The 144179-nt window shown below is 40.0% G+C and overlaps 1 protein-coding gene across 1 annotated transcript; it reads right to left on the bottom strand.

Annotated features, from left to right (window-relative positions):
• Window positions 1–39885: 39885 nt before the first annotated feature.
• LOC128948955 (type II inositol 3,4-bisphosphate 4-phosphatase-like) lies at window positions 39886–128039 on the bottom strand. Its single transcript, XM_054293712.1, has 15 exons — window positions 127975–128039; window positions 112643–112773; window positions 109499–109603; window positions 106158–106266; window positions 93019–93196; window positions 88110–88322; window positions 83333–83477; window positions 75085–75256; window positions 74090–74214; window positions 73057–73174; window positions 71229–71369; window positions 68582–68679; window positions 64816–64928; window positions 62836–62990; window positions 39886–40093 (listed from the first exon to the last, which is right to left on the bottom strand). Exons 1-15 carry the CDS (start codon window positions 127980–127982, stop codon window positions 39919–39921), a joined length of 1986 nt encoding a protein of 661 aa, XP_054149687.1. The 5' UTR covers window positions 127983–128039; the 3' UTR covers window positions 39886–39918.
• Window positions 128040–144179: the final 16140 nt, after the last annotated feature.

Raw genomic sequence — 144179 nt, 5'->3', positions numbered from 1 at the left:
AGGAAGTAAATTTATTTTTCAAAATTAAAATGATATTCATATGGATATTTTAATTTATTTTATTCATAGATATTATATATATTAGAGAGAATACCTTCTAATATAATAAGAGATCTGTATTTTCTGTATTATAGATTTCTTTTCCTTATATTTATTTAAATTAAATATTTATAGAGATTTGTATTTGTATATATATTTGTATATCTGAATTGATATTTTATTTCTATCATTTATTTAAAAACCCCAGCCTATAACCTAATAAAACCCCCCCATTTATTTTAACTCCATTTAAATATTTTCATATTAACTATCTATATTTATATATCTTTGTGTATATATATATATATATAATAGACTATCATTTATCTATATGATGTTACAATTATATACCATGTATTACAGTTTTATGTATGTATCTGTTATCTATATTTATGTCTACCACTCTAATGTTATATTTATTTTTAAATGTATATTTATTTCTATTTTCATCTCTATATTAAACCATACATGTTCATTAACCCCACGCACCAGAACCACAACAATACCGTACCTTTGTCAGCACCGGCACGCAGCACATGCTCGTCCCATCGCAGCGCATCAAAACAAAACCCATTGCTATTACTAACGGAACAAACGTCCCACAACGTCATTGAACCCTAATAAAAACTCAAATAAACCTAACTGTCAATAAATTTTAAATCCCACTATAAAGTAGCCCAAAACCTCCGCACATTCTCATCATAAACTTCCTCCTAAACCAATATCTCAAAAACCCCAAAAAACTCAAATACACCTTGAAAATGACACAACTGCCAATAAAAACAAACACCCAGTAAAAACTAAATCAAACCAACTCATGAGACTCAAAACTGTACAACTGACCCTAAACATTACTAAAAAAAGTCCCCAAAGCTCTACCTTTATGCTAATGCACAAATAATAACCTATCATCTAGAAAAGTTATTTGAAAAAATTAAAAAAAATAATTAAAACCATGAAAATCAAAAACCTAAACTATTAAAATACTAAAAAATATCACTACCTAAATTAAAAAACGTATTGCCTATAAAAACCCACCATATAAATGCCCTTGTCCTAAAAAATAAAAAAAACTATCGAACCAGAAAGAAATCAGAACTTAGGAACACTAAAACCATAGTGTTTAAGAAGTCACACCACATCCCTTATCATACACCAACTACAAACAACAGGAAACAATACAATGAATTCTTAAAAACCACCTTAAAACCACTACATTGGAAAACATTTCAAAAATTAAAATCTGCATTTAACAAAAGCCATCTCATAAATTCACACCCAAAACTCCAGCAGCCCAGCTGGCCCTACCAAAGCTCTATGTTTACACATACAGCAAACAAAACCAAAATCCCAGTAATACGGATCAGAAATCTATGAAAGAATCCCATTGAAATTAATCCTGCCTCAAATACAAACCAACCCATCCAGAAAGTCAGCTTCACTCAAAAAACAATTTACACAGAGTTAATAATACCAAGAAATAAAACAACACACCATATACCACCAATGAATATAACAGTGAAGTAAAAAAAAACCCTACACCTTTTTCTTTTTATTTCTTAAACTAACTTCTTTTATTAGCTAGAACAAAAGATTTTGCCAGGACTGTAACAACAGCAACAACCTCTTTTTCTTCTTCTCCTTCTGAAATGTCCCTTCTCACTCCCAAATTCCTTTCAACTCCTGAGTTTACATCCAAGCAAAAAGCAAAATTCGTGCACTCGTGCGTTCGCTGCTCCCGTCAGATTCTCTGTTCCCCTCCACATCTTCTCACACTTTCAGTCTCCATGCTGTCCCGCCGTGATGAGTCTGACAGAAGAATTGGCACAAGTTAAGAGAGCATTTCCCTCCCTCCCTCCCTCTGCTTTCCTCAGCGCATTTCAATCCATCCCAGGCCTGCAACGATGCACCCTCACCCCAAAGCTCACAGCAAGCATGCAGCAGCTCAGGCTCACTTGGCTCCAGGGCTCTGTGCCTTAGATAGCCGAGGAAACTTCTGATGAGCCTCCGTTCCAATCAACTGGAATGCAAACTCACCTCCATCTCAGAGCCTCAGTGACCTCGGCCAGCCCCTTCCTCGCTTCCCTGGGTCACAATGACTTCCAGGCACAAGGATGCCAAGCAGGTTTCTGTCTTTTCTCTTGAGTGCCAACAGGTCAAATATGTAGGCTTTGACATAACTAATTACCCTCTCTTTGAACTCTCCCAAGGACACTTTTAAAGAAAAGACACAAGATTGCTGCTACAGCCATGTGGGATCGGGAGGAAAGCAGCAAGGATCCCAGGCCAGCGGCGCGGCCGGGCAGCGTCACGTCCCTGCCGCCCTGTGACAGGGCACACGGCTGCAGGGCCCCAGAGCCTGCAGGCCCTGGAGCTGCCACACGGATGGACCTGGTTCCCTCCCCGGGTGCCCAGAGGGAAACCTGAGGGCAGGTATCCACCCCGAGGGTGCACCCAGAGCCCCGGGCACGGATGGAGTCACTGGCCACTCTCTGGGGACGAGACCCTCCCTGCAGGTGACACTGCCTTGTCCTCTCCCTCCCTGTGGCACAGGCACCTCCAGGCTCTATGACCAGCCTCCTTCCGTCAGCATCCAGGTGCTGTGTCGGAGCCAGAGGGGTCGAGGCTTTCCAGAACCATAGCATCCTTTAGGCTGCAAAAGCCTGCTAAGGCCATTGAGCCCAGCTGCTGCCCCAGCACTGCCAAGCCCCCACCCAAATCAGGTCCCTAAACACCACATCTTGCCATGCTTCAAATGTCTCCAGCAACGAGGACTGCCCTGGGCAGCCCGCTCCTACGCCTGACCACCCTTTCAGTGAACAAATTGGTCCTCAAAGCCAATCTGAGCCTTCCCTGCTGCAACTTGAGGCCATTTCCTTTTGTCACGGCACTTCTTACCGGGGAGATCTCGGCACTTCAACCTTACCTGCTCCTTCCCTAGGAGCTCTCTGGCTTGCCTGCATGAGAGGAGAAACACTCCCAGCACAGGAACGGCAGCTCAGCAGGTCCCACACCGAGGCAGGGGAGCAGCTGTCCTCACCACAGCTCCCGTGTCAGCTCTCACAGATCGGCTCTGCTCTGCCTCCCGGGGGCAGATCTCTGCTCAGCGCTTCAGAATTGCCTGTTTGGAGGAGGGGGAAAAAACAGCTTAGCCAAGATTTTTATCCAGACTTATCTGATGTCTTTGCCTGCTTTGCCTCTTCCTGACTTCCTCCTGCTAAGAAAACAGCTGCCTTTGGACTTCTAGGGGCAACTGCCACGTAATGCTTGAAAAGGAACTACAGAAAAGTGCCTCATTTTTCAAGACTCAGCCAAGAAGACAGACAACTGCACCTTCTCCATCCCCACTGCCTGCAGAGCTGCCAGGCACCAGGCCAGCTCTGCTCCTGCTTCCGGTTGTTCCCAACTCTGCTGCAAGAACTGAAGGCTGCTTTGGCGTTCCATTGCTCCGCTCCTCCCAAAAAAGATCTTCCAGTGCCGTTCTCCCTCCACGGGAAGGGCCCTTCTGTCTCACACGCTCGGTGACACGAGGCTGCGCCAAGCTGCAGCAGCCTCTGCTCCAGCTGGGAAGGGCTTTCTTCCTCCTCTGGCACCTGGCTGGCACAGGTTGCTCACACATGCTGGGGCTGCCCCATCCCTGGAAGTGTTCCAAGGCCCATTGGTGCTCTGGGATCAGGCTCAGAGCAACCTGGTCCATGGAACCGTGTCCCTGCCCACGGCAGCAGGCTTGGAACGAGGTGATCTTTAGAGCCCCTTCCAACCTGAATTATTCCATGATTCTATGAACTCAAAAAACTCGGGGAAGAAATCTGTAAAGTCACTAAATACATAAAAGCATATCCCCATCAGCATAATTTTGAATGAAAAGTATATCTACAAACAGGGAGAAATATTCTATGTATTTGCTCTTGCTACCTTTTTGGCGTAATTTCAGCTATCACTTCCAGTTTTAAAATATTCTCTTTTGAAATAATAAGCAGTGTTCAAATTTTAGCATTTATACACTATTGCAGCAGCAAAAATTGCTGACAATCAGGCCGTGTCATTCTTTATGGAGCAGAGCCATTGTGACAGCATTTCTGGGACAGAAATTTTACAGGACGTCACTCCACAGAGAGCACCAAAATCCATATCAGTTGGCAGTTCAGCTCCTCCACATCAGAAAGCTAAACTAGGACAAGACAGCCTCGGGATTCACGAATGGCAAGGCAATAAGAGACACGCCTTAATAATATCATTACAATTTCCACAGATCTGCCACCTGATCTGTGACAGCACAGCACCCTGGCCCAGAGGAAGGTGAGCCTGCCCAGGACAGGGGTGGAACTAGGTTGTTTTCAAGATCTCTTCCACCCCAAACCATTCTGCGGTGTGATGACACAGGAGAGTTGTAAGGGAGAAGAAGGATGAATTCCTTTGGAAGGATCATTGTTTGCCTCTCTAGTAGCAGGCTTTGCTGGCAGGATTGTTTTGCTCTTGCACTGACCTTGGCTGAAGGTGCTTCACCCTGCAGAGAGCGGTGACAGCCTGCTGCACACGCTGTTCTTGGGCAGAGCGCACGGAGCCAGAGGGCAAAGAGCCCCCAGCAGGTCCGTGACAGGAGCGGATGCTCCTCCCCACCTTTGGAAATATCCATTAGGGATTTTTCCAGCAGATGGCAACAGCAGACCGGTGTGGACTGCAAGGGCAGACTCTGCGGGCTGCCTGAAACCTGGCTGGGCTCCACCCAAAGCACCTCTCGGGTCTGCTCCTCCCGCTCCTGGCATTGAGCCTGGCTGGCAGCCCAGGGCATGGTTACTGGAATACAGAATAAATCAGTGCTGCAGGAAACTGCACAACAAGCTCTGCGGCTCTTGCTGTGTGTGCAGGCCTTAAAACACACCTGGTGCATTTGGAACAGATGAAAATTATGGCTCCCCCTGAATAAACATGATTTCTCTCCTAGATATCATTTTGAAAAATAATACTTCAAGGGGTGATCAGAATGGGAGCGCAGACAAACACCAAGAATAAAAACTACAGCGTTTGATGCTTTATCAAAAGGTGTGCCTGCCCTACCGTGTCGGGAAGCTGGACTGCTGGACCCAACTTTGCAGCACATTCTTGTCATTGCTTCTGAACCACCTTCACCAGCTGCTCTCGTGGCATTCGGCGTGCCATTTGCAAATTACAACACGAGCGAACCTGGAAGACAAAACACAAGATAAATTTACAGCTGGACAGTGAAATAAACAGAAAGGGCCAGGAGACTTCTTCTCCTTTTTAATGCCTTTATTAAAAGTGAACAGCTCAGGATTGGGTGGCTCAACGGGTCTGCAGTCTCCGTCGTCTTCCCGGGCGACTCAGAGGAGGAAGATATGCACAGCTCTGTCCACTAGGGGCAGAGCTGGGGATCACGTCCTCGTGGGAGCCTTTAGGGCCTGCTGATCCCGTCAGATGGTGCCCCACCCACTCAGTCGGCCTGGTCTCACCGCCGGGGTCGTCTCTCTTGGTCAGGGCGAGAGGGTCCGAAGGTGTTCTGCATCTCTGCAAGCTCAGCATTCGGCTCCTCACGTCTAGACATCACTCTGGTCTCTCAATTCTTAGGTGGCTCGTTTTTTTTGGGGTTTTCTCCGTACAGCGGGGGACCCATGCTGCATTGTGGTCTTGGAGTCACTTTGCATAGCCCCCCCCGCACCTTCTCAGGTCTCTTCTACTGTTCGGGAAGGTTCCCACCCTTCTGGGAAAGGTACAACTTAGCCTCGGGCGAGGCTCTGCTGATACAAAAGGAGCGATTAGCCACAACGACTCGTGATTACAATAACAAAACACGAAGAACTTCAGCAGCTACCCGTGGTCTGGCTGCTTTTTGTAACTTTTTCTCACAAAAAAATTGCTGTTACCTTACATAATTATTCTGTGTTTAGGAAAAGCCATCTAATAAGTTCACACTCAAAACTCCAGCAGCCCAGCTGGCCCTACCAAATCTGTATGTTTATACATACAGTAAACAAAACCAAAATCCCAGTAATAGCTATCACAAGTCTATGAAAGAAACCTATTGAAATCAATCCTACCTCAAATACAAACCAACCCATCCAGAAAGTCAGCTTCACTCAAAAAACAATTTACACAGAGTTAATAACACCAAGAAATAAAACAACACACCATATACTACCAATGAATATAATAGTGAAGAAAAAAAAAAAACACTTTTTTTTTTTAATTTAAACTAACTTCTTTTATTAGCTAGAACAAAAAATTTTGCCAGGACTGTAACAACAACTTCTTCTTCTGAAATGTCCCTTCTCATTCCCAAATTCCTTACAACTTCTGAGTTTACATCCAAGCAACAAGCAAAATTCGTGCACTCGTGCGTTGGCTGCTCCTGTCAGATTCTCTGTTTCCCTCCACATCTTCTTACACTTTCGGTCTTCACGCTGTCCTGCCGTGATGGCTTTGACGGAAGAATTGGTAAATGTTAAGAGAGGATTTCCCTGCCTCCCTCCCCAGAGCTGGTTTCCTTAGTGCATTTCACTCAATCCCAAACCGGCAATGATGCACGCTCACCTCAAGCGTGCAAGGCTCACAGCTGCTCGGCTAAATTCGGCTGTAAACGGCTAAACTCGGCTATTGTCGGCTGCGTTCGGCTGGACTCGCCTCTTCGGCGCGGCTCGGCTCGCTTCGGCCAAACTCGGAGCCGCTCAGTGCGCTCGGTGCGGCTTGGCTCGTTTCGGCCGAACTCGGAGCCGCTCCGTGCGCTCGGTGCGGCTCGGCTCATTTCGGCCGAACTCGGAGCCGCTCAGCGCGCTCGGTGCGGCTCGGCTCGTTTCGGCCGAACTCGGAGCCGCTCTGTACGTTCGGCGCCACTCGGCTCGCTTCGGCCGAACTCTGAGCCTCTCCGTGCGCTCGGCTCGCTTCGGCCGAACTCGGAGCCGCTCTCTGTGCCTTCGGCGCGGCTCGGCTTCATTCGGCCGAACTCGGAGCCTCTCCGTGCGTTCGGCTCGCTTCGGCCGAACTCGGAGCCGCTCAATGCGCTCGACGCGGCTCGGGGCTCCCTGAGGGCGGGCAAGCGGCGGCGCCTCACGTTAAACTCGCCCGGCTCGGGGCTCTCCTGCTGCCGCGTCCCGCGGGTGGCCCGGCCATCGCACCGACACGACCGAGAGCGCGGGGTGGCACAGGAGCTCATTGGGCTGTGACCGCACTCGCGCTAATTAGCGCGCACGAGAGCAGTGGGCTCGGTTCGGCTGAGCTCGGCTCCGTTCAGGCAGCCTCGCAAGCCTGGCCTCGGTTCGCTCGAGCCCGTCAGGTTCGGCCGGTCTCGCCTTGGTTCGGCTGAGCTCGTTCCATTCGGCCGAAGGCGGCGTCGTTCAGTCGTGTTTTTACAAATATCTTTCTATATTGACTGTATATTTCTATATTTAGATTTATATTTCTATATAAATCTTCCCTTTCCTTTCCTTTCCTCACTTCAACAAGGGCAAAGAAATGCGTTCTTCCCTTCAGTTTCGTCCCCTACGAGAGCAGAAAAGAAGGGGCGCTCCTTAAATGAAAGTCTTCGACTGATGGGAAAGGGCGATTTCGACCTCCATTCAAACCCTTGAAAAGGAGGGACACCAGGGCTGCCCCCTCCATTTAAACCCGAGGGTGATGAAAATGGGGTGGGCTGCCTTCAAATCAAACCCATAACACCACAAGAATACTTTTCCCATTCCCCTTAAAATAGAACGCAGGGATTCCCTGTCACCCCCGGAATACCCCTAACAGCCTGGAAAAGGCAGCTTTTCCTGCAATCATCACCCTTAAAACCCCAAGTGAAGAGGGATCCCCTCAGTTCAAACGCAGACAATAAAAGAAGAGTAGCTGCTTCCTTCTCCTTAATCCCTTTTGTCCTCATAAGCTCCATTTTTGTTCCTAGGGAACCGGGGAGGGACTGGCGAGATGAAATTGCAAAGGGGAAGGAGAAAATTCCCCGCTCCAAACCCACACGGGCTCACCTGTTCGGCTGCTGCTCCCCGGCACCAAGATTCGTCCCTCGGCGCCTCCTTCAAGCGATGCTCCACGTATCCAAGCGCGGATCCAGGCGTTCCCCCCGACCCTGTGAGAAGCTCCTGCAGTCCTTCCATGAGACAGCGCCGGGAGCGCCCCATAAACCCCTCCACTCAGCGGCTCAGTTGCATAAATCTGTTTTCTTTATGAACAACAACGTGAGCAGCTGGGCCTGAGCATGCGACTTTATGGTCAGCAGGAACTTTGCCAATGACCTTTGTGATCCCAGGAGGAATAAAACCAATGCATACATGAATTCCCCTGCTTTTCACTCTTCACCTCTTGTATCACCTTAAATGCTGTACAAATCAGAAACGTTGATTCCCCTCAATGCCTAGGTCAGCATCTGTTATGATTTAATTAAAAGCTTGCTCTCTGAGGGGGTTTCTCTCTGTGATGATACCCTTCCACTCTGTTATTTCTCTTCTCATTTCTTAAACTGAATGAAGCAGTAAGCTTCAGGCTTTTAAAAATAAAATAATACAATTTTCTATTAATTTCATCATTATTAAATCAGATTTAATTTTCTACATATGTTGATTTATCTCAGATGGTCCAAATCCTTGCTGAGGAGTGAGGTTTCCTCCTCTGACTCACCTGCTTCTGAAACCTACACACAGCTTAGTCACATTTAAGGGTAATTAAAAATATTCCAGTCTCATTCTGCAGCGCTGAGCAGTTTGTGAAACGTGAAAACTTTCCAATTTGCACTATTTTATCTCTCAACTCAATTGCTCTCTTTAGTTTAAAATATGTTTGACCCTTTTACTGATATCAAATCATCATATCAAAGCATCAAATTCAAAAGCCGGATGAGGCTGTGAATAAGCTGCTCTGCTTTGCTTTTCATGTGCCCACAGCCAAATTCCTTCGAAGGTCCCACTTCCATAGTCAGGCTTAGCCTCTGCCCTCATTTATGCCATCAAACTCAGCTGAGCCAAATTCAACACAAAATCTTTATTTTATCCCTTTTGAAAAAGCAAGTGTGAGAGAATTAGAGGACTGCTTAAGTTATAAGATTTCTCATCAAGACAAGCTGCATCATAAAGTTTTATAGTCAAAGCACAAATCAAACTACCAAAATATCTCATACTCCTTCTAGTTGTCACCTGAAGCAAACGGCTACCATGATTTTCACATTTTAAAAGATAATAAAAAGATATTTTAAACTGAAATATAATGGAAAACCCACAACATCTCTCTACCCCATAGTCAAATGTTTTAATTAAGGTTGTAGAACAAATTCTAAAAGGACAGCTTTGTAAAAAAAAGAATTGTTTTCTTTCTCAAAGAACTTCTATGAAATGGTGTTGAACCAGATAGCAATTTATAGGGTTTGTTGGTTCTTTTACTACAAGTGTTACTTTTTCTCTGTCACTAAATAAAATAAATTGATGGAAGTGTACTATCTTGTATGTTTGAAAGACTATGCTTTCTTAATAAATACTTTCCTGCAATCCAGAAAAAACCCCAAAAGGTTCTAAAAGAAATTAATTCTTTTGTCATGTCATGGTCTGGGGTTTTGTTAGTAGTTTGTACAGAATATAGCTTTGGTATAAAGCATATTAATTGTGTGTGTCTGTGTGTAACTACATACATGTTATAATGTGCATAAACCTACCCACTTTATAATATACAGCAGTGTGTCTGTATGTGTAATGCACATGGAGTAGTGTGGATAGAAAAACATGTAAACCACTGCTGGGTTTTGAAGTATTGGGAATTGACTCTGTTCCTTACAGGAAAAAAGTCACAGATAAAATTCTATAATATGCCGAGACATGTGGAGCTACATAAAAACTGAAATACTTTTTGCATTATGACTCCTATTCCTTTGAATGTTCCCAAACGTGAAGTCCTTGGGACACAGAAAGCCCTCATGACACACCTAGAATATGTCAAAAAGGGAATTATAAAAATGAAATAACTGCTCAGAGTATAGTGAGCAGTCCACTACTATTTTGAGGATGCTTAAGTCACTGGACAGTGTGAAAGAGCTACTCTGAATAACCTTAACCCACTTAATCTAACAAAAAATTTTCTAATTACCATCAATGTAGCTCTCTGACTCTTGCAGAGGATAAGTTTAAACATGAAGCTTCACAGACTGGTAGTCTCTGTTAGAGAATTTTTCAAGCTGACATTTGAAACTTTAGATCTAGTCCAAATTTCCAAACAAAATTTGTTTTGTCAAACATACATTTAATGCTGCTATTTTTTTGTCAAAAATATTTTTGGGGGAAAAATGGTCTTCTGGGTTGTTTTTTAAAACTTATTTACAATATTTCAATGTATGAAACCACACTATACAACTGAACTTTAAATGCCTTGCAGGGAAACTGAAAGCACACATATATGACAACCATCCATCTCTGGAATTTATTAAAATGAAATCAAGATTAGTATTTTGTCATTGTATTTAATTCAAAGCATGTTTTGGTTGCTCAAATCGTTAATGTGATGTAGAGAATCTGTTCTGATCTATTTCAATGAGTCTTCCACTGGATCTCATATACTGTGGAATTATGAGGTGTTTTAATTGCTCAAACATAAAAAACCCTGAAAGGGTTTCATTTTCTTCACTTGAAGGTTTCATTTTCTGCCATAGAGAATTCAAAGTATAGCCTAATTTTAGTTGTTCTGTGACTGAATAGAAATTGTTGTTTTGTACTTCATACATTCTACGCTTCATAAGTACAACCCTTGGCAGTATTACAAATTAATGGGCTTGTTCTCACTGGTATTTATAAGATAAGAACAGAACTTCTTTGCACTGCATTTATATTCTATGGAGACTGCTTAAAAGTTTTTAAATAACAAAAATAAGAACATTTCTTTTCCTAGTATTCATCAAATTCCTCTGTGTCTCTAACAAATTATTTTCACTCATGATGTTTAAAAAAAACCCTCCCAACACAAAAATCCCCATATCAACATGCAAGCAGGAGGGCCCTGAATTGGCTCTCAGTATCCCAGAATTGGTAGTCTCTCTTGTGATAATGGTATTCATTTACCTGCCTGCAGCTGCATATCTAGGCATCAGTAGTCCAAAAGAGTGAGTTGTAAACGACATTGATCGTGCATTTCCTCTAAATTGAAGCACGCAGTGAGTCACAGCCTCCCATCCCTAGGAAAATGTAGAGAAACATGCATTAGTGGAAAAGGTTCTTTTGTGAGTCAGTAATTGCTGCTCTGAGTCATTGCCAAATGCTGCTGCAGACATCGGCAAGCCCATCTCTTTGGGTCAGCTATCAGCTCAGAGGAGAAGCAGTGACTCCACCTGAGGGGCAGCTAAATTCTAAATCTAAAGTTTGCATGGACTACATGAGATCACTCCAAGGAAAAGCATTTCTGACTCTGCAGATCCCACTTCTAACAAAGGCTGTGCTGATTCTGTCCCGCCTTTCAGCATTCCAGAAATAATTTCACTGTTCTCAATGAATGACAAAAACCCTCATGGAAACCAGATGCCTCGGATCAGGATCATCTGAAATGTCTGTAGGCCATTTTTAGCCTCTGCAACTTTCCAAGATAAAGAAAGTAGGATTGTGGCTCACACAGCCTCAGACACTCTATCCTGCTTACACTGGTATTTTGTGCCTCTGAGAATCTGGAGCTCCATCTCTTTTGATGGCCTTTAAAAATAAAATATTGATTTTATCTCATGAGGAAGATAATGGATATCATTATTTATGTCCTCTAGGGATCTAGCACAACATTTTTGCCTAAAAAGTTCACTTAGTTCTGACATGTTTGAAAACACTGTCAATCTAAATTAGCTCTAATTTTCCTGGTTCTTTCACTGTTTAATACATTTTCCCATGAAGCTATTCTTTTGGGGCATGGATTTTTTTTCCCTTCTTTGTTCTATTGAGTCCCTGCCAATAGAAAAATATCTCTTCCATTTGGTGAGAACCTCAGGAGCCTATAGGCAGTACAAGGGTCACAAGCTTATGCAAAAATTTTATTTTTAAGAAAATATTTCCCCTGGAGTTGTCTTCTAAAAATTAGTACATATCAAATATTGCAGAGGAAAATAGGGAACATGTCTTGAATAACACCAGTTTCTTCTCATTTGTGTTTTACCCTTAAATGTAATGCCCTCTGACACTATTGGCTTTGAACTGTATTTCTGTAGTATACAGAAATGGTAGAAAAGTTATTTTGTGATGAAAGTTTAAGCTGCCTTGTGAAAAAAGACTATTTTCATGAAATTGAGGGGGGTCTTTAAAGGTGAAGGTTAGAAGGATACTGTGTTATGTTCCAGAATAATCAATAACCTTAATTCTTACCATTTTAGCGCAGATCTTGAGAATCTTACACTGTCCTCCCCATTCCCTCTTCTCAAAATTTCTCCTTCATGTGAGCTTCAGAGTCCTGCTGTGCTTTATCTTCTACATTATGCATTTTCCCCACAAAATTCTGTCCCAGCATTTACTTCAAATGTATAAGCTTATTTTCAGAACATAATTAATAAAGTATAAAAAATAACATCCTGACAGTCACGTGCTGTCAGCCAATTCGAGGAAAAACTTTACCTCCAATATACGGCTAAAAGCCCACTACCATTTTCCTACAATTTGTGGCAAGTCTCCTCTCTTTTGGATGGTCTCAACTCCTGACCTTCTGTCTCCCCCATGAAAATTCAAACTGAAACAGTCGTTGTCATTAGTCATTGTCACTTTCTGATGTGAAAGGGCCCATGGAGGAGTGAAGCATTCCATGGTGACCTAATTAGAAAGCCAAGATGTCAGTTCTTGTAAAAGAAATTCCTGTAGTTCCCACTTCACATGGAGTTAATGTTTTGCAGGGGAAAAGGTGCACACACCGTCCAGAACGGGGACCAGTTCCTGAGGTGAATTATTATTATTATTCACCTTTGCTTGCCTTCGCTGAAAATCCTTGCTTGATGGCCGCTGGCACCTACACAGAGGAAGAATGTAGGGCAAGACCTAATTCAGCCACCCCTTTTCAGATCAGGAGTGCTTGAGGCCGTTGGGAAGAGCAGACCTCTGTCGACAGCTACAGAAAATGGAACAGAATCTTTAGTGCCCCTCTTTCTGGGCAGGCTATTCTCTTCCAATGAGGTGATCTGTGTGACAAGTCTCTTCCAGTTGTCAGCTCCTCATGTGTCAGAGGCACTACCACACTTGCATTGGTGTAGGATTTGGGCTGCTCTCTTTGAGCTGATGCTTTTCAGGAACAGGTATTTATTTTTGGAATATTCACTAGACTCGGTGAAAATCCAAAACTGTCACTGCCTTCAACATCTGCACTGAAATGCTGCTTTCCTCTGTAGCCTAGTTTCTACATGAAAATGTCTGATGAGACTGAAAACACTCAAATCCTCAAAACACATACTAAAACCTGAAACGCATATCACAAATTGAAAGGAGAATGGGTTTTTGTTGTTATCCTTTTACTGATTGCCAAACTCCATAGTTAACCTAATTTAGACAATTCTTGTCTTACTCTGAAAGCCACCAGAAGAAATTTTTGAGCACTAGTCAGTCGTGACTTCTCCTGAAAATCTGTGGTGAAGTAATGCTGGGAAAAGAGGCTACCCATAAAATAAAAATACTTTATCGACTCTTTTAGGTAAAGAAAGATGGATTTTTATGCCATGGAATTCTTTCTAAAATCAGTGGCTGTTTGAGAAACACAAAGATTTTATTGTGTTTCAATATGAAGAGTCCCAAGGCTCCACTTGAGAAAGGAGGACACTTCTTTTCTGAATGTTGCTCCGCTTTGGGTCCCTATTAATCAGTAAGGAGAAATGCAGCACTTTTCACATATGTTTCATTAAAAATTGTTACCAAGATTTCTGGAGGGATGCTTTTTATCTCTGTCACATCAGTAGCTTTTGCTGCCCATGTGCTGTATTGATCTTCTCCTGAGAATTGTTATGGTATGTTTGGTATGACATTTCACTGCACAGATTTTGAGGATAATAAATATTTGTTTTGTTGGGTAACCAAGGTTGAACAGCTTGATGGTCATACTAGGATTGAGAGATAATCTGATTTAATGTGCTGAGTGATATTTTTCTACATATTACCTAACATTTTGTCACTCATGTTCTTTGATAAAAAGAAAATATAGTATTTTTGAGACAGTGAAAATTACATTTTCTGTATCAGTTTAGTGTGTTTTGTGAAACTAGAAGGATTCAAAAGTTATCAGTCTACTAAGCAATAGTAATCAATTAATTTAATCCAGAAAGATAACTGGTTGCATTCAAAGAGCAGTTAACAAAATGAAAACATCTTAAATAAGGATTTGAATAGCCAAAATTGCCATTATAGAGTTGGCTGCGGAAAAAGGGGTGAATGAGTAAAATAAGTATGTATAAAATATAATAGAGCCACAAGGTAAATTTGAAAAGTGGATTGAAAAGACTAGTGAAACACAGTCGGTGAATAAGACAAAGATTTTATATGAACCTGTTTCTTTTTACTTTGGTTTTGCACATAAACCCCACAGCTGATTGGTTTTCATTTGGTGATCAAAAGCAGACCTTGTATGACTTTCACAGTGATTTTGTCCTCTCAGTTGCAGACATGGTACTAAGTGATGTTTTTAGCTTTCATAAGGGAATTTGCCTTGATAGATCCAAGCCTTTTTAGTGTAACCCATTTTCTTTTCAAGCCTGACAACCTTTGAGACATGACAGAACATTTTCCATTAAAAAACCCAAAACAATACAAAAAGAAACAAACAAACAAAAAAACCAAACAAAACCCAGAACTCATTCCTTTTTTGGAAGATGGATTTTTATGTTTACTGTACTTCAGGAGCACAAGGTGGATATCACACCAAGAACTGGCTTTGTTAACTTCACGAGAAAGTTCCAGTGGTGCACTGCCAGGGCAAACTGCACAGGAGAGCTTTTTCTCCAAATTAAATAAAACTGGAGGACAATGTCAGGCCACCAGGGCTGACCCCTTCACCTGCCAGAGAGTTACGCAGCGCAGAAATGATCAGTGATCTCCAGCCAAAGCAAGCATGTCAGCTCTTTAAAAGAAGGCCTGCCAGTGCTGTTGATAGACCAGGAAAGATGAAACCTGAAAGCCATGGAATACCAGGAGTTCATTTGAGACATGCCAGGATAATCTCGGAAAGGCTACTGCATAAAAACCAAGAGGAAATCAGTAGCTCCCTGGATATTCCAAAGATATTTAGATATTTCTCTGTCGTATTTATTCCTCAGTGTCTGCTCCAGTGTCTTTCACAGAGCAAATTCTCACTGCTGAACACAGCTTGTGCCATGGCATTAACCCTGCTGCCCCAAACCCGTGGAAGATTAATGCCTTTAACGCTACAGTTTTTCCTGCCATTTCAGTAAAATTAGCCAACAGTTTCTGAGATTATTGGAGGGAAAAAACCAGACATGATTATATGAACCTTGCTCTCCTAGGAAAGCGGATTAAAACATTTTTAAAGGTGCCTGACACTCTGACCTGCAGAAAAAAATTATAGCCCAGGCATCCAATATCACCGTGAACATATTAGTAAGGCATGAAAAGCAGTGGAGAGGAGCCTCTGTCCCACCTCCCACCTTGCTTGGGATTCACTGTGTGATCCACAACTCTAAGAAATCTTGAGTGTTTCAGAGAAGGAAAATTATAAATAAAAATGCCAGAAACCAAGTTAGTATGAGAGGAAGGATTGTCTCAGGCATCTGACTGAAGTCCTGATACATGACAATTAATTGTAGCCATTATTTCAATGTGGAGACATCACTCTGCAGCCCCAAGATACTGATAGGCTCTTCTGAGATCAAACCCCCACCATTCTCCCTTGTCCTATTGTAAAATATCTCATATCTTCATAATTAAAGACATCTACCTATATTAAAACTCTCTACAGCCTTATTGACTTATCTATTGAAAAATAATACAAACGGAATTCTATAAATCCACATGGTTTGTTTTCTGCCTAATCTGTGTAGCCCTTTGTTTAAATTCCCTACTTTCTATTAAGTTCCATTTCACACAGAAACCAGAACTCAGCAGTGTTTGTCTTTAAAAATTCCATATGTGTTCATTCCAGGATGGCAACCAATGTTTTTCCCAGAGCATTGATGTGATTACCTACAATTTATTAAAAAAAAAAAAATCACCAAAATGCACAGCCTAAACCAGACCAAATATTTCCACACACCCTTTTGCATAGTTTAGCACTGCAGTTTTATAATCTGGTTTAAGTAATTCACGTGAGACATTCTTGTTCAGACAAGCCCTTCTCAGGACCGTGATTTCAGAACAATATAAGTGAAACAAATAACAAACTGAAGCAAGATTTAAACCTGCACAAAGGATGTCTGCTAGCACCAATCCATTTCTCACCACCAGCAGGTTCCCCTCCAAGGCAGCACACCTGATTTTCAGTTATGGAATTCTATAATCTTTACAGCACCCACCAGATTCAAATCCCACTGGAGAGCCTGAACTTTATTCTGCCATGTGTTGTACTGAAATCAATCTGTTTCCAGGACACACACTTTCAAGAAGAAAATGTATGGAAATGAACTTGAACGAATTAAATACATGTTGAATACTTTTGCATTCAACAAAGTATTTCTATATGAGAAAATTTTGTAATATTTTTAAACGTTCATTCCTCTGTTTGGAATCTATCCCAGCTACTTGCACACATTCACTGTGTCAGAATTTCTTGGCTGAGTCATTTCAAATTTCTATATATTTTCCTAGTTGCAGTCACTTGATCTTCTTGACACTTACAGTAAGTACAGCAATCCAGCTACGTGGATTTACTGTCCTAGTTGAATCTAGTTTTCTAAGAATTATCACAACCAATTAAATGTGTCTTCCCCTTAGTCTCAGGGGTTGTCCAGCTTTGGTAGCTGGAATGGAAGGCTAGAAAGAGAGGAGACTGCAAGCTGAGCTCCTTGCTGGTGGAGGGATTTCATGCAGTGAGGCCCAAGAATGTGGTAAAATACAGAGTTATGTATTTTGCTTTAGAAAATGAGGATGTACACATGCCAAATAAATAGAACAGCTCTGCTGTTACCAGTGAAAAGAATGTCTATGCAATCTGAGTTGAATATGTTGTAATAACGTAATAGAGATTTGTTAGTTCATCCAGTGCTGCATTCTCTAACTCACCCACATTCCTCTTTACCCACTTGGAAAATGCAAGTTCTAATGTCAGTGAAAATCCAATATCCTGTCTCATAAGATCATATCCCATCAAACTTTTCAGGTCTTAGTTGATTTTCCCCTTTGTGCAGTTATTTCCTATATCTTCTGTATAGTAGTAGTGATCTTATCCACAACACACAGCACTGCATTGTTAGTTCCATAACATTTCCCTCTTGATTTGGAGAGCATCTAGGGAAACCCTGAACACAGAAAATACCTTTATCTTCATTCTCACTTTTAATCCTACTCAGATCATGGTTCTGCACTGTCTCTGCACCTTCCCCCTCAGTAAAAAGAATAACTACTTAATAATAACATTTCTATATTTTTGCAATGTTAATACAAACTATAAAGACAGAAACTCGTGTAATTTGCATCACAAGAACAATTTTTGGAGTTAGTACATAACTTGCCTTTATTTTATGCTATCCACTACTACTTCCTAATTTTTACCTTTTTTATTTCCTGAATCCTTAATACCTTTTTTCAAAGATGTTATGTTTCCTATAGTCTAATAGCAAGGCTCCATTCCTGCAATTCATCAGCCTCCATCAGACACTCACGATTTGGGCTTCTGGTTTCCTCGCAGGAAGCAGTGATGAAGGAGTAAAACCTCTGAGGAGAAGGAGTAAAACCAAACCCTCGAGCAGGTGCATATAAGGCAGTGCTTCACCCATGTTTATCTAAGCAGCTTTTAAAAATTCACCTGTTGGGCTCTTGCTGTGTATCAGCTTTGACAGAGCAGGCTCTTTGGTTTCTCTGCAGTCTTGTACAATGTCTGAGGAACTTTCCCTGCCTCAGGAATGCCGTTCATCCATTATTTGTCATTTTTAAAATTGAGAAATATGTACTAGGCAATTGCTTCATTTAATTTAAAACCACAATGTTGACAAAGAAAATAAAAGAAAGAAAATAATTAGTCTTAAAAGTGTGAGGTTTTTCATTGAACACCTGTAACCACCACCCCTCCAAAAAAATAAACCTGAACATGAGATCAATCAGAACTTTATTTTATATTTAAGCCAGAGCAGTTGTAGTAGATTGAGAAATTAGTATAAGTGTTGGTTCAAGTCATGTGCAGAAAGTCGACAACAAGCCTAAACACGATTTTCTCCAGCAACATCCCCAGAGATACTCTCAAAAAAATGCATTGATTAATCCTTTGTGAATTCTATATGAAAATTAACAGTGGCAGAAGCCTGAAAGAGTCCTATGTGCCACTGATTTTTCATCAAAACAAATGAAGGAATGTAGAAATAATTTCACCTGCTGCTGTGTTGTTGTTTCTCATCATAAAGGTCCAACAAGTAAAAAGAGGTTTCCTGTGAAACAATACAATGTGCAAAAAGGATAATCCACTGAGTGGACACTGCCAACAAAAGCAGTTTGCTGGAAGTAACCACAGCCTCAGGAAACCATAATTAACATAAACTGTCTAGACTTAAATACAGCCTGATCAACTCTGCATCTCCCCACAAATTTAATTTAGAGAAAATACTTGCTCGTTATATTTACTTCAGGTTATTAATTTATGCAGAGCAGCCAGCCAGGAAGTCTAAAGAGCTGCATTTCTCACAAGGAAAAATCCACCTTTTTTATTCTTTCCCCTTGAAGCTCTGTTTCCTTTTTGGTTTAGACAGGCTGGGTAGAGATGGAGGAAACTCCATGAGGAGTGTTATTTCAACCACAGAAATATCCAGAGCTGGAATTTAAACGGGATATTTTAATATCCACCATGTCTTTTCTGCTGGCATTGTCTGTGGGGTGGAAAAGCAATTATTGTTTTATAACTGGCATGGAAAGGCAGTGTTACTGGAGTGAAGGCCAGCTCTGACAGCACTTACTGTCAGCTCGACATGAGGCCACAGCCAGCCCTAGGACATCTGCACTCTGACACTCTCAGAGTCTCTAATTCCTGCCTGTACTCCTTAGAGCTCATGGAAGGTCTCAAGCTGCACTCAGGCACTGCATTTTCAGCTCAGACTGAAAAGCTTATTATTTCAAGAGGATTAATTTGGTATTAGGACCACGATTACTCCTTGGATAGTTTTCCTTTTTAGTATGCTGAGTATATTTGTGGATTAACCTGATTCTTTATTATTATTGTTTGCTATGGGCAGCACTATTTAATTATTTTTATTAAGTCTCCACCTGAAAACCTCAGAGAATACTGCAATAAAGAAATGACACAATAATAGTAAATCCATATACAGTTGGGAGTACATGATACAAGTTTGGTTTATGTCAGAACAATTAGTAAGAACAATTCAATTCTGAGCTTCTTTCATAGTAGTTTCAGGAAAACTATTAAAAATGGAGTTAAATTATAAAGACAATTACCACACTTTGTGTATTTCACTTCGTACAAGTTACAGTTGGCATCTCACAGCCCAATCCTGGTTTACACAGTTTGGTGCTCTTTGATGGAGACACTCTCAAATTTATCCTGAAATCATCCTTTCCTGCACGGAAAAGTCATCACCTCACTCTGATGAAAGGACTCCTGAATTTGGTGTACTTATGTCACACCAATTCTCTGTAGTTTTTTAATCTTTTTTTACCTTTCAAAAAATTTTAAGGGAATGGGCAGGGAAAATTCAGCAGTATTAGTTATTTGGGTTATTTATGCTCTTTCTGGGAATTTTTACATCTAGTCAGTCTCTTCACTGTGGAAATCCACCCTGTAAGTGCTTTAAAAAGAAGTGGAAAGCTCTGTGATACCAAAGAAAGTGCCTGTCAAACAATTACCAATTAGTTTGGCTTGTGGCTAGACAGAAAGTCATACACAGGCAGGGTGGTGGTCTTTGCCATGGACTCATTACCATGGTTATATAAAAAAACCCCAAATTCCTTCAATTCCCAACTCACAGATTAGGGAAGCGGTTTTGAGAGGTTAAATCTAATATGTGTCACTTTCAAAACAAATGTTTTGAAAACAAAAACTTACAGAAGAATTGCAATATTTCCTTTTATCACAAAACGTCAAGGCAGACTGGAAAAGAAGATCATCCCAGTTTTGGATATTTTGACCAAACTTCAAACCTGGCCTGAAAATCCATTTTGTTTTAGTATCATTTCTGCAGGCATTTTGGTACAAGGGGTCTCTCTTCAGTGAGCTTAATTTTCATTTGGAATGCAAAGAAAGATCTTAATTTCTGAGCAGTGTCAGCAGGAGTTATCACAATACAAATTAAAGTGTCTGACTTATCTTAGGGGAAGAATGGCGGAATATTCCTCTGGAGTTCACACAATGGTTTATTGAATGCTGGCACATCTGAAACTCAGAACCAAAGAGTTTCCAGCTGGGCACTGCTCAGACCTAGCTACAGAGAGAGGGATTTTTTACAATAGTTCCCTTATGTGGATTCCACAGACACTTGTATCAAACTTGATTGACCATCGTGTAGCCAGTTATCCCATATATCTCCAGAGGTTTGGCTATGGCTTACATTAGCAGAATCTCTATGTCCACAGATTCTGTGATTTCTGAATTTGCTTATTTGACTCCTGAGAAATTACACCATACTCTCAATAAAAATCCTAGTTCCAGAAAAATAAATTAAAGGGAAAATTCTATATGGCAAATGAAAAGCCAGGATTTGCAGCTGATAAAAGACAGAAAATGCTGCCCTGAGGATTGGATGGGACTGCAAGCAGCCTGGTCTAGTAAAATAGATGTCCTTGCCCGTGGCACAGGGATTGGGAGAAGATGGTCTTTAAGGTCCCCTTCCAACCCAGAGCACTCTATGACTCAATGAAGCTGCAGCTGACACAGAACACAAAACACTGTGGGAAATCAAGTGGAGTAAAAGGTCCCAAAGACAGCACTGACATTACAAATTGTCAAAACGTGGCACCCTCACTGCACAAAAGCATTAGTTGCCCAAGTGAAAAACTTTCCCTGCTGGCAGGTGATTTCCTAAAGCACACATTAGCGTCTCATAAAGACAGAGTCCTTTTCCAATCACCTTTCTTATCTTCTTCCCTCTTACTAGAATTCTGCTAAATCACTAAGGGTGTGGGGAGGCAGGAAGAAAACAGTCAAGAGAATGCACTTGTCATATATACCCTTACCTTTCCTTTTTACCTTTGGACAGCACTAATAAAAGAAAGTTTGTCATTGCTGCAATAACAGCAGCACTGCAGAGCAGTATCCAATGGTTCTGCTTAGTCAGGTGGAATGTACTGACATTCTAAAGACTGTCTGGACACAGGTCCCCACATAATCTTTGATAATGCTCTCCATTCCATACAGGCCACTAAGACTTGATTGTTAATGCATAGAATCTTCAAAGACAGTGTTTCTTAACTAAAAATATTTAACCATTTATCTTATTGTGTGGTTTGATCTCTGCTGGTCACTCTTCCCATCCTTACTCCCAAGGAAAGTCATTGAAAGGCATGATAAGTTCACTTTTCAGCTATTAAAGTAAAAGTTTAGATCTTGTTGCCTTTACCAAATTTGTATGCAGATTTTATTCAATAAGGTCACTTATACATTTGTCCACCAGAAGAAAATCTGAAACAAGAATTAAATAGAGCAGAGGATTCCCTGTATAGAAACTCCTACTTCATTGAAAACTGTTCTGCTTTTGCCTGTTTTTTTTTTTTGTTTGTTTTACTGATTTGAAACAAAAGTGGCTTATAACGAGGATCTGTCACAGCCTTTAAAAAGGCTGTCTGTGTTAGTTAAAGCACTTTTTGAATCATGTCCAGCAATACAACCTGTGCAGGAATAAATGCTTGGGAGGGCTTGTTTGACAGTGAATGTGGCACCTGAGGCCAAGAGCGTATCAGCTATCACACTTTCAGCAGCATCAGGAAGCTGGTTCTGTCTGTGAGCATGCTGAGGCTTGCACTCACATTAACAACATAACTGGTGAGGGAAGTTTTGTTCCACCAACAACTCGCTGCTCTGACAAGCTGGTAGGCTCCTATTTCGTCCTGTCCTGGGATCTGATTTCTTTTCTCCGGCATGCACGGGTGCTAAAAATGCCTTGATTGCTTTGTGCCGTGCTAGGTTTACGCACTGACCTCCCTCAGTGCAGACCAACAGGGAGGGGGAATCAGGGGCATCCACAGAAGAAGTTGCACTTGCATTCTACAAGGAAACATTGCCATTTGCTGATTATAGGGCTTATGCACTGAGGAGTAATAAAAAAACCACATAAAGAATGCAGCAGGATCACATTTAAAACAAAATCCAACTTAAATTGTTTATTCAGAAAAGCTGTCAGGAAATAAAACATTTAGCAGTGTGCACCATTAGCAGATACCTTTTCACCAGCTCCAGCTGACAGCAGCTATAGAACACCAGGGGTATTTTTGTTGCCATTGTTTACTCCCTTTAGGGAGCCAGTAAGCTCAGAATACACCCTGGCCCAGTCTTTCTCCACTTATCCCCCAGAAAACCAGAGTTTGCAATATATTTTTTTAGCTTTGGGCATCTGTGTAGCAACATGGAATATGACCTCCAGTGATACATTTTCCCCTCCAACATCTTGCCCAGGCCATTCTGCTGTAGCTCATTTGTTTCCTGAGAGATTCGCTGTCCACAGCATTCCAGGAAAATTCAGGCAGATGATATCAGGAAAATCTTTCCAAGATTAAACACTGGAAGTCACAGGGAAAATCTGACTGGATTTTTGGGGGGCAGAGGAAGGATGCATTGTTTTCCCTTCTGTCTGACATCTCAATGGTGTGCCAGCAGGTTAAATATCACTCAGGAGTGAAAGGAGGGAGATGGGCTCTGTAAGCCCCCAGTTTTCTATGGTTCAGTATGCTCCCTCACCAAAATGAGAAGTTATTTAAGGATAATTCACAGCTGCTTAAGGAGAATAAAAATTGGTTCTATCTGCAAAACTCAGATCCACGATTCACATACTAGCAAGAGCTAGAGGTAACATGGACAAAGATTCAGAAATCTTTTCCAGGATCCTGCCCTAAGAAAACTTTGTTGGTATATAATATGAACTCCTACAAATACTGGTGTCAGTTCAGTGAAAAACCTGAAAGTTGCAGGTAGTGGATGTGTATTTATGGCTCAGAACCAAGTAGGCAGAGAAATCAAACTATTCCCAGTGCTCCTAGATATAAACAATGAATGAGCTGTACTAATTAGCTTTCACTTACAAGTGCAAAGCAGGTTAATTAAAAATAAACTTTACTACATTACAGCACTGAAGACATCCCTTACCCTAATTCAAGTACAGATGAATGGATACAGCAAATTGGATCTATATGTGTTCACTGGGTTAATTAAAAGTCACGCACGCATCTGCAGAACCAGACAGAATTTTTTATTTCTACAACGGCTGCTGGCAACTTGGGATTAAGAAAAAGATGAAGAAAAAAAGCATCTGGTATCTGTTGAAGTTGAAAGATCCTTTACAACAGGAAATCTAAAACACTGCTGACATGAGAAATGTTGACTCAAGCAAAGCCTTCCACACCCTATCCTCTGCACTGCCTTTTTTTTCCTATGGAAACTGCTGTGTCTATAGCATGATAAAAGCCTGAAGGCATGAACTCATTCTGAATTAGTTTACTGTCAGCCTCTTATTTAGAAATGTCAGCAGCACTGAAAGCAAAATGACTAAGAAAATCTCTAATCCTTAGGATGATCTTGTTGGCAGAGGCTTTAAATACACCTTCAGCAGTATCGGATTCTCCCTCACCTTTCCTGGAATATTCTTTGAAGAGATCACAAATTACGCATTCCTTAATGTGGTATATAATCTCTTCATATGGGAACCATGTGTCAGAAGAAAGTGTTGAGCAGATCCCTTCTGTGTGGGGAAGCCCATAAATGACCTCATTCATCAAGAATTCAAGCACAGCCGTGTCCCGCCCTGCCTCACAGAGGCAGCAATTTTATTGTACTTAATATTCCTCCTCCATCCCCCTTCAGTGGCACGAAATAATGATTTAGATGCAAGAAAACACAGTGTGTATGAGGAAATTATTGTCAAGAATGCTTCCTTCAAAACACTTTTGGCATACAAATGGTTGTGCTTCCACACCGGTGGCCCCCAAGGCAGCACCAAGCAGGATATTGGAATACCTGCCTTGCAGGACAAGGAGGCTGAAGGTGGGAGGACAAACATTTTTACTGCTCAGGGACCCCTCAGTCACCTTCAGTCCAAGGAACCCAATGCAGCACCAAAATGGCATTCACACACTCACACATAGTCAGTTCTTGCTGGATTTCTGCCATCATAATGTGAAAGGACCATCAATGTCCACGAGAACTGCAGGAGCTGAATCCAGCCCGAGAGTAAGAAGCGGGCACTTGTAAACTCCGTGCCAATCTTGGTTTTTCCAGTGACCTATGAAATACAGATGATGAGGCTTCTCTTCCAACAAAGCTAAAAAGTCTGTGCTGGCTTATTCATAAAGCTGAAGTAATTAAGCAGTAATTCCACTGATATTTCAGCTGCTACTTTTCCTGTAAAACCTGCTGAGAAATATAACATACCCCAGAATGAAAAAAACCCAAACCCGACAGTGAAAATGTGCTTCTTTAAAGTTGCACTCTTCACTTAAAAGAAAACTGTTGGAGAGTATAAAACTAATTCTAAGTACTATCACAAGTATAAGAGAAGAGTAAACTTTATTTATCTCACTGTTATAGTTTTCAATAAAGATTTATTAGCAATCAGTTCCAAATGACAGCAGTTTGAAATCTTCCAATGCTGAACTTAGGAAGAGGAAATATAAAATCTGTTTGATTCCAAGGGAAAGAAGATATTTTTAAACAAAACCACAGGTGCAAAATACCCAGCATAGTCACAAATTGAATCTTTCTGAAATGAAATAATAATAAAAAGGCATGTATAAAACAAAATAATCTAAATAGAGGTGTTACCTCTCAAAGTATCACCAAGGATTTTGCTATTATTAAGGCACTAGAAAAGGGTTCAATATGATTTCAGATAGCTGGTTCGGAAAAGCAAAAGGAAATTTATTTTTAACTCCTCCCATTACTGTCTCTTTCCCAAATGGTTTGATCTTAGTGAAATGGTTGGAGTTGTCCTCCTAAATCATATGCTGGGGGCAATGTCATAAGGTCAAATGAGAATCCTCATGGGAAAAAATCTTTCTTCCCCTCAAGTTCCTCTGTGTAGCACACAGACCCACCTGGTACCTCAGCTCTGCTGCAGCACTTGGGGGAAAGAGTGGGGTGTACTTTCAGATGGCAGAACAGCAAAGATTCAGCACAGGCCATCAGAGTGGGGTGTGCTTTCAGATGGCAGAACAGCAAAGATTCAGCACAGGCCATCAGAGTGGGCTGTGCTTTCAGATGCAGAATAGCAAAGATTCAGCACAAGCCATCAGAGTGGGCTGTGCTTTCAGATGGCAGAACAGCAAAGATTCAGCACAGGCCATCAGAGTGGGGTGTGCTTTCAGATGGCAGAACAGCAAAGATTCAGAACAGGCCATCAGAGTGGGCTGTGCTTTCAGATGCAGAATAGCAAAGATTCAGCACAGGCCATCAGAGTGGGCTGTGCTTTCAGATGGCAGAACAGCAAAGATTCAGCACAGGCCATCAGAGTGGGCTGTGCTTTCAGATGGCAGAACAGCAAAGATTCAGCACAAGCCATCCGAATTCCCCTTACAGAGCCACTGCTGGAGCAGAGAGGACAGACAGACGAGCAGCACTGCCCTCCTCTGAAAAGGAAGCAGTCAAGGAAAAGGCAGAGAACAAACAGGCAGCTTGCTTTCGAATGCTCTTTTACATTCTGCAAGTGGATTTTTAAAACAGAAAGAGAATTAAAGGTACTCCCTTTCACATGCTACTAGGTTACAAAATAAAGGATTCTGAAGTTGTGAAGGTCCTGATTTTTCCTCGCAGAGTTGCCATCCCTGGCTGTGCTGCACAAGCAGGTCTGATGCAATCCCTCTTGGAAATAGCAATTCCCTGCTGAAATGATCTATGCTCTGAGGCCATGGGCACAGCACAATCCCCTCAGGGACCCCATCCTGACCTTGCCATGGCTCTGAGGGGAGCCTGTTGTCTTCTCTCCAAATACTCACCACAGCAGTAGTGGGAAGACCCTGTGCAACAAGTTTCACTTGAGAGAGCTGATTTCTTTCCTTTTTATTTTCTTCCTTTTTTAAATGGATCTCCTGTTCAGCTCAGCCTGTCAAGATGGAGCCTTTGCTTAGTGGAGGATTTGCCTCAACTGGCTGATCAATGGCAGCTTCCTCAGGAGGAAAACCACCATCACAACACCAGCTCCTCGAGGAGAAGGCCTCACGCCTGTCTTGGCCTCACTGGGTGTCCCTAGGGCTCCTGCAGCCCCTCCACAGGCCTCTGACACAATTTGGAAGAGCGGCCTTCCTCAAAGATACTCTTCAGAGTTTCCCAAAGGACCCCCTCACACCTTCCAGAGGGTTCTGCTGTCCCTGCAGTGAGACAGCCCCGAGGAGCTGTGGCAGGAGGCTCACAGACATCTGTGCTGGCCTGCAGGGTGCCCCCACCGTGGACAGTAACACAGAACTCTGGAAAACCCTCCCTGGAAATTAACTTACCAAGATTCACCAAACACGCTGGTTTTCTGGATGTTAACAACACTCCTGCCTGCCCATGTGTGATGCTGATGATGAAGAATGTCTCTGTGAGGAATTGAGGGAAGTGTCTCTGTGAGGAATTGAGGGAAGTGCTTCAACTGACGATTTTTCTCCATGGTGGTGCTTCCTCTGGCCCCAGACCCAAGGAGATCTGTTGTTCCCCCTGTCAGAGGGTTTACACTCAGGGCTGCTTTCGTTAGTGGTTACACCTGAAATGTGTCTTGAAGGGCTGCCAGAGAAACAAAAACCCCAACCCTACCTCTACGAAACCCAACCCTTCTACAGTCCCAAGATGTTTAATATTCCCAAGGAGAATTGATTTTGTTTGGAATGATTGCTAGACCCGTCTGTTTGAGTAGCTAATTCTGTTGCAATGACTGAGAAGTAGGTGCCATTAAAAGAGCTTTTTTGGAAGTGCTGACTATTCACTATTCCACTGACAGGCAGCAACTTCTGAAGAGAGAATCGCCCCATTTATCTTTCTTCCTTCAAGACAAAGGGAAGCCATTTTGGCAAGGAGGAGACCAAGGGGTATTTGGGGCAGCCAATGTATTGCTGTATATTTGAATGCCATTGCTTTTTATAGCCATGCAGATGTGAAAACTGCCAGCAAATTTTTTGTCAGCACTGCTGTGATTATTCTGTGATTTCAGTGCAAGTCGCAACAACTCCTTACATTTCCTCCAAGCTCAGAGAAGCACGTCTCTGCAGAGAGGAATTCAGGATATGGTATTCAAGCTGCTGCTTTATTTGTCAGCCTAATCTCACAATCCAGATGCTTAAAGCAATGTGGCTGTTGGTTCTTTCCCTTGAAATAGCAGTCTTGCATCCCCCTTCCACTGCTGCTCCAGCCACAGGGCTGCCAGGTATTCCACTGATGGCCATACCTGCTGTGCTGTCAGCCTTGCTTTCAATAACAATGATTTCTAACCTTTCCAAGTTAAAAAGCTTGACCTTATGGCTCAGCACAGGCTTTGCTATTGAATTAGCCCAGAGAGAGAGAGAGAGCACACTAAGCCCCTACATGTAGCCGAAAAGTATTTTATTTACCTTTCATTTCAAAACTTCCTTTCACCAAGTAAAAAACTAGATAAGCAATTTGACCAATAGCCAGCTTTCAATATTACAGTCTTGTCTGCAAATAGATTGAGGGCTACAGTCATAAATTACTTACTTTTAATGTCACTGCAGAGTAAATGTTGCTGCTGGCTAAATTCAAGATGCGCTGCTTGATTATTAAAAAGGATTTTTGGTACTGAATTTTGGCAGACTGGCAACATAGTACAGACATATCGAGACAACCCCATGTTCACTTCCTTAAAACAGCATTTATCTTGCTTTTCCACACCTTGAGCATTCTTGAAAAAGCTTTTCTAACACATCTTAGGCTTCTCTGTATTTTTTTAACAACAGCTTTATTTTCCTTTCCTCAGCTGAACAACACTGACAGCTGGCAGCTGCTGTGACTAGGATTCAGAAATCCTAACTTAGGCTATAGGTGTCTAATTTAAACTGCTTTTCAGAGCTCCCTATTTAGTCCCTTCCTAACTTAGATAAAGACTAATATCTTTAGAGGACAGGTCACACATTCCTTAAAGAATTGGATTGATGATGTTTCTGGCTGTGGCCATTTTTCTCCTGGGAATGTAAATGACAATTAGACTAAATATAGACAACAGAAGTGACATATAAACCAAGTCTCCACTTTAACATAAAATCCTTGATTATATATTTCAACCTGCTGTTTTTGAATTGCCTGTCCTAAAACTAAGGACTACCTGACATGAACCTAGCATGAACTTGTGGGATTCACATTCTCTGAACAGAGAGAGACAATTATCTCTCTCAGGCTTTTTCCTGGAGAAGGACAGAGGGAAAACAGTTCTTATCTCATGTGCTGCTCCTGTTGTTTTGTGAACGTGTGGAATGTGTTGGAAGATTATTTACCTGAAGGAATGTGGTAATAGGATTCTTGTGTGAGTGTTTTGTTTTCTTTACCAATCTTTGCAAGCTGAGTCTGGATGGTTGGTCAGGAGACAGTCACAAGATTTTGCTCCGTGGAGTTCTTGTTCAGTTTCAGTTTAGATGTAGTGTAATATAGTATAGAATAATAGTATAATAAAGTAATTAATTAGCCTGCTGATATCATGGAGTCCCCCTCATCATCCCTCCTGCCAATGGGGAGAAATTTCCCTGATATGAGCTAAGCTGCACAAGTGCTCCTTCCTTTACCTAAAGGCTTCACCCATTTCCCATGCTGTATAGCTTTGGGTTCACTAGGCAGTACTGGATAAAATACCCACTTCTGGTGAAGAAGAGCCCATGAGAAGGCTTGCAGTGATTCCTCCGCATCCCCCTGAGGAGTCTGTATGCACATGTGGGTATCAGTCACAGTCACAGTCTCTGAGAAGGACTGAACATCCAATGGCCTTTGGATTTGTATTGCTCTCAGGTATATGGGGTTATTTGGCCATACTTTATGAAGCATGGAGGAGTTCATTATTTCTTCTGGTCTCAAGTCCTAGGAAACTCTATTGAATAAAGAAATAGGATCTGACATGCCATAGACCGGCACAACTAATTTTTCCCATATCCATCTATTTGGACCATTGTTTCTCTGGTTCTCTTTGTTATAGTAAGTTCAGATATAAATAACTTGTTATAAAAGTCTTTACAGGGAAAAGGAAGTGAATAAGTTATCAACTACCTATAAACATACTAAAAAATGTGAAATTATAATAAAGACCCATCTTAGTAAGAACATGTCATTTTAAAATGTGGTAGTCTTAATGATAGCTAATTTATCAATGAGAGAAATGCAAAGGTTTAATTTTCTTTTGGAAAACATTTTGATGTGGAATTTATCACAATTCCTCCAGCAGGTTAAATGAAATAAGGCAGCATTAAATTCAGATTGCAGTCTCAGAACTGTGATGGCAATGTGTTACATCTTGCATCATTTGCAAAATCTCAATGCAGTTAGCAACTCAGAAAACTGCGATCCGTTCCATTTTCACTGCTGAAGAATGTATCACTACAGTGATGGTAATTTGCTGTAGAATAAAGTAGAGAGACAAAAAGTGTTATGTCTGTATTCCCGCTGGTGCACAATATATATATATATATATATATATATATATATATATATTTATATATATATATACACTCATTGTTATGAAGAGAAATACATATTACTGTGCACTACACCTTTTTCCCTTTTGTTTTATGTCCTTTTCTAGACAGTGGAAGAGGATGAAGATTATCAGCCAATAAAAACTGTAGCAAACACCAGGCAAAGAGATAGAGGAGTTTGACATACAGCCAGCATCCCAAGGTCAAGCTCCTGGGACATGGATTGCTGCAGGGAAGCACAGAGTAAGAAAATAAGTATGAACATCCAGCTGCCTCAAATAAGAATAGATATAAAACTCTCCTATCTGCTTTGTGTGCTGATCTGGAATTTAAGTTGCCTTAATTGCTATTAGTCTTCATTTTGCTGTTTCAATAACACACTAGAGAAATGGGAGATATTATGACACATTTTCTGTCAAACCTAGTCATGAACTGAGCAGTACACTGGGAGAAAATGATTGAGGAAACTGTTGAAGTGGAATAAAGCTTTTAGTACCATGCAAGAGGGCTGCAACTTCTCAAGTTACCAGATGAGCAATGAAAGCAGGAAGCTAGATTGTAAAACAAAATTCTGGCAGAGGAAAACTAAGTACTAGAAGCTTCCTGTGGTGTCATAGATCTATATTGCTGGTAGTGGCAGGGATTTATTGACACAGAGATGATTCAGATCGAGACTCACCAGAGTATTTAAGCCATAGAAGGAACTTCTCATGTGTCTGGTTATCTTTTGTAGTATCTTCTTTGAGGACATGAACTCATATCTACTTATGTAGGTTATTCATTAAATCATGAATTGCTAATTAGATCATAACTTAAAAAGGAGATAGGAGGTGCTAGAGCAAAACAAAAGGCCAGCATATTTAGTAGGTCACAGGATTATGACAGTATTTATGATCCATGAGAGTGCAATCACAAACCATGAAAATATCTGAAGGCCATTTGATCCACACAGTTCCCTTCTTAGCTAAGGTGCATCCACCCTTCTCCCTAACACTAAGCAGTGCTCAGCTGAAAAAAGAATCCGTAATTCGGAAATGTGCCTTTCAGAACACTAATCATAGAAAAGAGTTTTGAATTAATGTCATATTGTAATGAAAAGAAAAATCAATTGACTCAGCCCCAAAATGTTCCATTTAAAACCTGTCACATCATAGCAGTCTTCTTCTCCAGACACCTAACAGGTATGGGGGCTGCACCTCAAGCACAGAAATTAGTGGGAGTATTCTGTAATGCTGGCTTTGCAAAAGTCAGGATCCTGTGTTTTGTGTGCTTCATGGTCTTGAACATAGCAGCGATATTTTCTTAACTCTACAATTTTCCCTTGTGCAAATGGCTGTTTGCGTGTCTGTTTGTGTGTGTGAGTGCAGACAATTAATAACTTGACAGGAATTTCAGTGCCTTAGTAGCACTAGAAGTTGTCATATTTTCATTTTAATGGTGTCCAAACAAATTATCTGTTAAAAATAAACTGCATGGTAGCACAATGGGAAGCAGAATTTAGCAGGCGGAAGATCAAAAGGAATTAAGTTCCAGAACTCTAGCCTATGTGCTTGTAAAAATTGATTTGACTTAATAAGTTTAATGCAAAAGGGAATTGCATAGTGTGCACTGCTTTCCTGTTGATTTTTAAAAAGTGTGGGATCACATCTCCCCTGCTGATGTCCATTAACCGGGCCATTGAATATGTGAATATAAACTGGGTGCTCCACTTTTTTGTTTTTTGAACTCTTACTCAGTATTTTATACCTAAGTACACTAACTGGATTCACACACAAAAAACCTGCTAACACCTACTACTTCCCACCCATGAAATGATCACTTCTATTTCCCATACTGATATTAAAAAAGCAAAAACCCTGATTTAATTTTTTTTAATTAATTCTTTCTTTCAACAAAGCATGGAGGTGGTGTATCATGAGGAGGTAAAGGTAGTCATTAAAAGTATTCATTTATACTAGATGATGTTATTTTGTGAGTTTGGGAGTTGTTTTTAATTCCTGCTGAAAATTACCTTGATGTGTATCAAATATTCCCGTTGAACAGTGTAAATAATTAACCTATTTAAACTTAATTAAAAGTACTTAGAAGCAAGTAATTTATATTCACATTAGGACTTGCAATCAACCTCTAAAATTCTCTTTATCTTTTCTTTATCTAAAATGCTTTGTAACCTTTGGATGTGACTACAATTTTTATCTATCATAAAAAAAGCATTAAACCTTGATGCATTGTTACACTCCTTACCTCCTCAGCTGAGCACTGTCCTCTTCCCTTGCTGTTGGCAGAATGTGCAAAGTGGAACAACCATTTTTCCCTCAAAATCAAGCTCTTGCCTAGCAGAAGCAGCATTTGTGAACACATTCTGTTACAGGCAGCAATGGTCAGCCCAGTGTGGAACCCTGCAGACTGTGGTTCAGAAATATTATGTCACATACTCAAGCATGCTCTGAAGTAACACTGGAAAGGGAATCAGTGAAAACATATTTTTGCTATCATCTTATTCTATCATCTCACTTCAGCTGTAGGTTCTTTCTCCTTTTCTGTCTTACATCGTTGTGAGAAGAAAGCGGCTCCCAGTTTACGAGGAAAATAAAATCCATAAACATGCAAAGTGAGACAAAGTAATTTAAAAATACTTTCACTTTTATTACTAAGAGACAAAACTCCTAGGCTCCTGTTAGCTGAATGCTAACAGCTTTTTAATTTATTTCCAAAGAAGCACCAATTCCCAGTGTTTTCTAAAGGTTATCAAGAACTCTGCAAGTAGTTAAAATCTCACTAAATATATTTTAGTAAAACTAAAAATGCTAACATATAAACAGAGATACTAAATTATGCAACCACCTTCTACTCGTAGTACTGACAGTACAGATGAGCCACATTTTATCATATACCCGAACAGAAGATCTGTTTGCTACATTTCAGCCAGCCATGGGGAACTTACCTTTCATTGTGGTGAGAGATCATATAATAAATCCGGATTCCAACAGAAACTCAAGAAAACAGCACAGAAGCAATCCATAATTATTTCCCAAGGAAATAATTTGCTGAGATGGTGAAGATGTGATACCAGACAAAGCATGACACATCACCTTTTTAAAAGTCTTCATTACGAAAAGCCTTGATCCCACCTGAATTAAAGATCAACAGTTATGTGAAAGGGATCTCCTTATGGGCATTGGAATGTTTTGTTTGCTTTGAACTAGAAAATGCATGACCCACCTGGTTCTGAGATGAAAGTTATGGTAAGACTAAGAAGAATATGAACTATAAATTTTTGCCCATTGCCGGCTTTTAAATGTTATTTCAGAACTTTTCTTAAATCCTTGCTCCTAGAGGTGATGAGACCTGTGAGTGGGCTTCCCCCAACTGCTTCAGGAGGGAACACACTCTCATCAGCATGGACAATCCTCCCTCTGGGCAACGCCACCGCAATGACAATGAAAAATGAATAACGAACAGAAAAGTCAGAAACATAAAAAATAAACATTAAATTTATTTAAATAAAAATATATACATAGTGTACAATGGACATGGCTTACAGACAGCAATGAAACAAAACTGATAAACCCTGAAATATAAAAAGCATTGAATTCCTATAGTTGTGCTTTGTTTCTCTGGACACACACATGCTGCGGACTGAGGTCCTGTTAATGTTACTGATACACAGCCCTGTGTGCTCCAGAATGTAAGACAGGAACATCACAAGGAACAGCTACACAAAAGGAAAACAAGTACCAAAGTAATTTGGGATTTTAGAAGTTTTAAAGTCAGGCCATTCATAAACAGAAGTGCTGAAAACTTTCAAGGCATTTTGCATGCAAGGAAGGAGTAACCAAACACCACTGCAGCGTGGTTGAATTCTCACTGCTCTGAACCTGGCATGGCCAGGGCACTCTGTTAGCACAGACTCCAACTGTAACCTTTTTTCCCAGCCAGCACACAAATCCTGTGCCTTATGTTTCAGCTCTTTGGAATAGGGAGACGCTGGTTCACAAGTGTCTTACAGTTCATTTATCCTGAAGTATTTGCTCATATCTGAGCAAATGTAAGTTTTTAACTTGGATCGTGAGTATCATGCTGATAGTCACGGCTGTTATATTACTTATTCAGCAGATGCTATGAAAGAAAGAGAAAATAAATGTTTGAGTCCTGCAGAGTGCAAGCCAAATGCTTGGCAGCACAACAGTTGAGGTGTTGTACGGCTAAGGGAAAACCCCAGTGTTTTAAGGACTGAAATCTGTGATTTTTTTCTCTCTAAAAAAGCATTTGTATGATTTTTTTTTTGTAAACACACAATATACAAGGTAAGTTTGTGTTTTCGAGAACAGCAAATTACTTTAAAGCATTTCCACTGTAAACATCTGCTTTTAAGCTGCAAGGAAGTGAAAAGCAAGATGCAAACATGCCTCATGGCACTACCTATACAGCGCAGTTCTTTATAATAAAAAAGAGCATAAATATAAATATCAATAGTTTCAAGTTTACAACATAACCAACTGGCACAATGTACGTATAAGATTGTTAAGTGATTACATACATTAACTCACACAAGTAATTTTGCTGCATAGTTTTCAATGCAATTCCTTTCTTTATTACACTGGTGGATGTTCAGTGCATTTCATGCTTTTTTTTAAATGGACCAAAGGATTTCTTGGAACTTGTGTTTAATCTAGAAATAAAAATAATTTTTTCCTGAAACTTTTAATAGGCATATTATAGAGTAGGCTTCAGAACGGAGTGTTGCACTTCTTTATACCAAAATTACTAATGAAGATTTAGAATATCATTACAAGTTATTCCACTGCAACTAAGTGAATTTTCATCAGAAGAGATTGATTTAGACACAAAATTGTTTGTTAATTTCCTCATTTCACTTACGTAATGGCAAAATTCAGACAGAAAAAAATTAAAATTGCATTGCAAAGGGCTTCCTTAAGGCTACTTCCCAGTTAATATTTTGTTTCAGCTGTCCTCCTAAATTATTTTTTTTTATAACACAGACATTGCTAGGATTCCATCAAAATACATAGCTTCACATAGACAAAAATCACACAACATGATTAAAAATTTTTGCTTTCTAATTGCTCCATAAAAGCCAAAGTATGAACATTAATCAGAATGCATTTTAAATTCCTCAGAAGACTTCAAAAAAAATACCCTGCCTGCTTAATGTCAGTCATAAACATGTATTATAAACAATAGATAATATAATGTCACTCATAGACATGTATTATAACAATATTACAATCATTTCTGGGGAAAAATACTTTAACATTCCTTTCCTTATGTTTTTAGTTATTTTAGGCTAGCTCTCTATTTAGTCACTACTCTGTGGCACAAAACCCCCATGGAAGTGTGTGATGCATTGTACAAATATTGAAAGCTAGAAGCCCTTATTTCAGGATTCCTCGAGACAGATCCTGATTAGATTTCTACAAATAATATCATCTCTAAGACAAGATTTGGCTTTAGATGCCAGATGTATTTTTGAATTTTCATCTTCTAGCCCTTAAGAACTGCCCTCCTCTAAAAGCAGATTATTTTATACCTTACAAAAGTTTTAAGACAGCAGTTATGGAACAGTTTTTGTGGAGCCACCATCAAAATCACTCTGCTTATGTTATCCCTCTGCAAGACAAAAAATGTAGTTTGCTCATAAAAATTAAGTAGTGCACTGAAATGCACAGTGAGCTAGAAGATAATGTGCAAGACCCCAGGGATGATTTAACTCCTCTGTCAGACACTCAAACAACCCACAGGGCTGGGAGCAGCTGCTACAAAGAGTAAATGTACTCCATGTAACACAACCATCAACCTGCAGCAAGCCCCTCTTTGTTTCTCCATAAAAGGCAAACCAGAAAACCCCAAAATTTTGAATCCATGGCCAGCTGACGGCACAGCCTTTGCCCACAGGGACCACAGTAGCCCCAGCAGGCACTGACCAAACAACAAAATCTTTGGGCCTGTTTTGCTACTGAAGCAACGAGGTTTTTCCAGGACACTTGGAGCGCTTGTGCAGGTTTTACAAAGCTCTCCAGACCTACAACAAGATGTTCCAATCCAAATATCAGTGAGAAAAATTTCAGCACTATTTAGCACAGAGCTCAGGCAACTCTTCTGTAATGGCCCAAGCACGAGGCTTCACAGCAGCTGACTGATGTATTTGTGGTTTTGTCTAATTATCTTTAGCAAATAAGGGATTTATTTAATTTCACAAGAACATACTGTGAATGGTTGCTAAAACAAAAAGGATAGCAATCCAGTGCCATTTTTTCTTTCTCCTCATCAAATCCATGGCTTCAGCGTGAAAAACAATTTCAACGCAAAAATAACATGGTAGTGATAACAGCAATTTAGAGCCTGGGCAGGGCTAAAATGCTGAGGCACAATCTTGAAATACTATTTTCCTGGCAAGAAAATCTAGAATAATTTCATATTTTAATGTGACAGAATGCCAATGGGACTCAGATAAAGAAGTCTAGGTACCTATAGCACCCAGCAAAGAGCACCATCTCCACTGAGATTTTTACAGACAGTTTCAGAATTACTGTGCAATGGTTGGCATTCTCTACTGCATGCCTGGAGGTTATTTCAGAGACCCATAAGGAATTTATCACTATCTCTAAACTGCATATGTAGGGGTTCTTTAAGCTAATAATAAACATGTATATAGTGAGGGTTAGTGCAGCAGCCTGACACAAGAAAAATTACTTTTCTAGGAAAGATTATGTTCCATAAATTCAGAAGAAAGTTTCACACAGATCAGCTACATTATATTAATAGACAAACACTAATTTATGCACATATCCAGCCACCCAATGAGTATTGTCCCCTTCTACTGGTACATGACAAGAAGAAATCAAGGCATTATGTTCTCATGAGTCTGAGCTTATCTGTGATGCATTGTCAACTCTTCTAACATATACTGAATACATTCCAAGAAAAAGGAAGCAATTAATGACAGCATATTATATAATAGAAATAAAAAACTAATGCACCAAAACACTACTTACATTATCTACTTTTCTTGGAAAAAATAGTTCCAATTAGCTAATGTATTGTATAGGTGAATTTCTGGCTCCACTGAAGTCAATGAGTATTAGAACAAGAATCTCTTTCTGATGTTTTCCTACAAACTCCAAAGCCTGATCTTGCAAATACACAAGATGGATTTAATTTTAGGCAAATGATAGATCAGTTCCATGGATCACCCAAATAGAATTTGCAGAATCAGGCTCTTAAATTCTATTATAGTTACAGATTTATACCCAGTAATGAATATTAATGGATTAAAAAGAACTAATTAAAAGTCACGGTGTATAGAGATTTCTTTGACTTCCATAGGAGTAAGCAAACGTCTACTTCTTTATCCATGGCAATTACAATTTCCTACAGATGCTCAAATTCCCAGGGTAGTTTCATTAGGCTACATTTCTCATACTTCTGCTCTAGATATAAAAAGAAGGCATTGCATAAAGGTCAGTAACCAGTGAATACTTGGGAATTTTAAATTGTATTCCTCTCTGGGAGGCAGAAGAAGGTAAATAGAAGTAAATAGACACAATTAGAAAACACAAATGTTCTTTGCAAGACAAATTTCAGGATTAACACCAGCTGGCAGAACATTAACATTCATTTTTAAAGCTGATAGCTCTTCATCCTAGAGTGTCTACCTGCAGCATTACAAATTTGATATAAATCAGCTGCTGTGGCTAACTAGTCCTAGTACAGCAGTTTACTCATAACATTTATTTTAGGCTTTCTAATAACATACAAGTTTTCAGAGTCTAAAGATACATTAACTCCTGTATATACAACTTATTTTCCCTAGCACTAAAGAAAATTTGCTTTTAAGGGTTTACACTAAAGAGGAGGTGAAATTCAAGTCACATGACTTGTGGAATTAATCGCCCTGATTTCAGTGTGATCTATGTGAAAGTGAAATAAGTGGTATTTGGCTGAGGTGCAGAAAACCAAGAGTGATACATCCAAATGAACCGCAGGGAATCAAAATGGAATTACTGAAATTACAGTCTGCAATTACTAAAAACACATTATGAAGTTACCACGCTTATGTAAAGAAGCTAATTGTAATTACCAAAATTATATTTAGCCCAGGTATTATCATTAGCATCTTTCATAAACATTTCTGTGAAGGGTTTAATCCTTAGTGATCAAGACCTCAGTGCTCTGCTGGTTACAGAAAACACCTTTTCCAGCAGTAAGATACCCCTTAAATCAAATCTCAGGGTTTGGTTTGGAGTCAGAATGCCACCTTCCAGATTACTAATCTCTGTTCCTACAGCAAATGCCATTTCCCTTTTTAATCTTCAATCAAATGACCCCAGAAACTAATTCCAGCTGGCTTATGAGTCATACTAAGCTTCAATTTCACAAAGATAAGTTGAGTATATTTGATTTTCAGAATATCCAGTCCATTGCTTTTTCATGGTTTTATTTCATAATGACTAATCAGATTCATTTCAGTGTAAAGTGATAAAACCTGCTAAAAATAACACCTCCACTGGTCATACATTCCCAATTCATATGTCATAAACAGCAGTTGTTATATTCACTAATTAGCATGATACATGCTCCTGATTACACTTTTGTTAAACTTAGGTGTCAGCTTTTCCATATGTCCCCTCTGGAGGTCTGTAGTACTTTGGGAAAGCCATCAGCTGCATCATGTTGAATGCATACTTTCTGCATTTGACATTCTTCAGAACATTCTCTATGCGGCATCCTTCTCTAGTGAAAGGGGGAAAAAGTACAACTTCAGGAAACATAGAATAAATAAATATGCTTTATTTGTTCATTGCAGAGTTTCAGCAACAGTTGAAGTAAAAATAACAAGGATTCAACTCTACATTTTTGTTTTCCATGAGTGATGATACATCTTACAGAATTAAATCCAAGGCCAGGCCCAGTACACTTATTGCCCTCAGAAATAGGTGATAAGATTTTCCATCCCCCTAATATATCTGCCCTTGAGGTTTAAAGTTCAGTAAAAAAATTTAATAACTTTAATGATACATTTTGTTCTAATTCCAGAAATATATTTGCCTTTTAAACCTTTTCATACCTTTCTTTTTCAAGTGATTTGCTATATATGTGTGAGTATACATTGCCCTAAAATGCGCATTCTAGGAATAAGGAATTTTATTAAGTCTGGCCCTAGAGATTCGTGAAGGAAAGTTTCATCTCTGCTTCATTTGCTGTATGTTCAGCTTTGCAATGAAAAAAAGAGAGAATGGCTTTTCAAACAGCCCAATCCACCTCTCTGCTTTATAAAGGAAGGATGTTCGTTCACATACAGTACAAAAGTCACAAGTGCCAAAGTGGTGCATCAAGACATAAACAGGACTTTGTTAAAAAGAATATAAAAGTGTACTGAAAGCAAAAGCAACTAAAGCAACAATTACAAACAGGCTAATTTCATTACAAAACAGAACTTAGTATATTCTATTTACTCTACAGAAAAGGGTTAGTTGTAGCAAAGTAATAATAATTTATTAAACGAAAACAATCCCGTCAGCTAGTTACAATGAAAAAACACAACGGAAGGTAAGTCTCACAAACCATTGCCCTGCCATATTTGTCTAGGGGTTAGTTTGTGTTGTGCAAATTTTTATTTTATTTTTTTTTTTTTTGGTCAGACTAATTACTCTGGAAAGAGGGATTCAAGCATTCAGGATTCCACAACTTCTATACAGTGACAGCATTGTAAGTGGGCTTTCTTTGCGCTAATTACAGTGGGAAAGTTTTACCATGAACAGAAAGAGCAAATCAATTCACTCAATGCATAGTATACTTCTCGGAGTTCAGAAAAAAAGAATGAAAACACAGTACATTTCAGACATGGGAATCTTAAAGATGAATCCTTGGGGTCTGAGACTGTAGAAATATTACAACATGATTCTTTTTTCTAGAGTTAGTTCGTTGCTGTTTGTAGAAAAGAAAGGAACACAAGTAAAGTTTATTGATATTTGGCTAATAGCAAAGCAAGACTTAAAATAAGCCACACAACCAGCAGGTGTGAGCTGACAAGCAGCAAGGCGACAGGATAGAAGTGTCGAGCAGTTGGCTTGTTATCAGTTAGACAGCCTGTTTCGGGATCATCCGAGTCAGTCAGTGCTCCCTGGGTCTGTCTGCTGTTAAACAGGGAAGTTAGGAACAGATAGAACAGCATTTCAGCAGCAAAGAAAGCCAACACGCAGGCATTTTGACAAAATGAAAGTACAGAGCCATTTTGAGGAAATAGATTTATCTAAGTACTTCCAGTATAACTTTTGTGTTCTACAGCTGACACAGGAAGCACCATCACTGGGCGGCTACTAGCATACTAATGCTACTAGGTGCCTTGGAGTAGTATTCACAAGTGAACATTAAATCACTTCCACAATGAACTACACCATCACTAAAATCAACACACACACTGAACAGAAATGAAATAAGGAGGTTGAAAAAAAAAGTTAAGGAAGCAAAGAAAAAAAGATCATGAGTACGTCATAATGCAACACTGAACAAATGATGTCTCCATGGTGCTCACAGGCTTTTCAGTCCTGCTTCAGTATCTATTAGGAAGTTTATTGGCAGAAATGAAAAGGCCACACACTAACAGCTATTCTAAAATAGTATTAAATGATGGTAAACTGACTTCAAAAATTCATCACTGCTGGTGACTCAAAGTCCATAGCAGTTCTTTTTATTCAAAGGCTCGCACCTGCATTCCTGTAAGTAAATCACCTTGTATCTTTATCAGTCAACACAGGGAGGAGCTAATCTACTTAGAAGGAAGTTCTACTGAATCACGCTGGATTGTGTGGTCCTTGTCCTACCAGAGCAACAGGGACACTTCCACTGCCAGGCTTGCCTTTTGTATTCTTGACAGATTCTCTGTAAGTACAATTACTCACACTGCAACCACACTTCTTCAATTCCTCTGAAGCTTACTTGCATACACTCAGGAGTCCTGTTTATAGACTTCCTTTGGGCAGCAAGGACTGGCAAGATTTTTTTTTTTTTTCTATTTACTATGAATATCCTGTGATGAAAAGATAACTTGCCATTTTTTAATGTGGACTTGAGAATATCCAAATATATCAGATGACAATGCAGTGCCCTTTCAGAAGGACAGGTCACAAGTATGCTCTTGCTTTCAAGAGAGAAAAAGCTGGCAGACATTATCTTTACTGTCCCACAGCTGCAGGTAAGATGAAGAGGATACTCTGAAAACAGCAGCAGCCACATCACCTTACAGAAAGCCTGCCTTCTGACTCGTGTGTTAAAGGGCAGTGCTACATTTCCTAAGCTTGGATAGCAAGAGAGGTGCAAGAGCTGCGTTTGCAGGTGGAACCCTAGGCAAGGGGGGGTTGATCAAAACCTTTCCTTGCCCAATTTCTCTTTTGAACAAGCCTTCCATAATAAGTTCTTAGTCTTAGTCTTTGCTTTGAACTTCAGTCTGTATGTTACACTAATAAAGGGATCAATACATACTATTTTGAATAGCAAAATAAGAGATAAAAAAATAAAACCCCTGCTATTTTCATCTAGGTCAAAGTAATTGCTGGTGGCAGGGTGTTTGCTGCTTTTGTTCTACAGATCTCAAGTGTCCATGGATGGAACTTGGGCAGAACTGAGACTTTGCTGTAGACATTATCTCAGAAACTATCAAGAAATTAAGCTGATTGCATGGTTTATTGGCCTTGTCAGCACTGAAATAAGTAATTCTGTGTTTCTCTATCAGACTGCTCCAGCTATGCCTCTGTCCTAGGGCCCACCTACAGAACTGCCTTCCTCTTCTGCTCACAGTGACATTACTATTTGTGATCAGCTGGGAGGACTAACTTTATTGTTCCCAGTTAATGTTGTCCTCCATTATGTATTTCTATATACTTTTTTAAGAACCTGCTGCTTGCTGGTTTTCCTTTTCTTTTTTTAATCTCCACAGCATCCCACAGGTTTGTCCCTTTGACCCTGTCCCCTTACTCCCTTCCAACTCCTCAAGGTGAGCCTGCAGGTTTCAGCTTACTCCCCTTATGCCCACAACTCATGAGAAGTCCAGCTCAACCCTCCCAGTCCCATCTCTTCCTTCCCAGTCACAGAGTCCGGGTGATTTTTGTTTGCCCTGCATCCCTTCCATCACAGACATCACGTGTGCTCCTATGCACACACCAAACTTTTTTCTTCTGGAGAAATCCATCTGGCCAGCAGTGAAGTTGAGCATTCAGTAGGGTGCACAGCCACTGCATTAATCAGATTGATTGTTTACACCAATCTGGAGAGCCCTGGCTTTGCACACCAATGGTTCATTCCAAGCAGGCTGAGTCACACACTTGCAGGTTGTTCCTACAGGGATGAACCCTCCTGCTTCTGTGGTGTGCCTTGCTCTGTTGGACTCCACATCTCAACAGTGTCTGGCTTTCATCTGCACTGCTACAAGTCACATTAGCTTCAGTGAGATTTATGCGGGAGTAATGATGGAAATACAGATAAAAGCCATTTGTTCTCTTTTTTTTTTTTTTTTTCAACAGAAAAGCCTACAGTACATTTGTTCTTTGATATGCTGAAAAGAATGATCGGTGTCTTTTAACATAAAAAGTTTATCTTCCCCCCAGGAAAGCAACCGTGAACAGCTGATGCACAGGCACTCTGTTCCACAAATTAGTCACATCATTCAATGCATGATTCAATAAGATGTCCCCAAAATAGAGCAAGAGGATCCAAGTCCATTATTAGCTTCCTAAGAACAAGCTGAGCAGAATAGCTACGCATGCTTTTAATTGAGGAGGAATATTTGATCAGGGTCAGATGCCTTGCTATAGTGTGTGCCAACATTTCTCAGTGCAGTGCAGTGACAGTGCCTTCCAACACACCCCAAAGTGTCCTCTGCAGTGACTATTGAACAAAGCAAAGACCTACACCCAGCTGTCAGCACCATAACATTGCTTCCCCTGGCTCACCCCACCCTGGAGGAGTTTCACTGCAAACAGCAGAAATCCCACTAGTGCCCTGTCAGCTGGATTCATGTGGCTTCTGACTGACAGCACAACCAGAACAGAGCGCTAAGGGTGCTACATGCTCAGGTGTGAAGGTACAGCCATAGTTTCAGACGTTATCTCCATCACAAATTGAACTTTAAATGCAAAAGGAAGGAAGAAAACTTGAAAAATAACCAGCAAGTTTCTATTTTACAAATAATTTAAACAGAAGTAGTGAAACCACCTAAGTTCGCAACATCTGGAGTCATGAACACCCCACTAACCTATCATACAATTTTTATTCATTTACTCTCAAATTGTTCATTTGAGACCTCCGGCACAGCACAAACACATTGTAGCAGCCAAGGGTTCTGTAAGTTAATGACAATATAACCATTTCAGCCTGCCTTCTATCTCATTTGATGTTTTATCATCCTAAACTCCTGTTAGGAGTTGCTACATGCTTATCAAATGAGGCAAAGGCAAAACAGCAGGTATTTTTTGTTCTTTTCAAATTCAGCTGATAAATTATTTGGACCTCAAAGTAGTGAAGCAGAGATGATGAAAATGGTGTGAGGAAAAAGCCTCTCAAGTCCTTAAGAGAGTCAAGCACACACATGAGGGCACATTCTGGCTTTCGATTGTCAGTCACACTGATGTCCCTGAGCAACGTTTTTGGAGGAGATGATTTTCACATTTTGGGATGTATGCTTCTTTTTTAGAACTTTTCCAGCTACAGTTATTAGCAACACTGGAAACGTTGAACTCTTCTACACGATTTCTTCAGGTGGAATAAACAGGCAGCTTTCTATTAACAGGTGTCCCACGTGCTAGTGGTGACTACCGTTTGAATTCATGTCCTACTGCACTTGTACTTTATGGGAATTTCCCTTTTTTTTTTTGTAGACAGATTCAAGCAAGGTTTTTCTGGTCCTGATGTGTTTTTCTTCTTAAACTTCGGTGCTGACACAGAAAATAGCAAAAGTAAGTTGCTTCTCTAGAGTGCCATCTGGTAATAGTAGAGACATTTCTTCAAATAGAAAGGATGGCTAACAGTTCTCAGTCTTACACAATTTTGATAACTTACCTATTCCTTTTATTTCAAGACAGTCAAGTTCATAAGCAGCTTTCAAGAAGCAGCTTCTCTTAAGAAGTTTTTGGAACGAAAGCATCCTAATTTCTACATGATACATGTTACTGGGATTGACTGAAACACTTCAGAGAATAATCACCTGTATCAATGTACAGCACTACAGTTCAAGAAGGCAGCCTTAACTTTTTCAAAGAGAAAATGTGGGATCCTTGTGAACATCTCCTAGCCATTACCAAGCTGCTGCACTAGCACATCTAGAAGAATAAAACATCATGCAGAAGGAAATAAACAGGTATCAGCCTAGTCCTGAAGGATTTCAGTATCAGAGCAGAACTCAGATAAAACATATAAAGGAACATCGGGAAACAAAATTTTATTTTGAAATATGAAGTTGATGCAATAAACCTCCAACAATTTTTAAGAACAAAAAATGGTTCTGCATTGTTTCAAAATGGAAGCTAAGGGAGGGGAATCAGCAGAGACATCTTTTGTATCAATGATCTTTAAAATTATTCTTTTTCTGATACGCATTTAATAACTTAAATTTTTTCCCTCAAATCCACATGGCACTAAATAAAGTAGAAGATGCTAGAAATCAATTTTTGCTGCTTACATGATCCTATAATCTCAGCTCAAAACAACGAGAATTGCTGAAACTGATAAGCAGTCTTAGATCCAAGAATACTGAGAAATTCAGTTAGTGATTTAGGAAGCTGCTATTTAAACATACACAAAAACCCCAGACTGTTTATCAAATCTGTTTTATCAAATTGTCACACTAAACTCCCTCCTCCTGTTTTAACCTTTTGTAATGCAAGTTTTTCCCTACTCTTGTTGCTAGAATAGAAATCCTCTATTTCCCCACTCCTTTCTTCTCTCCTTGCTTGGTTATAACACACGACTTTTCTAATGCAATATTTAGGAAATAGAAAGGAAAGTAGATCATACAATATGAGGCTTGACCACTGAGTTGGACCATGCAGCAGATTCATGGTGCAGTCATGATGATAGGACACCTAGATCTTGAAAATCAGCTATTGTGAAGTAACTGTGGGGTTTGGGCTCAAAACCATTACGGAGTTTCAGTCTGTACAGAGCTAAAAATTCAATTTTGAGGAGGTGGTCAGAGACAGCAAGCTACTGGAGGCTCAGTGCTGGACAGGGTACAGGTTTTCAGCACTATTATGAACAGGCCTTAACAGTTCAGTACAGAGCAAGAGATTAATAAAGAAACCCTCTTGCAGCAATATTTAATAACAGGCAAGGAGACACTTGGTCCCACAGCCACACAACCACATCCGGGAAAACCCTGTTGTCTTATGTGCTGACATGGACAGGGATCCTTTGGAAGGAATGCTGAAGTCAAAACTCAATTTACACAGTTGCTCTTTTGCTCTGCTGTGTATGTGTTCTCCTTGAAGTCAAAATAATTATAAATGTGCAAATTTATGACCTATTTTATCAGCTTAGCTGTGTTTGGATTTCCCAGAGCAAGTGAAAGAGGCACACACCCTGCACTGCAGGCAACAAAACAGCACAACTCACTCCAGCTTTGGGCCATGGAAACATCTCCCGAATTGCTGGTTCACACAGAGCAACACCCCTATATTTGTCTATGTTTACTTTTTAACATACAATTAACTCCAAAGAATAGACGGGAAAAGGGCAGTTTCAAGCTTGATATCTAATATGCATAAAACATGCTACTGGGTAATATACATCTCTACCAGTGTTCATCTTAGCACTTTAGAAATCTCTGCTGATTGCAGAAGAATTAATATTTTCCTTTTTGACTGATACAGAATGCCTTCAAGAATGGTTTTCCCTCAATGTTAAAGAGTATCTATGTGGTAAAAAAGTAACATTGACAAACTTATTATAGTGAAAATACAAGAAACATTAAGAAAAAATTCCAGTTAGAATCACAATTTTTGTCACTGGTGCATTTAGGACACCTCCATTAGCAGGCTAAATTCACCCTCAGCATCTGAACAGCAAAGCCAAGTTGACTTTCTGTGCCTGTGTCCCTTAATCTGCCAAAATGGACAGCAGATGCTGCCCCATGGGCACAGTATCCTGGTCATGCCAACTCCCAAAGTGCCCTGGAATCACTTGAGAGCACACTTAATCTGCCAAAACTGCATCCGGAAACATTTAATAATTTCACTGTATAAAATGACTGAGATCATGTTCTAGCATCTGTCCCCAGAGGTTTTCAATTTACAGCTGTGGCCAGAAGCTTCAAGTCCTGCAAAGTCATTGTGGTGACTGTGTGAGAGATTAGCTTCAGAACTGGAAAGTGATGGGTTTGCAGAGGAGATTCTTCTTTACCTGTCGAGACAGCAGAGCAGTTTCTGAAACATGATTTTCACCTCTACTGTACTCCAAGGAAAGGATTTGCTATTTCATTCTGCTTTTTACTGATAGTCCTCTGTAGTATTACACATCAATTTTACAAAGGTTTCTCTGTCTATCAAAAAGTATGGTTCTAATAATCTTCCTAGACACTCTTCTATAAAGTATTAGGATTACATGTGTATGGGAATTTCTCAGGTCAAAGTTGCGAAATCTTTCCTGACAAATTTCTCTTACAAGGTGTCAAATTCAGTCTAATGTACGACCAACACTAAAGCCAATGTGGTCTGCATCTCTGTGCAGGAAAACAACCAAGCAAAACCCCACGGGTTTGACATTCACTTGAGCTCTGAACAGATCCAACATTTCCCTTCCGTAAGGGTAGGGCACTGGCATAATTGGTTAGCAAGTCACACTTGTTTCCAGACTGTTTCTGTCACAGCAAGAGAGTTTTACTGAAGATGTAGTTATACATTTAGCTCACATAGCACAGTGAAACATAAATCCATGATAAATTCTTTCATATGTCTAATCAGGTTTAAATACTTTCTGTTGGCCATGAAAATAAATCTTTGTGAGTCGTCCCTTTTCTTTTGGCAAAAATTTTTTTAGTCTTTTTCCCCATGCTGAGGACAAAGTAGCAAAGCTGATTTAAGAGGCAGAAAGGGCTTCCTACACTAGTTAACAGACACGTGTGAAAGATGAAGCTTAAAATCTGTTATTCATTTCGAGATGTCCAAATCTATGGGTAGGATGACAGAATTAAGGTCAGAGAACTGCTGGTGTAAACAGAACATCATTTAATCTATGTTGCATCCCTAATTTAGGTATTTTAAGGGAGGAGGGTGCTGAACAGAAGGAATTCTAAATTTGAATGTTGTGACTTGCTGGGTTTTCACTTTGAGATATATGAAAGGAGGAATGCAACTGCTTTTCATTAATGACACCAAGAGACATAGTCTCTTCATGGGATTAACCAAAGTGTGAGTCATAAACTGCAGACAACTGCTAGTCTCTAAATAATTCAGCTAAATAATGTCAGTTCATTAAAAAAACTTTCACCTAACACACTGATACATTTTTTAAAAACCACAAAGCCAGTTTGAGATTTTATCTGTTCTGATCCCAGCTGTTCTTTCAGCAGCACACAGTCTGGGGGTATATTTATACAAGGTGAATTTGTGCACATATAGATTCCCCAGCCACAAAGAAAAATGCATCTAAATCTGATTTTAGCTGCCACCAGGAAAAAAAATGCAGCCCTGTTTTGGTTAGGTAGGGAGCTAACCAAAACAACCTATCCAAAAAATGCATAGGCTGGGATGCACACTGCAGCAACCTGAAAATTGTGTCCCAACATTACTACCAATAAACCATCTTCTCCTCTCTTCAGCAGGTAGATTGTTAGAGAACTTTGGAAAATGCAAGGAAAACTCCATTTGAATCAGAAACACACAATTTTTCCATGTACTTCCTTCAGGGCAAATGACAAGGCTGGATAAAATTCTAATTTAAATGCCTTGAATGCATTTGTCATCTTTTCTGTTAATAGGTACAATGTGGAGACTTAGAGAAATAAACCTTTCTATGAGAAATTAGGAGTGAATGTAATTCTTTCATCTTACTTGTTTTGTTTCAGTATCTTTTTAGAAGATGGCTGAAATTTTGGAGTCTGTTCTTCACTCAAGTACCAAGGAGGAGAACTGAAACTGAAATCTTTTAAACAATATTGAATACAAGCATTTTCTCTTTGGTTGTTAAGCTGCATTTGTAAGGAAATCTTTATTTGAATGCTACTGCAGATTTGTTAAGAAGTTCATTGTATCTCACAAAGACAATATTAGCACAGATTCACTTTTTAAGCAAAAATACCACTGCACTGAAAGGGAGAATAAAGAGATGAAAGCCCATACTATTTTTCCCCCAGTATCAAGAAAAAAAAAAAGACTTTCAGAAGATTTGAGATCACTAAAGACTAAAAATTCAATAAGCCATTTATTTACCTTCTGCATTCCTAAATCTTTGCTGGCAGAAAGGAGTAAATAATTTATAACACAGGTGCAAATACCTTCCTCTCTGCAATAACACTACATTTTTCTCACTGTTACAAAGAGCTGAAGGACGTGGTTTTGCTCAGTGCAGTAACAGTAATTGTCAGTTTGCCAAAGATCAAAGACGCAGTTCTCAGGATAAGCTCTATGAACTATGCTCAAGACTCCCTGAGCTCAAGAGGAGTTCACTGCACTGTCAGCAGCACTTAACCATGAGCTAAGTCTCTGACAGATGAAAAAAATGGCCATTTATTTCCTGACCTGGACTGAACTATCAGATACATATGAAGTTTCTTATAAAGTCAGTCTTTCCTGCGTTGCAGACTGTGTTCCCTCAAGCGCATGACCAGTGGTGCTGAAACATTATCACCAGAGTTTAAACTACAATGCCTTGGGACCTTCTACAGAACCTGCCAATTCCTGAAACTTTGGAGTCTCTGGGTTTGAGATATTTTAAGTATGAATGTTCCCAAGCACATGTTTAGCAAGCCACATATGCAACTGCCAAGCAGAACAGCAATGGGGCTTTCCACATTTGGTGGCAATTGCAATCACGGGGAAAAGAGGGTGTTTTCCTGTGAGAAATCCAAAACATTAAAAAAAAAAAAAAAGGAACCATCCAAGATTTTGTGGCAAACATTCATCCATTATTATTTTCTTCTGAAGAAGCAGCATGCCAATAGCAATGTTGGAGTATTCCTTCCTTCCTTCCTTCCCCAGGATGGGACACAGAAGGTAGCAAGTGGGTACAAATGTCTCACTGGGATGGTGGAGAGTGACCTTTGTCTGCAGTGCATTTTCCTACTCTATTATATGCACTGCTTATTATGTGCACTGGAAGGAAAACAGCTCAAGGTACATTTCAGAGTTTCATCATCTCACGGTGCTCCGACTTTAGCTAAACACTGCTCCAATTTTCCAGAAAAACCCTGTATTTTGAAATAACTACAAAATATTAGACTACACAGATTGAGGTTGTGCTGGAGGCAATGCCAGTGCCTCTGATTTTACACTCTCTTTATAAGAATACAGTTCTCAACTATATTCTTATACGTATATAAGATTACATTCTTATTACATTTGTATTACATTCATATATTCTGGTATGCTTATGTTTCTGGCCATGCCTTCTTCAGTCACTAGGAAAACCAATAACACTTATTCATATGCTTCAGGTGTTTGGATCAAATAAATATGAGCCAGAGGCCAGGTGTTCATACAGAAAAACCTACAGTGCAGCCAAAAAGCACACAGGTTGTTAATGAGAAACATTTCATCCTCTCCAAATGCCTGTAATGTCAGGCCTTAAGGAATTCCGCTTTCTTTTCAATTTCTAATAAATGCTAATGTCCTTCAATTATATTGCAACTCACTCCACATTAACCTCATTAGGAATAATGCTGCCTTTCCAGGTGAGTGAGGGATGTCAGCACTCACAGTCCTCTCTAGCACTTGCTCGTGGCCAGGGGACTACGAAAAAGGGCAGCCACCCTCCAAAAACATCTGAGCAGGCTGATTCTGTCCCTGGTTTTTAGATAATCCTGAGCTTCTATGTCTGTTGGACAGCACTTACAGGCTTCTGGTAACTAAACAATTTTGGTTTGGTTATTTTTTAAAGATCTCAACAATTCTTATAGCTTTATTCTCAATTACCCTTTATTAAAAACTTATTATCAGTTAACATCATCTTGTCAGAGCCTGGTTTACACATGGAAATTAGTCCACTTGTCCCTTTTTATTAATATTCAATTCTGTGTTAAATGCACTATTAATGTACAGCTACTGATAGCTTAAATAAAATCTATAAAACACAAAAGCTGCAATTAAACAGCAAAAGCAATTTTAAAAAAATTATCTTTGCAGAGCTACAGGCATCTCTTGTTATCTCATGAATGTACACATGGGACAGGGCTTGTGCTCTCTTTGTTGTTCATAATATCCTTGCTACTCTCTTAGAACACTGGAGTTGGTTAAAGCAAGCACTCTGAATTCCTTGAACTATTTCCTTTGCTTTTCCTGCTTGCATGAATAGCTAATGATGGCAGATATGAGATTCAAATAAAGCTAAAGATATGTGAGTGCAGGCCAGCAGCTGCACTTGTCAGACAAGAAGGCTCATCAATGCAGACAGAGTATTTTGATGTATGAAATAATAAATGACATTTTCCCATGTATGGTGCACAGTAATGAAGCACATGCAGAACACTACAGAATATGAGAAATATTATAATCCTCCCCAAGATGGAATTGCTCACAGATAATGGAAATTTCAATGGAAAAGTAATGGGTTTAGATTTGACCAATAATGTTCTCTCGAGTGCAGAGGAATTCAACAACCGAAGAAGCAACAGACAACCTGAGGGCAAGGAAAGAGCTCTCTACCAAACACTTGCTTCCATAAACAGGACATACTTTATTTAGAAAGCTTCCTCACCCTCCCATTCATTCAAATTATTAGCTGCATATTTTTATTAAGGAACACTGATTATAAGTTCTTTTTCAAAAATAAACACATCAAATCACAATGGTAGAAAAACTAGAGCAACATCTAACGAAATACTGAAAAAGTGTTCTTCAGTATAGAAGTATAACTTCTGCACATGTATCTACTCAAAATGGCTAAATATCTGCAGAATTTGTAATGTTGCTGAAGTTATGCAAGCTAAAGTAACTTTGTCTGGAAGAGTTATCAAATAAAGTTTTTCTATGAAAATAAACAAGAATTTAGCATAAGGGCACTATAACTACATCACTTGATGGCTACTGCTCTCTATGTAAACAAGGAAAGTACCAAAGTGGACTTCTACCCTTATTGCAAAGCATGCAGTAGTTATCATATGAATTGAGCAAACAAGCAGCCTCTATCTTGTAGCAGCTAAAGTTTAAAGAGTAACTTAACAGTACACATTTCGTTTCTTACCCATTTCTTCTTTCTAATTACTCCTGGCTTCCTTGACCTCATGATAATAAATAAATTAGTGTCTAGTGACAAGCATATGTTTAAAAGCCCATCAGGTTCTGATGTCAGCAAAATTTTCCTCAAGCTAAGTTTTGCCCTCATACCTTTATTTCACCTTCAGGTATTTACCATGACAACTACAGAATACACTTCTGAGACCTGATCCAACTCCTTTAAAAGGCAACATTCCCTAACCATGAGTGGCAAGTCTTTGGGTGCCAAATTTAACAGCCCAGGCTTCCTCTAGTTCTACAGAGCATCCCCAGGATGATTCAGGGCCCCTAAATCAGGCTACTAACCATCCTCCCCAGGACAGTATTGGGAACCTGAGTCCTTAGCTGGGATACAATAGCTATCTAAAGTTTTATGATAGAAATAGCTTGATTATAAGTGTTGCACTGAATTCAGTGGTCTTTGGAAATAACTTCTCCAATGCCAATCGCCCAAATGTTTTTTCCCTCTCATCTTCAAAGAGCTTCATAATCTCAAGTCCATACTTGCACTGCCACTGTATCCCCTAAAATATGAAGCTCACAAGCCTAGATTTTATCTCCAGCACCATAAACATAGTCAAACATGATGGATAACAACATAAACTTTCAAGCTCACTTGACGACAGAGTACTTTTGAAGGACAGACTTGATTTTTGTCTGTAGTGTAAATAAAAGAAAAACCAAGAGATTTATGAGCCAGGAATTGTCAGGTTTGGGCTACATTATGATGTGGTACAGAACATTAGGCTTTGCAACAAGATGAAATGTATTATTTCTCTTTTGGCATTCCATACCCAATGGAGTATGGATAGCGAGCTTCAAGTTTTTATTTTTGCCATATAAGATCATTTGACTTTTTCCACTCCATTGTAGTATATTTTTAATTTAATAAAACTTATAATTAAAAAACCCCTTCTAGTTTATTCAAGGATTACAATTCAGAGGGGGTTCATTTAATTCCAATAGTTTTAACATCTGTGGTTTAAGTTGCAGAAAGCTTCAAAAGTAGCTATTGAAGTAATGTATTGCTTCATTTACAAAGGAAATTGGATGCCTAATGCATTTTGTGGTGCAATAATAACGAAGCTGTAGTATTTGCATAAAGCAGCCCACAGTAGTACCAGGTGTAGGTCCTGTCTGAAGAAAGGCTTTTAGACTTTTCCTAGCCCAGTGTGGACACATTATTCCATCGGGTTACACATTAGCATAGAGTTTTGCATTCCAAATGGCTTTGATTGGTCTGATCAGAGGATCAGCCTCTTCATCTCAACAACCTATTATTTGCTACAAGGATCTCATCCTGATAATCATGAGCCATACTTCTTCTGGGTATGAATTTATGTAGACCTAATTCAAACCTAGGAGGTGAACTCCAAACGGTGTTACCGTATTCGCTGCAACAACAAGCAAAGCAGAAAATGTCAGGGTTTAATCTGCTCAAGAGAGAAACACTCTCAGAAGAGAACTATGTCTCAAAAATATCTGTCTTGTGTTTGAACATCTGTGTAAGCATGCAGGAGGTAATCTGTACTAAGTTCAAGTTCATTACCACCTCATTGCAAGTTTTTCAGATTGGAATTAAGTTAAGACTGAAATGAGGTTTTTTTAATCCCTATTGTGCTGCACCAAAGAAGATGCTTTGTGACAGCAGGAAGAACGATTGCCTTTAGGATAGAAAATATAAAATTTGAGATACATCTGTCACAAAAAGATTTTTAAATAGTCTGCTAAGCCTACAAATACTTTTCTACACTACTGTACCCAGCATTGTCTTGCCAGTGAATACCCTTGGTGTAAAAGTAAGAAAATGTGTCTGATTTGAAAAATGTTACTGCACTCAAGTTTCTCTGAAAACCAAGAACAAGAGCTTGATCACATTGTATGAAATGCCTACATTTTCCTAGAGCTTCTATCCCACCAAAATTTTCATTTACAAACAAAGATCATCACATGAAGATAATAAATCTGGCAGCACATCTTGGGCTCCTTGCACGGCACAGGAGAGAAAATAAACAGCATCATAGTCGTCTGATATGTGCCAAATTACTTGAAAAATAAATTCAAAAAGCGTCTTCACACGGCAAATGAACGTCAAACTAACTTTAATGTGGTTATCTACAAATTTGCTGATAATATCACTGTGATAGCAAATTTTTACAGAGAAAGGTGACATAGGGAGCAGCCTTCTCCCTGAGGCTACCACACAGCAGGAAAGCCAGAGAGGATTTTATTCAGGATGATATTGAGGGAAGATTATCCATCAGCACTCAAAAGCTTAAACACCAGTTCAGCAGTGTCCAGAAGGCAGAGAGCCTTGAATTGTGCAGCCAGCATTGCTGCATTTGCTATGTCAGCATGAACCCAAGTAGCAAGGAGGAGTGTGAAAACAGAATTAGTACTATGCAGAAAAGTGAATGTCAGTAAGGTAATGAACATTATTTACAAGCTTTGCTATTGCACACTCAAGTACAGCAACAGGACTCTTATTTAAAGCAAAACAGTCTATGAGAAGAGGCCCTTTTAAAGAAAAAGTAGATTCAAATGAAATTTCAAACAAAGGAAGGACTATGATGTCATAAAGGACTTGGCACCTCTGTACTAGTTTTCTCCCACTTTAAAATTGAAAGAGATCCAAGAGCATTTCTTTCTCTTGCCCTTTGGTTGTCAATTATAAGCTTTTTAAATCAAAAAACATTTGACTTTAAAAAGTGCAAGTGGAATAAATACTCAAACCAGTTATAGCCAATATTATCAAAGCAGTCTCTTGTGGATTTTAAGAATAATTTAATGGATCTTTGAGAATGAGATATTGTTGTAGCTGCTTGCCTCTGCCTGATGCTACTTTGATCACTTCAAAACCAGCCAATAATGCCTCTGCCACAGTGCCAGTTTACCCATTTTCATTTGCTTTCCTGAGGCTTTCAATGTAACAACCATTTAGGAGAAATAAACTTAGAACAGAGACCATGCCAGTCTTGGTTAAACACCATGAGCTAAAACCCTAAAGAAACCAAACCAAAACCATATGAAAAACACTCCACAACAAACTACTCTGGACCCTCACATATTTTACTTACTACACACCACAAGGCAGTTTGTTGGAAGCTGCAAACCTTTCTGAGCTGATTACTTTGTATTCTGTAGATGCTCTGCTATCAACAGTTATGAAAGAATTATAAAGGAATTTAAATTAAAAAACCACCAACTTTGGAACGATGGTTGCAAATCAAATATAAAAGCCAACACTATTTTGACAGGAATTATGTATTTTCATCAGATTTTCAGTTCACCCAAGACACAAACTATTAACCAGATGATCCTACAACGGGGTTTTATAAAATACATGACTGTGTGATCAGATTGCACCTCAGTCTTTTCAATGTTTCAGTAATCTAAACAAGTTCCTCAAATCGGAAAAATGCTGAGTGGAGAGGGGCTGAAGAGTAAATATATATATTTTTTAAAGTCAGGTGTATCTCAGTGATCTATTGCAGATAATATGATGCCTTTTTAGCCTGTCTTTCTCTAGAAGCAAAGGGCACATGCTAGCTCTCGGTGTGAGGGGAAGGAACAGCAATGTGTACATATCCTCTTTGGGCACAAGGACTGAGTTCAGCTAAACTGAAATGTGGGATAAGAAGGCTCACACATTACAGTGTTCCCACAAGGGTAAGGAGACGTGCAGCCAAGGGGAGGCTGTAGCATGAAATTAAAGCTGATGATACATCAGAAAACCCATAGGATGAATGAGAGGGACAGAAAGGAAGGTTTCTTATCTATGTACTACACAACAATTTCACGGAGCAGTAAGTGAAGTTCCTGAGCAGCACACACAGAGGCATTGTCTCCCTCAGCAAGAGGCAACCTAACAAAAGAGGCTGGTTCACATACCAAAGGATGTCATCCCTTAACAGAAGAGAGAGGGAGCAGTGATTCCCTTCCCACGCGCTGATCTCCGTGGTCTAAGGGACTGTAGATCTTGGCTAAGCCTTGTCTGGAATCACAAGACTCTGCAGAGGCAGAAACGCGCTCTGGCACCTTCCTGGGGCATTAGGAGCATCTCCAACAGAGCAGAAAAGCCAAGGGCTTTTCCCACTGCTGGAAGACAACACACACATGGCAACTTGCAGGCTGGGGAGAGGAGACAGGCTGGCAGGGAAGTAAACCCAGACCAGGGCACGGGAACAGCACTGCAGATGCACAGCCAAACCAGTGCCCAGGGATTGTGGCATTAGGGGTTTGGTTAGACCCACAGGACAACTGCAGCACCACTAAGTCCCAGGGCTGCAGAAACTACTTTAACTGTTCTATCATTAGGAGTCAGCTGTGGAGCGGGCTGTGCACTTTGGCAGGACTCCAACATTTCCTTTGCATTAACTTCCTTACAAACATGTGCTTTCTATTCATACAAATTATAGCAGAGACCTCCACTACTAAGAATGCAAATTCCCCAAACTATCTCCCAGCTTTATCTCTGGATGATCTAGAGAATAGGATAGCAATATAATACTGCTGTCTCCATTCCTGGGTTTAGTTCCAGCTGACTGCAGACAACATCATGAAAGTAGGAAATACATAATAGGTACATAATGATCCAAATGGAAACTCCTCTGGTCACTGCACTGCAAACAGCTACCAGGACTTGTATTGCAGGTTAATACTGAGAAACAACTTGTTGCTGCCAGGGATTCCAGTGAAAGGTCACCAGTGGCTGCTGTAATGGTAAGGACACGCTTACAAAATGTCACTCACCAAACCAGAGCTGCCACAGAAAGCAACAAGTAGAAACTACTGCTAAAACTAAGCTGAGAAAAGCCACTGTCAGAAGAGTTTCTATAAAAATACCACACACTAAGATGTTACTGCAAGAGAGTAAGAAACAGGGAAATGCTCATTGGAAAAAGAAAAAGCAGCAGGCTGAAGGGAGAAAACCCCCATACATCAAAGACAGTTCCTCAAATTATGGTTATAAAATACGGGGGCTGATGATGACACACAATTACATCTCTCCTTTTATTTTGGTATCCAATATGATTTTAGATTCCTTCCCTAAAGAACCTGAGATAGAAAAATTCAGATCCAGTGTCTGAAGCTGAATAGGACCCTAATTATTTGAAAGCACAATTGTATAACAGAATGTGCCTGGTCACCTTATGAATGCATCATAATAAAAAATGGAAAAAGATAATGTGGAGATTGAATGCTGAATTCTCTCATGTCATGTACATCTTAAGCACTAAGCTAGCCCCCAGAGATGGTGGCTGGCCCTGAGCCAGTGTTCCATCCCAAAGGATGGGACTCAGGGAAAAAAAACCTGAAACCAGGCTGCTGGACAAGAAAAGATGATTATCTGAGCCAGAGAGCATTCCTACAATAGGAAACTAAGTTTATGAAGGGATCAAGGGAGTCTAAAATGAGAGGAAAGATAAACCTAGAAATGTATTTAGCTGCTTCCTTTACAAGGCAGCCAGAGCTATAGCCTGACACTCCGTCACCTTTCTCCTGAAGGAATGCAGGATCTGCTATCACAAAACCACCTTGTCTGGAAGAGCAGCTGGTTGCTTCATCCTTGTGTGCCCCCTCCCACCTTTGGACAGTCTGTAGGTTGCTGGGACTGCAGACAGGAAGTTATGAGCCCTCCCTGTCCAAGTTATATCACTCTGAGAAGAACACTGGTTTAGAGGCCAGTAACTTCTAGAAGAAATTTCATGTTTGATAGCTTTAACTCGCTGTTGTATGCTACTACTGCCCTCTTACTCTCATTTCCTGCTTCTTTCTTATCTACATTTTAGACTTGGCAGTGTTGTTCTTCCTGAGATTTAGCTGAACATGGCCAAAGCCATGGTAATTCAGCTGTAGGAACTGGATTTTCAATAGATAATGAACATGCATACAGGACTTTTCCCACACACTCTTCCAGGAAATCTTAATCAAAGTGAAATATAACAGGAAGAAACCTGGTATTACTCAGTCTGGTGATTATAAACATCTGGTTGTTGATTTCTGCTAAGACCGAGTTTTTCATGGAAGCTCTTAATAAGCAATAAAGCACTAGATGAATGAGAAAATTAATGAAGTTTTCCATAAGCAACTAGAAAAACCTCAAAAGTGAACACCAAACAATATTTTACAATAATCTAACTACTTGCATGCTAGCTTTGTCTAATCACAACAGGTGAATTAACTTTTAGAAAACAAGATGGATGGCAGTTCAAAGCACCAAAACTGGACCTTACTGTTACTTAATGCCCAGGCTCCTATCAGCACATCAGGTGATGCAAATCATCTACAGCTTCCACCTCCAAATAGAGATGTTAAGTTTCTAAAGAGCCATAGAATGATGTAAAAATCTATACTGGAAGTCAGGCTTGCCTTTCGAAAGTTTTGTTTGCACTGTGCTTATACTTCTAAAAGAAAAAAGAAAAGGTGGTGGAGGTCAGATATTCCTCCTCCTCAACTCACTCATTTTTAATGTCCTCAAACAGCTCTTTAAAAAAGGAGATATTTTCTTTATAATTGGCTCATCAAAAGCCCAATACTTGTTGTCCAGATCATTCATTCTTTGAACTCGTGCTTCAGGGAGATTTTTGATAGGCACTTTATCTAAGACACCCTGAAATATCCTTAACCGTTTCAAGTGGAAACAGTGTGTGCCACACTGAGTCAAATTTTGTATTCAATGTCAGAAACACGTGACAGGTGTTGTGCCCAGCTCAGAACGATGATAAGGCTGACAGCATGGAGGATTCACCATAGACAGTGGATTTGTCATGGCCTTTGTTACTGCTTTGAGGCTTTATTGGAAACATGCCCAATGACAGGAGATCCTGAGGTTATTCATGACCCACAGCCTCCAAAAGGGATCCTGTCACTGAAACAATAAAGCTAAATAGAGTCAGAAAAGAAATAAATTTTAAAAAGGGAAAAAAATCTATTTTTTTTTACAGAGCTACTTCATTATGCATTGCCCACCAGTCCATCCTCCCTTAACAGCAGTCAGCTCTAAAGACCAAAAAAATAGAACCATGTGACAGATACTGCAATGAACTCAGGTAAACCAGTTTTGTGCCTCTCTGTCTCTTGGAATAGACTTAACACTGAATGATAGGAAACATTCAGGTATGGGTGAAGGGAAAAATAAGAATATTGATGCCTGCAAAAAGAGACTTGGAAGTGGCAGAGACATTATAAACAGGGTTTTAATACGATGTGAATTACAAGCACTTGATACAGAGGGGATGATATATTGATTTTCCTCATTCTGAACTATGCCTGTCACTAAGATCAATGGAAGTCACAAACCTATATCAAGGAAATTATAATATGTGGAATTATTTATAGAATGGCTGCTCCAGGTACACATCAATTGCAGCATCATAATGGCCCGACTTATGACTGAGGACAAAGCCATCTATTACATATTGTAAATGAGAAAGTGTGCATTGCCATCATTGCTTCATTTTCCACATTTTTCATAAGTGAAAGGAAGAACTAATAGAAGCATTCTTGTACAGCCTTTTTTTATAAAGAAGCAACAAACATTGTAGAGTTTATCACTAAACGACAACAATTCCACTTACAAACTAAGTCATTAAAAGAACAGCTACAGGCAGTATTTTCCAAAACAGAGTTATGCAATGTACACCAAGGCAAATACGCTGAAACTTTGGGAATCACTTCTGGATTGCTCAAAATTCTGGGCACCCTGAAGAAGCTGAAAAGCAGCAGCACACAGGAGGGCAGCATCTCCAAGCTGCTGGTGGCAAGGAAGCATGAACCTGTAAACGCATGCTTCCTTTTTCCACTGCAAAAGCTCTGTCACCACTGGCAGACAAAGAAAAAGTCTAATGGCTACACAGGCACCTTTATAATTTTCATATCTCAAAATTATGGCATTTCCAATAAAGTCTGCTTTTGAATCACCATTTACTTCTACAGTTCACTTAGTTTCACAGCAGTCTCTACCTCCCACTGTTAACTCTTAAAAGAAGCCTTTCAAAGGTCAACCCAAACTGTTAGGATTCTAGATGGTAAAACTGAATTTTTCATGTCTACTTGTTCTTCTGAAAGGCTTAAAAGCAATTTGTGGCAATCAGCACAAAGGGATTTGATTGACAAACTTTAACAAAGTGATCTAGAGAAGATTCATTGGGAAAAAAAACTGCTAAAATTGCAAATTAAATGGCAAATAGTTTTTCTCTGTCTGCCCTTGAAGGAAAATAGGTTCTCTTCTTAGACGTGAAAATTTTGAATTCGGGAGGGAAAAAGAGGAATTTGGCTGGGTTTTTTTTTGTATTTTATTTTTAAACCTCTAGTATTGTGTTAGACTGATAGCAACCAGCATAGTTAGAAGATTTATTTCTTTACTATCCTGATGGTGCAAATTATTTTGTATGCTACTGCCACTACTGCAAAGCCTTTGCTTTAGTCCTCAGACAATCCTATTACCCAAGTCAAAGTAACTCATTTTTCACCTACTTTAATTCAGTTCTGAAATTCATATACAGGGCAAGAGCAGGATAAAGCTTTTGTCTGTTTGAAAGTACAGCATAACTGATAGATTTTACATTTTTGTAATGGTGCTTCAACCTCATATACCCATTTGCTTGTTTAATTTTTAAGTATTATTCTGATTTTTTTGCCTTTACAACATTCTTCTGTGACTTCAAATTACTGTTGCCTGCAAATATAACTAATGTGTTAATCTTCTCAACTTTCAAATCACTCACATGACATAAACCCACTCAAAACCATTTATATTTTGATCTACAAAAACCTACTACATTTTTTTACTAACAAGTTCAGGTTTTTTAAAATTATATTTATGTCTGTGAAAATTTTCCAATCTCCTACTCTACTCAAAGCTATTCTAACATTATGGCGATTTTATGTAATTAAATTATTTTCCTGTCTGGTAACTTACTGTAGTTTACATACTTTTGTATTTATTGGAGACATACCAGAAAAAAAAAAAAAAAAGCATTTGAAATGCCAAAAAACAAAATTTAACACAGAAAACTCAGAATTCATTAATGATAAAATATGTAGTTATGAAAGACTGCACAAAACTCATTCACTCACTGAATCACTACAGAGACTGAGGGATTTATGCAAGGTGCAATACATCCAAAACAATACAGCTCAGTTCAACACACCACATCTCACTGCATTAGTAGCACTTGTCAACTAAACCTACAGCTAAGCCATCTCAGCTCATTTACTCTTTATAAAATTACCTTTTCTCTTCAGAGCAGCTATCTTTGCCAAAGGACAAAGGGTTTATGTGGGCAAACCTACAGTATTAGTCTACACATTAAGCACCTATTCTGGCAATAATAAATATGAAGGTCCAGAATTACCCATTACAGACCGTAAACATGCTTGTTTACTTATTAGGATCTTTATAAAGCCACCATACAAACAATTTGTGTTTAAGAAAAGTCCAAGATATGATTCAGTTACTTCTTTGCAGGCTGACCAAAATATTTTCTATTAGTTTTGCAGTGACCTTTGTTATATGTTATTCTAGTGTCGGGGATACACATTTTAAAACTCCTCTTGACAATGTGATTAGAACTGTTACTATATGATTAAAACTATATGATTAAGCTCATTAAAACCAATGATGAAAGTTTCTTTAGATAATCTAGCATGTGGATTAATTTTATGATTGACATTTGTTTGCTCAAGAAGGTTTTTTTATTCATCAAAGACTCAGGTAATGAAAAATCTTTACATCTTTTAATTACACATTCCTGATAATATCAGCCTCAATTTCTGCATAGTTGCAATTTAGAATAAAACATGTTTTAATTCACTTCTTCTAAAGCGCAGTAAAGATTTCATCAGGTATTAGTGGCAAACACCACCAGTCCAAACCTACTTGGATGTTTCTTTTCAATAACGTGACTAGTAAGAATTGCCATGCGTAACAAATTTTTCTTTTGCTTTCTCTGTGTTTGTGTAGATGTCGAACAAAAAATTTAATGACTGCGCAAATGGTTTTTAAAATACCCTCAAAATTGAAAGATAACGTTTTTTAAAAGCAACTGCTGCTCAGACTACTGCTCATATTCTACAGTCGGTGAGCTGACCCTTGCAAGATTTCACATATCTGTCTCACAAACTGTTAATGACAGATAAAACACACCGCTGCAAAGAGCCTGCCCTGAGGTGACCCAGCAGCAGTCAGGCTGCTGCTCAGGCAGGCCTGGGCTCTGCTGGGCACTCAGAACCAGCCTCAGACCCTGTGCAGGCAGGCCTGGGCTCTGCTGGGCACTCAGAACCAGCCTCAGACCCTGTGCAGGCAGGCCTGGGCTCTGCTGGGCACTCAGAACCAGCCTCAGACCCTGTGCAGGCAGGCCTGGGCTCTGCTGGGCACTCAGAACCAGCCTGGGCTCTGCTGGGCACTCAGAACCAGCCTCAGACCCTGTGCAGGCAGGCCTGGGCTCTGCTGGGCCCTCAGAACCAGTCTCAGACCCTGTGTGCCCGTGGCCCTGGGCTCTGCTGGGCACTCAGCACCAGTCTGGGCTCTGCTGGGCACTCAGAACCAGCCTCAGACCCTGTGTGCCCGTGGCCCTGGGCACTCAGAACCAGCCTGGGCTCTGCTGGGCACTCAGAACCAGCCTCAGACCCTGTGTGCCCGTGGCCCTGGGCTCTGCTGGGCACTCGGCACCAGTCTGGGCTCTGCTGGGCACTCAGAACCAGCCTCAGACCCTGTGTGCCCGTGGCCCTGGGCACTCAGAACCAGCCTGGGCTCTGCTGGGCACTCAGCACCAGCCTGGGCTCTGCTGGGCACTCAGAACCAGCCTCAGACCCTGTGTGCCCGTGGCCCTGGGCTCTGCTGGGCACTCAGCACCAGCCTGGGCTCTGCTGGGCACTCAGAACCAGCCTCAGACCCTGTGTGCCCGTGGCCCTGGGCACTCAGAACCAGCCTGGGCTCTGCTGGGCACTCAGCACCAGCCTGGGCTCTGCTGGGCACTCAGAACCAGCCTCAGACCCTGTGTGCCCGTGGCCCTGGGCTCTGCTGGGCACTCAGCACCAGCCTGGGCTCTGCTAGGCACTCAGAACCAGCCTCAGACCCTGTGCAGGCAGGCCTGGGCTCTACTGGGCCCTCAGAACCAGCCTCAGACCCTGTGTGCCCGTGGCCCTGGGCTCTGCTGGGCACTCAGCACCAGCCTGGGCTCTGCTGGGCACTCAAAACCAGCCTGGGCTCTGCTGGGCACTCAGAACCACCCTCAGACCCTGTGTGCCCGTGGCCCTGGGCTCTGCTGGGCACTCAGAACCAGCCTCAGGCTCTGCTGGGCACTCAGAACCACCCTCAGACCCTGTGTGCCCATGGCCCTGGGCTCTGCTGGGCACTCAGAACCTGCCTCAGGCTCTGCTGGGCCCTCAGAACCAGCCTCAGGCCCTGTTCGCTGGCAGCCCTGGCCTGGCTCAGAGTTCCATGGAGCCCCACGTACCTCCTCATGCAATCCAGCGCCCGGATGAAGAAGTCTTTGTGCAGCTGGTGCTCGTCCCTCAGGATGGAGCACTGCTCCAGCGTCACTGACATGGATGTCCTGTCTTTGGCACTCTTGCAGCAGGTGAAGCGCACTCCGTTCAGCTTGCGGCAAATCTGAAACACGGGCAGGCCCCACAGGTCAGCCCTTCCTTCCTACCAGGCTGCGCAGCCCTACAGCTCTGCAAGCCCAGCGAGGGCTTCCAGACAGCTACAGCACTTCTCAAGAAGAAAACATCTTCTGGAAGTTAGTACCAGTACACTGAATTCCTGAATTTGACATGGGACTTTCATAACTATAAAAGAAACAGTTCCTTCACCGTTTCCTCACTGAATGCAGCAGCTGCCCTGTTCAATGAAAGCTAAATTGTCTGAATATCTGATGAATGAAGATATGGTGAGTCTTAACTCACAAACATGAATGTAGCAGACTAACTTCTTGTGAAGGTATGGAGTCAGACACATCTAACTTACATAGTTTTTATTTTCAACAGGTGAACTGTTCAATGTATGGCTCACAATTAATAAAGTTTAACAAATTGCTGCCATGGATTGTCTACTTTCACTTATACTTTGAAAAAGTTATAACACATAAAGGAAACATGACATTTTGGAGGATGATTCCTCCTCTTAGGAATCAATCTGTGGTTGTATCATTCCATTAGTTTATACTATGGTTTCAAATGATATTTTACTAGAAAAAGAAAAATTGAAGGAGAGCTTCTGTGCCCAAATCTACCATTTCCCAGATATAACCTGTCCTGAGAAAAGGTAATACTTTGCTTACACCTATCCCTGGGGAATCACAGGTGTAATGGTACAAAACCTCAAAATGTTTGTGAGAATGCAGCAAGGCAATAAACTACAGCAGGAATCACAAAAAGAAACTTCCCGCATTGGCTATCATGGGAGAGCTCGCAGGATGAACTGGAACATGAACTGAAACATGACCAGTGTCAGTCCAGCAAATAAGTGTTTCTTCATCTAATGCTAATTGCATTCTTAGAAATTCTATTAAACAATAAATACTATTAAATTCTATAAAAATCAGAAAATACTTAGAGCCTTTAAGTTCTTTGTGATACCATGGTGAGGACAATCTCAAAAGTTTAATTTAGGGAACCAATTAAGGGAATCTTACTTAGAATCCAAAGAGGTACAGGATAGTGAAGGAGAACCTATGAGTGTTTCTTCCATCATATAATTGAAAATTTTAAAAGTTAAATCTGTTTAAAAATTTGAACAGTTGCACTGGGATTTAAAACAAGTACTATATGATAATCTGCTTAAATAATTATGTGAAAGAACTGTTTCATTGAAGAGATTAATTCTCTTTGCACTAGTATCTTTGGAAGCCCCCGATTCATTGGGGCTATTCGATGTGAATGAGTCCTAAAAAAATTTTAAAATATTAAAAAATCATTTATAAAATAAAGTAAAAAAATCCCAGGTAATTATTCTGGATGAGTGATGGGCTCATATGTGGAATCTTGTACTTCCACTGCAATAAAAAAGTGATATTGCACAGCTACTGCACTGACAAAGTTTTCTTCTTACATCTTTTTCAATAAATAAATGGAATATAGAATAACAGTGTGTAGATCACTAGGACCAGAAATACACATTTCAGAAAGTTAAAGTAAGGGAACCAAGCAATCGTGTCCCACATCATACCTCAAGGACACTAAAAAATTATTTTGAGTAATTTTATATTATCAAAGAATGGATATCAAACAAATCACTCAAATTCTAGCAGGTTCTACCAGTTTAAAAAGTGAGAAAAAGAAATTGTCTGCAAAAAACTATTACAGCACATCTGCCTCCTTTAACCAGTGAGTTTTCCAGTCATTTCCTTAAAATCCATTGCAGTTACAAAGTCAGCAAGCTTATGAAAATGAGTTTATGGTTAGTTCATCAATTTCTTTGAAACAAGAGAGCTCACCGTTGCAGCCAGCCACATGATTTCTACATTCTTTCTCTTTTTGGCCTGGATATTTTGATGAAGACTTTCTAGCAATCCCTTTAAATCATTTTGTTCTTGAAAATGTGGTAAACCTGGGAAAAAAGGACGAAAAAAGTTGCTCATTTTGATAAGGTTGGTGATATGATTGTCCCGACTAAAGAATGCTCATGGTAAAGAACAGGTCTATTATTTACAGCCTTGTTTTGGAACACAGGATAGAAATTACCAGCTAAATATTTAAGGAATAAGCAAACCTTATGTCTTTTGAGTATTGCCTTGTCCTCCCTAAGATCTTCACGTGGAAATTTGAAGTATCTTCAACCTTTATCTTATAAATGGATGGTGAAAAACAAAACCAAATCTCTGCTGTAGTTCTGTTCATCAGCTATTACAGACATTCAAAAGAAATCAGAAAAATAAAAAAAAAACTGAGTGTATTACAACCTGCTTTGATGGGATGATTATTTTTTAAAATTAAAGTAAAAAATTAGGGTTTTGTTTTCAAATTGAAACATCTAGTTTTTGTTTTAAAATATGCCTTAGATTTTTCTATAATGTAAGATAAGGGTTAAACAGCACTTAGTATCCCCTCTAAAAAGTAACAAAGTATCTTTCTCCTGAAATTAAGTGGGGCTTTATTTTGAAGTAGAAAATAATTTCAAATTTGCTTAAAATCCAAAAATTTACCTGCTTGTTCTGGGTATGGAATTTAAGTTGAAGTTTAATTTATCCTACATCTCCAGCAAAAATTCAAGAGTAGGCAATTTAATTTCCCCCTCTGTTTCATATGTATATAGAGGAGGGATTTTTCTAATGTTGCATTTATCCTTGCTAGTTCTGAAAATCAATAAAAACATGCAGAATCTGTTTTTTGAAATTATTTCTTCTCATGGTGGCAAAGTAAAAAGAATTTAAATCATAGTTATCACCAAATAAAGGGGCCAGAATCAAGTGGAACAAAGTGAAACTAAATTGATCAATGGATTTCTTCAAGCAGAGAAAGTAAATTATCCATCCAGTGAGGGGAAAAAACCCCACAACCCAAGCCCCAAACCCAAGCCCAAAAACTTATACTCAATTGGAAGAAAAAAAATGAGGGAAGTATTAATGAAGGTCAATATCCATTCTCCTAACGTGATCCAAGTTGGAATGATCCCTCTCATCAACAGGCTTTTACCTTTTACATCTAATAAATTCTGTAGTTTCCCTTATCCATGATTCATAGGAAGAAGTACTTTAAATCTATTCAAAAAGAACTAAGTTGCTCCAGTCATACTGTGCTGTCTAAAAAAACTCACAAACAAACAAGAAAAAAAGAAAAAGGGAGGAAAACGTACATCCAGAATCTGTTTTGCAATAATTTTAATGTGGATTGTTTTACCTCTGTATCACAAGCTCTGATTGTACATTAGATAATGTAGAGCACATAAAACCACATCACACTCTGCTAGACTATTACACTTGTGCATCTGTTTCTTTAAAACAGAGAGCACAAAATGGCAAAGATGCTTTGAGATGATGCAAATGTATCACTAAACATTCTATTGCTCCCAGTAGCTTTCCTTTGGGTCACAGCAGAAAACGTGACATCTCAGAGGGATGACTTCAGCACAGGTACAGCAAGAGTCTCCTAATTCACAGTACTGCCAAAGGGGTTGCACCTTGACTGGAAATGATCAATGGCCTAAACTCCTTGGGTCCCCCACAGTACCAAACCACCAAATCAGGCTGATAAGGGGGAGAAGCCTGGAAATACCAAACAGCCTTTTTGTTTTCAGGTACTTACGTACTACTAAACAACTATCTTACGTTTTTGGACCCTTACTGTCTTAGTATTTCTATAAAAGCAGTACCATTTTGAGCTATATTTGGTCAGCATTTTTGGTAGGAACCTTGCTGGAAACATGCTCTTATTTTCAGTTTCTGCTAAAAGAATTTAAGAAGTTAACAAATGGGTAAATGACGAAGTGTATGTTCATCCTAAAGACAGAAAGTCAGTGGATGCTTAGTTACAAGCAAGACTATTATTGCCAAGGAGAAATACAGACACAAGAGGAAAACTAACAGCGAAGGTGGCAATACCTTTCAGGGAGTGGGAAATTGAATTCTTTGAAAGGGAATATATGAATGAGGCAGCAGGCCAGGGAGGCTACCAAGGGTGGATCCAACAGCCTGGCAAATAGGGCTGCAAATGCTCAAATTCTGTTGGGCTTTTTGAGCACTGTTTGGAACTGACAGCTTTGGGAACACAGTCCTGCATTGATTTTGTAGCACAGATTTGGCATTATAGGAAATTATCTGGATAGGTGGGACAAAACCATCAAAAAGCCATCAATATTGAATGCCTCTCACGTGGCCCCAGCACCAGGGTTGCTGCCAGCCTTGTATGGAGGTTTGTCTTCCAGACGAGGGGGAACAGGAGTGGGATTAAGTCCTGCCACAAATGAACAAGTTTGAGAGCTTCCCTTTTTTCCCAGGGGGCTGGTTTAAAAGGCACATTTCTCCAAGGCAAAAGACTGACTCTGTATACTGGCAGGGAGCTACTGGGAAGGGCAGTGGAACCAAAAGATGCTTTATGTTCCACAAAAAATTGTATAAAGAAGAGACTGAGTTCTTAAAGGTAAAGAAAAAAAGCAAGAAAGTTATAATAACCAGAAAATACACGATGAACTAGACACAATTAGTTCTCAAAAGCCTTCACAGTCTGAAAGAAGTCCAGGAACTGTGTGGCTCACTAATAATCCTTCAGGAAGGCAGTACAAGTTTAAATTGTGTTAATGAAAAGTAGCCAATACTGTCTGCATGCAGTATTTTATAAAATAAAATCCATTTATGAGGTAGCAGATCTACCTTAGTCCTAACCTGCATGAGGTTAGTTTTTCGAGGATGTTTTCTTAGCAACATTCCCCTCAATTAATCACCCAACTTATTGTATGAGTTTCTCTGTAGACATCCTGGAAATAAATACTAGGTCTGTGGGGGGATGGATGGGCATCCTGCCCATCATTTAGGAAGGGCTTTTGTTTCTGTCAAAATGATTAACAAATTAAAATCATCCTGATATAAGAGATAAACATGTATACATACGCATGTGATGTATTAAAGTTTTACATAGCATTTAAACATCAGGCAGTTACATCTCCCACATTTGGGACTATAGTTTGGGCATTAAAACTAACAGGATTCGATTGATGCAGATGTTTTCTTCAGTCCTTGCTTCTGGCAATCAGAGTAACAGCATAGTAATGCTTATGTTTATAATACAGAAGTTCTACAGAAGTGGAATACAGGGCCTATTCCAATGAAACCTTGTCGTTCATATAATGATGATGTGGCTCATTGCTTGTATTTGATCTGCAGATTTCTCCATGGTTCACCAAACCTCAACATATTTTCAGAATAAGAACAGAGGGTATGACTGAAGCTGATGAAATTGCCCACCAAGTATTTATGTAAAAATACAGTAGGTACAGACTGTCCTCTACATGAAATATTAACAAACTTATTATTTTAATAACTTAAAATAGCTGTTCAGTTCATCATTCCTCTGTTTCATTTTCTCTGTAGTTTCTGCTGTGGCACAAGGCCTGAAATCACTCCTGAGACCAGCAGGGTCATGTACAGGTACAAAATGTTTAAATTTATGGAACAAGTTATGGGATTCTGCTAATATTACTGTCTTATAACCTTCTACCTACTCAAAGCTTTTCAAACCGATTTGGACATTGCATTATTTTGTACTCACAATCAGGAGGCATTTTTTCTGTAAATAACTTGTAATATTCTTTGAGAAGCTCTAAGTTTTCCTGGTTAATGTTTTCCTGCAAAGTGGTATCTCCAAACCTATGAAAATACACAATAAATTATGAAAAAAAACCCAAAACCCACAAACAACAACAAAAGATAAATTATCCTTCATAGTTATTTCTTTGCATAAAGAAATAACTTTAGTGCTAAATGCATTAGATTTTGTCAAACATGCAGTAGTTAAGTTCTTGTATGCTTTGGAATTAATTTTTGGAAACGAGATCATCGCTGATGCATACTTCTTCCAAAAGTTTATTAACAAAGCAATCTATTTACAAACATGCAATAAGGCACTTATTCTTTTCCCCTCACAAATCGTGAATAAATGGAAAGGCACTTTGGGGGAATTCCAATTCCAAAAATTGGGTACCACAGGCAGAGAACACCAACTCTCCATCTCTTAGTGCTGCTACTGCTTAAGCATACCAATTTCTGTAAGAGCTGGATAATATGGAAGTGACACAAGATGGAAGAGAAGCTTATCTACAAAATAACTGTAGCTATAAAAACAAATATCCTTCTCTCTGAGACCAAGATTTCTACAACAGCCACATTTCACATGCCAAGAAACTAAATCTCACGGTACTACAAGAGATATGATTGTAAAGACACGAATGTCCCCATGACAATTAGGGCCAAAGTTTTGAAATTCATCTTCAGAATAGATTTGAAACGGGAATGGAGGAGTACAGGAAGAGAGGCATGGGCAGATAAGTGAGAAACTCAGAGAGAAGGGGACACAGATCAGAAGATACCAAATATGCTGCTAAATTGGGAACAAGGGAAGCAAATATTTCAACAGGCCACAGGGAGAAGATGTAACTACTTCCTTAGTAGCCATTGCTGCACTGTCACATGAGAACATTTCTTTTAAATCGGAAACATTCTCAAGTGTATTCTATCAAAAAACAAATTAAAAGATTTTTTTTCTAATACAGTAACATTTCCTAGAAATTTGCCACGAAAGTGTTTTTATATTCTCAGGTTCTTTATCCCACAAACCCCTCCATGTTTTTAGCTATAAATCGTGTGTGGTGTTTTCAGTCTCAAAAACAAATGTACAACTTTAGGAGTTAAGCAGCATTTTGAATTAAGACAAAAGCAGACTGTAACTGCATGCATTAAAGCTGCTTCTGCATTGAACTTATTTTCTTGGCAGATATTAGTACATATCCATATTTATAAATATGCAGTTATTTTGTTTTCTCCTATGGCTTTCTTTGCACACAATGTAAAATGACCACTGGGAACAACACTTCCTGCCACTTCACTTGCAAGCCAGGCATCTTTTCATACCAACTCCTCTACAAGCCCCCAGGTAATCAGGCTATTTCTAAATGTTGTCAAATTTTTCCTCAGACTATTCATAACTCAGTCCTTCCTGCCTATCTCACTCGTGTAAGCTCCCACCAGCCTGCTTCTTGCTTACCACATCATGTCTTACCTCTTATTTTTTGAGTGTCCCACTCAGAACTGTCATGACTGATTTTGTTGGTTTTGCACATTATGAGTTTGGCCACGTCACTCCTCTCAGCACTTTTCTCTTTATGTCATCAGAATAACCTATTTTCATTTTCAAGAAGTTTCCAAGTTCTCTAACCAGCTATCCAGCTCTTTCACAGTAAAATGCCAGATTTTACTGTCTTTAGATTCAGTCTATGTCTCCCATTTCAACTTTCTGCCTAAATTTTCTCACATACCACCACTCAACTTGGAGAAGTGTCCCATAAACATTCACAAAGCTACCTGATGACATTCTTTAGTAGACTTCTTTAAAAGACTGGGTTTACTTGGCTGTCTACAGTGAACAGGAGATAAAATCCTGTGGTGTTTAACTTCTTGCCTATTACCCAGGTTAAGGATTTTCACTGTCTCCCTCCATTACTCCAGCTACAGCTTTGCTATAAGCTTTTGGCTTAGAGCAAATGCAACCTCAAGATAAGCATTAGGTATTTTGGACGCTCTGTTAATAAAAGCAGCTAAAAGAAAAGAAGTTTTAACAAAGTAGCTGTCTGTATTGACATCTTGACTTCTACTTTGCAGTTTTAGCCCTGCACAAATGTGGTAATTTAACATGACTGACAGATACCCTTCTCTTGGAAGAGAAAATTAATACGTTGGTGAATCCATGACTATTATTATACTAATTAATTAGTTTCCAGCAATCTGTTGCAGAGGAGTACTAATTTCTCTAGCTTATCACTTGTTTGGTCTCTTCAAACCCATCTTCAAGATGTAAGAATTTTGAATTTTCAAACTTGTGTGAGAATTTCAGAGTACTGCATACAACCAAAATTCTGCATCTGAAATAGAAATCCATTTTGCACCTGTATCCAAGAGAAACATGGCACCAACTCTGTGAAACGGAGCCCTGCTTATGATCTTATCTTCATCTGGACTTTTTCACTGTTCTACATTGCTTCATAGCTTGTGTTTATTTCCTTTAATACCTTTGAAAATACACACTGAGTCAATGTGAGATTGTCTAAGAGCAAATAACAAAGAAGATTTGTTTCTAATCCTGAGAGATAGCCTGTACCAGCATGGAGTACTTGGACAGAAAATGCAACGTGACTTTTCCTTACCTCTCTGCCAGTGTTTGCTGCTCATTGATTCCAACATTAAAGAGCACTGGATACATGCGAAGCAGCTTTCCCTCGTTAATCTCTTGTGGCAGCAGCTCAAACATCTTTGCTGGGAGCTGGACCTCTATAATGTAATGTTCACTAGCAACAATGAAAACAAGAGTGAGGATGGGGTTCTTGAATGTCAGGAAAAGTTTCTTCAGCCAGAGAATGGTTGAGCAGGTTGAACTGGCTCCCCTGGGAAGTGTCACAGCACCAAGCCTCACAGAGTTCAAGAAGCATCTGAACTCTCAGGCACGGGGTGTGATTCTTGGGAAGCCCTGTGCAAGGCCAGGAGTTGCACTTGATGATGCATATGGGTCCCTTCTAACTCAAAATATTCTGTGATTCTGTAAAGAATGTTCCAAAAGCGCCTCTAATAAAAGAATGGCCTCTAATAAAAGCATGTGAGCTCCTGAACAGAATTTCACCTCCCCTGGGTGGCTGGTATCTACCACCCACACCAGATGATCAGTGCACTGCTAGACAGTGCCACACACTTTGGATTGATTTGTTTGTGCACACAGAATGTCAGGTTTAAGCACTTTCCTAGAAAAAACAATTACAAGTAAATATGCTGACTCTTCAAGATAAGAATTTGTAGTTTGATTTTTCTGTCTTGCATTTCTACAGTCTTTCACTCTCATTTATTGAGCCATACCATATAACAACCAAAATAAAAATGGAGGGTTTCTAAAAAAATTATTAGAAAATAACTAGATTTTCACCTTTTCATCTTTTCTTTTTACGGTTCACTTCCAATGCTGTTTGATAGGAGCAGTCTTATCACAGCTCTAAGAGGAATGGCACTCCTCCACATAAACCTTGTAGATTTTATTTTTAAAATTTTTTTAATTTTAATTATTCCCATTGTATTGCCTATCATATTCCAGCCTTCCTGTTATTTATTCAATCCCTTCTCAGAAAGCCCATATGATGAGAGTGAATCATCCAGATTAATTAAGTAAATCAGTGGTGAAAGCCCCCTTCAGAGGAAACATATATTTTCTAAAAGTTCCTGCTTTTAGCTGAATTTAATTTACAGTCATCTTAAGAGCAATGATACTATTAAGGAAGTGATTTTTGCAAAATAAAACTATTTGGAGCTTCAGACTAGAATAATAATAAAGATGAAAAATCCATTCCAATCTTGTTAACCCTCAAATAGCCAAAATAAACGGAGTATTGCAGTATATGTCCTGACATTCAGCAGTACTCACGTGAGATTCATAAAGGATAAGTGATTTTGTGCAAGGATTTCTGAGACTGCCTATGTCCTGTGTGATTTTCAGCAGCTAAAAAAGGCTTCCATTTTTAAAAGTGACTACTAAGTTTTTAATACTAAGTGGCATCGGAGTTTTTTGGTTTCCATCTTAAAAACAATCAAGGCCTAACTCTTGGAACTGCAGTTTCATTTCTCATGCTGAAATACAAATTCAGGACATTCAAAAGCAAAGTTTCTCAGTTAGAGACCACATTTGTAAACAATGGCCTTGTCACTTGTCCAGGGTTCAGTATCCATGTGTGAATAATGCACCAGCAGCTCTGCACAACACAGACGCTGCTCAGATTAATCTGTATTAGTAACTGGAACTTCAGCTTTTTATCAGGAGAGTAACCCAGAGCCTACTGGCTTTTAGAATCCCTACTAACTCACCTTCTAAAAAGTAAAACAATGCACTTTCAATAAAACAGAACTCAGCAACAAGAAAACCATTAGACGGGTTTCATGGGCTACAGATTAAAACTGCAGCTCAGTTTCCTGGGCTCCAAGAAACAAAGTTCTTACCGCCTTCCACTTATAATAGGCAAAAAATCTTCTGACTTGGCTTCAATTACTCTAAACATTACTTTCTGCAAATCTGAAATGCCCACAGCCATGTCTTCGAGCATCCCTGCTTCTTCACCTACATGAAAAGATTAAAGAGACTATTAACAGAGTTGGCAGATCAGTCACTGTATAGGTCAGGGCAAAGCAATATATTTTCCAGTCTGTGCATCTAAAAATCACAGTTCTAAATCCACATTACAGTAACCTACATAAAACCAGACTCATTTCTTGAACTGCTGACAATTCTGTGCCCTAAATGGTAACCATGAGTATTAAGCAATTCTGAAAATCAGCCTGCTCTATATAGACATAAAATAACCTCAGAAAAGCCATTTTTGTCTATTCTGAAAGTTTTCAAAAGGCTTTCCTGCTGATGGAGGACAAAGGTTTTGAGAATAAAAACAAGCATCATGTAAAATGAAGAAGACAGCTATCTCCAAATGAGCAACTGCATAATAAAGCTGCACAAATGCTAAATTCCTCTACTTTAGTCAAAATCTCTGATTCAGGGAATGATTCCAATAGATCTAGTTCAAAGTTTGAAACATAAGGCAATTTCTCCCTCCAAATTTCCTTTTTAATACATATCAAATAATGGCATGTGTAACAAACTATGAAACTGTTTTCAGGCTATCTTCACATTATCAGCACTGGGGATCAGGGCCGAGGCTGATAAAAGCAGTAAGTGTTTAAATCTTCCGTTTGCATTAGTTTTATAAACCTGCTATTTTGGGTCAGGTCTGCATGGAACAATAAGCAGGCCGTGTTCTCTGAGGAACTCAGAATGAAACAGATTAATAACTTTTGCTGCAGAATTAACAACACAGTGTCAATGACTTCAGCTGTGCTATTATGTGCAAGTCTACTGTCTTGTAAGGACAAGATTTGATTCAGCAAGCCAAATAAGAGGCTTGCTGAGGTTAAAATAAGAACTTCCTGGGTAACTTCTGGGCAGGGAACATAAGGAACTTTGTCCAAGAGCAATACTTACTGTATGTGCTAAGGAGTCCTTCATACTGCACCAGCAATCCAACAGTGTGAAGCTGTTGTAAAAATCCTTGATCATGTAAACCTGTGTGCAATTTGATTGCAAAACCACAGACCAATCCAGCGAGTTGTAAAGATAATTAAAACATGTGCAAGAGTGTTACAAGACAAACAGATACAAGACATTTCAACTGTTACAAGACAAACAGTTAAAATGAGGCTTGCCATCATTATACACAACAGAGGTAGCACCTACATATTTGAGAAATCAGCATAGGTATTTCTGTTTAGTGACTAAGTACATGATTTCATAATAATGTATTTTGATGGGTTTTTTGGGGGTGTATAAAGTAGTGAAATATTCTGTTAAGGTATATTAGATAAGCTTAATTTGTTTTGTATCATTGTGTGTTATTTACACTGACATAAATAAGACCAGAACCTCACTTGTCAGGCTTCAAACATGCAAGACTGTGAATTAAACATGTGAATTCTGATGGATTTGAAAGTGGTTCAACATCTAATGTAACTGAATCTCCTAGGCAGCTGCCAACTTAAGAGAGAAATTAAGTGAAATGTTTAGAAAAAAATCTATCTGAAAAAAACATGATATACAGGAGAAGACATAAAGAGCTTCAGTTATTTGCCAAGAAAAGACAGTTCTAAGGAAAGACATGCTAAGAGTATTTAAACACTTAAAACACTGCCACAAACTGAAAACAAATTGTCTTCTCCCTATTTCCAAGGTGACCAGGAGAAAAAAATCTCCCTGGCTTGGATGCTGCCTAGCCAGTACCATGGATTTCTACTTCCTATTTAATTTCTTACCACATTATAAATTATTTAGGTGAATATAATGGAAAATAAATGAAAAAGCTGTATCAAATTGTAAGGGAAAAAAAAAAAAACCAATGAGAAAGAAACCCACAAACACTGGCATGAAGAGTATGCTTATAATTAGAGCAAGAGAAGGAAGTGAGCGACACAAGACAACCTACTGCTTGGCTGAAGACGATGTCTCTCCTCAGGGTCAGCATCAGGCACTGGGGCAAGCCACAGGCAAGTTCCTGGAGCAGGACAAAGGCCATGGACTGCTTGGCCCTGGTCACCACCTCTGCCATGCAGTCCTTCAGCGTGACCACCAGCGGGTACAGCTGCTCGTACCAGTCACCTACAACACGACAGGTCATCTGCTCCAGACTGGAAAACTCGCAGTGAAAAACCCTTCTTCACTAGGAAGGATGGCAGGAGCAGCTGTGCACATCACCCTTCCCTTTAAAACAACCCCTGCAGCTCTCCCCAGACCACTGTGGGACCACAAATGCCACTGGAGAACATACTTATAAGCAGGATTCCATCTTACCACTGGGAATGGGGTTAAATCCCTGGCCTGAATCCAACTGCACTCTGAAACAATGGCCTTTTCCAACAGTCCCAGCATCCCTGTAAAACTGGTATTCAAGTGTCACAAACAGAGTACACAGGGAAACACATAAAACCTCATTTGGCACACAGAGATTAATACAGTGGCGATGGAGTCTCCTTTCAGGACTCAGAACTGGCTATGTAAGAAATGAAATAGCATCAAAAATGCAAAACCAGAGAGAATAACCAAATATTTAAGAAAAGGTGGGTGCTGGAGGGTAAAACACAATAACAAATAGGTATCTGGAAGGGTATCACCTACTTAATCTACAGGCTGGAAATATAAAAAGCTTCAGACCATTCCTTTTTTTTTAGATTCTATGTTGTTCTCTTTAAACATTTAGACATTTTGAACTCATTTTAGCTATTTCTATCAGAGAGATGCAGAGTATTTTGAAACATGTTTTTCTCTATGAAAATACACGCTAGGCATATTAAAAAAAACACTCATGAAATGATTGAAAAATGTGATTCCTTAATACATTACAAATGAAACAGTGATAACTAGGAATGGAGGAGAATTGGAACACCTTACACAAACTTGCCCAATAATCCCAGCTACTCCTGAATTTTATATGATTTAATAAAATCAGACCTGCCTGGTAGTTGCATATGGCTTTGCCTACCCCTAAGTTGAGCAAATAATAAAAACAAATAAATAAATCCCCCTCCTTCAGAATCTACATCTCAGTTTGATTGTACAGTTTGAAATGAGGGAAATCAACACTCTAGAAGAATCTATATAAAAGTTGGGAATGCAACTGACAATGCAACAGTCTATAATTGGCTCATATTTTCTGTAGGTCAGTGTAATTAAGAATCAATGATAATTAAAATCTGTTGTAATTAGGTGCAAGACAGCAGCGTGTTGTTTCAGGTAACATTCTGAGTCAGGCCAGTAAAACCTCATTAGAACTGAGGAAGTTCTTGAGGCAGAAGACAGCTGCCTGTTGCCAGTCAATTTGGCTGAGCTCCAGAAAAACACACAAATTAATAAAACTGCAGCCAAGAAGACTGCAGAGAGCTTTGAAAGCTGGGAGAAATTAGAGAAAGCAAGGAGCAGGAAAGGGGAACAAGGACAGAGCATGCACAGAGAATCGGATGAGCTCTTTGTTAACTTTGTGGTCAGACAACATGAGTTTTACCACAGTCATACATATTTAACCATGAGTAACACAGACTGAGGAAGCATTCCCTGGAAAAAAGCAGTTCTGAAGCGAGTGTCATCCTGACAAAACAGACCATGAGCCACCCCCAGGCACAAGCTCCAGGTGATTTTATACATGTCATTGGCTAACAGAGTGATGACATGCTGTGTGCCAAACGCTGGTGTACACGTTTTAGAGAGGCTGCTGGAAAAATGGAGAGCTTGCAGCGCAGAGCTACCAAGATTTAATCTCCTTAAGCTGATGAAAAAGACTGAGCAGCAACTTGATTTCCCCTCTTCCTGAGGAGAAAATAACAAGAACTAACTGTGGTGTTTATTCCAGGGAATAAAAGCAAAAGAACAACCAGAGGCTGCTGCAAAACACAGACGAGTTTAGAAATAAGGTAGACAAAAAAGTGTAATGTACTGGAAGCCAGTGTAGACAGATCAGGCAATCTAAAGTCTCAGTCAAATTACAATCCTTTATTAATTTAAGCAATATACATATGCCAATAAAAGCATCAGCAGCAAAGTAAGCTCAAAGTCTAAAGTCTAAGAGTTCTCTTAGAGTGACTCAGTAAATCATATTGTATACATTTTAGAATAAGATATTTTTCAGAATACCTTTGTAGAATCACTTCAGGAAAGGAATAATACAAATTATTGCTTTTAACACATTCATGGACTCACACACATTGAGCCTTCGGATCTCAACTTTCTTTTAAATTAAAATCACAGCAGAAAATTGTTTGAAGAAGGGGTGAAGAATTAACTGAATGAGTGACCATCTAAAAAAAGGAGATTAGAAGCAAGAACAGAAGCGACAAGGAGACTCCGGGATGACTGGCAGGTTGCTAAAATGACATGGGCAGCCTGTCAGTTTGGAACACTTAGCATCCAGAAGAACTGTCAGAGTCTCCGGATAAAGCAAAGAAACTCAGCACAAAAATAGAGCTAGTCAGCCACGGGAAACTAAAACAAGGCATGAAAACCAAACATATTAAATTAAAAAATTAAAGGATGAAACTAAAAGGACAGTACCACCGCTATGCAGTTAGAATGAGATTAAAACAAAAGTGCATGTTCCACAAAGCACTGAGTAAATATTCCATGTTCATTGCCAAGAGAGTGATGGCAGCTCAGTCTGTGACAGGATTTGCCCTTTGGTTACTGGAAAACGCCCTTCAGCCCCATGTTCCTGTAATCAACAGGCTGTGCAGGCAAATGACCTGCTTAGCACCCAGCTAGTCAGTTCTGCGTGCTCATATCCAAGTTGCAATATGTCAAACCACATGTTAAATTTTATAAACTTTGGCAGAAAAGCAAGCTTCTGGTCTTTTCAAAGTCAGGCCCACTGAAATGCTCATTAAAATATGCTGGTAACCAAAAAGGATGCTTCAGCATAGTACTCCTATCTCCTTTAGCCCTAGCAACAGATTAAAAAAGCCAATTTTGTCACTGCTATTTGTGCCACCTAAAATCCATAAATTGCTTTAAGTCACTTCAAAACTTGAATGGTATGAAGTTAAAAAACCAAACCTTAAAGAAAAAGCAGAAGAATGCATAATGTTGTGCCCTTAAAGCAAAGGGGGGCACTACAGCCACACAAATGTAAGAAATACAAATATAAATGTGACGTATAAATGTAACAGCAGATACCCACGAGGTAACGTTTCACTTAAATTAATCACTCGCTACCTGATCATAAAAATATTCCATGACAGAATTGAAATAATTAGAGGTAAAAAAACATAAATGAGTTGTCTTTATATCACAAAGTGATCATTAGACAAACTCTGTTTTAATGAAAAAGGCAGGCAAATCAAACCAACCAACCAACACAGCAGCAGTAAATCCCTAAAATCAGCATGAAATAATTAACCCAGAATTTGATTTTACTGACTTAGGAAAGGAACAGTCTTTGAATTAATGTTTTTTTTTTTTTTAAAGGGAGGTTTAAAAAGACAGAAGATTGCACATATTCAACTTTGCACCATAAAAAGGTCAGTGCCTTATTTCTTTATTTTGCCACGCAGCTCTTGGAGCTCAGCTGAACTGTAGCTGAGGGCTAAGCTCTTTGAAAAAGGAGGAGGCTTTGTACTCATAATGCTGCAGCAGTTCTTGCAGGAACAATAAAAACCTGAATAAGATTTCCTGGTGTTCCTGCACTTGAAGGTAGCAGTTTGCTTTGCACAGTTTGGGTGTCCAGAAATTTGGAATTCTTGGGATTTATTATTCCACTGCAACCATCCAAGATTTTCTCCACTGTCACATGGATTAATAGCTAAACCCAAAACCATCCAATAATACCTACATGAGCATCTCAGCATGCTTAGTCAGAGTGAAAACAGAAAGAGAGGACAAAGGTAATAAAAGACAAAGCTAAGAAAATCTAATACACTTTAAGCATAGGAAGGTTCTGTGAATGCTGTGCAACTAAATATTCTTATATCTTGTTTTAGTTTGTTGATTCAGTTAAACAGTCTTTCCCTTACATATTTTTCAGCTTCTGTTTTTAGCCAAAGTACTTAGAGAAAGTACTGCTGAAGGGGATTGTCTTGTATTCCTGGGCTACATTCAGCCCAGATAAGGATCCTATCAAAAAGAAAAGGATGACACAGAAGAGAGGGGAAAAGGGGAAAAAAAAGCATAAGTAAAACTTTTGTAAATACAAGCTTCAAAGAAAAGGAAGGAAAAATGTGAGGAAGAGGAAGGAAAGAGAAAGCTTTTCACATGTGACTGCTCTAAATAAATTATGTCTGCTGCTCAAGGACACAGACCACAGAAAAATTTTTCATCTTCATGACTAAACAATATTTTATAATAAAAGCTTTTCTGAAGATTCCAATAAAACTAGAGCACGGCTTTATTTCCCACAGAACATAGCTTTATTTCCCACTTCTACCAGCCTGCATTGGAAGGGATGCAACGAAAGATGTAGTCCCCATCCCCAGGGCAATGAAAGTCCGAAATTTTGAATCTAAACTTATATAGTCCCCAACAGGTATGAGATAATACAAGAAAAATAAACCCACATGTGTCTGTAGCAATGTGAGTATGAACAGAGGTCTCCTGTAATTCCAGCTAGGAAATGTGGCAATGTTCCCCAGGTGCTCTTTGCAAACCTATGCTGAAGGTTATCAAGGGCCAGTTCACGGAGCTCATGATTCCATAATTCACTTAAAGGCAAAATCCAGGTGCAATCACACTGGCAACTCAAATTGTTTGTGATGCTAGGTGGATCCTGTGTGTATCAAATGGGGGAGTCCTCACGCAGAGGCAGCGAGGGAACGGCTGGGTGGGAGCTCTGACAGGAGGCACGAGCAGCAGACAGAAACAGCAGCCACATGCAGCAGCCAAGCACAGACATCTGTCGGGGCTGTGCCAGCACCAGAGCCAACGCTGTGTTCCACTGGCACCTCTAATGCTGCAGGACAGGCTTTCACATCACAACTCTCACGGAAAACGAAAAGGCAAAAGTGAAAAGAATTTAATGTTGTCACATATTTCTCCAAGGCAAACCAGACTAGAGTCAGAAGAACAACAAAAAAGCCCTCTCCTTAAAAATCCTTCTACTCTTCCTGATTTATCCTGCAGAGGATTCATAATCCTGCGACTGATGAAACCATAGCATGTTACCTTGGTAACTGTAACTCAAATTCAGTCTTTAGAATACACTCAAAGGTCAGACTGCATGAAAAGTTAAGGCTAAGGAAGGTATAATTCACATTGAAAGGCAGAGTACAGCAAAAAAAAGTGCTCCAGTATCTCCAATTACAAAGATTCCAAACAACAAATATAAACATGTTTGAAAAAAGAGAGTAAGATCACACAATGCCATAGTCACTGAGACTGCAAATATCAACCTACTTTAGGAAACTCTGAATATATGTTACAACAATATCTAAATTTATATGAAAATGCTATTGCATCAAAATATTGTCATAATATTTTCTATCATCTAAAATGAACAGATGTGCATTTTTTGAAAGGTCTTTCATTGCTATATGCTACAAAAAACCAGTCAGGTTCACTAAATAAGCAAAAATTTAATCTCATACTTCAAGGCTTATTTGTTATTATTTTGTTCAAAACTCTGCATTCTTTTTCTTACAAAAGCAGCCCAATTTCTCTGAGTATCAACTAAAGCAGTTTCAGACTTAAAGATCAACCTGTGCCATATATTTGCAGTATTAATGAAATACATTATGCTCAAATATGCTCAAATTATGTATAATATATAAGCAAGATGTGGCAAGCTTTTCATTTATGTCACGTTTGTGAATTTTAAGTAGTGCAAAAGTCTGTTATTTTAGAAATGTATCTATGGGCGTACACAGTGTGATTTTGTATCTAGGAAAATGCTGTGAACTCATAATCAGGCTTCAAGTTTAAAATGAAGCAGAATTAAAGCCAAATTTGTAACTGTAAACTTGGAATCTCAACCTCTGTGTAGTTGCTTCACAGTGCAGCCTTAGGGTTTCACGTTAAATTTCAGAGAGGGAGATGCAGAGAAAAACAAACATCTACACCCACACTCTCATAGAGAAGTCAAGCATGAAAAATTCTGGCCCCAAAGTTTTGAAAATCATTAGGGAACCAACTTTGGCACACACCTGGAAAGCTCTTCGGAAAGCTCCATCTTTCAAGTTAGTCCTATAAAAGAAAGCAATTTTAAAACGTCTCCATCTCTATGTGACCTTGAAAGTCCTATAAACTGTCCAAGGCATTCCTAAAACGATGTCTTACTCAAAAAGGACATGAAAACACAGCAGTTTGCCCCACAGATCTCTGCAGCTCTCATGTGAGGGAGTGTTAGAGAACTTTCAGGACAGCTCAACAAAAGCACTGCTCTCACTGAAGGACACCTGTACTTATTCAAGAGAAATAGGGATGGCTCTGAAATGAAGAAAAAAGCAAGGATTTATTCCAGCATCATAGCAGTTGGATATTTTTTGTGTCTTTGGCCCACCAGCTCCAGAAGACAACCTCTCAGCTGGATGAAGCTCATCTAAAATTTTCTAACCATCACTATTATCATTATTGCTAAGCAAGAGCTACCTTTCATTCTACTTGATGACTTGATGGCTGCCTTATTACAGTACTTTAAATGATGCAACTTTGCTTTTTCCTTTTTTGTTTTTGGCTTGTGACCTAAAAGTTGTAACCAATATTTCATTTGCCTGTGCTGGTTAAATCCATAACACGGCGTATAGCAGAGGAGATACTCAGGGGGTTGAAGAGAGTGAAGGAAATTAGGGAAAAGTCTGTAAAAGTCTGTAAAAGGCCCACCATCTAAGGATTCTCCCAAGTTCAAAACTACACCTACCTAGCTGTTGAATATTTGTACTTTCTCTGAGGAAGGCGGGAAAGGTGTAGAAAGCTGTGTTGATATTTTTCACCTGCAAGCCTTCACTAGAGAGCAGAGATTATATCACCCTCCTGTCTAACATTACATGCCTGGTAGACAGAAACTTAGAGAACCAAACAGATAAGGAATAAGCTGCTCTCTGAACAAATCACACAAAATCAAGTCCAACACATCTTGCACTGAAAACAAGGATGCCAGGACTCCAGCATAAACCTCTCACACTGGTAAAATGCAGATGTTACAGCTGCATTAAAAATCAATACTACAACCAGAATTCACAGATCTCACCAGTACTACACAAATGACATAAAACTTTAAAAGTGATTTTAATTCTTGTTGTGTAAGAAATAAATTACAAGTGAGTACTGATAACTTTAAAAGTCTTTATATAAAATGATGTCATTAAATTCCGTGGAGAACATGTAAGGGAAGACACAGGATAAAATGCACAATGAAAAAAAAGAAAATTGAAACTATACAAAACTGTACAAAATAAAGCAGTTGTGTTGGTTTGTTGTTTTGTATGGGGAGTTGATTTATTTAGCCAAAGAGTGGCACAAAGGTTGGCTCTGATGTCCTTCCATTAGGACTACTACCACCATCACTAAGGATCTGTTTCATTTATTGCAACACACTTTCAGACTAGAAAATCCCATTAGACTTATTAAGCAGATATAATCTATGCATCAAGAATGCAAACATGAATCATAGGAGAAGATCAGAAGAAGATCAGAAGATGAGAAGGAGAAGATCAGAAGGTGACAAGGACCCTTGTCACAAAATTTTCTTTACATCATCCCACTGAATTATTCCATTTGACCTTTTGACACAGGCTGACAGGTATATCCAGGTAAACATGAATTTTATCAAATCAGAAAATAAAACTCAGTATATCACCTCAGAAAAGCAGAAGCATTTGCAGGAGAATGACACTGATTCAGAATGTTCACCTTTCCTTACAAATTTTCTATGGGGTAAGACACAGTCCAATTTTTTTTTTCCTCAAAATACTACACGCAAGTAAAATCTAGAGTAAATTAAATTACATCAGCCTACAAAAAGAAAAGACTCTAGTTTCAAAAGGTTTACACTCTAGCACAAACAACTGCACATGGCAAGCAGTCTGAGCACACATTAAAGCTGTACTTTGATAAATAACCTCCCACAAATGTGTAAACCTTGCCATTAGCACTCTCATCAAAGATACTATGGAGTCTTCTCTAGATGACTTTTCTGTAGCTGTGCAAATTTTTCTTTACTCTTGTCAATGACTAAAAAAAAAAAAATTAGGGGAGGTTGCTTACCGCCTGTATGCAACACCTTGCAATCTTCTGCTGAAGGCTCATTTTCACCCTCTTTGATGTTGCTGATGTTGTCCTTTTCAAGCAGCCTGTCCACCATGGCAATAAGGCAGTTCAAACTCTTTGCCACGTTGGCCCAGACCCTGTCCTGAAAAGACCAGAATTATCACTGCATGTTACTGCAGAAAAAAAACCAAAAAGGGACAATAGTAAGTTATTCATGATGTTAGCATACGACTGCTCCTCTCATCCTTCAGCCTATTACCAACCTGAGCCTTTTTCATGGAGATTCTCTTGCAGCGTAAATGAACCCAAACTTTTATGGTTTTAGACACTGTGCACAAGCGCTTCAAACTCGACATAATGCAGACAAAGTTTCAGGTCTAATAGCAAGGAACTGAGCAGCTTGTCTATTTAAATGATACCTTAAGAGTACAGACACACTCAAAGCTTGACAAATGAAACCTTGTGTGGGCCAGTTTTGTCACAGTGTTTAATAACCTCTTTTTGATAATTTAACATATCCTGTATTTTATCACATCAGTTACTCTGCTGAAGAAAATGTTAATTCAAGGACTAAAATGAGAAACTTGCTGTCATGGCATATTTATTAGCTAACACAATTTCAGTTTTGTTCCTCACCTCTCACACAAACTGCAACCGTCACACTTAACTGAGTTTACAATAGGAGAATTAGGGAAGTAATAGAGAGGTACAAAAAGTTCTGTACAAGCAGAGAGGAAAAGAAATCATGTGGAGCATAAGAAAGAGCTGTTATGGATAATCAAAGCTTTTGCACCCACTTTTGCAGCACTGAATAAGAAGGAAGAAACCAAGCCATACAAGTAATGAGGCTGTTCACAAGACAAGCAATCAGACTAAAACCAAACCATAACAAACCCACAGAAACCACCCTTCCCTCTCCAAGTATATGTTTCAATGCTGAGTCATTCTGAAAGTATTGCAGAGCAACCAGAGTTTGCTTGAGGGTTAAAAATGGGAATTTAACATCACTGCTTTGTTTTGTATTTTACAGAGCCAGAAGCATTATGTATTTGTCAGGTCTTCAGGCAGAAAAATGAAGTTGCAAAAATACCAAGAGAGAAGGTTAAAGAAAACTGAGAACTCAGAGAAATAGCATAGTTCCGTTTAAATGGCAACCCTTGGATTTTGAGTGGAGGCAAATCTAGAGCCACTGCTAAGGCAAACATTTAAATCTAATGTCGCTTTTCAACTATATGCCTCGCTTCAGCCTGACTAGAGGGATCTTATCTTATGCCCTGCTCCCTCCTCCTGAGGACACAAAAGACTGAGGGCAGGTATAGATTCCTTCAAAAGTTTCCTCCTCTATGCACTTCAAGCAATCCTGAAAAAACATTTACAATATGTGTGAAACTACTGATTTTTACCGCCCACAAGCATAATTCTGGGGAGAAGGATTCTATGAAGAATCCTCCAGAGTATAAGGGAGCTTCAGAGCTTTCAGTCACTGAAGTTGCTGAGGAATATGCAAGTGAGGTTGCTCAGAGAAGTTGGAGCAATCTAATTTCCCTTTTCTTTTGTGTGATGGGGGAACTTAATTCCTGCACAAAAAAAGCATTAAGCTCTTAAAGAGCATCTGGAGTTATTGCACAAGCAACACAAATATGAGCCCTTGTTTCACATCGGAAAGAGCACTTTTTTCAAACCAACTATTAACCCAGCATTGAGATGATTTCTATACAATATTCCCACAAACGTTCCCTGAGGGTTTAGAAGCGAAATTCATAAACATCTGTTCACAGAAAGCTCACTCTTATTATCATGTATCTGGCTTTTTTATATACAAGCAACTGAGAGGGAGCAAGGGCCTGTTTCACAGCCCCTTTTCTCCACACAGGAGGCTCCTGGGATTGTGGGCAGATAGAAAATGTAGAGGCATCTATTTATCATTCATTGAGATGTTATTCTGTCTGCACCAAAGGCAGTCACGTTTATCTAAGAAGGCTGTTGAAATTCTGCAGTTTGGCAGGAACAATTTTCAAGTAAAACTGCAGTTTCCCATCACTGAAAATCAAGTGGCTTCTATGATTCTCCATGAGAAGAAATTAATCCGTTTCTTTGTTGGAGAATTTTGCTCAGACATGGCTTGAAGGAAAAAAGGCCATGAAAATATACAGCTGATTGAAAAGTAAAAGGCAGCTGTAAACAGCAAAGTTCTCAGGCTTGTTTTTAATAACAAGTAAATACCTTGTCCTTGGGTAGTGATGGGAAAGCAGTGACAAACATGGAGGCCTTGAGAACAGTTAATAACAGGATGAGAAACACAAGTTTTGGTCTCAATAACAAACCACAGGTATTGAAAACAAGAGGAGGGGTTGCTGTGTAATCTGTAGCCAATGATGAGCTCGGGTTTTGCAATATGTATGAACTTAATTAACACGGTTATAAAAATGTGCATGTTGGATCAATAAATTGGAGTTCGATGCTGATCAATTAAGATGGGCCGTCTCCCTTCACTTCGTCACTTCTTATTGTCATCTTTTACTACTTCCAGAATATTTTCCTGTAGCCTAGCACTGACCTTTCATCTTCTTAAGCAGATGAAAAGATGGAAAGGCAGGCCTTGGCATCAGTGAAAGCTGGGCACCTCTCCTAGGACAATTAAAAATGAGCCTGTAAAATAATTCTCTTTCATTCATCCAACTGAAAAAATTGTAATTAAGTTCCATCTGATCAGAAAGTATCATTAAAAACTAAGACACCTTCCTCATTTCAGAGAGCAGGAATGGACACTCCTTTCTGTCACTGCACCTGACTGGATGTCTTCCTTCTAAACACTGCCAGCCAGTGGAGTCCCAGAGGCTGTTTCTGTTTTTAAAGGATTCTCAGCCTTTCCGAATTCACCACAGAGCTCCTCAGTCACTTCTTGTCCCTCCATACACACCACTTCAGCTGTGTGCTTTGCTTGTGCCATGTATGGCACAGCATCTGCACGTCCAAGCACTCTGAAGATGCTGTGTCGCCTTCATTTCAGTGGATATTCAGATAATTCCTTAAGGCCTTTTTGAGCTCTGCTCAGAGATTAACACCCTCGTGGGCTGCTTCAAGGGTCAGCTTAAAGAGTTGTTTAAGGATGTAGATTTCAGGCAAAACTAAAGTTCCAACTGCAAAATGTAACACTAGTACTTATAATAGTACTTATAACACTTAGTACTGATAATAGTGAGGAAAAAACCTACAACAGCAAAGGAGGATAGAGCATTGTGCATACAAAGCAACATATATTAAAGTTTTTCCCTTTATAGTTGTGTTTCACAGTGGATTAAGTGTTTTTTCAAATTTTACATGCCTTTATTCTTTCTCTTTCCATCGTGCTAATCACAATTTGATTATTAAAACTCATATCACCTCTACTGACAGAAATAACTGAAAAGTTTAACCATTCAAATCCAGAAAAAATCACAAAATTTCTCCAAAATTTATACTGTCTCAAGTTTGACAATGACTCTGACTCAGCTCAATTCAGAAAACAGTGAAAGATACATTTAATTTGAATCAAGATTACTAATTCAGCAGAAAAAAATGAATGCTGTTTAAAATGACCCACTTATGCAGTTTAATAGGTGAGGACCAAGCACCTGGCGGCTTTTAGTTATGAATTACAGCAAAGCTATCTTCTCTTCAGAGATGCTGAACTGCAGTACTAAATTAAAATGCAGTTTTCACAAATGCCACTTTTTCCAGTGCAAAATTTATCTCTTTTACAAAAACTATTGTGTTATTTATATCTCTAAATGTTTCAACAGCTAAAAACAAACATTTTGGCTTTAGTTCAAGCAAAGAGCACCATTCCAGCCCCTCAGGTTGTTGAGAAAACAAGAAAAAGTGAATTAAAGGCTCTAAAACTGGAGGACAAATGAAATAATGAGTTATTTATTGTTTAAATCTCACGAATACTTAATGCATGGGGCTGGAAATAATTGCCTTTCTTCTAGAAGAAATATATTCTTCTTCCTTTATTTTTGGTGTGGAAAAAATTACAGGTTAGGTGGAATACCATAGCTCACACAAGTTATTAATTATTTACAATAGAGATGAATATGCTGACATCCTTTACGTCTATGAGAATACAGTGATGAACTCAAAGCATGAGCCTGGACTGAATAAAAATAGCTTGAGTACGTATGAAATAAAGTAACAGACCTATTAAAGAAGACATCCACCAAAATAATTGATTTATAACATTTCAGCCATATAAATAATACATATCTTTGAAAGATATGCTAAGAATGTTAAAATCCAAACACTGTATTTAATTCTTTTACAGAACCTCAGACAGTTTCTAAGAACAGAGTCTAGGGGCAATGGGCTGAGGGTTAATTCAGTGTATTTAAAATGATTACAGCCTGAGGGCTGGAGAGGGGTGTTGCAGGGGGTGGGGAAGAAAAAAACCATTTCCCTGTGAACAGCATATACTGTTCCAGTCCTTAAATCTGCCCAACTAGCAAAACCAACCCAAGTAAGAACAAAGACTATTCTTGTGTCTGGGCAAGAATACACTCAACACCTTCACTGTTCTATGCACAACTAGGCAGTCTCAGAGCAGCACACTGTACTTAGGCAAAGCCTTGCAATTTAGCTTCAAAATCTGCATATCTGCGATGCATCTGAGAAGCACAATTTTACAGTTTTGCACCCCTTTGCCCCCTGCAACGGCATGTGACAAGGACACTGAGGGCTTGAGGTGGCTTATGCTAATTTGTAGGGTTTCACTGGCCAAGGGTTTCTGTCCACTTACCCACTCCTCCTCATCATACTCAGAATGATGGGGTATGGAGTCCTGCCTTTTGACGTGAGCAGGATGGTCCTGGTGCTGTGCATCAGCCCCTTCCTCTGCACTGCTCCTGGGCACAGCTGGTTTCTTGAGCACACAGCCAGGCCGGGCCGTGTACAGCGCTAGAAGGGCACTTCTCACCAGCTGGTCCTTGAACGTGTGCACAAATAACTCCGTCTAGGGAAAAAACCAAACCAATGGAAAGGTTAGAGCAAAGAATGTGGTATGGCAGCAAAGCTGTGTAACAATGAATTATCCTTAGGCAGAGCGGCTATTTGTTTCAGGCCTGCCTGGGAGGCAGAAAACAAAGTAGGCCAACAAATAATGAGGAAAATTTCAAGAGTTTTAGAGATCACATTCTACAATCCCAGTGTTCTAAGCATTAACACAGGAGCACATTATCTGTCAGAGATCACAATCTTTTCACATTTTATTTGAATTCCAAATTTCACCTCAGAGGCAAGCCTCAACAAGAACCACTTCCAAGAGTAACCAACCACAGCACGATGATTTCTGAATAAGTGTAAGATAAAACACAATTAACCAGTTCAATAATCTCTCTAAATAAAACCCACCACTCTACAATGCTGAAATAGCAGTATCTGCAAAAGCAGTATTTCCACAGATAAATTTTACTACTGGTAGGTGTCAACCCAGATATCATGGTAGGTGACACCTGATTTCAAGCTTGATTTTTTTGTATATTTTAAAGAAAGGAAACTCTGAAGTTGTCTTCTCGGGTCTTCTGAAGATGCTATTCAATCTCTGCATCATTTTTCTATGTTGACTGTTACAGCTGGCATTTTACCGTATTTTTTAAATCCTTCAACCTCCCTGCATTATTCATCTCCCTTCCACCTCAACAAGGAAAGTATGCCTTTGTGCAGACAATCTTAATTAAACAGGGATGTGGGAAGGTATGTAGATAAGAGTCAGAGGATCCAGCCTCAACCAGCAGGAAATGCCAAAAATGAGGGCTGCCCAGCCAAGCTCTCTTCAGCCCTTATGTGCTGCTTATGCAAAAACTGGAGGGAAAAGTAGCCAAAAAAACCCCAAAACAAACAAGTGCCAAGTGCCAGCACCTCCCTGGAACTCCTGAGAATATTCCTGGAAGTCTTTTCTCCCAGTTTCTGCATTTCTTATCCTATCCCTTTCTTCATACTACCTGGTCATCTTTTGCACCCACTCCTACTCAACTTCTTTTTCTTGCCTTCCTGTCTCAAGACCCTCTCAAAAGTTTACAGATATTTAAGACAGAAAGGCTCTAAAAAATTAATGGTTTTCTTAAGGCTCCAGCTGCTAGGTGAGGTACTTAAATGAGAAGTTTCTGCCTTTCCCATTTTCATTATGTTTACCAAAAAAATGCTTTCTGAATTGTTTCACATGGACGGGCTGAAAATTTTACTCCAAATAAATCTCTACAGTTCTAAAAATAAGAACTGCAGGCACATCTAAGAAAAATTATTGATTTTTTAAAACCAAAATCAGACCTGACTTGGGATTCTTTAGACTTGGCAACGCTACTCATCTCCCTGGCGATATTACCAGACCCATTCCTTCTCCTCATTACCAACTTGGTGCCTGAGGGAAAGGCCATTTTTTAACAGTTTTCTCAGGACTGTCTCCTCGTTGTCCTGAATTGCTCTGCAGGACAATTGCAGTTTTCTACATTTCCAACCCAGATGGTGCATGCCTGGAGAATGACTTAGTCTCTGGGGAATAGTGCTATCACACCCCACCATTCTTTGCCTTACCATGGCACAATGAGATTTGAGGGGTTGTGTGGTAACAGCAAAGCTCCTCTTCAACACTTCTACAGTTCCATAGCAAGAGAGTTGAAACTCCATTACTTGTCTACCCTTAAAAACAGCAATATCATGGTTTTGCTGAGGTTTAATATCTACCTTCCCCACAATGTCTGTTTGAGAAAATTTCACGTTTCTGGTTCAGAATAACTCTCAAAAAAACTTTACATTTCAAAAAATTAGGAGAATTGGATAGCTTGATGTAAATAATGCCCACTAGGACTGCAAAGTTTAAGTAATATAATTGAATAGAAATATTTTATAGGGAAATTTAGTTTTTAAAAGAAAATCAGTACAGAAGTGCGACTCCATTTTTCATGCAGCAACTCAAATAATTCTGTAATTAAATTCCATTCAGAGATCCCATTGGTTTTACAGCAGTCTATGTTTTAACTTCACTTTCTAACAGCTCAGTACAGCTAAATTTGCAGAACATCACTATTTATGAAACTGCACTGAAATCACAAAACCAGTCTATACAAAGAAATAAAAACTCTGCAAATTCTTTCAGATACTCTACTAAAGAGTATTCCTGCAAACAAAGATAGGCATAGCTGGAAAATTAATTTATCAAGCCTGCTGCAAGCTGCAAATGCTGATACACTTGTCGATAGCTAAAGGCTTCCTTAATCAACTAACAAAAAGGAATGATAAAAGGTTAGTCTCAGGAAAACACTACAGGAAACTGTAAATTATATATGGAGATGCTTAACAGGAGAAAATAAGCTCCTTTTAAGAAGCAGCAGTGGAATTATTTGATTTCATTTTCCACTTTCAATCCATGCAGCCAGTCCTTCCATTTCCAACATGAACACTTTAATGTAATTCACATTATTGATAATTCAGATTTACTCACTGCTACCTAATAATTATAGAAAGAATTCTTATATATACCAAGTGATATGTTTTTTAATAAACTTGCAGAATTTAATCACCAGGCAAATAATTTTTATGGCTTCAAACAGATGTTTACTTTCTAAATATCTATCCAGTTAAAACATCAGAGCATTTATTTTTTACATACAAAAAGTGCAGGAAAGATGGAATAGCAAAGCACTACATATGCCTCAGGAGCACAAGCAGATATCATGTCATTATACTCAGCAGAGCATGTGCTACTCTGTGTTAAATGCAAGCAGGAACACTCTGGTAGTCTTGGTTCTCCAGTACTGTACCAGACTATACAGACAGAATATTTCAAGACAGCAATATAAGGCTTTGAATTAACCATGAGGGATCTAATTTCAGTATTGTGTGGGTTCACTGAGTTTAGGGCTTTGAAATTGTATTTCTCTTTCCTGAAGCTGTTTCTTGGTCTCTCTTCCCCATCTCTCCTCCCCTCTTTACAAGCAGCTGTCCCAGCACACTTGCTTCCTCAGCAATCCACCCTATTTCTCTATTGTCCACCTTTTCCTAGGAGTGCATTTGGTAATAGACAGGGAAGCAGGTATTGAACCACTCCTGCTGCAGTTGTTCAGACAACTGGATTTGTCTCTTCCAAGCAAAAGGTGGACAGACATCCAAGGAGTACATGGGGTGAGACTCCTTCTTCTGGGAACCTGAGCTCATGCACTAACAGCAATTTAATCCTGGTCCTGAAAAGCTGATATGAACACACTCAACTAAGCCACCAGCTATAAATGTAAAATACCTAAGGCTTTAGCAAACTGAATGAATTGTCTTTTTTGTCCCCTTTTTATAGCCAGAGTCTCTAGCGAGCCATGGTTCAAGCAGTACTTTAGTACCATGGCTCCTGCCTCTGAAATCATCCCCTCCTCCTGTCCAGAGGCCAATGGCAGAGAAAATGCACATTGCTCAGCAACCACCCCTTGGATCTTCAGAACAAACCCTTCTTTGCCTGATTGGCTTTGCCTGTGCATACAGATTTCTTTGAACTAACCTCTAACAGAGCAGCTTCACTCTTCTATGCACAGCTAAAAATGCCCTCCTGCATCCAGAGGTACACCATAATCACTACAGTCCCCCTCCTTAAATTCCTCTGTTTCATTTCCAGGCTGAATTCTGCCTTCTTCCATCACCCCTGACGCTCAGAGCGACTCCACATTCTCAGAGCGAGTGTGGATTCACACATCTGCCGCTGAGAGCGATGTTCCTCTCCCTAGTGCTCTTCTGGAATGCCTTCCCAGCAAGTGGCCAAGCTCAATATCAATATTTGAAACCCTCCTATGGCACAAGGAGCTGCTGGGGTAATGGTGCTCAACAGACCAACAGGGCTGTCACTTCCCAATAGCTGAAGATGCATGGAAATGGTTACTGATCGTGTTATTGAGCCATACTGGGATCATACTGCTGAAGGGATGGCCCGTGGAGAAATGGGAAACTCTTCACAAGCTCTCGGGTCACAGGGTTCATATTGTTATTCATATAAGGGCTCATATTTTTATAGGGTAACATATGCTGGGAAGCACTACAGGCTTCAGCTAATCTCCATTATCAGTCTGTGAGACCAGCGGCGAACATTATCTTCTCTAATTTAGAACTAAAGGAACTAAAATGAGGAAGAGGTTACAGCTACAGACAGATATAATAGGAAAAAGAGAAATAAACTTTGAGATCTCCTAGAGCAAATTTCCCAGCTTCTCCTTCCAGGCTGCATCACCATTTCTGATCATGCTGTTATTCTAAACCTTATACACCAACCTGGCTTGAACTACCTCCCATAACCAGCAGCTTGAAATATCATAGAAAGAGAATGAAAAAAAAAGACTTCTCATACTACAAAATTATTTATAATTGTTGATATTTTCATAAACTCCAGTATGTAGCCACTAGAGGATGAAGAAGCTACATGAAATTAAATTAATTACACTTTTTAATAAAGCAATCTTTATAGATTTCATTAATTTTCTATACGGAAGGCCTACAGAAATGCTAAATAACATTATTTTTCTAATAACAACATTTTGATGCTTATTTTAGCTGAGTTTATTTAACATTTCCTGATGCTGTGAAAGTCAAATGATGCAGAAACCCCCCCCCCTTCCTCCCCAGCAGTTAGAGAGACTTGGTTACTCCATTTTCCATTGCAGTGAGGATTTGAATCTTACTTTTTCTGAAAGCATCTTTAAAGAGTTCTTCAAGCTGTCTGGAGAACGCTGGCTTGCAGAACTGAGCAGCAGGTCTGCATGGCTTGATATGAGAGGCTGCAGATGACTGATGTTGCTGAGAACTTCTTTTGCCTTGGCTGTGTTTTCAGGTGAATAGTAAATACACTGGTATCCAGTGCTGTGATAACAGAGAGTCACATCATGTCAAATTCATTTCTGCCATTAACGGCAATGCTTATGGTGCTAAAAATCTTACCACTACTTTTGCAAAAAAAAAAAAAGCCAGATGCCTGAACTTCACAGACACCACTGATCCTGCATTTAAGGGTAAAAACAAACCTTTCCTTGAACAGTAAAAGCATAAACGGCATGAAACAGCCCACCACCACATGCTCCAAGTAATACAGTGCAAAATTCCTTTGAGTGGGTGATCTGAACATAAACCCCCATGTTTTTATGTGTTTCTTTTAAACACTGTAATTCTAGAGACAGAAAATATTTGACAAAGTCAGGTAATAATATCAAAGAGTAAGGCTCCTTATTCTTCCAACTGAGCTCCCCAAAAGAGAATTGACTGCCTCACCGAGTCTTTCCAAGTGGGCCATTAATGTTGAATTGATCAGTGGCCCACACTGTGTTTTGATTGGCCTCAGTGATGTCCAGGAAGAGACGATAAACAGAGTTATCTCCAATAAAGAACAGGCATCTGATTTGCAAGAAGAGACCCAGCAATGGGTGCGGAAGTGAATTACTTCAAAACCACACAAATGCACACTGCAAACTTCCTACTGTCCACTGTTCAAACTACTGCAATTATTTTGCAGGACTTCTCCTATCCCTCTTTCTTCTTTTCCTCCCTACAAATTATGCAATATCCTCTTACACCACTGTTCTCAAACACCACTTCAGACAGCATGCACACACCCACTGGCTCTTGCCTGCAGCCCACAGCTCCTCACCTGAACCTCTGGTACGTAACCCTTCCTTTTATAAAGCCCTGGTTTAGTCTTTCAGAGAAACTAACCAAAATCTTCTTCAGCTTCAGATTAAAACAGGAAAAAAAGAACCCAAGCCCCTCCTGGCACATCACCAATGCCAGAGGAATGTACATGCTACTCCCAGCTGGTACTGTTTGTATCTCCCTTCTCTCCTTTTTGTCTGAAGTATTTCAGTCCCTTCAGCCATTTCACCACTTTCTTTCTTTCTTAATTTGGCATACCAAGACCAAATACTGACACTTGTTCAATCCTCTGAACTTTATGCATTCGCTTTCATTTCAGTCTTTGTCCAGATCTCTTCCCTACCCCCAGTTCCCCTTTGTGCCTTTTATTGAGTGAATTCTAGTTCCTTCTCTTTAGTTTTCTACAAATTAGAAACTAAATCTTGATCAGTCCCTTCCAATTCAGCATTTTCTATGATTCTGGCAAATAAGGATAGCTTCAAGCAGTTTTAAAATGAAGGCTCTTGCTTACATATTTTGCTGAAGTATACTCTCAATACCCAATTCTAATTTTCTATTCCCCAATATCCATTCTATTTTTCTGTCTTTCACCAGTGTCTTCATTCCTAGATACAATTCTTTGTAGAAGCAATCAGGATTAATGGCATATAGCTGCCATTACTACCAGCCACATCTAAATTACGACGCATCTCCAACTTACATGAGCTACTCATGTCTACTAGACCCATGTCTAGTAGAAGTCATAATTCTGAGTATTTCAGCAAAGTGAATAATATAAACTGTCCCTCCTAATGAATTAGGAAAAACAAGCAAACCTCTGTCCCTCTGAGTAATCAAGAAACTGCCACAGTTCTGCCTTTGAGGTGGAGAGCCTGTTAGTGAGATGACTTCCAGAGTCAGATCTGGCACTACATCCACTGGAACCCTCAAGCAGCAGGCTCAGTGGATAGGGCAGGGACAAAGAGCAACAGTCTATGTTAATTGCAGTGAAGACATAGTCTTAAAAGTCTTGACACTTCTCTAATTCCCCATCAGGCTTTTCCCTCCCTTTATCAAAAAGTCCTTTTTGCAGGCTGAATCTGGCTAATGCTGTTATCAAGTTCACTCCTTTCTGGGATTTCCCTCAGTCTTTAAATCCTAGATAGTTTTCACTGATCTCCCACAGCTCTAGGCTTCACTGAATATTGCAGCAGAAAAGCTACAGACACCACTTGTAAGAAAAAGGGCAGTGACACCAAAGGTGTGGGCAGTTCTCATTGCAATTAAGTAAATCATAGCTTTTAAGTAAAGGAATTAGTGAAGAGAGAATGACTCTTCAGAATGAAGTGCACTACCAGACTGGTAATTATTTGGACAATTTAAACATTTTCAGAACCCTAGAAAGCACGACACAACTTCAAATATTTAGTTCCTCTCATAATTTGAGAGCAACTTTCTCAATCCCCCTAGAAGAATGTGTAATTATTTTTCAGAAACAACACGTTTGAAGTTTCTAACTGTTGTGTTCACACTGCTGCATGTATGACTAGCTGAGGTTTTCTGTGGCCTTAGCCTTCACAAACAGATATTCCCACTCACAAGTAAGCGACATTCCCTCCTCTGCAGCTACTTTTAAAGCTTACTGCTGCATGCAGCTCTGGTATGTAAGCACTGTTAAGCAGAAGAGAAACTTTTCACAGGTGTCCTAAGGCACAAACTGCACGAAACTTCTGCATTAGGGTAAAGGCCGCATGGGTAGGTCCAGTGCAGAATAGCAGCAGCATAATGAAAACATACCTCTCATATGTAAATTATGACTCGGGTACCTTTTGAAAACTGTATTATAATGCTTTCTGGGAAAAGTTTGAAAGCTTTCACTAAGCATATAAAACCACACTTGACCATTTCCATATATTGGCGCCATCATTAACCATAACCACATGACTGTCAGCGGTCATTTCAGTCCTAAACTTGCTTTATGGACATTCTTCAGATCACATAGCAGAAACTTTTCACTTAAAAGAAAAGCCTTTCTTGCTCTCATTTCAGGTCCTATTTTTTTTTTATAATGTGCCTTTTATAAAAATTGGATATGACATTCCTGATGGTAATAAATGAGAGAAGAATTGCAAAGCCACTGCATTTTTGTAAATATTATTATACAGGACTTTCCCTTTGTGTCTGCACAAAGATTGATATTCTGTGTAATAGAAAAGACGCCAGAACTATCTTCACATACACATTTTCCACATTCTTCTGCTTGATAAACTTTCACAAAACATATGTCTCAGTCTTGTTTTTGTTTTGCAACTGCAAATGCTACCAGATAACTGTTTCTCTTTGTCTGCAAATTCCACAAGTCTAAGACTGCGCAAGAAATATATTGCAATATGCTGACACTGTTGAATATTTTGATAAACTGCTCTAATAATCAGACTGAAGGTCAAAAACACGCAAGGCAATTCTGTCACATCTAGACAGCTGCTAGGATTGGCTGAGAACTAGTCTCTTCCCACGTCCTGCATTAGGTCTTCAGCTCAGTTAGCCTAGAGAAAACGGCTGCTGAATCTGCATTTTTCCTGTTCGTTCTGTATTCTGACTGATATCGCAAGGTGTCACTTCTTCCTTCAACAAAATCTTCAGAAAATCTAGCCCCATCATAAAACAGGAAATTCAAATTGCAGAAGGTGCCCCGGGGGACACAAGGTGTCCTCAAAACACCTTTATCCAGCAAAATAAACAGGTGCATGCAAAGTAGCACTGTTGTCGCCAGAGTGAAATAAATTTGTCCATTATAAGATTGAGAATGTAGTAAGAAATGGTTCATTTTCTGAAAGGTGAGCACTGTGAGAATTGTAATGCTACTTTATATCATATAACTTTAAAGGATTATGTCTATTATATTATTTATATCTAGCGGCTTCAGTTATAAATTTTTATGATAAAAACCCACAAATCACTATTGCAACTGCATTAATCAGATAGTAAAGGAGAAAATACTTTAAGAAGTGTCTTCAGACATTTTCTTCAACAGAAAACATGTACTTTCTAGGCCCTCATATGATGGGGATGAGGCTGCCCATACCAGTTTGCTGACAGCAGAATATTAACACCGAGTTTCTCGATGCGTCTTATGTGATCAACATGATGTATGTCGGGGGATGGGTAGATATAAGTCCAATTGTGTCAGGAACCCACGTCTTAAAAAAGGAACCCACTAGGCCGCGGCAAAATATCCAAATATGGATAACATTGTAAACAGACCAGTGAAGAGATTTTTTGATTTTATTTCCAGCACATCAGTCTCATAATACAAGAAGGAGACATGACAGCTCACTGATCCACCCCAAAAAAATCTCCCCCAAGAGGGCTCACACAGCAATACATAAAATCATCTCAATCTAGAATTCAGCCAATCACACACAGAAAACACATATTGACAAGCATTCTATCCAATCCCACAAAGTATACGTAATCGTAGCTAAAACAAAGACTGGTTCATAAGAGACAATGAACAGAGCTCTATTCATGCTAACCTTCTAAAGATATACATTAAATAACCTTGTTGCCATCCTAAAACCAATTCTACAGAGATCTATTGTTATTTGTCACGTCTACTGCTTGGGAAACTTTTCTGCTTGTATGGGAAACTTTTCTGCTTACATTTGCAATGCTAACAAAACTTCAGTCTGAGGCCTATACCTTTTTTAACCATTTCCTAAAAACCCTCTAACCTTATGGATTCCAACATTTCCCCCTCTCTGTTAAACACAGAAACTTTCATTTTCTTGTCGCTTACTACTTGCGTTTCATAGCTCTATTGCAAAATTTCTGCTTATTATCTGTTGAAGACCTATTTTGACTAAACTGAAGTATTGCTATATTACGGCACAGCAACTTAATGCTGTGAAAACCTAATTCTTGAAAGAGGTATGATTCACGTTCGGCAACAGTCACAAGTTATCGTTCAAAAAACTCTGGTCGATTCCAAGGCCTTAATTCAAAACCTTCGTTCATGTCAATACCTTCATCTACTGCTTTCGTAAGATTTCGTACACTCTCCGTGCTTCTACTTCCTAATTCTCCTGCTTGAATGACAAAAACTTCTCGGACTGTTTTGTTCATCATTCGCCGAACACAACAGAGTAAACAAGGCACCACTATCAATATCAGTATTAAAACACCTAATACGTAAAGACCTATCTTGCAAAGTTGCCTTAGCCAAGGTGCAAAATTCCAATTTTGAAACAAATCATCCAACCAAGAACCTCCATCTTCTTTAATTTGGGCTGTCAGATCCTTTAATTTTTGAATGCTTTTGTGAATGGATTCAGAATGATCAGACAAATTCATACAACACAATCCTTCAAATTCCTCACAACCATGTCCTTGCGCCAGTAAAAGAAAATCAATGGCTGCTCTGTTTTGAAGAGTAGCATGTCTAATACTATCAACATCGGTCAACATATCACTGATTGCGGAGGATGTGGCATTAGCTTGTTTGCTCAGCCAACATCCAACTCGATCTAATTGTCTCAATGCCACTGCTGAAGCCAATTGTGGTAAAAATATACCTGCTGAAACCCTTCTGGCGGCATTCCAAGGCATAAAATCACTCTGACAGTTCTCATCATAATGAGGAACAGCTCTCGTTCTCCTTTGTTTCTTTTTCATCACTGCTTTGGCAGTGGGAGCAATTATGGTGAGCATACCAATGCTACAAGGGCCACCTTCAAGGTGAGCTGGAATGCCTTGCCAAGCTCTGTCTCCACAGATGAACCAATACCCTTTCGGCAATTGCCGTGGATATTGATCCGTCTCCGGAAACACATCCCAACTGTTTGAAACATTACACCAAAAACTCAAATTTTTATATGCAAAATAATGAGGGGTAACACTGAACTTTGGGGGATCACCTTTTCGCCAGGCACGAGTCATGAAAGTAAAACAAAAATCCATGGTCAAAGAACCAAGGATTTCCAATTCTTGAGATTCAGATGCTGCCCTAAGGAGTTTTTTGGACCAAATGTTCCAATTGAAGGAAGGACTGTTTCCATTGTCAATTCCACCTGGTTTACCATTAGATTGTTTTTTGATCAAAGGCAACTCTTTCACTGGCACACCAACCAGACAGGTTGAAAAAGGCTTTTCTGGTTCCGAATTAGACAGACATATAGTATCCGATCTAGCAGCCTTGGCTAAGGTCACCCAAACATTCGTTTTCGGTTGATCCACAGGCAGATCTGCACGACAAAAAACAATTAAAATCAAGCAAAACAAGTATACCATTTGATTTTTCCCCATCTCTTTCAAGAACTAAGTTTTGGCAAAATTCTTTCTATGCAAAAACAACAACCTAAGTTTTCAGCCAAATATTAATTTTGTAAAGCAAACATTCAGCATTCAATTAGTATACTCATGAATAACATTGGCACAAAATCAGAGTTCATGGGTTCCACCGATGCACAAAGAACGTCAGGCACAAGAGGCGTCAGGCGAGACCCAGGATCCTTCGATTCGGTTCACGTCTGCGTACTTGCTTCCTCGGTTCTGGATTCGACAACAGGTTCTGAAGTGCGATATGGTTTGACGTTTTTGGCAGGAACCCACTTAATTCCAGCACCTGTGGAGATAGAAGCATACCCTTTCCCCAAATTATTAATCAAAATGGACCTTCACTTGAAAAACGTACAGAGCCTTACTCAGTCTCATCTGTGGGGTGCTCTCCGTTCCCCCTCTCTGTTGATCTAATATGTGTTTTAGGGTTTGATGTGTTCTTTCAATGATTGCTTGGCTTGTGGGAGAGTGGGGAATACCAGAAATGTGTCGAACACCCCATTCATTTAAAAATGTGGCCAATTTTTGAGATATGTATGCAGGACCGTTGTCAGTTTTTACTTCTTGGGGTACGCCCAATGAAGCAAAAGCTTGCAGGAAATGATGACAGGCATGGCTGCCAGTTTCACCTGTGTGAAGGGAAGCGAAAACTGCACCAGAGAATGTGTCTATGGAAACATGAATACCCTAATGTGAGAAACAAAATATGGATTAGTTCAGGGAATTTTGCAAAGTTGTAAAAAGACATGAAAGCCAACGATGTAAAGTTTCATTACTAACATCTTTTAAAATTGAACATTAACATTAGCAACATAAGCAAAATCTGTGACCAAATTAAGAGGTTGAGGGAAAAGCTGAAAACTCAAACCACAGTCAAAGTCCAGTGATGAGGCTATCTTCTTTGAAGAGTTGATGGTCTTTTTTTGAAGAATTGATGTCTCAGTCTTGAATCTTTGTTGTATCCTTGGAGTTTAGTTGTAGAAATGTCAAGTCCAGCCTTTTGAATTTCAGCAACAACACAGTCTCGAGTTTCTTCCAACTCTTCCTGTGTAGAAGCTGTGATGAGAAGGTCATCCATATAGTGTAGAATCATGGATCTTGGAAACTTCTGACGAGCAGGATGCAAAGCTTGGGCAACGAAATGTTGACAAATCACAGGCGAATTTTTCATTCCTTGTGGAAGCGATTTCCAGTGGTATCTTCGAACGGGTTCACTTCGGTTGATGACGGGGACTGAAAAAGCAAATCTTGGAGCGTCATCAGGGTGAAGTGGAATGTGGAAAAAACAGTCCTTTAAATCAATTACAACGAGAGGCCAATGCCTTGGGATCATGGGCAAAGAAGGAAGTCCAGGTTGAAGAGGGCCCATGTCTTCAATTACTTCATTGATTTTCCTCAGGTCATGTAGCAACCTCCAGGAATTAGATGTCTTCTTGTGGATGATGAAAACTGGAGAGTTCCAGGGACTGTTCGTGGGAGTGATGTGATCTTGCTGTAATTGTTCTTTTACCAGTTTGTTAAGAATGTTCAACTTTGTTTCCGTCAAAGGCCATTGATCGACCCACACAGGATGATCAGTTTTCCAGGTGAGCTTCAGAGTAGCAGGTTTCGATGAAGCTTTCATTACAGGCCCACTTCCAATCTTGCTCCCCATTGGGACAGGACGTCTCTCCCCCAAACGGTGAGAGGCTTCTGAACAACAAAAGGACGCACCGTAGCAGTCTTTCCTTCAGGACCTGTAATGTCAATCATGGATGCACTTTGCATACACACAGTAGCACCTCCAATCCCTGAAAGAGAACCTGAAGGAGCTACTAATCCCCAGTCATTGGGCCAAAACATGTGAGAAATCACAGTGACATCTGCACCAGTATCAGGCATTCCTGTAACATGAATTGTTCTACCACAGTGAGTCAGACTACAAGTTAATTGTGGACGGTCACGATTCAAACATTGCACCCAGAAAACCTCTGGATCTGAGATGTTGGGAGACCCATTTTCAGATGTCAGAAATGCAATAGCAATAGGTGTTTTTGGTGGAATTACCACAGGAACATCAAATGCAAGAGCTAAAATCATCAGCTCCTCATTATGATTTACTGAAACAATAGTAGGAAAGATTGACAGTCCCAGTAATTTGTTATTTGCTTTGCCCAAAATTAAAAAATCTTGTCCTTGTTGACAAGAATTGATCAGCCCAGTGGGAATATTCACCCAGCAAAAATTATTTAAAAGATGAATTAGTTTTGAGGAACACAATTCCACCCTTGTGTTTGGAATTGCTGAGCTGGGATCATTCGAGGTTGTGCTGGTTGAGAGACAAATGGCTGACGTGTCATCATCACTTGGTCTGAGATCTGATTGCCAGTGGGTGCCACCATTTGTGTCTGAGCGCGGTGGAACGCGCTGTTTCTGAAGTTTAAAGACAGGGGGTTGCCATTGATATCAAATAGTGAGTGACAGAATTTAGCAAGATGCCTTCCTTTTCGGCATCGAGGGCAAATAGAAATTTGATTTGATGTCCCACGACAATCCTTTTTAAGGTGTCCTAATTTACCACAACCAAAGCAGACAGGCTTTTTATTAGAATCTACTTTTACAGCATTAACAGAATTTTCCCAATGTTTTTCTAAAAGCTTTTCAATTTTATCCATTCGTTGTGTCAAATTGTGTTCCAGTGTTTTTTCCAAAGCATTGACCTGTGAATTTACAGCATTTTGTGAACCCACAAGTCTACTGCAAGCTGTTAGCATCTGTGTAATTGTTGGAGGCTGATCAGGCAAAGCTAAAATAATTTTTCTACATTCATTATTAGCATTTACAGAAGCAAGATTTTGAATGATATAAGAGCGGGCTTGTTCATCTGGACATTGCCTTTCAACTGCTTGAGTTAATCTATCCAAAAAGGAACCATAAGATTCAGTTTCACCTTGTCTGATCAGTGGATAAGAATTCAAGTGTGAGCCAGCAGGCTCAAGTGAAAGCAAGGCCTTTCTAGCAGCATCCTTAATGTCTGTTAACACAGGCCGAGGCAGTTCAGCTGCTTGATTTTCAGGCCTATTGTAAGGTGAATCACCAGCTAATTGAGCAACATCTAGATTAGCATAATCAGTATTTGCATATCCTTCAACCAACTTGTTAAGTAGTTTTTTCCATTGTATTTCCCATAGTAGGTACTGTGAATTGGTTAAGATCAGAGAAGCCACATTCCTGCAATCAGCAGGAACTAAATCATAAGAGTTAAAAGTATTTTTCAACACACTGTTAAAATAGGAAGAAGAGAATCCACTCTCTTTCAAAGCCTGTCGCAACTCCTTTATATCATGATGATCAAGTCTTTCATATTTTGGATTTCTATCATTTCTTCCATATTTTACTGGTAAAGCAAGATATTGTTCCCTTAAATCCGAATCTTTTTCTAGTTTCCGATTAATGTATGACCAATCAGGTAAATTCAATGGAAAATCAAAATTGTCGCTTCGATCAATGACAGATTGACCTTTACTTCTAACCAATACATTTTCTGATTCTGAAAAATCACTAAATCCAAACCTTTCAGGCACTCTGGTCACTTCCAAATTCCTGACAGGGACACTGTACTCTTGTCCAGGAATTCTGCCAACTCCGGGAACTCGGCCAGTTCTGGGAACTCGGCCAGTTCTGGGAACTCGGCCATAAAAGGCAGGGGTGGACTCCCGCAAACAACACGCCTCCTCCGAAGCCCGGCCCAAAGGGGCCGGGAGGGTGGACTCCCACAAACAACACGCCTCCTCTGAAGCCCGACCCAAAGGGGCCAGGACAGAGGCGTGTTCCTTTCTTCTGGGAACAGTGCCATTTAACCTTGAGTTCGATACTTTACTACAAGTTTCACATTGTCTCCCTGCCAAGAAAAACTCAGCTTGGGAGTCCCCAAATCCAGGTTTTAAACTTACATTGTTTTGTTTTAAAGTACAAGAATTAGGATCATGGCATCTTAAAAACTCAACCCGTGTTTTTTCAGGTTTTTGAGAGTTATCCATCCTTTCAAAGGACTCCACCCTTTGAATTAAAACCAGTTTCTCTTTCTCTGTATCTTTAGATTGACAACCACCAGAACAACCATATTTTTGCTTAACTGAAAAAGAGTTCCCTGGAACCGCAATTTCCCGAGTGGAAGCAGTCACTTCAGCCTCCACCCCAGGCCCAACAGAATCCCATTCAGGTTTCAGTGTCCCTGTGCAAACAATTTTAGGAAGTACAATCACTTTTTCATTCTCATCTTTTACACACTTTGTCCCATTCCCCTTACAAGAGTCACATATTTTTACATTAACAGAACAACGCGAAGAAAAGTCCGAAAGAGTCTCATTTTTTCCCAGCGAAAGAGAAGAAAGATTTTGTTCAACAGAGTTCAAAGCATTAGTGTCAACATTTGAAACAACACTTGTTACATTCTCCGATACACACGCAATCTCCGGTTTACTGGAATTTAAAGAGGCAGAGCCAGAAGCTTTGTTTTCTGAGTCCAAGTTGATCTTATTATTATCAGTTTGTTTAAAACACTCCAACAGAGCTCTACAAATTGGCAAAAGTTCTCTTAAGCTTTCATCTTTTTTGAGAGAAACTAGATTATAGATTCTCCAGTTTATCTGATCCCAAAAATGAAAAGTAAAAGCAGACTGCAAATTCAAATCTTGCGTATTCGCCTTAACCCAGATAAGTAAGTTTTTAAGCTCAGTTTTTGAAATTTCAGAGTGACCTTTTTCTTGTAACATTGTCTCTAATTGATGAAAAATATCCCATTCAACTTTTGATAAATTCGTTCCCATTTTTGTGTTCTTTTAATAATTTTTCTTTTTCTCTATATTTGCTCCCAACGTCACCCAAGCGCTCTCCCGAAATAGTTACTTACAATTTTCTTGGCTTCGGCGGGAGAGATGATACAGTGTCCTCCTTGTTAACACTTGGGTCTCCGTGGCTGGTACATCCACGATTTTTCTTTTTTCTTCTATTCTACGTCCTCGGACGGGGCACCATTTGTCGGGGGATGGGTAGATATAAGTCCAATTGTGTCAGGAACCCACGTCTTAAAAAAGGAACCCACTAGGCCGCGGCAAAATATCCAAATATGGATAACATTGTAAACAGACCAGTGAAGAGATTTTTTGATTTTATTTCCAGCACATCAGTCTCATAATACAAGAAGGAGACATGACAGCTCACTGATCCACCCCAAAAAAAATCTCCCCCAAGAGGGCTCATACAGCAATACATAAAATCATCTCAATCTAGAATTCAGCCAATCACACACAGAAAACACATATTGACAAGCATTCTATCCAATCCCACAAAGTATACGTAATCGTAGCTAAAACAAAGACTGGTTCATAAGAGACAATGAACAGAGCTCTATTCATGCTAACCTTCTAAAGATATACATTAAATAACCTTGTTGCCATCCTAAAACCAATTCTACAGAGATCTATTGTTATTTGTCACGTCTACTGCTTGGGAAACTTTTCTGCTTGTATGGGAAACTTTTCTGCTTACATTTGCAATGCTAACAAAACTTCAGTCTGAGGCCTATACCTTTTTTAACCATTTCCTAAAAACCCTCTAACCTTATGGATTCCAACAGATGTACGTGTTTCATTGGCAGGTTTCAGCATCAGAGGTGGTCAGGGAAATGAAAGCTTTTTGAAGATTTAACAGGGTTTTTATACTGTGTAGGGCAAGCAAGACCCCCTCAATAATACAGCTTTCAAAGCAACTAGATCTGCTGGGTTTTGTTTGATGTTAATATTAATGCCAGCTCCTATTCAACCTAGAAGTCAACAGAAGAATTGAATAATTTCCCTTTTATTCTCTATGATATTTTATCCATGAAACTTTTTTGAGCATTGACTATAATGGAATTAATTTGCTGTGGACTGTCATGGTAATTTAGATCAGAGCACTCCCTCCCTGCTTTCCCTTTGGAATGCTGTAACACTGCAGTTGGCACCATCAGCTGGAGCACTGAGCAGTCACAACTACTGAAAAAATCTGAACAGCCACAGCAACAAACACAAATACATCCAATTCTTAGGAAAAGATGTGACTAACACTTTGGCGCATGTTCAACAGTGAACAAAGCATTTGAGCTCCACAATAAACTGAAACCTTTATTTTTGATTAGTCTTATTTTGGCTTTCTGAAAAATAAGAGTAGTTTGTTTTTTCACAGCGTACTAAAAATACTTCTACCTTAGCATACACCCAGGCCTGTCAGAAATAAAGCTGCTACCTTAAGTTACAATTTCTGTATTTAAAAATTGTCTACAGATACATTCCTCTTAGCACAAGAATTGCCAAAGAGATCGCTCATTCTGAACAGCAGGTTTTCAAGTACTGATATACCTCCAGCTTCCTAAAATACAAGGAAAAAAAATCATAATTTTGAACCATTAAGGTTGCAGAGGACCTCCAAGATCATCGAGTCCAACCTTTGACAGAACAACCCCCATATCAACTAAACCGCAGCACCGAGTGCCGAGTCCTGCCTTTTCTTGAGCACTTCCAGGGATGATGACTCCACCACAAGTCCCAATGCACAAAAACCCTTTACATGAAGAAATCCTCCCAACCTGAACACCCTGCAGCACAGCTTGAGGTAATTTCCTGTGTTTACTCAAAATTGGTCTTAACACAAGAAGTAGAGCGTGTTTCAATTTTCATCAAAGCAGGGGAAAAAAGGGGAATATTTTATGAATGCAGTGTTCAATCCTACCAGATTTTAATCTTCCATTCATTCAGCAGGATAAACTGTTTTGTTATTCAGTGAGCTTATAGCATTTTAATGCAACCTTAATGGTATTTTCCCAGCTGCTGGAAAGAATACTTACTTTCGTCTTTCAGCCTCAAATTTACTCAGCAGTTTCCGGAGACCACCATTCTTAAATCCTTGGAAATGTGCTTCTGGGGCTCCCACAGTGATAACATCATACAGAGCATCTGGAATGGGAACAGAGGAACACAGACATCTGAATGCTTCTATCCCTAAATCATGGAAACACTATGACATCTATTCCACAAAAAGTAAGGACAAGTCTATATAATTTCCAGGGAATAATTGATAATCCATGTCCCAAGAAGGCCCAAGAGCTAATCAATCTTTCTATACAGCCACTGCACACTTTAAAAAGTTCATTTGATTTATGGCTATATGTAAATTATGTGCCACTGAGTAGAAGAATATTCCAGCTCTGCAGTTTACAAAGCTGACAAGTAAATTGGCCCATTGCGTATTCCACTCTATTGCCCCTTTCATTATTTAACTTGTAGTCATGTTCAAGCATTTTAGAGTCAAAAGAGACCATTTTGATGGAATATTCTGACTGAATAATAGAGACTACTGAATCACAGCTAATAATTCCTGCATCAAGCTTGTCTCTTGGTTGAGTGAAGGCATCTCTTTGTTTAGGCATCTAATCTTGATTAAAAGATTTCAAATGACAACAAACTCACTGCATTCCCAGAGAAGTCAATTAGACTAGTAAAAATCCCTATTCCTTTTCTAGCTTGAATTTGTTCGGATGTAATGCTACTGTACTTTCAGATATAATGGTGTTTAATGCTGAATTGGTGAGCCCTGCTCTAGGATATACACTTCTTATATATGTTTATAAACACAAAGTCAGTTGAGAAGCTACCAGAATAGGAAATAAATCATACTAATGAAATGCTTGCTGAGAAAACAATCTGTTGTCTCTTTCTGTATATACCTGGTGCCTTATGACATAGGGGATGAATTCTTTTTGTGGATATATGCTTACAGAACTGGAGGTGAAACATCATTTTTCAAAGAGCTTGTGATTGATTCTCAGGGTGGAGATGAAGATTTAATTACATCCCACACCACATAACTATTTTTTTCTAAGTTTAAAAATTTACATTTACAGTAAGTACCTGTTTTGTACCTGAACTTACTGGAGGTACAAAAGTGCAGTTCCGAATGCCTCATCTTTAAAATGCATTTCTAAAGGAAACGTTACAGGATGTTTTTTGAGAACTGTTTTATTCCTCAAAGAAGTTTCCCATGTAAATTAAAATCTAGACCTCTCCTAAAATAGAACTTGCATTGTGATGATAAATATGCCCAGAAGCATGAGCACTGTACAAATGATTCACAGTTAATGAACTATGCCTTACTTCCTGAGCTGAATCTCAGAACACATTTGCTCAAATTGATTTGAGCTCTAATGAGTTGGTGACTCTTCAATATCCACTTAAAAGGAGAAGTGACATAATTTCATTTGCCTAAGGTGAGCCTCAAGGTTCTTAAATAGCCCATTCTTTTAGGTCTTTATACAGATTATCACTAATACATATTCTTCAGCTATTAGGACTCCACTGATACTTGACAATAAGGAGGAGGAGGAGGCAGTCAGTGTCTTAAACTGGCCAGATGCAAAACAAAAACCACTTCAGTTCACCAAATCTATTTAAAACAAGCACATATTGCAAACAGAAACAAAAGCAAAGCTATGTCAATATACAGATTTAAGTTCTCTAGTATGATGAACAGAGCACAATGTGGGGTTTATCAAATGGATAAGGATACCATTGACCCATAGGAAAACAGTATTTTTCCTCAAAGCTACTCCTACTGAAAGCTTAAGCACACTTTCTCTTCCATTTCAGTACTCAATGACAACCCAAACAAAAGTTCAGGAAAAGCAAACCTATTATTATACATGTCAAACACAAAAAAACCCACATACCAATGTGTATATACAATAGATGGGATAAAAACCTATCTTGCATTCCCAAAATTAAGATATCTGATAGTGTAAGGGCTAATGACACCTCCATGGATCATTAGCTTGTTTAAATGCCACCTCCATGAATTTTTATTCTTCCCCTTCCAGTATCATTCTCCTGGTTATATTCCAGGTGTCCTTTGATATATGCCAAGCAAAGCATGAGCTGAGAAAGACCAACTTCATATCGAAGTGCTGCCTATTCCAGATCAATTAGCAATTGCTGCAAACTGCTTAGCCTGCATATATCTAATACAAGACACAGGGAAGAACATCAGTTAACTAACAGAGGCAGAGTTTTATAATTTGAAGATCCAAATTTGGAAGACAACTAGAACAATTCTAACATTTATCTCTTCCTGTACTCTTTTTGATTATCAATTAATGATGTGTGCAAAGCAAAATGGTTTTGGAGAAGAAGGGAGAAAATTCATTAAAAAGCAAAACAAAACTCCAGTACTGTAAAAGTTGTGGGTGCTTAAGTAAGTCACAGATTTCACTCAAATTCTCTTTTTATTTAGCAAATAGAACAGTGTCCTGTTCACAAAGAGGTTTTGTTGAAAAGACAACGTTAAGCTTCTGGCCCCCATTACAAACCTAAAAATCCTTTTCAGTTAATTAATTAACTTGAAAACATTAAATTAAAATCTGTGTTATCACATTATGTCACTATAAATCCCCATCTTGTTGAAATATTTGGAGGCACAGTTTTTTAGTAAAACAAATAACAAAATATTGAACCAACAAGTATCTAACAGATAATTGGAAGTCCCTGTGTCCCAATTTAGAAGTGGATGTATACTCACACAGTACAAAACAGGAAATTTACCACTGTTTTTATTTCCTGTTTTACAATCTTAGATGCAGAGTGTATTAATAAGGCAAAAACCGTATCAGAATGTAATTTCTGTGTTTGTAGTTACAGCAAATTTATCAGATCTCAATTGATCAACAAATTATTCACTGTGCCATTTGGTCATATATATGTATCAATATGATCTTTGATCTGTAAAGGAAGCTGCTAAAATCATATGCAAGTGGCAACAACAGAATTCTGTGTTAAAAAGAACCACAGACCATGTTAGAGAAAGTTATCCCCCTTTCCAGGAGATGTTGGAAGCTTGCAGTATTTTCACTAAACACTGAGCCAAAATAGCACATATTCTCCATTTACTTATTTGCTTGAAGTGTCATAGGAACAACATGAGCACATTCTTGGAATCTGTTTTTAGAAAAGAACTTGGAAGAAATTTAGTTAACCAGCCCCTAGTTTTCCAAGATGTGCAGTAATTGTCCACAACTTGTGGCATCAGAAGACGAGGCAGGGAAATTCCTTGCAGAGCTTTGACTTTGGATGTGATTTCTAGATTTCAGTGAAACTGTGTTTCAAAGCACACTTAGTCATACTTGGGGAATTTCTTTACCTTTCAATCGAGGACTATGCACATGCATTCTTTGCAGATGAAGATTTATTGGGATGAATTCTAGTGTTTTTTCTCCTTTGCTACAGCTTGATTTAAAGGAAGAACCTGAAAAACAAAAGTTTAAAGAATCATTGTCTTAACCACCCAGATGTTTTTGTATTCCTTTTAAAGGGAGACAATACTTGTATGTGAGGAGTTGTCTTTAATTTACCTTCAATGGATAATTATATATTAGGAGATGAAATGTTCACTGAGTCTCAGCATGTATCCATACTGGAAGCAGCAAAGCAGCATTTAATTCACAGAGCAATCTAACTGTTTTATTCTGGGAGACAGATACTCTTCCCTGCTGTCTGAAATCAGTCTGTAGTCTGCTGGAGACAACGCAGCAGTTAATGTGCATTGTGTATATTCTGTGCTAAAACTGCGAGGTTACAGAGCTATGATGGCACTGCATTTTTCCAAGTAAGATTATTTTCTTTGAAGAAAAGTATTGTATTGAATAGGCTATGCGTTCTTCCTAGAAAGGTCAAATAAAGAAACACAAACTATCTTAAGAAAAGCTATATATTTGTTCAGAGGAGGCATGATGCCTTGGAAAAACAAAACAAAACAAATTAATATGGCTGTATATTTCCAAAACATTAGAATTTGAGTCGTTTTTTGGTAGCGTAAAGAAAAATAATTAAAGTCCGACAGCATGAAAATATAATTTACCTGAACACATTTAATACAGAATCTGTATAAAATAAAAGGGTGTAGATTAGGAAAGAGAGGTGGCCTTGTCTTCTAACTCAGGCAGCCCAACGTTCACCTAGGCCACTTTTCCAACATTCTATCATTTCGCCAACTATTAATTACTAGAACTAAAATTCCTCTCACTCAGATGGAATTTTTAAATAAGTTTTGCCAAGGTTCAGCCTTTTTTTGAAGCAAACACATAAAAAGATAAAGAAAATATTTTAAATTGTTTTTTGCTTGCCCAATCAAGACTTGCTAGTGTTTATCTGTTGAAACTGCCACAGGACTGAGCACTGAGCCTCCCAATATAAACCACTCTGCCAGAGGGCACCAACGATGCTCCAGACCAGCCAAGCATGCTCAGGCTGCTCCCTAAGTTAGGAACTTTAAATTATAATTTAATACAGATGAAGAGCACAGCCAGGAGTCAAAATTTTAGATTAGACAGGAAATCCCATGATGCAGATTGAAACAAACAAATAATTTTCAAAGTTCCACTCCCTCCCAATATCACCAAATCTGTGCTTTAGAGTTACCTGAAATTACTGGGCTTTTTGTTTCCTAACACTTATATCTTCCTGGTATATTTCCTTACAATAAAATGCTTTACATTCTCTCAAATTCTCCCATAACTGAGGATAAAAGTGTTTGCCAAAACAACTCAAATCTGAAATAGTTTTAACTTTCTTAAACATCCATTTTCAATAAATATGCTGGTAAACCAAAATTGCTGTCTAACACTAATGTGGCTTCCTCATACTTCCACAGCAATCTCTCAACTTCAAAAAGAAATTAGGTGGTCTACTAACAGCCTTCTCCACTAAATTCCCAAATAGTTTGGTTGAGTTCAAGTGGGTATCACTCAAAAAGCCCAACGTGAGATTATTGTGCTGGGGAAGCATGAGCATATTTTGGAGAAATTTTATTTGCAGGTGCCATCTGCCCTTCTGAACAATTCAACACAAACTCAGGCGATGTTTTAGGATGAAGAAAGACACCTGCACTGGCTACACTGAACAGCAAAATGGTTTTTGGCATGCCTTGAAATATGTTGACCTGAAAAGTCTGAATTAAAATTGTACTCACATCCCTAATCTTAGCAATTTCTACTTCAGAAGTACTTGAATTTCAACGTGCTCCCAACGGAACTATTTGTTCAACTACAGTATTAAATCAAATCTATGTCTGGCTCGCTTTTCTGATCTTGTATACAATCTTGTATTAGACTGCTTTGTTTTCTGATTAATGTCCCTTTCTCTTTTACATGTGCTGATTTGCTCCTCCCGGATGACCTCAGTTTCCCAGGACCACATTATTTCTCTCAAGACCCAATTAAGATGGGTCCTTTAACATTATAAACCCTTTAGAAAGCCACTTTGCACAACACAGGTCTTGCAGGGTTTATGTTTAAGAGATTATATTGTCTGTTTTTTAAAATCTCAAAATGTCCCCTCAATATCTTCCTGAATGTTATAATTATTACATTGGATCTGTCATTATCTGTATTTATTGGCTTGTTTACGACACTTTATGGAGCGCTTTCAAGATTAATTAGGCAAAGATTGAAAATACATATAGATACTATTTAAAACAGAATCAGGAAGTGCCATACTGGGCTAGACAGTAGATGCCAAAATTGGAACTGGGATATTCTGATGATGACAAACAATCATAAATACAAGAAACGTCACTTCTGCCAACAAAATGGAAATAATTATACAACATTTAGTGCAACACAAGAGCTTTTTCCCCCACCAAATATTTAAGCAGCTGACCGACTGCTTTCAAAAAGGTGACTTTCAGTTAGAGACTGGTTTTTTTTAATACACTCAAATCGGATTTCTCCTTTTCTGTGACCAAGATCTCTGCATCCAGCTCTGGGCTCCCAGCGCAGGAGGGACACAGACCTGCTGGAGTGAGTCCAGAGGAGGCCACAGAGATGCTGATTGGAACAGTTCAGCTTGGGAAAGAGATTTCAGGCTGATGCAATTGCAACCTTACTGCCTCAGTACCTGGAGGGAGCTTACAATAAAAGCTGGAGCGGGACTTTCTACAAGATCATGTGATGACAGGACAAGGAGATTCAAACTTAAATGAGGAGATCTGGATTAGACATAAGGAAGAAATTCTTTAATGTGGAGGGAGGTGAGACACTGGAACAGGCTGCCCAGAGGAGCTGGGGATGCCCCATTGCTGGAAGTATTCAAGGCCAGGCTGGATGGGAGTTTGAGTAACCTGGTCCAGGTGGGCTAGAACTTGATAATCTTTAAGGTCCCTTCCAATCCAAACCATCCTTTGATTCTAAGATTTTTATGTATTTTATTCCCACTGAATATGCCAGTATTTTATAGCTAACAATCTAGTAAGCTCTGAAAGGTTCCAGATAAAATCACAGATTCCCACCTGTATGCTTCCCAAGCTCTGCCAGAGTGTCCTGGTACATGCTCAGCAACTGATCACAGTGAGCAATTACACTTTTGCGCATGTTGTCCCAGTGAGGAGCAAGCTCTCCCAGGTCTTTAAGCTCCTGATTCCTGTACCAAAAAGCAAAAAGGGAAGGCGCTAATTAACTCATTAATCTATCAAGGTTCATCCAAATTAATCTAAAACAAGTTTGCTACAAAACATCAGAAAGATTTCTAATTGAAATAAAATCCGTTTTCGGACTGCTTGTGAGATCTGCTTTTCATCTCTCTTTTACAAGTAAACAATAAATTATGTCAGTAGATAATGCAGTAACTTTTGTGCTCAAAACTCATCTGGTATAAATGCAGTAACCTTCAAAATGAAATACCACTTCTTTCATGAAGGAAAGAAGGCTTCCAGGCTCCAGAGAGTTGTGCTCAGAGCAAGTAACTTTATCTCAAGAGATATTAAACAACATTGGAAAGAATATAAAGTTTCTTTTTCCTGCAAAACTTTCAGTATGGTTGTTTTGATGCACTACTCTTTGTATACTTTCATAAACATTTCATAAACACATATTTCTAGCAGTGTTTCTACAAATTCAGTTTAATCAACACATCAGCTCTCACCACATTTCTTCAGGATTCAAAACAAAATATACACAAAAAATCCCAACACCTGCTCCCTAAAATGTCATGTCCAGTGTTCATCAGGTCAAAAAAGTACTGCTGTGGTAACCAAACAGGTCACTGGAAATCCAAAAGGAAATCCTTTAGTAAATTATCAGTTTTCCTGTACACTCCTGAGAGCTGACCTGAGTGAAATAGAGATCATCTGAATTTCCTGCACAAACAAGCTTAGTATTTTGGGCTTTCTGTTTGGTTTTTCCTCTTGCAGAGGAAGTTTCTCCTGTATCTCTCCCAAAGCCATTTTGTGGGACCTGCTTTTAAGGAAAATAAAAGATCTTCAGTCAGTCTTCAAACATCTGGAATTTAACAGGAGAAAATGTTTGCAACACAACCAGTTTTCATTATTTTCCTTGGAGCATCAAGAAGAGTGTTCCACTGTAATTCTTGGAAGTCTCCAAAAAGTCTTCCAGTAGACAGTTCTTGCATACAGAAAAGTTATGTAAGAAAAAGCAAAAATAGGGTAGAAGAGGTGGAAAGAGGGAGGAAAGGACCAGTGAGCTTGCAGCGCAGGAACACAGAGCTCACTTATGTGAGCAGCAGATCTGACCATTAGTCAAAAAAGCCTTAAAATGACTTCTTAAATGGAACAGCAACACACTGGTGGTGCTTTCCCCATCATTATTAGCTTTGCATTAGTGTGAGCAGTGCAGTCAGAACAAGCTCCATAGGCAGACCTCTGCTCCTGGTGTAGGTGACAATCAAAACCAGAGAGACTGCACTGGAAGCGAAATTAAAGCATTGCATTTGTACATGTTCTTGAAAATATCAACATGGAAACAAAGACACAACACATGGACTTGCTGACAGTCTATGTTAACGATATTATTACTTTCTGCCATTTAATTGCTCCTGAAGCTGAACCAATTAAACTTTCCTCCAGCAATACAAACTGGTAATGCTGTAGCATAAGAACAATCTGTCACGAAGGGATTTGAGAGGATAAACCAAACATTCTCAGGGACCATTTTCTTTGCCAGTTTTTAGCAGTATAACATGAGGTTCCCTTTCAATTAAAATCTTAGGGCTTCCTTCTCAGCAAAGTGTGTAAAATTTGTCAGGGTATGCAATTTTGTTTATGTGCAGCGATAATGTTTTGGCCCTTAATATTTATGGTGTCTGATTTAATAGTTTTAGCAACAATGTTTGGACCTGGCTGGCTTCCAAAACTTTACTACTCCTTCTGTATAGGAATAGAGTATTCTATCCAAGAACTACATCCCTGCCTCCATCTAAGCTCATGCCTGGAGCTGCTGGTCTCAAACTGAAGTTTGAGAGTTAACTCCACTGACATCAATAGCAATGGGAATATTAATTTTAATAGGTCTTCAAGAAATATCAAATCCTGTCCCCATTACTGGTGACAAGGTTGGTATTTGTTTCTCCTCAGAAACATGTACAAATCAATGAAGTAAAAATTCAGTCTTCAATATGTGGCAAAAAAAGACACATCAACAATGCTTAAAGTGAGAGTACAGCGCTATAGCAATCTAGAGCATACACAGCGTGGAAATTTTAAAGACTACGATTTCTGAATTTATTTGCATTTTAAACTCCAGCAAAATCAAAACCATTAGAAAACAGGATTATATGGCAGACACTTCCATAGAAAACAGTCTCATAGCCTCACTTTATATCTATTTCTTTTTCTAATGAAATTATAGAAGACAGAGCATTTAAATTGGATTTATGTCTCGTGGTCTTTTTACAGTTTATCACTGCTGTTGTTGACTCCATAAAATTCTGAGTTATGAATGAAAAAAGAGTTGTCTTTTCTATATCTAAACTCCATCAACAATACTCCACAGTACCAAGCTTTATTATTATTACATGAAAGGCCTTTTCTAAAAGTACACAGAGTGGAAAAACCATAATATTTTCCATTTTTGAAAAAGTTTACAGTTCACACTAATACAATTGTTGAAATTTTTAATAATATTTTAATACTTTAATGTTAACTTATTTCATTGAATAACTTTAAAAATCCACTTCAACCAGTAACTGTGTCAAACAACAATTGTGCTATTAAAAAGCACATAAGCTGAAAATGCTGTATGAAGGCCAAGTAGCAATTTTTTATACATACAGCTTCAAAAATCTAATGATGTGTTTCCTAGTAAAGCAAACATGACAAATTCAAAACCTAGAAGACTAAGTGATTTTGGCCTCCGCTAAGCAAAATGAGCTTCTGAAATCTACTTTTGCAAAACATCAGTGCGCGAGGGCGTACACGGCCCTAAGTCCGGCTAGCTGAAGGGGTAAAGCGGACGACGCCCCTGCGCATCTGAGGCCAGCCCCCCTTGGCGTCCTGGCCTCGGGCTGGGCTGGATTGCGGACTTGGGTTCGCGCTGGACGAGACGAGAGAGGAGGCGACCACTTGCTGGGGGTAAAACGTCGGTTTATTGAAGAGCCCACAGGCAGCACAGGGCAAACCAACAGGTGGAAAAACCCACAGCAAAAATGGCCCCGAACACGGGGGGAAGACAGAGTTTTACAGGGAAGGGGTGGAGACGGGAGGGGAAGCCCAGCTAACCAATAGGGGAACATGTGGGGAGGTACATAAGAAAACTGACACAAGAACTTATCCAATAAGGAGGGGCCCTGGGACGCCAGCCAACTATGACCCCCAGAGAGAAGAATGTTCTCGAAAGCAGGGAGGAGTGGGGGGTGATTGACTGGGCCCAGGGAGGAGGAAAACTTTACTTATATGGTGGGATAAGGGAGGAGCAGTTATGTAACTTGAGAGATTGACAAATAAGGGGGACAGGGGTAACCGTGGTAACATAACTGCCAAAGACTCTGTGGCGGGAAAACTGGAGGGGGAAGAACCATCTTACAAAGAACAGGGAGAGAATAATACCTAAAATGGGGGAACAAAACAAGAAACTTAAAAACACACTACAACATCTCCCCGTTTCTTAACAAATAAAATAAAAAGAACGGGAAGTCCACAGAAACTTAAAATTCAGGATCTCGCGGCTGGTCCGGCCAGGCCTCGCTTTCTTCGAGCTGGAATCCGCCCGCCCCTGGGTGGTCGAAGGACGGTGCGGTCGCCCCTTCCTCATCTGTAGCTTCTTCGGCCTCCGAGGAGAGGTCTTCCAGCTCAATGGGCTTGTCCGACGGGACTGCGGCATGGTTGACAGATGCTGAGGTATCTCTGACCATTAGTCTCTGGACCAAACCGCGGATCAAAATAATGAAAACTAAAAGTACTAATTAACTCAGAACAACCTTGCAAACAGATTCTATTATGGAACCGGCCCACCCGCTGAGGCCCCAACCCTTGAAAATGTCCCCCAGCCAGTCAGAGGTTTCTTGCTTGACCTGATGGACAAGGTCTTGCAGCCTCTTGATGGAATGTCTGGCGTCCTCGGCTCGAGAGGATAGGTTCAGGCAGCAGAGGCCCTCAAACTCCTCACAGTGATGATGATGGAGCAGCAATAGAAAATCTATTGCTGCTCTGTTTTGGAGTGTCGCCTTCCTTGTTATTTCCTCGTCTGTGAGGAGGTCGTAGAGCGCGGCCGAAGTAAAATTTGCTTGTTTAGCCACCCAACACTCTAGACAGCCCAATTCACCTAGAGCCTTCGCCACCGATACCCAAGGCAACAAAATGGTAAAGGCGACGGATTTTGAGTGTGACCAATGAGTAATTTCATCATCACAATCCTCAATGAGATCCTTGAGATCTCTTTTAGGTCTAGCCAATTTAGATGTGATGTTTGTCTTCTTCCAATTGATAATTTGAGTGACGTTGGGGGTAAACAGTGTCAGCCGGCCAAAAGTGCACGGCCCTTCCGACCAGGCCAGAGGGGATGCCTGCCCACGCCGGTCGCCACAATTAAAAACACGCCTCGGGGAAGGGAGTAAGGGGTCCGTCTGGTAGTGGTGGGGCCGAGGATCTTTAGGACAGCCTTACACCACTGCTTAGCTTGGTATTCTAACTTGGACTGTAGCACTACCTCACTACCCCTCTCGACGGGGGGTGATTGTATAATCAAACTGAAAGCAAATTGATGCATTGGTCGAACCGAGGAAATGTAACTCTGTGGGCTCGGAGGGTGCAGGATCTAGCCTGCTCACTCCGTCTCTCCAGGCGTTGGAGGAATCAAAACTGGGGAGGATAGTGAGGCTCTGGGCTAGGATAGCATTAAAGGCACTTTAGAAGGCAGGGAGAAACTCGCCTGGAGAGAAAGGGATCCCCACAAGGCGACATCGGGTCCTCTGCTGCGCCGGTGTCTAGGCATATACTGTCCTGTCCTAACGATTGAGCCAAGGCACGCCAGACGTTGACTTTCCGCTGGGGGATGACCCACGGCTCCGAAGGTGGCAAAAGGAGTTCGCAGGTCGTCATGATCGCCATTAGCAGGCTAGGGTTGGGAGTCAGCGATGTTGAAACGGGGGCCATGGGGGAGATGTAACTGAAATGAGATAAGATAGTAAAAGTATGACGAATTCACAAAAATGGTTCTTCTCCAAACAACCAGTTTAAGTAAAACATACAGGGGGTAAGAGCTGGAGCAGGGGGTGAATGGGAGGAAACATGACATAGGAGGTCAAGGGGTGGAGGAGAAGCTGGAGGAGAGGGCTCTTCTGTAACTGGGGGAAGATCCGGAAAGAAAGACAAAGATTGATGGTGTGGTTTCCTCCGCCAACGCCAACAAGCTTGCCGGACTTGTGGTACTGCCTCCTTCTTAGTCCTCTGTTTCGGGACGAAGGGCCTGACCCACTTAGATGGAATCCACCTGGGGCCTGAGGGAGTGGACACGCAGGCATATCCCCTCCCCCAGGTCACCAGGTCAAAGGGGCCCTCCGTCCGCCAGGTCTCCGGATCTTTTACAAGAACCGGTGGCCTGGCTTTAGGCTGCAGCTGCTGGTGACTGCCAAAGTGCCGGACCACTGGAGGATTTTGGCTGTCAAAAGAGCAATTTAGAAAGTTAAGCGTGTACAATGCCCTTGACAGCCGGACGTGGGGGGTCTCCACCTTCATCGCCGGTTGTTGCCGGGATAAGATCTTCTTAAAGCTCTGGTGGGCCCTCTCCACCATGGCTTGGCCTGTTGGGGAATAGGGGATGCCAGTCGTATGGACTACTCCCCATTGCTGCAGGAAGCTCCGCAGCTCCTTGGAGGTATACGCAGGGCCATTATCTGTTTTTAGGGCCCTAAGGATGCCCAAGACAGCGAATGCCTGAAGCAGATGCTTCTGCACATCCGCTGCCTTTTCACCTGTGTGGGCAGAAGCATAGATAGCCCCAGAGAAGGTATCAACTGAGACATGGACGTAACACAATCGACCAAAAGATGGGACATGCGTCACGTCCATCTGCCACACTTCGCAGCTCGCCAAACCTCGGGGATTGGCCCCTGAGGCCACAGTAGGCATCTGATCTTGTTGGCATTGGGGACATGTGGCCACTATCGCCTTGGCCTGATCCTGTGTCAGATTGAACTGCCGGACCAGGCCAGGCGCATTCTGATGGAAAAGTTGGTGACTGATCTTAGCCTGGCCGCACACGTCTGGGAGAGGGGCCTGCGTAACAGCAGCCGCGGCCAGAGAGTCGGCACAACGGTTGCCTTCCGCAATAAACCCGGGCAGATCAGTATGTGATCTCACATGCATAACATAAAAAGGGTGCTCGCGGTGGGAGACTAGCTCGACGAGCCTGTTAAGCAACTCAAATAATCTTTTGCTGGTGACCTCTTGAAGAACCGCAGACTCAGCTTGAGACACTACACCTGCGACATATGCAGAATCTGTAACCAAATTAGAAGGCCCAGGGAACCTCTGGAATGCCCTGACGACTGCGTCCAACTCAGCAACTTGTGGAGAGCCCTCCACAACAACAACATCAGTCTCCCACTGCTGAGTCTGAGGATCTTTCCAAGTCATTACTGACTTGTGGGATGCTCCAGACGCGTCTGTGAAAACTGTCAAGGCATCCAGCAGCTTCCTGCTCTGAACCTTTTTCAGCGATAATTTAAACTCCGAATTGAATAATTTGTGGGCCGGCCGATCTACTGCGATGCGCCCGGTGTAGCTGTCGAGTGCAAACTGAAGATATTCATTAGTTTGCAGCAGTTCTTCAAAGGTCTTTAATTTGAGTTGTCCTGGTTCTAATTTAATTGGGATATGTATGCATGCGAAATCACACCCCGCCAGCTCCCTGATCCTCGATCTTGCTTTGAGGATCAGTTCGGCTACCAACTCCTGTGGCCGTGTCATTCTTTTGGACCGATGGTGGCTGAGAAACACCCACTCTATAATTAAGAGGGGGTCACCCAGCCCCTCGTCCTTTACACTGGTGTCCCACTGGTGTATCACGCCATGGAGATGTGGCAATTTTCTCAGTATAATAAATTTGAAGGGCAGGCCCGGATGGTAACGGTGGGCCTGCCTGGCCAAAATAACTTTCTGTATCTTCTCCAAAGCCACCCCTGCCTCTGGGGTGAGAGCCCTAGGGGAACTCAGCCCCTCTCCCCCTTTCAACAAATTGAAAAGGGGGGCTAGGTCTTCAGTTGAAATGCCTAGCCAGGGTCTCACCCAATTTAAAGACCCACACAGCTGATGGACATCCGCTAGGGTCTGGACTTTTGTCCTAATAGCCAATTTCTGCGGAACAATGGTCCGCTTTGTGATTTCGAGGCCCAGGTATTTCCAAGGTGGCATCCGCTGAATTTTGTCCTGCTGGAGCTCGAACCCTGCAGCAACCAACGCATTGGTTGTCAGGTCAAGCGCATGGGCAAGCAGACTGTGGTCGGGTGCACACACGAGGATGTCGTCCATGTAATGGTGAATGATGACGGCATCCCCGAGGGCTGTACGTATGGGTGACAGCAGCAAAGCGACATACCATTGGCAGATCACAGGGCTGTTCTTTAGGCCTTGCGGAAGCATTCGCCAATGATAGCGCTTGGCTGGGGACTCACGATTGATGGATGGAACCGTGAACGCAAAGCGCGGGGCATCGTCTGGGTGCAGGGGAATCTGGAAAAAACCATCTTTTATATCTATAACTGCCAAATTCCAGTTTTGAGGGAGCATTGCTGGGGAAGGCATCCCTGGCTGAAGAGGACCCATGTCCATTATTTGTTCGTTAATTTGGCGGAGGTCGGTCAGGAGCCGCCACTTGTCCTTATTAGGCTTCTTAATGACAAACACTGGGGAGTTCCAAGGTGACATTGTCTCCACCAGGTGGCCTTTCAGTAACTGTTCCTAAATGAGCTCATTGAGCGCTTTTAATTTTTGCTTGTTGAGTGGCCACTGCAAGACCTGTACTGGTTTATCTGACAGCCAATTCAGCTTCCAGGTCTGGCGCTCCTCAGTGGCCACTGCCCGAAAAACCTGGGGAGCCTTTGGGAGGTCAATTCTGGCTCCCCACTGGGCTAGTAGGTCCCTTCCCCAGAGAGGCTCGGTATAATCTAAAACGAACGGGCGTATAGAGGCCAATTGCCCATCGGGCCCCTTAATTTGCACAATGCTCTTAGATTGATTGGCCAATTGAAGGCCCCCAACACCTGAGATTGTGCCCGCAGCGCTTTGCAAGTCCCAATGTGACGGCCACTCCTGAGAGGGAATGATCGTCACATCCGCACCTGTGTCCAAAAGACCCCTCACGATCTTTCTGTCCCCTCCCAACGAGAGCTGACAAGTCAGGCGGGGCTTCTCCCTCCCCACCAGCTGTGCCCAGGCTACTGTCGGAGGCGATGTCCTCTCCACGGAGTTCTTCCAATTATCTTTATCTGGAACCGGAATAGCCTGGGCAATGATCTGTCCCTTAGGGAGGAAGAGTGGGGGTCGGACACAGTACAGCCCTACCGCGAAACGGTCCCGGTCGGTAGTTACTAGACCAGGGACGATGTGAATGTCTCGCGGTGTGTGCTTTGTGTCCCCGACGACTGTCCACCTGCAACGTCCAAGTTTCCTCCAGCGACCCGGGTGTTGCAGGTCGACAGACACCAGCTGGATGTCACTACTAGGGAGATAGAAGTCCCTAGTTAGCTGCAGCCTGTAGGGACAGAGGACATGGTGTCAAGCGCAGGTGTAGGCTGAATACCACAGGTATGTGTCAAGTCTGGTACTAAGTAAGACAAATCCGGCAGTGTGTATGGCAGCTCTCTGTCGTCTCCTCCCTCCCCGCTTGTTGTTAAGTGGCCTGCCGCATTTTTGTCTTCGCGCAGGGAGGGGCTGCGCTCCAGGCCTAGTTTTTTGTGCCCTTACTCTCCTGCTTTTCCCGCTTCCTTCTATACTCCAAATAATCTAATCGCATCTGGCATTGAGGCATCCAATGCCCTGTCTTGCCACAGAGGTGGCAGGGGTGGGTGGCTGTTGATCTTCTGCCGGACCCGGGTGTTGGGGGCCCGGCAACGGGGGCAGCTTCTATATCAAAGAAGTCCGGTTCGGGGTCCTCCGCAAAAGCCACTGAGGCTCTTTTAGGCCGCGATGGTAAGGATACCTGGCCTACCACGGTCTCTATCATGGCCTCCACCGTGGGCCGGGGACTTCGAGGGAGCCTCCTGATGGCCTTCCGACACTCTAGGTTGGCGTTGCTATACGCCATCCTCCAGAGCATCTTCTCCCTGTCGTCGTCCCCGGTCGCCTGCGCCTCCACGTATCTGTAGAGGCGCTCGATAAAAACCATGTAAGGCTCTTGCGGCCCCTGCCGGACTTCATCGTCCTCCCATTGGGAGGTCATCACCTCTAGCTTATAAAAGGCCCGCTCTGCTGCCTTAGCGGTCTCTACAAGCTGAGACGAGAACAAGGCCTTTGCTTGAGCTATCCCCTCTGCCCACTGTCCCTCGCCTAAAAGATATTCTTGGGAAATTGCCAAACCGTCCGCGTCATGAGACACTGAAGGATTCCCCCAAAGAATCGGGAGAACCTCCACTATCTCCCTCCTCCATTCCCCCACCCAGACCCTAAACTCCATGGGTCTTGTTAAACTAGAGAAAAGGGCCCTCAGGTCCGCCGGCACCAGATCTCCCTGTGCAAGGGCATTCCGGAGCATACCCCGGAAGTATTCAGACCCGCGGGAGTAGTCCTTCTGCGCCTTGCTCAGTTTCTTAATCCGGGCCTGTGCTAAAGGCACCCACTGGGCCTGAGAGCTCCCCTCCCCGCTGAGGTGGTACGTAACCGGAGCGGCTTCCAATAAAGGCGCCTGCCCCGGCTTCCAGTCATCCATCCCCCCCCACCCCGAACACAAGGCGTGAGAACCGGAAGGGGGAGCGTGGGAACCGGAGTTGGAGGAGGTTGAGGCGGAGTCTGGCAATGGGGCAGGGCGAGGGAGTGGGCGCGGCACACCGCCCCTCTCCGCCCCCTGGGTGGAGTTCGGAGGCGGAGCAGAGTATGAAGGTGGAGCAGGGGAGGAGTAAACAGGGGGCTGAACTGGGGGAGGAACCTGGGGAGGAGCCGACGGAGGATCGGAGGGCGGAGAAATGGAAGGAGCAGAGGAAAGAGATGGGAGAGGGACAACCGAAAAAGAGGTTCGGTCCAGGGGAAGGAAAGGGTTAGCATTAGGGAGGAAAGGGTTAGGAGGAGAAGAAAGAGCCCTGGCGGGAGCGGCCGCGTGGCCGCCGCCATCTCGGGCACCAAGGGACCCCTTTTGAGGGTCGTCGCAAAACCGAACAACTTTGGGGTTTGGAACCGGGGACTTGGGGACCGGGGTAGAGGGTAAGGGAAGAGAAGGAGCCTGGCCAGGGCTCCTCGAAGGGGGAGGCCGAGCCGGTCGAGGGGGAGCAGGGGCAGGATGGACCCCCTGCCTCTGGTCGGCCCTCAAAATCCCCCTCGAGGGCTCATGCCTACGGGACGAGGGAAAGGTTTGGGGGAGAAGGGCAACTGAACGAGGAGAACGAGGGGACAAACCAGAAACCGCGGGACATTTCTTAGGCTCCACAGGCACGCCGAGTGTCGCATGAACTCTGCGCGCGCAATACGCCACGGTGGCTAGTTTTGTCTCCCCGGAATTTATGGCCTCTTCTAATTTTGCCACAACGGCTGCCCAAAACCGCGGCTCTTTTACGCGTTCCGGGGAGACCTCGGGAAACCTAGAAAATACCCACTTAACTAAACATTTTAACTCCTGCTTGCGGGCTTTCTGACCACCCCCAAGCAACAAACCCTTCACAACATAATAAACCTCCTTCTGGGATTTTCCCAAGCCGGCACCCATTGCGCCTTTCTAGAGCAGAAACTGCTACCGCTAGAAAGGGGGAAAACCCTCTGATGACGCAACCGCACGCCCGGGAAACAACGAGAACTTAAACAATGAGCCGCCTGCCACCGGCCCCTGCCCCCCCGCACTGCCCCAAAGTCTGGGTAAACAGCCGGAGGGAAAAAGAGATTGGGTGATGGGTGCGGCCCCACGTCTGGGGAAATCCGGCACCCAAAGGGAAGAGAAAACAAAAACGGCGCGGGGGCGAGGAAAAACCTCAAGGAGAGAAGGCGGGGGGGTAGGTCCCCAACGCAGGGCATATACCCCTAGGGAAAGTTAAAAAGGCAGAGGGGAAGCCGGAGAGTCCCCAGGACGGGGCCCGAACTCACCAATCCTGCTGCGGCGACAAAGAAAAAACCAGGCGAAGGTCACTTGTCTCGGGGAGTCGTCCTCTGAGGGTGCGAGGAGTCCCGACTCCCTTCCGCCGGGGAGCGCTGCTTCTAAAACGAAGCCTGCTACTACCCGGGGTAGTCTGGCGTCCAGAGGGTAAGTAAATCCCAACTCCGCAGGGTCCAGTCCGTGGTCAAAAGTCCACTTCGTCGGCCCCCACGTTGGACGGCAAACTGCGCGAGGGCGTACACAGCCCTAAGTCCGGCTAGCTGAAGGGGTAAAGCGGCCGACGCCCCTGCGCATCTGAGGCCAGCCCCCCTTGGCGTCCTGGCCTCGGGCTGGGCTGGATTGCGGACTTGGGTTCGCGCTGGACGAGACGAGAGAGGAGGCGACCACTTGCTGGGGGTAAAACATCGGTTTATTGAAGAGCCCACAGGCAGCACAGGGCAAACCAACAGGTGGAAAAACCCACAGCAAAATGGCCCCGAACACGGGGGGAGACAGAGTTTTACAGGGAAGGGGTGGAGACGGGAGGGGAAGCCCAGCTAACCAATAGGGGAACATGTGGGGAGGTACATAAGAAAACTGACACAAGAACTTATCCAATAAACATAGAACAAAGGAGGGGCCCTGGGACGCCAGCCAACTATGACCCCCAGAGAGAAGAATGTTCTCGAAAGCAGGGAGGAGTGGGGGGTGATTGACTGGGCCCAGGGAGGAGGAAAACTTTACTTATATGGTGGGATAAGGGAGGAGCAGTTATGTAACTTGGGAGATTGACAAATAAGGGGGGCAGGGGTAACCGTGGTAACATAACTGCCAAAGACTCTGTGGCGGGAAAACTGGAGGGGGAAGAACCATCTTACAAAGAACAGGGGGAGAATAATACCTAAAATGGGGGAACAAAACAAGAAACTTAAAAACACACTACAACACATCAGAAGCAAAGAGCTTAGCAGGATTCAAAACAAGAGGGGACATTTCTGCAGATTATATTTGCAAAACTTCTGTAATATTGTAACAGCTTAAAAATTCTGAATATTTATCAAACAGCAGCTTTGGAGTAAATATAAACTATAGCTTTGGGATATGACTCAATCATTCATACATAATGGAAGTTTAGAAGCTTCTAAGGAAAGGAGCACAGGAATTATTCTTCCTAACAAAGTTCACTTTAAAATGTATGGATAACCACTTCAATTTTTTTTTTTTTTAAAGAACAGAATCAGATAAAATTACTCTCATTTTTCTTTGCTACAAGATATGCTTCTGTGATATATAGGCAATAAACTCCAGACAAACAATATAACATTCCCTCCAGAAATAAAATACTCATAGCTTTTTCACTCTGTTGTTTCCAAACCAGGCAAATAATTATTACGGAGGAGTCAATAAGAAAAAAAAAAGAAAAAAAAGAAAAAAAAAAAGGCATGTTTTTCTTTCTCTACTAATAATCTCATTTTAGACTCTCTTGAAAACAGTTGCAATTTTTGTCTCCTTACAGAATTTCCCAAAATTATTTCAAGTTTTGGTGAGCCTGACCCGACAGGCAACTAAAAACTTCAATGTGAGTTGTGCTTACCTTTGCATGCCCTGAACAGTTGTTTAGAAACAGAAAAAGAGAAAACAAAGCAGAAAAAAGAGACAAAAGAAACCCCACCAGAACCCCATGAGCAAACTACCCACCCCAAAAATGGCAACAAATACATTTAAAATTATTTTAAAGCCTCTTTTCCTATGCATGTGAGGAGAATAGACTGGGATTTGCAAAGCCATGATACGATTTTATATGGTTCCTAAGAGATGAAAACTTTAAGTTCCTTTTAAATTTCTATCCACTACACTTTTTATTATACAAAAGTGTAGACAATTATAAGCTAAATTTAACTTGTTTCTCCCTTCCTACTTTAAGATCATTTTGCTTCCATTCCTGCTTTAAATTCTTTCCCTTAAAGTTAAAATAAAGTCAAATACTGTTAGAAGTTACAAATTTCAAAGCATCATGTCAATAAATGAAAGGGTTTGGTTAACAATGAACACTGAAGTTTTATCAAGAGACAATCAATCTCAAGATGGCGAGAAAAGGGAATTTAAACTACAATTTTTAATGAATACTGAATAGCATTAACACTTACTGGCACATTTTTATAGGTAATTGCTTCAGGCCTGACTATATTGAAGCCACAATTAAAAAAATGAAACAGGCTGAGTATGATAAGTGGCTTCTGAGACAGAAATATTTATCCTTTTATACTAACAGAGGGGAAAAGACACAGAGAAGAATACTTGAGCCCACACCGAATATAGCAGCATCCTCCTCACACGTTCTACTAGACTACAAGTGTAAGGACTCCACAAGAACACACATCTCCACAATTGCTTTTCTTGAAAAAGAAAGGCCAGACAAAGCAGAAGCTCCAACCCACACTCTTATATGATGGTAGATGACACAGATGCTCCTGTTCCCACCATCTGCTGGTATTCTACATAGTGTTGCTCATTTTGGTTAGTCTTATCTCCTCCTCCAGACTGCATCAATCACTTGGTCTCTTTCTTTCACACCCACACTTTCAACTAGGCTTGAACAGCTCAACCACACCGGCAGTCAGGAAAATCAGAGGCACTTATCTCAATCTTTGTGCCACTGTTACTTCTGTTTCTTTTTCAAATCTTTATTTTGGTGAAGAGAAAACCCCACCATGGTGAATTCTTACTAGGAGTTTGTCCAGGGAGGTGAATTCTATAATATGATACAACAACAAGGGCTATTACTTGTATTATGCCTTTGGAGAGAATAATGCAGAAGTAGTAAAAGTGGTTCAAGTAATCCTCTAACATTTAAAAGGCACTTACCCATGAGGCAAATGAAAATATGGGAAGTGCATGAACTGTGAGACTCAGTATAATCTATTTTTATTGCTTACTGCAAAAACCTTGCCCATAAGTATTCTCAAACAAGATGAGGCCATAAATGCCTAAACACAGTACTAAATGAATAAAATAAACTATTATAACAATTCATAGGAATTTTATAACCCATCATCACCATGCATAAGGATGTATCAGTCCAGTGACTTTATTAAAATCAAGATTCCAGCCTCCCACATGCTGTTCTATTGGCATATAAACATCACAGGGAAGCAACAGATGGGGTAAATAAAAAAAGGAAAAGAAGCTTGATACTGCAGAACAAACAGCCACAACAGGTTGTTTTGGGATGTGACACAACAGGAAGGAATTGCCTCAAAGCGCACAGGATGGCTTTGGAATGCAGCACTGGGTCCCAGCATCACTCTTACACATGAGACCAGCTGCCCATCTATGTGTTAAGTAACTTGCATGAGGAAGGAGGCAATATCTTCTACATCATCCATTATCGCTGGAAGAAGAAGGAGGCACTGTCTTCAGGGTAGCCCTGGGTTACTTAAAAAGATGTTTCCCCAAATTTTATCAGCACAGCTTACAAGGGTTCAAGGACAGGCTCCATTTTAATCACTGCAATGGCAAATTGGACATTCAAAGGCTTTTGGGACACCTGTGTTCTCTATTCTCCTTTTTCTCCAGGCCATACACATTGTTATGATTCTCAGATATCTCTCTGGGTTATGAGGCCAAACGTTAGGGTTTCAAACAAACATTACTTTGGAATCCTTTTCTTATGCCAACTAATTTAGATTAGCTAAAGGAATGTCCATTTTATCCTCATTGCTCCTTTATTCACTATAAACTTGTCATTTTTCATGGCATAATGTTTGTCTATGTTATTAACTCTACCCAGACACATAGCCAAACACAGCACAATGTTGCTCAGCCCCCTGTCATTTTCTGATCCTTTATAAAATGCTAATGTTCCAGAATATTTAAATTGTTAATCAAACGGTGGTGCTAACAGGTTTAAAGCCATGACTGCACTTTAGCACAGTTCATTGCTCAGAACTTATGAGGTCACTGGAGTCCTATTGAGCAATCAATTCTGTTCAGTTACAGCTGTAAATTCTTAGCAGCTATAAAAGTGCCCATTTCATACTACAAATAAATATATTTTAGCTCCTCGTCTGCATGATTCAAAGTCAGAAAAATATAATTTATATTGCTGCCTCTTCCTTACCTTCTCATGTCCTCCTTTATGTGCAGATTTATTAGTTCTTTAGGAACGTGGAAGGAGAGGGTGGTCTCAGCCATCTGCTCCCGGATCCGCATCCACTTGTTGTCAGAAGTAGGGAATCTATACAACTTACAAACAGGGTTTCTCAACACTGCAAAGAGCAAAAATAATATCATTGCTTTCATGTGCTTATATGAGTCCAAACATTTATGACAATAACCTGCATAATTATTATATTATTTCCCCCTAGCTTACAAAATTAATTTTAGTATCATTAAAATTCCACTAAAAACATTTAATATCTATTTCATTTTTATACCAGCATGTGGAGGGCAAAGTATTACTAGTACATCAATAAATCGCATTTTACCAGCAGAGTAGCTAACTTTTGAATTTAGGTCTTCAAAGTAGTGAGAATGTCAATCAGACTCTCTTTTCTTGCATTTCAGCTGGAGTTAGGAAAACCAGAGAGCACAAATGAACAATGAACTCAGTACAGCCACCACCACAGCTTGCCAGCACCACTCACAATTCCAATAAATTGCACAGGACTCAGGGTTCAGCTGCATCTTCCCCTGGACATGCACACACAAATCATTAATGCAAATTGGAGGTGTGCTTCTGCATTAAAGGAAACTTGAACATATTAGAGTTACCTGGAACTTTGATGGGGTCAAGACACTGCCACTACATAGAAATAAATATAACAGCCCTGTCGATATGTTACACACACAGTTTTCAGATCACTATTGCAATGTGACATAAGAACATCACTTGACTTGGAATGAGTGACAGCTACTAACAGTGACAGCTACTAACAGACATTTCACAGACACCATTAATGTTTATGTAGTCTGATTTATAGAGAATTAAAAATAAAAGGTACCCAAACTGCCTTGTCTATCTAAGCAATCAGGATTTTTAACAAATATCCTTTAGGAAAGGCCTAAAAGAAGACCAGAGATTTAAATACACTGATAATAAACCCACTGCTTGCAACCCGAAGAAAGGAGCAATGTTTAAGTGGTCGCACTGCTCTATATTCCCATCACTCCACTGAGATGTCTTTCATCAGCAATCTTGGATGAAAAACTGTTGTTGGATTATGCCCTTTTCTGATCCAGAGATGGAGCAACCGAGTCTTAAAAAACTTTTATTCTATTTTCAATCTCTTGGGAAGGGTGAGACAATACAGATGTTATAATTTACGCCTTTACAATCAGAAGCCAACTATTTCTTAATTTTATTGTCATTTTATGAGCCTTTTTAGAGTAATTTTGCCTTTAGTTCTTAGTGATTTTACTTTCAAAAACTAAATTTTCACTCAGTATTGTGAAATAAGCGAAAGAGATGCTTAATTTCTCTGACATATTAAAAAGAGCAATTTTTCTTTACTATCAATACCCAAAATATCTCAATGTTCAAACCTCAGGAAACTAAGGGCTAATTCAAGGGCTAATTCAAGTCTGGCCTTAAACAGAAAACTGCCAAACCAGATGATAATTTTGAGTTGGTACTGTTTTTTCTGTTGTGCCCCCCGATCAGCATATTACCTGGACATTTTAAATGATGATGCCCCTGACACAAAAGATTCTTTATTTTACCTTTTTATATCTACTTCCTAAGGAGTTTATCAAGGGATTTTTTCCAAGAGCAGCCCTTAAATTCACACTCAGAATCGACTACACTGAAAAATGCACATTAATCTGTGAGAACCTAATGCAAATATGTATCTGAAAAATCTCTTTCCTCCCATCTCCCCAATGTTGCCACCATCACAAAGTAAAACAAAGCCCAGAAAACCCATCACAACTGCACCAAGGGACAAAGAACACTAAAAATATGGATTCAAAGTTGTGACTTTTATTGTGGCTAGAATTATTAAACTCCTCTCCAGGTACTGGCTTCATCTTCGGGTCTTTGATTCAGGTCTGAATTTTCAGATGGGGATAATCTCAAGTGTGTTGTAAGTTTTTTAAATGGTCAAATCCATGGGTTTAAGAAGAAAATTTCATTTACAAAGTCAAAAAAAGCCTGGGCATTTTTCCCAAATAATCCCAATATGCAGTATTGCTAAAGCTTAAGATTTAAGGCCAATAAAAGCTGCATAAGTACTTGATGTTTTTTCCTTATAAACAGAACTACTGAAGGCATGCAACTCCATAAAAATCTCAGAAGTATCTTCCCCTCCAACTGCAACAATAATTAATTTCTACCTGTAACAAGTTGTCTAGAACCAAATTCTAGAGGGCATGTACAATAAGAAGGGTGAGACTAGAATTGGTTTTCATAAAAAGTAGTGATTAAAATGAGTGGAAGTTTCATAAAGATAATCCTTGCTGTACTCAGACAGTGATCATGAGAGGCATTGAAGAAAACCCAAAATCCACATGAACTGCAGTGGTTAAAAAAGAGAAAACTCTGTTTTAAAAGCTTTTCTCCACAGCATCAAGCCTGAAAGCCAATGCCATATATTTACCCATGAATATTTTTGGACATTGTCATTTTTAATATGAAGAACCTCTGTGCTTTTTATTCCATGCAATATCCTTCACATTGCTTCCCCTGAAAGTACAATAAAAATAATAAAAGATTGAATACTCTGGTTTTATTTTCATTCCCTATTGAACACAGATCAAAGCATATCTTTGCCATATATTAATTTGCTAACAGTGTTCCTATTTATATCTTTCTTTGTAGCATAGGAATATGATGTGTATTACCTCAGGAATAATAATTAAAGCTTTCCTAATTTTGCTTAATTTCAATTACTTTTCTTATCTTTCTTTTTTAATTTAGAATGCAATTTGTTTACATGTAAACAACTGGCAAACTCTCCAGCATTATAAATAAGTAACTGAATTTTGAGACGTAAATTCAGTCTCTGGAGGTATAGAAGCAATAGTGATAAGGCTCTGAAACACACTGCTTATTCCCACTCGCTCAACAAGCATCTCATAACTCACTGGAGGGCTGAGAGTTCCCTATCCTAGGATTTAAATTTCACAAGAATGCCAGCATGCTTCTATGCCTACAAGCTTAAGGATTCACAGAGGCAGCTTTTTTTTTCAGTTTCATCATTTTGAAGGCCTGATAAACAACAAGAAAATACCAGAAAGCTTTACAGCAGCATACACGTCAACTAAATATGAATGTATATGGAAAACATACTGTTCTGGGGGCAGTTCTGTATGAGCACAGCATGTCAGCAGGAAAGTGGAGGTGATGCTGCACGAGAAGAGAAAGTCACAAATACAGGAAACAGACTGAAGACTAATTATTTATCTGAGAAAAACTTCCTGTGAGTGCAAACTCTTCCCAATAGCCTGCATGCTGTCATTTCTTGCATATGCACCTCTTTCCCCTCAATTCTTTAAAAAAAGCCTGACAACCCAAAAAATGACAAAAAAAAAAAAAAAAAAAAGCTCTTCAAGGTGTGTTTGACTTTATAACTTTATAAACCCGAGTAGTGTTGGGTGGGCTTTGGTTTTATATTGTGTTTGTATATGACAATAACAAATGTGAAAACGCTGCCTAGATACACTGTAGAATCACATGGAAATATTCTTGACAAATTGATCGAGACTTCAATATTCCTAAAACTGACATCTACCTTGGAAGTTCCAACAAAACATATTCACAACCTACAGCATTTTCCTATACAAAAGAAGTCAACAAAAAACCCCAATCAGACCTATACAAGGGAGGCAACAAACAGAAAACAATCTGTTGTGAATCAGCATCGTTCTCTGGCAGAAATGTCATTTCTTCAAGTCTCACTAATCTGGATGACATACAGAATCACAACCAAAGAACTGCACTGGGCTAGATGAAATCCTTCACCTGGCCTCTGTATCTTGTGCCCAAGAAAAGCCATAAATACACACCTGGAGACACAGGATACCCTCCATGCCTCCAGCTATTTCCAGTTCAGGAATTTCTGGAGCCGGATGTAGCTCCGGCACATTCAGAAATTCTCAATTAACATCTTTCTCACTTTGAATTGATGAAAATAAATGGTATTTCTCTAGAACATATTTTTTCTGATTCTGATCTAATCTCAACAACTCACAGAAAAAAAATGCAATATTCACACACATATGGAAGAACTTAATTTTTGGCAGTTTTTAGGGCTTCCTTCAGACTGCAAAGCAGATTCAGAAAGTCTGCCCTATCAGAGAAATCAGATTAAAAAGTTTCAAGAAAGATTTTAAAAAGTTGTAAAAGTTTGGTAACATTCCTCCTCAACGGTATGTAGCAAACACAGAATTCTTGACAGTGCTGTGGTTTTAGATGACCCATATAACTTATTTGTGACATTGTTATTGCCGAGTAATGGAGATTCATAAACTCGGGCTAATAAAGGTTTTATGGCACAGCACATCAGCATGTAATACTCCTCAGATAATGAAAGAAAAACAGATCTAGTTTAACACCATGCACTCAAGCCCAAGCTGGCCTAGAATTGAGAATGCCTTGCCAACAGCTCCCTTCATTCTAGGACAGACAGTTTCCAGATCAATCTGAAACTGCCACTTCACCAGTTATGAATGAGAGAGATTGATTGTCCTGGGTATTCACTTACAAATAATGCAGAATTATTTTACAGAATGCCGTGCAATGACATAACAGAAACTAATGATGGTAATTCCATGCCCATGGAAGTCACTGACAGTGATTTTTAGTCACTGAAAATCACTGAACAGTAAAGATGCAGGAGATGGAGATTTCAGCACTGCTTCAGAAAGCGCAATTGACACACACTTATTCAAACTTCTCCGTGAAATGATAATGCCAAACATGTATAAAACACTAAAATATTGAACTTGAACATCTGTGCAGCATTTGAAGAGACATTGATGAGCTCTGCCACGAATCTGTGTGATTTCTACAGGACCAGAGGTGGAGTTGCAAGAGCTGTCTCTTACAGATATTGGAATTCTTACCTGCATTTAAGGAAGGCAGGTTGTCCTTCCCACTTATGCCCTCAGTGGCTGTACACTCACGAACCAATGCACACTGCAAAAAAATACAATACAGATGTGACACATTCAGGGGGTCTGAGATAAATCCATGGCATTTATAAAAGGTAGGCTGAAAACCATGAGTGATAATAATACAAACTTCCAAAGTCTTACTTAGAATTTACATTTTTCTTTATATTTCTGTTCCAAGATACTGAAACACAATCAGAATTATAGCCAAGAAAATGAAAAAAATATGATCAGCTGTTCCATAACAAAACAGAAATGTTTCCTACCAGTATTATGGCAGAAATGTTGAGAGATAGTAATAGTTTAGCTTAATACGTTTTACTATAAAAATAAGGCACTTTAGTTTAAAACCATTTTTGACAAGTTCCATACTTTCGAAGAGGTTTCTTTAGACAAAGCAGTTTTCACATGCACAGTGCAAGAAAACCCTTCATTAATTTTTAAACAAGGGAAAAGCAGGAAGCACAAAAAAGTCCTTAAAATGTGCTCAGATTTTGTGATTCACCAGTTCAAAACTTATTTATTTTTTATTAATTCAATGACTCACCATTCTCACAATTGCATCCTCACTATCAACATATAATCCAAGACTGTGTTGCCACTGATTTGTACAAACCAAGGACTCCTTTAAAGACCATACATTGGTCATGAGTCTGGTCTCTCTTTACAAGTATTAGAAACCCCTAGAAAGCTGCTATTAAAGCCTTCTGTGTCCCCCAGGCCCAACAGAGCTCAGTAACTACATCTCCAATAACTGCAAGGAGTCTCATTCCACATTCTGCAGTGGAAGAAAAGCCAAATAAAAGAGAAGGCTGAAAAAAACAGCTCATGTTGCCTATATTGTGCAAGTTTTACGGGTCAAAGTCAGGAAGATTTCACAGCATTTGTTGCTTTTTTGGAACTGGTCACACTCATCTAAGGCATTGAAGTTCTCTGAGATAAGCAGTGAAAAAAAAGTGTGAAATTTACCCTCAGACTGATTTTGCTATGCAGAAAAGATACTGAAAATAATGTCCTCTGCTCAAAAAATAGTTTTATATGTAACTTCCAAACAAAAAAATCCTGCATTCCCTGTAGCAATATTTCCTTTTATTCAGGAAGAACAGGATACACCACAGTGTTAAGCAGTGAACTGTTGTATTCTGGCTGCAAAAATTGTGTGCTCCCATTTAATGCAGATGAACCTGCCCCTTTGCAAGGGAATTTACCTCTTCTTTGCTTTGCCTGTCTGTCATTCTTCCAGCTTTTCAGTATTGTGGGCACAGATTGCACATAAAAATCAACATAAACAGGACTTCAAGGGCAGAAACCAGACCAGCTGTCCAAGGAAAAAAGAAGCTGTATTTATGGCATCTCTCTGGACAGTTTTTATCAGAAGTGATCAAATATATTCAGTTGAGATAAAAATAAGCTATTTTTTTCTTCAAGAAGGAGAGGGCCTAGGAAACTCAGGTTAGGATATTACTCTGTACATCTTCATGAATTTGGTTTTTTTGGATGAGGGAGATAAGTTTACACAGCACTTGCGCCACAAATTTTGTTTTAAGTTCTTAACCCAATTTGGTAATTAGTATTTTAGACATCTGGTACAACAGATCATTCTAATTAACTTTGTGCAATAAACTGAGTTTCTACCTTTTGATCCTGAGCATCTGCTGTGATGTGGTCTGTTTCCCCCTCATCCAGCTCTCCCATCTTCATAAGATTGACTTCAATGGTACCAACTGTCTTTCCACCATCAGATGTCCTGGGAAAAAAACCAACCCATGACACCGGGTCACTTGCAGCATCAAATCCTTTCAATTAGAATAACATCAGTAAATATTTAGTGCCCTCTCCATTCTGTAAAGTGCAGCCACCGCTACTGAGCTGGCTATTTACCATCACAAACCAAATGTTAACAACAATGAGGCAACTTCTTCAGGACAATGAAAGCTCTCATCACAACACTGAGGACAGGTAAGTGCTATGAATGGTGCATGAATCCATGAACACTGCCAGGTTCTCATTCTAGACCTTATCCTCTTTGTGGACCATTGGATAAAGGGCTGTAACACTGCACCAATATTCCACTTAGGATCTGCAATCCCAATGCAGAGTACATGGCTTTGTTTCCTAACAATCTGCAAAGAAAGGACAGAGTGTATTAACAGAATCCCTGCAAAACCAAAACAGTGAAGCTAATCTGAATATCACGTTTCCCTTTGTAATCCCTCCACAGAGAAATTATTCAGAATCCATCCCATTTCTTGAACTATATGGGAATGGTAGTATAGTTACAGGTGAATTCCTTCATTATCATCCCCATAAATAGTTTACTTTCAATTAATCAAAAACAAATAATTTAGATGTACATCACCGAGGGAAGAGCATTGCTGACTTCCTTTAGGAAGAAACAAGGATTTAAACTCCTGAAAGATACCAAATGCTTTTTCAGCTTTCACTGGCAGCACAGCACCAAGTTTATCTCCCTGACTTCTTCTGAACAGCTAGATTTTTTTTTTTTAAAGGAAGGAAAGAAGAGTAACTGATAGTTTCATAATAATGAGGAAAGGGTAACAAAAGGCACCAAGCAAAAATAGGCAAAAAGGAAATGACGAGAATAAGTTCAGCACAATTACAAAAACACAGCGAGGAAGGAGAATCAAAACAAATACGTGTGGGGCAATACTGTGTCTTTTCTGAGCAGTGGAAATGAAGAGTGATGAATCAAGAAAAAAGAATACATAGAAAACTTCGATGTCATAAAATCATTAAACCACAGAATTATTGAATATGCTGAGTTGGAAGGGACCCATTAAACAAGTTCAGCTCGTACAGTAAAGTCTCAAAAAATAGTTACCCCCAAGCTTTCAAATTAAATAATTATCTTCCTTGAAAACCGTTAGGCTTTACTATGCACTCAGTAGAATACACTCATCTTGCAACTACACAAATCTGGTCTTCTATAAAACCTTGCAAAATAAACATAATTCTTCATATTTTACATGTGTAAAACTTCATCTGCTCTAAGCCAAATTAATTACTGACAATAAAGAGACTATTAAAAATGAACCAGTTCCAGATATTTTTGCAATTGAAGAAGCCTGTATTAATTTAAGAAGTATCCAGAAGAAAAGCAGTAAGGGTTCAGTGTCCAAATTATGAGCAGAAATACATAATAATATTGAAAGGGCCTTCTGAATGAAGAACTTTCCCTGGAGTTGCTACAGCCGTGTGGCTTGACTGCTCCTTCTTGTGTCAAACCAGCACCCAAACTAGGCTCTGTCAACAAATGCACTGCAGCATCCCCAGCAGAAAGGGAATACAGCAGATGTCAGCAAATCACATATCTTTAGAAGCCAAAGTGTGTGGTTATGAGACTGACAATTTTTCAGGAGCTTAAGGTGTTCCGATCAAAGTGCCAAGCAAATGAACTGATCCAAACCAACAGGGCCTGTTGCTCCAGTAAAATGGAAATGCTAACTACACTTTCTCATCCTTGTCTCCTGTTCTTTAGAATCCTAAATATTTCCCTTGGTGCTATTATTAAAAGCTTGGCCTCAGTATGATAGCGAGCATTGCACTGTTTGCCTGCACAAGGAGCAATATGTATTTTGTATGGGTTTAAAAACAGTGATTGATATAATTCCACTTTTATATATTTTTTTATTATTATTTTCTTCTCAAAATCACTCCTGTTCTGGTCTAATACATATTTAATACTACAATCTGTTACAGGTGTTACCTGTAAGAGAAGGTAATGCAACACAATAAAACTAAACAGTGGGACTTGTTGCACTGTAGTTGCACTCCTTTCTCCAGTTCTTATCTTCCCACACAGAAATACGAAGACACATTTTAACGAAAAAGGCAACAACAACAAAATCAACAAATCCCAAACCCAAAGTTTCTTTTGAATGCTACAGGCATACAAATCAACAAAGAGCTCTGTAAATGCCCAGGGTAAAACTGTCAGACTGATTTTAAAACACCAGCAGTGCTTGAGAGTCTTCAGCTACTTGAAAACACGCATTTCAAACTTTCCAGCAATACCATGAGATTAAAATTTCATTTGAAAGAAAATTTAAAAAGAGAAACAGAAGTGACGGAGTGGGAAAAAAAAAAAAAGCTTAGTGATCATACCTTAGTAGGATAAAACCCTGCATAATTTTACTTTGCACTAACAGTATTGAGCACACACACACATTATGTATACACCTCATGTCCTTTGCTTGTAGAGATGTAAAAAGTCTCACACAGACACACTGTTCAACACAGCACCAGATAAGGAATCAATTGGTTTTAGGATACTTCACAATGCATTAGAATGAGATCAGCTTATTTGCTGTAGTTTAATAAAGCTGAGAAGGGCACTCTGCACTCACACGGTGCAGTGAAGACGGTCCCTGCACCAAATTGCTTTCAGTCATGAGTGAGGAGACACATCCCCACAAAACAAAGGACTGCACCTTGACAACCTGCTTAGGGCGAGTTGGGATGGGGAATCTGGCCAAGAGAATAAACTCAGCATCAACATAAGAAGCCCATACACGGGACAAAACCCACCTGGCTTATGGAGATGGAAAATTGCTGATATTTTTTGGCACCCTGGGACAAGGATCAGCACTCATCTGATACCTGTCAGCAGAGCACCTGCATTTGAAACAGATTTCTCTACTATCCCAGGTCCTTAAGGATCCCCAGGTCAGTATTAGTTCCCCCAAATGTGAGGGAAGGAGATAGCCAGTAACACCACGAGCAGCAGGAATCTGTGCCCACCTTACTCCTTCTGGCCATAAAATGCTGACCAAGGCATCCAGGGAGAAAAAAGGTAACAAGCTAGTGATGGAAAAGTAAGTGAACAAGATGGACTGAGAACAGCAGGCATTTGCCTCCAATCTTCTAAAAAAAAAAAAAAAAAAAAAAATCAGCTTTTATTGCTAAATTAGCAACCAGTATACCTAGCTCTTATTTAGAAAGGAAAAAAAAAAGTGTGATTTTATTTTTTTCATCAGACACACTGTATCATACACTCAATATTAAGAAACATTCTCCTACTGAAAAATACTTCTGTTGCATTCAACAGCCCATTTTTTGCCATTCATCATCACAACTGTATGAGAAAGCTGGAAGCAAGTGACATTGCGTTATCACTGCAAAATGAAACATGCAAGTCTATAGAAAACCTCTCTCTTCTTATAAATTCCATATTGAAAACTGCAATCCCAAATCTCTAATAACTAAATTCCTCTCCCAACACCTGTTGTGTACACTGAAGTAATTCTGCAAATCAATCTTTTTGTGTTTTGATGATTACTGCATAGATCTACCAGAAACACTCAGCCACCAGTTTAGGACACCTTTATGGAGAAGAAAGGACAATCAAAATAAAAACTTCTTTTGCAGAGGTTTTGTAACTTGTGTCCCTAATCACTATTAGGGCACAATGGTAGGAAAACAGAGAAGTAGAGCACTGTGTGTCAGCAGTAAGAATTTGTAGACACAAGCCAGCTCTCCACAAAATAACAGAAAAACACAAGAATGCTCCTTTGAAAACACTTTTATATTGTTCCATTGTACCTCAGAAAGATAAAGGAAAAACATAACTAAAAAAAAGGAAAAGAAAAAGAAAACTCAGTTAAAAATTAAGCAGATTCTATAATTACACCAATCTTTACAGGGCACACCACAGAGCTATTTCTGGGTCCTTAAATCTCTACTTTAAATCTAACAAAGGAGTATCTCAATCACAGGCATGCCCTGATAAACTCCTATCCAAAGAATATCAACAAGAATTAAATAGAATTTATTGCTCTGACAAGTCCCTTGATATATCCTCTATCCTCCTGAGAGGTACTAATATTGCAGGGTAATTAGAGGAAAGCAAGCTTAAATAAGTAGACTGCTCTGGTTAAATTGCCATCAAAGAAATGTGGATCATTTCTACTGACATTCTGCTGCCCAATAGTCATAACCAGAAAACAAACCCACTTTTGAAAGGTTAGGATGTTTTTCTTAAAAAATATCCAACTGACTAAACCCTACCATTTAATGTGTCTGCAAATTAAATTTCATTGGTACATTTGTATTTTAGTGTTAGCTGAACAAAGAGGGCAACCAAGACTAAAAATATTAATGAAAAACAATTTTTTCATCTATTTCTTATGAGTTTTCCATCTTAACTTTTTGCTTACAAATTGGATGGCTGAGATACAAAATATTTACTCTGAAACCGAAGCTTTCCGTTCTGTCAATTACTGTGCCACCTGTTGGAGACAATCTTCCAGATCAAATTTTCAAGATGTCAGTTAGGGAAACCAAATTTATCCCAAAGAGCTGAAGACAACTTGAATTCCTGTAAGAACAGATTCTTACGATCACTAAGCTGGAGTTCATCTACCTAGGTCTGTACCCTGTCACTGATTAGAGTTCTGTATCACACCCCCTGCAGTCTCAGTGTAGCTGCATACAAAGAGTTCAGGAGACCACAAGCATTTTCATGTGGGAGACACCTTCAATAATTAGGACCACCTTCTTTAAACGTGCCTAAAAAAACCTGTACACTGCTAATTCTTTAAACCACACACACCAAACAAAACTGACAATTTTATGCTCCTTTCTAAAGGAAACTTTGAATGAATATTCCCTATGCCAAGTTCTCTACAATTCTTCCATAGGTTATCATGGTATAAAATGACCTTTTCTAATCTGGCACATGGGAAGCTCACTTGCTACCTCTTGGGAGAAGAGACCAACCTGCATTTCTCAACATGGCCTTTCAGTTAACTGTGGAGGGTGACAGGGTCTGGCTGAGCCTCCTTTTCTGCAGGATGAACATGCCAGCTCCCTCAGCCATTCCTTGTTCGACTCGTGCTGCAGACCCTTCCCTATCTCTGCTGCCATTCTTTGGATGAGAAATGCCAAAGGTTAGTACTTAGAAAAACCCTGATTTACAACACTTACCTGAGGGTGAGGGTCAACTGCTGCTCCTTTGACTTTACCAGATCACCCACTCTAAAAGTTGCACAGCCCAGGAAGCTTCGCTACAAATCAAAGCAGAAAGAAAAGATAACATATTCATTCATTTTTGTTATTTCTTTTGCTCACACACTTGAAAATCTTTCTTTGCTACAAAGAAAAATATTGCATTTCAATATAACAGTTTGATACTTAATCCTCTAGAATTTTTTTTGTGCAGCATGATTATCAGTAAACTGTTAAAAACTTTGGTTTTATGGGCAGGAACCTTTCTCATTTCCATTAAGAACAGTCTAACAACCTGACAAAATAACAGGTTGTAAGATGTACAGCCACAGGAAGATTTTCATTCAGTACCAGTATTTGCATTTTGCATCTGTTCCTTCCTATTTTTCTAATTTCTGGATTACAAGAAGTGCTAAGTTTTCAGTGTTATACCAAAGTTGTTCTTGTTATGGTTTTTCCTCAAGCCATTGGCACTACCATCCACGTATTCAAAATATGAATGTATGTGCTAGGAAGGCATTCTTAAATTGAGTTCAGCACAAGTTTATTAATAGAAATGTTTTATTTCTCTAGTTCTTGGCAATGTTTTAAGTAGTGTTTTCCTCTATTTCCATTGTAAGGTGAACTTATTTACTGCATTAAAATTGCAGAGAAATGTGGTAATGTAACTAGAATGCCTAAAGTTAAATTAGGCTACACCACTGTATCTTTTTCTTCTATAAAAATCACTCTTCACGCATAACAAAGTACAAAGAGGAAAAAGGGTTAAATCTTCTCTTGCACTTGGGCTATTTTTTAACCTCTGCTCATATCCTGCTGAGATCCCATTTTGTCAATTTGGCCAGCAGTAGTATTCTTGCCTTGGGAACAATGGGCAAGAAACTAACAGCCATCTTCTACCAATTTATCTTTCAAATGTACAACACAACATCACTTGCTCTAAATAAATTGTAAGAAGATCATGACATTATGTTTAATTTTTAGCAAAAAAAAATAAGAAGGGCACAAAGTTTGGTTTTTCTTACATAACACTAAGTTTACTGTTGGAATGGCAAATTAGAATTCCAGGCTAAATTATATACATTCTTGGCTATACAAATGAAAGAAGAATCAAGTTGCTCTGAGTCAACAGAGGCTGCCTACAGAGAGCAATGTTCTCTTCAAGGAAAACAGAAAAGAATTTGTCACTGCTGAGAAGAGTTACTTCTCTGGTAAAAAAAAAAAACAAACCTTCAGCCTGCTTTCTTTCAGGAAAGCCAGCAGGATGTTGTGTGCTTGAATGCAAACAATAAAGCTTTACACTAAGATAAGTTTTCTTCCATACACAACGTACAGTTCAAACACCAACTCTGAAATTGGGCAAGCACCCACAGTGCAGTTAGTAAACTGCAAACTGCATGTCTGCAGTTCAATAAACTGAGTCATGAGGTAAGGCTTGTTCCCATAAATGGCACAGCCTTAGATTTCCTAAGCAGCATGTAAGCAGCAATGGAACAAGGACACGAGTGTCTAGGGCAGGCTGGAAAAACATTGAATTTGGGAAGCGATGAACAGGAAGAAAGGAAGAAAAATAACACAGCCACACAAGCAAAGAGCACAGTTAGTTTTCAATGCCAAAATTAAAGGCACTTCTACAAAAAAAGACATCCAGGTGCAACACATGGTGATGCACAGCCTTGCTGGAGTGAACACACAGGTGGTTCTGTCTTCCTTTGGATGAGTCAGTGTGAGAGTGTTTCCACACTAAAACTCTGTGGTCACACACACTTAGCCCAGATTATTCATCTTCTTCCAAGAGCATATCCTTCTCCATGCTGCAAGAACGCATTCCACAGCACTGTCTCTCCACAGCAGCCTTTATTCTGGCATTTCATGACATTTGAGTGTTTGTATTTGAAACCTGACCGCTTGGAAAGGGGAAGAGGGCTATTTGGAATGAAACTGATATAAGGTTTGGTCACCTGGGGCTTCTTTCTGCAGCAAAATAGAACCATAAATATATTTAAGAATCCTAAGTCAGAATCCTCAAGTGACCAGGGCCAAGAGACAACTACACTGCTCTCTCATAAAGCCAAAGAGCTTTGGTCATTGTACCCACTAAACATGTCTGAGCATCAGATCTACTTCTTCTGTGTCATGAAATTAAAGGTGGATGATTTTATCGGCTTAAAATGTTCTACTTAGTTCTCTGTTTCATATTCATATGCTTATTTAGAAAAAAAGAAATTCTTTGCTTGACAGCACAGAGCTATGTGCAAAATCAAATAAAATTTCAAATGATCCCATGACCCAAATTAAGAGAGTTATGCTAATGTTCAAGGGGTCTAATATCAAACTGGAGAATACTTTTTCTATACTGATTCAGATACCAATAGTCCACCCTGGGGCCTGAACTGGCAGTCTACAAACCAATTTAACTTTGCCCACATGACTTGGAAAGGCTTGAAAAGTAGGCTTTAGAACAAAATTTGTGCTGTAATCCTAATCGCAGAGTAATGCTCCTTCGGAATTTTGCTAGTGTTCCAGACACAAATCTAAAGACACTCGCCTTGAGTAGTTTGATGAATAATCTCAACTAGCCAAAGAGAAAAGTCTCTATAATAGCTATATGGAAAGCTAAAACACACTGATTATTTCACTAAGATTGAACTTGCTGCCAAGCTACAGGTTTTTCAAACACTAGCTGAAGTCTTGAAAACCATGCCAAGGAAGCCCTTGTAAGGCAGAAAAGTCAAACCCTTAGGCTAAAAAATTGAAGCCTCCAGGCATTTTCCATATTTGCAGACAGATCTGACACCTGCACCAGGTGAGCTTTGTTCTTCTACTCAGCTCGAGCAGGACCAACCTTTCCCACTCCCACCAGGGGCCCATATTATCCATGAGGTTTTAGCCCTCTCAGAAAATGACTTCCCATCCAGACTGCTTGCTTGATATTAGCAAGGACTTTACAGGGTTATGCTGGTCTCAGGATAGCTTCAGTTGAAAGAGGTTTTCAAAAAGATGTGAATGGGATGACATCAATCCATGAGACTGCCACTCCTGCCTTGATTATTTTATTCATTCCACCAAAAACTTTCGCTATTAAAAAAGCTTTTCAGCTCCTGTTGAGCACTGAGTGTTAGTGCCTTCCAATGAGATGGAAAAAAAAAAATCAATTACTGAAAATGATTTCTTACCCCAACATCTGCTCTTGGTTCCTTGTGGTCAGGTAGGACACTGGTGTGGACCTGAGAGAAGGGAGGGGAAAAAAAGGCAAGAAATAATCAAACTCCTTCTGTAAATCTCTCTGCAAAAGACTCATTTTTTTTCCCATGCCCTCAAAAGTGACCCTCAATTCTTCTATTCTAGCTGCAACTTAGTGCACAAAAAGAAACACTCCTTTAATGTAAAGATAATTTAATTGTCTGTTTGTTATTCTAAATACATGTTGTTATAAAGCACCAATATAAAGGCTACCACAAAGACTTGACAAAGCAGAACCACAGCTTTTCTCAGCCAGCTCTTATCCCTTGATTTCCTACAGTGAGAACTTTGATTTTTCCACAAAAGCCTGGAGATAGTAAAAAAAATGCTATAATTAATTTATTAAGGGACAGCATACTTTAGAAATCTGTGGGAGTCCTCATATGGATGCAATTTTACATTTCGATTTTCCACACTAATACATTAGCAACTCCAAAGCATTTGGAAATCTACAGAAAGCTAGTATAAAATGTTCAATCATGATATTTTTATCTAAAATTAACCTTTAAATGCTTCACGCCCTGAATGAAAATGAAATTACTGGCATTTTCTTGTTGGTGATACCCATCTTTCCCTTTTGAAGCTGAGGAAATAACTTAGAGCAATCTGTTTCTTAAAAGAAAGATGGAGTATCAACACCAAACCAAAAATGCTGTGTCATTTTAAGATGCTAAAAAGCTGCTCTATGTGCCAGCCTCAAAGAAGTGACATCTGGCCCAACAACTGAGGTATTTATATTTTCTAATTATTATTATGGCTATTTATTCAAGAGAAATAAACTAATAATGTAAGAATTAACACTCCTTTTCATAATTTACTTACGTATTTGTAACCCAACAGCAGTTCATATTTTTAACAGTGTATGCGTTTTTATATGAGACTACGTTGTATTTCACAGCAAGAGAAAGCTAATGTTTCTTTTACACATACTGAAATCAAGGAAATTCAACATTAATTTAGAATCAAAGAATATTAATTCCTTCTTTTGCTGGATAAAATATCAAT

This window comes from Melozone crissalis, unplaced genomic scaffold, assembly GCF_028551555.1.
Source record: "Melozone crissalis strain CALT ecotype California unplaced genomic scaffold, PUWL_Pcris_2 ptg000184l_1, whole genome shotgun sequence".
Taxonomy (NCBI): Eukaryota; Metazoa; Chordata; class Aves; order Passeriformes; family Passerellidae; genus Melozone; species Melozone crissalis.
Note: the sequence above shows the minus strand (reverse complement) of the source record. Positions and strands in the feature narration are given on the sequence as shown.

Excerpts from the sequence above, each read along its gene's own strand:
- LOC128948955 (XM_054293712.1), bottom strand. Across the intron at positions 83,478-88,109 it reads AGTATGATGAGGAGGAGTGG|GACAGGGTCTGGGCCAACGT; the intron begins GTAAGTGGACAG and ends TGGTCTTTTCAG. Across the intron at positions 74,215-75,084 it reads GACATCGTCTTCAGCCAAGC|ACTCGCTGGATTGGTCTGTG; the intron begins AGTAGGTTGTCT and ends ATTATCTTTACA.